The sequence below is a fragment of the Tachysurus fulvidraco genome, chromosome 17 (genome assembly GCF_022655615.1).
Source record: "Tachysurus fulvidraco isolate hzauxx_2018 chromosome 17, HZAU_PFXX_2.0, whole genome shotgun sequence".
Taxonomy (NCBI): Eukaryota; Metazoa; Chordata; class Actinopteri; order Siluriformes; family Bagridae; genus Tachysurus; species Tachysurus fulvidraco.
Window position 1 is genome coordinate 9,884,097 of NC_062534.1, and position 124,071 is coordinate 10,008,167.

The following is a 124,071-nucleotide window of genomic DNA, read 5'->3' on the forward strand; positions in this document are numbered from 1 at the left end:
CAGCACACCTGCCTCACCTCCGCACCCACAACGGAGAGAATCGTCTCCGGAGTATTAAGCGCTCCCGGACTACACTTCCCACTACACCCCGCTCAGCCTAATCAGTGCACCAGCTGTTCTCTATCAGCTGGCGCACTTAAATAAGCAAACGAACTTGACCCCATTGCGAAGTCTTGATTTGCTACGGCTATCATTCTGAGCGTTGTCTGATTGTTCCTGTTTCTGGTTTTTGATCTGTTTCTGTATTTTGCCTCACGACTGATTTCTGCCTGCCCTGACCTTTTGCCTGTTGTTCTGACTACGTTTTTGCCTTACCTACACTGTCGTGTTTACCGGTACTGAACTCTGCCTGTTGTTTCCGAGATTATATATTAAAGCTGCAAATGGATCCTCAGTCTTACGACTCATCATTACATTACCTCTTTACAAGGACCCATAGGTCCTGCCCCATACAGGAGCTCACATGCACTCTCATACACAGACAGGATCATGACTATCTTTAGTACATAACTTATCAACCAGCTGTAGATTATAGCTTTGCACAATTAACTTACAAATATTGCATATAGTAACAATATAAGCTCAGATAACATTTGGATAAAGTTGAATTTCAAATCTCACCCTGAGTCACCTAACTAGTTTGCAACGTTGAATCATAGCCTACAGGTAGCAAGCAAACCATTGGCATGTACCCAAGTTTTCCATAGCAAACATTGCAAATTTATCATTAATAGTATGTTACTAGGTCACCACAATATTGTCAATAATCGACTGATAATAACAAAAACTATAGCTTTGCATAATTAACTTACAAATATAGCAATAATTTAAGCTCAGATAACATTTGGCTAAAGTCGAATTTCAAATTTGTTAATTATTGACTGATAATAACAAAATTTCAGCTTACCTCAATATGCTTTTTTAAATTAGATTAGTTGGTCTTCCTACTTCCAACTTCCTCGCTGGTGCTGGTGCTTGGTTGTCTAGAAATTTCTTTTGAGTTTTGAGCCTCTGCCACAGACACCTTCGTCTGCTATGTCCAGCGTTGGGTAACTGAAGTGTCACGTGATTTGTGTCATGTGCAGGTGCAATGGATCACGTAAAAACCAATAGGGTGTCGGAATGGTATATGTTTATACTTCTCATCCAACCACAATCAAATTCACTCTATTCAGATGTCACGATTTATCTTGATAGTTTTTTTTTAATGATGACAAGCCGAAATGAAATAGGAGTAACGAGGCTATTTTTAAAATATTAGGAGTAGAAAGTACAGATAATTGCATGAAAATGTAAGGTGTAGAAGTAAAAAGTCTGCTAAAAATAACTACTCCATTAAAGTATAGATACTCAAAATTACTACTTAAGTAAGGTAACGAAGTATTTGTACTTCATTACTTGACATCTCTGAGTGGATCCAATGGGCAGGTGGTAGGATTGCAAGACTGGATGAGTTGTAAAATCTCTTTTGCTGATACAGTTTAGAAATGTGACAATAAAGGAGTGGGAGAATCCATACTGTGATATGTAAGTGAAGTCGGGGCAGAAGTGAAGGTCCTGCAAATTTCCTCAATCTTCTCATGGTAGAAAGAAGCAAAGTCTTCTGCAGTCAGGGAGGATGAAGAAGGTGGAGCTGGGAAGCTTCAAGCTTTTCCTTGTAGAAGGAAGTCTTGGCAGAAGTCACATCTGAGGAGAACTTGGAGTGTACGGAAAGAATCAAGATCTTCATAAAGTTGTGCTTTCTGCCACTTTCTCTCTGATGATCTTAGCTCTTTACAATTGTTGCGCAGCACATCTGAAAACCAAGGAGCAGATCAATAAGTTTTCTTGGGTTTAGTGGACAGAGGGCAGAGAAAGTCCATAGTTGAGGAAAGAGATTAGAGGAAAGTATCTGTGGCTGAGTCCAAGGGTAGAGAGGAAAAAGACTCAGGATCAGGAAGAGAAGAAGGAGTGCCTGAAGCAACCGAAGAAGAGGAGACAGAGTAAACGTAGGATAGGGCGAGTGTTGGTGAATGATACCAGGTGATGATCGGAGATGTGTAGTGGGGTAGCAGTCATGTCTGTAGCTGGAGAAGGACGGGTGAAAACCAGGTCCAGGCATTGCCTCCTTTGTGTGCGGGGATGTAGCTGTTGAGTGTCAGGGAGAATGAGTCAAGAAGAGTCGGGAGGGAAGAAGATTGTAGCTTGTCAACTGAAGAAGAAGATTGAAGCTTATGGAAGGGTTGAAATCACCAAGCACTGTCAGAGGGGAGCTATCGGAAGGGAAAGCACTAAGCAGTGTGTCCATTTCTTCCAGGAAGTCTCCTAGGGGACCAGGAGGGTGGTAGACAACAATGATAACAAGGTTGATTGAGCCATTTTCATTGAGCCATTACGATTTTCATTGAGCCATTAGCAGCAGCTATCCATCAAAACAGCTATATTAAAGGAATTCAACACTAAACACACTGTAAAAAATCCAACTTGCAAATTGTTAACTCAATTTAAAATTATAAATTAGGTGGACACATTTTTGAGCACAGTGTTGAGTTTACTCATAAAACAGATTTAACTGCATGTTCAGTCAGGACCACTTCGTAAATGAAGGATGAAGCATACAGTTAGTGTTGGCGGGATGGTTCTGTTCTGGGAGAATTTTCCCGTGTGCCTGTCTGTGCGAATGCATGGACGGGGCGGGGAGGCAGCAGCTGGGGAATGAATAGACCCCCAAAACAAAACCATGTGCCAAAGGAGACCCCCAAACATAACTGATGCGTGGCGCCGAAGACCGCAAAACGCGATCGAGGCGTATTGGCCGAGCAAGCGCATTCGATGTGCGAGGCTGGGTCGGAGCTAGGCGTGGGTCGTGGGAAAGGGAGGACTAGGAGCCCCGCCGCACGATAGACTACAGGAGTTGGGGTCCACTAGCTAGTGGAGACGTGGAGGATGCGTCGCCCTGGGCTGGCTTTGCAGCGTAATCGCGATAAGCTTGTTGCTAAAACACATACGCCCCTACCGTGCGATATGACAACGCATGTTGCATACCCACTAAGCTATAGTGGAGACGGCAGGGGAAGCGTCACCCAGGGCGAGCGCGGCACGCGGCGGCGAGCTTTGGCCGAAATATTTATTTATAATTTATTTATTTTTGTGATCTCACGAATGGCAGCTTCACACCGGAGGCTCCCCAGCCAAGCACACGCATCAAACGGCTTTATTTATTTATCTTTCGATGAAGTTGGTGAAGACGGCGAGGAGGCTTCGCCCTGGGCTGGCTTGCGGCATAGTCGCAACAAAGCTTGTTACTGAGCCATGTGCCCCTGCCAGACGATATGACAATAAGCATGTTGTATATCCACTAGCCATAGTGGAGATGGCAGGGGAAGCATCACCCAGGGCGAGCATGGCGTGCGGCGGCGAGCATGTTGCGGAGCGTTAGCTGAGGCGGATCGTGAGAGGAACTGCGCATCCAGGCCGCGGCGGCCAATCGACCTACCCGGCATGTCTTTGGACCGGGGGAGGAAACCGAAGTACCCGGAGGAAACCCCCTGGGCACGGGGGGAACATGCAAACTCCGCACACACAGGGTGGAGGCCGGAGAACCCCCACCCTGGAGGTGTGAGGCAAACGTGCAAAACACTAAGCCACCGTGCCCCCCGTTGGATCGCAGCAGCGGCGATGCATGGGAGCGCTTGCAGGCGAGGATTTAAGGGAAGGAAATTACGGAAGTCGTTGCCGGATTGGTGCGCCTGTGGACGGCTGATTAGCAGCTGATGCAGCTTACTGCGTGGCCTGCCTGAACTAATGCGAGGCTTGATTTTAGTACTATTTTCTCCAATGAAAATAAACAATTCGATTGGTAAAACATAATGTTTTGACTTCATAATTCAAGCGTTTAACTTCCTGTCATTGCACATGCGCAGTCTGTTTCCGTAGCATTTTGCACAGGGTTTCCCCTCAACAACTGCATTTTAGAAGGGGCTGAATGTGCTCTGGTTCAGGTAAACTTTCTTTTAGTTTTATTATCGAAAATGACCTAAATAAATTACACAAATGCTTAACGTATAATGTAAAGTTGTGTTTTGGAAAGGCTATTTTAAGGAATGTAATGATATTTTCCAATGAGCTCAGACAGCTAACGTGCTTCATTTGAAGGTCGTGTTCAGTAAATTTTTAATGAAATTTATCAAATTACACAATTTTATTGTGCAAGTTATAGTTAGTACAATAAGCTGTATTTAAATGGATTGTGTGTTGTGGATGGAGTTAATAGAATTTCTAGTATATAAGTCAGAGAAGCATACGAAAGCCATATGAAACACAGTCATACAACCAATGCCAATTACAAATGCTAAATTGAGAATGAATCTTTCTTTTTGTATACATCTTTGCTTTATTTGCGTTAGAGGAAGGCTTTAGGACCCGGCAGAATCCTCTGCCGACTGGTCAGTTTCATTTCACCATCCGCATTTTGCTTTGTTTAAATCAGTTTAGGCTAATTTTAATGCTAAACATGTGATTATTGATCATCCAGCTACACCAAGAAACAGAGAACTACTTACGGGAAAAATGAGATCTACCTGAGTTAATACCATTACAGGATCAACAAGGAAAGTCTTCACTATTGTAAGTTAGTATTGTTAAATAGAGGGGAAAACAGCATTTTGCATTTAAGTAAGTTATAGGGTATTCTTAACCTTGTTAACTGTGTGGTTATTTCTGATCTTAGACGTACAACATAACGTGCTTTACATAACATCTGGTCTAAAACAGAAAATAGATCATGTTGATAGTACAAATGTCTAGTATTTTAGGAGCTTAATTGTTTTTTTAGTGTAGCTCTTCTTAGCACAATTTAACTAGTTAAATGTAATTTGGCATTATTATTTTGCTTTGAATGTAATTCATTGTATATTCTCATTTTTTGTATGTAATATTTATGTTGTGTTTTAAACAATTAATGTCAATTTAGTTGGAATGTAACAATGCACATGTCAAACAGCGCTTGTTTTTCTTTTAATAGGTTTGGAATTCAGTGTAGTCATTGCAAATTTGCCCACAGTAGCAGAGAGGTCCTCTTGAAACACTACAGGCTTCGGCACTATCAAGGACGATCCTGGCTGCGTCCTTGCTTGTATAGTGACTGCATCTGCACTTTTAAAACTTTAGGTGCGTTAAAAACACATTTGACAAGATCACACAAACACACTGCAGTTACTGACCACATTAATTTTTCATGTGTGTTATGTGATTTCAAAGATGTTTGTCAGCCATCCCAGTTTTTAAACCATCTCAGAAATCATTTGAGGAGGCATGACACAGTTCAATTCAATTCAATTCAAGTTTATTTGTATAGCGCTTTTTACAATAGACATTGTCTCAAAGCAGCTTTACAGAACATAAACACAGAGCAGAAGGTAAACATAATTAATGATAAAGGAATTAACGAATAATAAAAGAAATAAGAATTAACAGAGTAAAAATTCTAGATTATTATTAGTTGTATATAGTTCACAGTGTGTATGTATTTATTCCCCTATGAGCAAGTCTGAGGTGACTCAGGCAGCAGTGGCAAGGAAAAACTCCCTTAAATTGGTAAAGGAAGAAACCTTGAGAGGAACCGGACTCAAGGGGGAACCCATCCTCATATGGGTGACACTGGGGGAGTGATTGTAATATACAGTCAGTTAAATGTTGTATTGGTGTAAGGTTCAAGGACTTCTGATCTCCTGAGTACCACAGAGTCTAACTGGAGATGTCTCAGGATTCTTAGAGTCGGCCTCGGCTCAGTGGACGTCCAAAGGCTTTGTCCCACATAGGACGTTGGGAGCTGGTACAGTGTCTGGATGCCTCGGGATAGGTACAAAGAGAGAAGCAGTGGAAAGGGATTAACATATCTGCTGTTCATAAAAATGTGCTGGTCTGATGTACTGATGCATGATATTATTGGATGTATTATGTGTACGCCTGACTAAAGAGATGAGTTTTTAATCTAAGTTTAAACTGGGAAAGTGTGTCTGCGCCCCGAACACTATCAGGAAGACAATTCCAAAGTTTGGGAGCTAAATAAGAAAATGCTCTACCACCTTTAGTAGACTTAGATATTCTGGGAACTACCAGAAGTCCTGAGTTTTGTGATCTCAGAGAGCGTGAAGGATTGTAACGTGTTAGAAGACTAGTTAGATACATGGGAGCTAAACCATTAAGAGCCTTGTACGTAAGTAGCAGCAGTTTGTAGTCAATTCTAAACTTAACAGGTAGCCAGTGTAGAGATGATAAAATTGGGGTTATATGGTCATACTTTCTTGTCCTAGTGAGAACTCTGGCAGCTGCATTTTGGACTAACTGTAACCTATTTATTAAAGATGCAGGACAACCACCTAGTAATGCATTACAATAGTCCAGTCTAGAGGTCATGAATGCATGAACTAGCTTCTCAGCATCAGATACAGACAGGATGTTTCTCAGCTTGGCAATGTTTCTAAGGTGGAAGAAGGCTGTTTTGGTAGTGTGGGCGATATGATTTTTAAAAGACAAGTTGCTATCTAATATAACACCGAGGTCTTTCACTGTCGAGCCACTAGTAACAGTACATCCCTCTAAATGGGAGTTAAGTTGTGAGAGTTTCTGTGCATTGGTCTTTGGACCTATGAGTAGTATTTCTGTCTTATCGGAGTTTAACAATAGAAAGTTGCAGCTCATACAGTCTTTCATCTCTCTAAGGCACTGAGTTAATTTGGACACTGTGGCTATTTCATCTGGTTTTGATGAGATATATAACTGTGTGTCATCAGCATAACAATGGAAACTAATCCCATGTCTTCTAATAATGTTCCCTAATGGAAGCATGTATATAGAGAAAAGCAGAGGTCCTAGAACTGATCCTTGAGGGACCCCATAATTAACTGGTAGTAAACTGGAGGATTCACCATTTAATTCTACAAAATGGTATCGGTCAGACAGGTAGGATCTAAACCAGCTTAAAGCCTGTCCATGAATACCTGTGTAATATTGTAAGCGATCTAGAAGAATGTTGTTGTCTATAGTGTCGAATGCAGCACTAAGGGCAAGTAGAACTAATAGTGACATACAGTTTTGGTCCGAAGCTAAGAACAAGTCGTTTGTAACTTTAACAAGTGCAGTTTCTGTGCTATGATGGGGCCTGAAACCTGACTGGAACTCTTCAAGGATGTTGCTCTCCTGTAAGAAGGAGCTCAGTTGAACAGACACAACCTTTTCAAGTATTTTAGACATAAACGGAAGGTGTGAGATAGGTCTGTAATTTGATAGTTCATTAGGATCTAAGTTAGGTTTTTTGATGAGTGGCCTAATAACTGCCAACTTAAAAGACTTCAGGACGTAACCTAAAGATAACGAGGAGTTAATGATATTAAGAAGAGGCTCACCAGCTTTATGTAACACTTCTTTCAGTAGTTTACTTGGGATGGGGTCTAGTGAACATGTTGTTGATTTAGCTGTAGTAATAAGTTTATCTAACTCTTCCTGTCCTGTACTTGTAAAGCTGTGTAAAGCCTTAGGTGAGATTGTGTCACTGGTTGCTCTCATATGTTGAGCGTCACCTATTTTATTCCCGATACTTTCGATTTTATCAGTGAAGAATCTCATAAAGTCCTCACTACTGAAATGTGATGGAATAGTGTGTTCAGATTTCTGATTTTTTGTTAAACTAGCCACTGTGCTAAATAAAAACCTGGGATTGTTCTGGTTATTTTCTATGAGTTTGCTCAGGTGCTCAGCCCTAGCAGCTTTTAGAGCCTGTCTGTAGCTGGACATACTGTCCTTATATTAAACACAATTCTAAACACCTCTAATTTAGTTTTTCTCCATTTCCGTTCGAGGTTACGGGTCTCCCTCTTGAGGGTATGAGTATGACTATTATACCATGGTGCAAGAGTTTTATCTCTAATCTTCTGTAATCTGACTGGGGCAACAGTGTCTAATGTGCTAGTGAATATAGCGTCTATGCTGTTAGTCATTACATCTAGGTCGTTTGAGTTTGAGGGTACAGTAAGAAGTCCAGACAGATCAGGCAGGTTATTTGTGAATCTGTCTTTGGTGGTCGGAATAATGGTTCTACCGAGTCGATAACGTGGTGAGACACAGTTAGTCTGTTCTATAGGTAGTGTGTACATTATGAGGTAATGGTCTGTGATGTCATCACTTTGAGGTATGATATCTATATCAGTGACTTCTATTCTGTGTGATATTATTAAATCTAATGTGTGGTTACGTCGATGAGTTGCACTAGTGATGTTTTGTTTGAGCCCAAGTGAGTTTAGTAAGTCCATAAATGTGAGACCTAAAGCGTCGTTTGTGTCGTCAACATGAAGGTTAAAGTCTCCTACAATTAATGCTTTGTCAAAGTTAACCAATAGGTCTGAGAGAAAATCTGTGAATTCTCTAAGAAAAACTGTGTAGGGCCCTGGGGGTCTGTACACGGTCGCTAGAGCAAGAGACATCAGGGATTTCTTCATGTGCATGTGCGATAGTGTAACATTAAGGACGAGCACTTCAAAAGAACTAAATCTATACTGTGTTCTCTGGGTAACAGTGAGGTAATCACTAAGGATAGTGGCGACACCACCTCTACGACCAGTCAGACGAGGCTCGTGTTTATAGATATATCCTGATGGTGTAGACTCGTTTAGACTGATGTATTCATTTAGTTTAATTCAAGTTTCGGTGAGGCAGAGTGCAGTAAGGCTATTATCTAAGATCATTTCATTTACAATAAGTGCTTTGGGTGCAAGAGATCTAATGTTCAGAAGTCCAAACCTTAAGAACTGTTTTTGTTTGTTTCTTTGGCATTTTTCTGGTATAATTACAGTAAGATTATTTCGAGAACTTCTCGTGTATTTACTTTTTGATCTCACTGCTCGGGGAACAGACACAGTTTCTATAGGGTGAGCTATGTGTGCATTTTCTGTGTCAATGTGCTGAGGTGAAGGATGGCTATTGATATTTAAATTTAAAGAGTAGTTTACCAGTCAGAAGGTGTTCAGCGCCCTGGAGATGTGGTCCGAGAGGATCTCCGCTCCAACTCTGCTGAGGTGCAGGCCGTCAGCACGGAATAGCCTAGGACGCTCCCAGAAAACATTCCAATTATCGATAAAGAGTAGTTTTTGAGCCTGACACCATGACTGTAACCATTCATTTAAAGCAAAAAGTCTACTGAACCTTTCAATTCCTCGCTGGTAAGTTGGAAGCGGTCCAGACACGCTGATCCTCGTCGTGGGCGCTGTGCTGCGAACCGTCTCCTCCAGGGTGTTGAAGTCCCTCTTCAGGATCTCCGACTGCCTCAGGCTGGTGTCATTCGAGCCGACATGAAGAAGCACAGCTCTGGTGTTTCTGGTCACGACTCTAGGTACCTGTGCAGAGACATCAAGAACACGAGCACCAGGTAAGCAGTGAGTGCGAGCCTTACCTTTAGCCATCGTAGCACGGACGTGGCGGACGATGGAGTCTCTGACACAGTCAATTGTACTTTTAAAGGTTGTGAGCTGACAACAAATGTTCTTTCAACTTTTAGTAGCCACATATGTCGGAAGCATAAATCTGAAGGTTTGGAAGATTTTAGCTCTTCTGTTACATTGCAATCTGGTTGTTTGGGAAGCAATGAAGATACAGGGTCTGAAGAGTCAGGAGATTTTATGCAGAATCTGCAGTCAAATTTTACTGATGTCACTGTTCCTGCAGTTCCTTCTGAACATGAAACAAACGTGTATTTAGAGCCTGTAGATCCTTTGCATGCAGACAATTTTGCATGTTTCAAATGTGCAATTCAGGATATATTAATTTGGATGTGTGATATTGTTTCGTTGTCTAGGTATACAGCAAAACAATCAATCAGGGATATTCTAAGAAAGTATGAAAGCCACATTGTGCTCAAAGCAAATCCTGTTTTTACAGCCACTGCAAAGAAGGGTACTCTCTCAACAGAATACAGATGGAATGCTTATTTTAAAAAAAACATTTTCAAGTAATTGATCCTGTGGAGTACCGATTTGATAGACTACACCAAAACAGCTTTGTGTATGTCCCAGTGTTGAGGGTTCTTGAAGTGTTGCTAAACCGAGCAAATATCTTGGAAAAAGCAGTTTTTGTTCAATCCAATTCAATTCAAGTTTATTTGTATAGCACTTTTTACAATGGGCTTTGTCTCAAAGCAGCTTTACAGAACATAAACATAGAACAGAAGGTAAACATAAGGAGAAATATAGAGAATTAATATAGTAAAAAATTCAAGATATATTTATAGTTCACAATGTGTATGTATGTATGTATTAGGTGTGGAGCCGAACCCGAATACGTTATTCGGAAAGGCACAAATAGTGTTTTTTTTACTAATACTTATTTCGAACAAATACTTAAAAAAATATTTGTATTCGCGAACAAGAAAAACTTTATATCAAAAAGCTGCGTTTTCTCATGACCGCAGTGCATGCCCGCGTGAGTGAGTGAGTGACATTCAGGAGTCGGGGGGTTGGGGGGGTAAAAGTGACTGACACAGGCTGCTCCACACAGCAACAGAGAAGGCTCGACTGAGCGAAAAAAGACCTCACTGCATCACTATTTTTGTTGAATAGATTTTTGTACCTTAACTTGGTTCCGGAGACAGTTTATAAGTTTCGGGAAGCAGAGTTTGATCGGGAGATTATTCCATTACGCTGCATTATTGACGTCTGAGGCCGGTTGCTCTCGTGTTCCCTCTGTTTACGTTCTGTTAAGTCGGTAATTTAGACAATACTGTAGGCTGTTGACAGAGTAACGTTAACGTTCGGTTAAAAAGCTTAAAACAATGCTTGTGTAGTTGTGTCGAATTGTATGTACTTGTGGGAGTTACATGGTACATTTAAGTTACTCTGTCTTTTGCAGACAGCAAGATGTAGGCTATAGGCTAGTTAACCTTGACGTCACGTGATGTCACATGTAGCCCCGCCCCCAAAACAAGTGAAATCAAAAATTTGCACAACATGGACATGTGACACATCAAAACACTCAGCACATTGAGGGGAACTGCCCCACGGGTATTCTGGTCACGTCACGTGAGATCACCTGTAGCCCCGCCCCCAAAACAAGCAGAATCAAAAATTTGCACAACATGGACATGTGACATATCAAAACACTCAGCACATTGAGGGGAACTGCCCCACGGGTATTCTGGTCACGTCACGTGAGGTCACGTGTAGCCCCGCCCCCAAAACAAGCGAAATCAAAAATTTGCACAACATGGACATGTGACATATCAAAACACTCAGCACATTGACGGGAACTGCCGCGCGGGTATTCTGGTCACGTCACGTGATGCCACGTGAGGTCACGTGTAGCCCCGCCCCCAAAACAAGCTAAATTAAAAATTTGCACAAGATGGACATGTGACATATCAAAACACTCAGCACAATGAGGGGAACTGCCCCACGGGTATTATGGTCATGTCACGTGACGTCACGTGTAGCCCCGCCCCCAAAACAAGCGAAATCAAAAATTTGCACAACATGGACATGTGACATATCAAAACACTCAGCACAATGAAGGGAACTGCCCCACGGGTATTCTGATCACGTCACATGCTCATGGCCGATCACCTCCAAAAGTATTGGCACCCTAGCGGTCCAGTAGCTTTCACAATCATTCTGTCCACTCGCCTCCAAAATGCACCGGCCTTTGCGAATACTTGCACCGTCAAAGCCAACATCAAAGTTTGTTGCGACAAACTTTACAAATCTAATTATTATTATTATTATTATTATTATTATTCTTAGACAAAAATTAAAAAAAAAATGCGGCCTAGGTTCGAGCCACATGCACCAAATTCGGATATGTCGTAGATCCTGGTCTGAAGTTTGTTGCTTCTATTTTTCTAAGCGATCGGAATTTCGGCATTCCCGGTACGGAAGCTCAAAGTGGCCTTTCCATTATAAACTTCTGAGGTTTGTAACTCGGCAAGTTTTCGAGCGATTTACACCGAGCTCGGACAGGTTCTTTAGGACCTTACTTCGGATCAAAATTTTTATTCCGGAGTTCCGACGGAATTTTCGGTTTTCCCATAGTCGACGGTCGAACATCCCGCGGACTTGAATAGGGAATTCCGAAAAGTCCTCTAAGCTCTCATACATGCAATACATCCAACATTAAGAATTGCATGTACTGTTCTATGCAGTATAATACGAAGAATCCCATAATGACTGCAGTATTGACATGAAATGTCCAAACCTTCAATAGCCACTTTTTGCCAAAAGTATTGGCACCCCACCGGGTATTCAGGTGACGTCACTCGACACCACGTGACGTCACATGTAGCCCCGCCCCCAAAACAAGCGAAATAAAAAATTAGCACAACGTCATGTAAAAATTTAAAATTTGCGCAACTTGGACATGTGATATATCAAAACACTCAGCACAATGAGCAAAATTGCCCCACGGGTATTCTGGTCATGTCATGTGATGTCACGTGTAGCTCCGCCCCCAAAACAAGCGAAATCAAAAATTTGCACAACATGGACATGTGACATATCAAAACACTCAGCACATTGAGGGGAACTGCCCCATGGGTATTCTGGTCACGTCACGTGACGTCACGTGTAGTCCCGCCCCCAAAAGAAGCGAAATCAAAAATTTACACAATAGGGACATGTGACATATCAAAACACTCATCACATTGAGGGGAACTTCCCCATGGGTATTCTGGTCACGTCCGGTGACGTCACGTGTAGCCCCGCCCCCAAAACAAGCGAAATCAAAAATTTGCACAAGATGGACATGTGACTTTTCAAAACACTCAGCACATTGAGGGGAACTGCCCCATGGGTATTCTGGTCACGTCACGTGATGTCACGTGTAGCCCCGCCCCCAAAACAAGCGAAATCAAAAATTTGCACAACATGGACATGTGACATATCAAAACACTCAGCACAATGAGGGGAACTGCCCCATGGGTATTCTGGTCACGTCACGTGACGTCACGTGTAGTCCCGCCCCCAAAAGAAGCGAAATCAAAAATTTACACAATAGGGACATGTGACATATCAAAACACTCATCACATTGAGGGGAACTTTCCCATGGGTATTCTGGTCACGTCCGGTGACGTCACGTGTAGCCCCGCCCCCAAAACAAGCGAAATCAAAAATTTGCACAAGATGGACATGTGACTTTTCAAAACACTCAGCACATTGAGGGGAACTGCCCCATGGGTATTCTGGTCACGTCACGTGATGTCACGTGTAGCCCCGCCCCCAAAACAAGCGAAATCAAAAATTTGCACAACATGGACATGTGACATATCAAAACACTCAGCACAATGAGGGGAACTGCCCCACGGATATTCTGGTCACGTCACGTGACGTCACATGTAGCCCCGACCCAAAACAAGCGAAATTAAAAATTTGCACAACATGGACATGTGACATATCAAAACACTCAGCACAATGAGGGGAAGTACCCCACGGGTATTCTGGTCACGTCACGTGACGTCACGTGTAGCCCCACCCCCAAAACAAGCGAAATCAAAAATTTGCACAACATACACATGTGACATATCAAAACACTCAGCACAATGAGGGGAACTGCCCCACGGATATTCTGGTCACGTCACTGGACGTCACGTGTAGCCCCGCCCCCAAAACAAGCGAAATAAAAAATTTGCACAACATGGACATGTGACATATCAAAACACTCAGCACAATGAGGGGAACTGCCCCACGGATATTCTGGTCACGTCACATGACGTCACATGTAGCCCCGACCCAAAACAAGCGAAATTAAAAATTTGCACAACATGGACATGTGACATATCAAAACACTCAGCACAATGAGGGGAAGTACCCCACGGGTATTCTGGTCACGTCACGTGACGTCACGTGTAGCCCCACCCCCAAAACAAGCGAAATCAAAAATTTGCACAACATACACATGTGACATATCAAAACACTCAGCACAATGAGGGGAACTGCCCCACGGATATTCTGGTCACGTCACTGGACGTCACGTGTAGCCCCGCCCCCAAAACAAGCGAAATCAAAAATTTGCACAACATGGACATGTGACATATCAAAACACTCAGCACAATGAGAAGAAATACCTCACAGGTATTCGGATCACATCGCATGCTCATGTCTGCTCACCTCCAAAAGTATTGGCACTCTTGCGGTCCAGTAGCTTTCACAATCCTTCTGTCCACTTGCCTAGAAAATGCACCGGCCTTTGCGAATTCTTGCACCGTCAAAGCCAACATCAAAGTTTGTTGCGACAAACTTTACAAATCTAGTTATTATTATTATTATTCTTAGACAAAATTTTTTTTTTAAAAATGCGGCCTAGGTTCGAGCCACATGCACCAAATTCAGATATGTCGTAGTCCCTGGTCTGAAGTTTGTTGCTTCTATTTTTCTAAGCGATCGGAATTCCAGCATTCCCGGTACGGAAGCTCAAAGTGGCCTTTTTTCCCATAGACTTCCATTATAAACTTTTGAGGTTTATAACTCGGCAAGTTTTCGAGCGATTTACACCGAACTCGGACAGGTTCTTTAGGACCTTACTCCGGACAAAGTTTTTGTTCCGGATTTCCGATGGAATTTTCGGTTTTCCTGTAGTCGACGATCGAACATCCCATAGACTTGAATGTGGAATTCCGAAAAGTCCTCTAAGCTCTCATACACACAATACATCCAACATTAAGAATTAAGAACTGCCCCACGGGTATTATAGTCACGTCACGTGACGTCACGTGACGTCACGTCACGTGACGTCACGTGAGGTGACGTCACGTGAAACTTAAAAATTTGCACAACATGGACATGTGACATATCAAAACACTCAGCACAATGAGGAGAACTGCCCCATGGGTATTCTGGTCACGTCACGTGACGTCACGCGTAGGCCCGCCCCCAAAACAAGAGAAATCAAAAATTTGCACAACACGGACATGTGACATATCAAAAAACTCAGCACAATGAGGAGAACTGCCCAATGGGTATTCTGGTCATGTCACGTGATGTCACGTGTAGCCCCGCCCCCAAAACAAGTGAAATCAAAAATGTGCACAACATGGACATGTGACATATCAAAGCACTCAGCACAATGAGGGGAACTGTCCCACGGGTATTCTGGTCACGTCACGTGGCGTCACGTGTAGCCCCACCCCCAAAACAAGCGAAATAAAAAAATTGCACAACATGGACATGTGACATATCAAAAGACTCAGCACAATGAGGCGAACTGCCCCACGGGTATTCTGGTCACGTGACGTCACGTGATGTCACATGTAGCCCCGCCCTAAAAACAAGCAAAATTTAAAATTCGCACAACATGGACATGTGACATATCAAAACACTCAGCACAATGAGGCGAACTGCCCCACGGGTATTATGGTTATGTCACATGCTCATGTCCGCTCACCTCCAATAGTATTGGCACCCTAGCGGTCCAGTAGCTTTCACAATCTTTCTGTCCACTCGCCTCCAAAATGCACCGGCCTTTGCGAATACTTGCACCGTCAAAGCCAACATCAATGTTTGTCGCGACGAAATTTACAAATCTAGTTACTTAGTTGAAACTCCTCACGGGGGCACGGTGGCTTAGTGGTTAGCACGTTCGCCTCACACCTGCAGGTTTGGGGGTTCGATTCCTGCCTCGTGTGTGTGGAATTATGGTTAACAAAAAAAACCAACATTTTTTAATGAAAAAAAAAGAATCAAAAAAAGAATCAAAAACGAAAAAAAAAACTGTGTCTTTTTTTGGCAGACAGTTGACAATAGCAGGGCTGTATCTTTTAGTATTATATAGAAAACAACTTTTGTTCTGCCAGATCTCCCAGTCAGGGGTTGAAAAAGTTTAGTTCTTGGAATTCTGTGCATTAGAGAGAAGTTCTTTCAGAAGATGAAAAGTTCTTTGAAGTATTATTTGTTTTTATTCTGTCTGTTCAGCATCCTCCAACAAGGACAGGTTTTGGTGGGGTTCATAATGTTCACAATGGTATTTTATTAGTTGTTGGTTTAACCATGGATGAGGTAAAGGCTGTTGTTATTTTCTTTTCAACGACATTCCTTGTTACATGTTCAAAAACATCAACCAATATTGCATATCCATAATTATTATAATGAATATAATTAGAGAATTCTTACACTATAACATAAATTAGAAGCATAACCCAAAAAAAATGGATTTTTATTCCTATTTTGAATTTTACTCGAATACAAATACAAATACTTTTACCCCCTCAACAAATACAAATACAGATACAAATACTGGCTGCTTTGCACACCCCTAGTATGTATGTATGTATGTATGTATGTATGTATGTGTGTGTGTGTGTGTGTGTGTGTGTGTGTGTGTGTGTGTGTGTGTGTGTGTGTGTGTGTGTATTTATCCCCAAAGAGCAAGTCTGACCTGACTCAGGCAGCAGTGGCAAGGAAAAACTCCCTTAAATTGGTAAGGAAGAAACCTTGAGAGGAACCAGACTCAAAGGGGAACCCATCCTCATATGGGTGACACAAGAGGGTGTGATTACAAATATACAGTCAACAAATGTTGAATTCGTGTAGAGATCACATTGAGTTCAGATCTCCTCATGGTATCATAGACTCCAACTGGAGCTGGTAGATCTGTAGATGTCTCATGATTCTCATAGAGTCAGCCTCATCTCAGTGGAGGTCTAAAATCTTCATCGCACGGAAGATGATCGGAGCTGGTACAATGTCTGGGTGCCTCGGGATGGGTGTGAAAGAGAAAAGCAGTGTAGAGGGATTAACATATCTGCTGTTCATAAAAATGTGCAAGTTTAATGGTGCATACTATTATGGGATGTATTATGTGTGTGTGTACGTTTGACTAAAGACATGAGTTTTTAATCTGCTTTTGAACTAGGAAAGTGTGTCTGAGCCCCGGACACTATCAGGAAGACTATTCCAAAGTTTGGGAGCTAAATAAGAAAACGCTCTACCACCTTTAGTAGACAGATATTCTGGGAACTACCAGAAGTCCTGAGTTTTGTGATCTCAGAGAGCGTGAAGGATTGTAACGTGTTAGAAGACTAGTTAGATACATGGGAGCTAAACCATTAAGAGCCTAGTATGTAAGTAGCAGCAGTTTATAATCAAGTCTAAACTTAACAGGTAGCCAGTGTAGAGATGATAAAATTGGGGTTATATTGTCATACTTTCTTGTCCTAGTGAGAACTCTGGCATTTTGGACTAACTGTAGTCTATTTATTAAAGACGCAGGACAACCACCTAGTAATGCATTACAATAGTCCAGTCTATTGGTCATGAATGCATGAACTAGCTTCTCAGCATCAGATACACACAGGATGTTTCTAAGCTTGGCAATATTTCCAAGGTGAAAGAAGGCTGTTTTTGTAGTATTTTTGTTGAGGAGGATTTACCAGGACAGTACACGTAGTGGACAGTATTTAAAAAAAAAAAAAACAACTTTTAGGGGTACAAAGTGATTGCATTTCAGTGTCAATGTACACTGATGAATTTGAGGTTTGCAATCCCTTGGGGACTTCAAAAAAGATTCAGAAAATCACAGCCGTTTATTGGGTGCTTCTGAATATGCCTGCCAAATTTCGTTCTATTCTTCACTCAATACAACTTGCTCTGCTTGGAAAAAGCAGTGATATAAAACAGCTTGGCTATGACAAATTTTTTGATCCACTGTTAAAAGACATGAAAGACCTATGGCAGAAAGGTGAAGCACTGAATGCACATCTCTGAGTATTGTGAACGGTGTATTGTGTATGTGCTGACAATCTTGGGGCTCACAGTCTTGCTGGCTGTCAAGAAAGCTTTCAGGCTGAAAACCTGTGTAGACTTTGCCAAGTCAGCAAAGATGACATGCAGACACAAAATGCTAGTTGTTTTCAGCTTTGAACAATTGAACAGTGTAGGAGAAGACCGTCGTCACCCTACATTGGCCCAGGCTAGCTCCGGCAATCTGACTTTAAGTTTAAACAACAACTCACAAGTTAAAATTTAAAGAAGAAGTGATCAGCCAAACTCACGAAGACTGGATTCAGTTGAGGTAGATTTATTGACAGTCGTACAGACAGCAATCAACCAGCTGGTACCAGAGATACAAGTTTGTCTAGCAGACGATACTTGCACCAGGGATACAAGTTCGTCGGGACTTGTAAACGGGACCTGCACCGAAGCACTGCTGATTTCAGCATGCTTATATACAGTTCTACAGCCCCCCCCCCCATTCAATCATAAATCGCTTCCGCACTCACTTTCCGCATGCTCGGGAATTTCCTATTGTCTTGAAAAATGACCCTTTTAGTCCAGACGTTGGGTAAACATTGCCTCTGCATTAGGCCCCATAAATTCCCATTGTCTTTCCCCTGGGGGATTCCCATTTCCACAGGACTTGGGCTACGTCGTCCGGCCATAAAACTTATAAGTTGGGTCCTATGTGTGTTTAGAGACTTCATTCCCTTCCCTGATGTTCTCCTTTAACAGACTCAACTTAACCCGACTTCACATGGGTATGTATTGCATCTTCTCAGGTTTTTGTTTATCTACATTGTTTCTTCTGTATGACTTAAAACCAGTTCTTTACTATTCTGTCTCTTGAATACGGTGTGCAGTAGTCATTGGTTGATTTATTACCCTGGTGGCCGGAGTGAGCATGTGTTTACAGAAGTTCTCGTGTTTCATAGCTTTGATCTCTACTTGGGTTGCAAATCTTCTGGACAAGACTGAACTTTCGACACCATCTTCTACTGCTGATACCTCCGGAACATGGAGAGTCGTGGTCGACCCAGTGACACATCCGCTTTTAGGAGAATAAATGTTTCAACCCAGACTGCTACAGTCACCACTTAATCAACCCAAACTCCTTCAGCCTACAAGCACACAAGTTACTCAAACTACGTGGCGTATTAACAAAAACTCAATATCCTCCTTGTTTTGCTGTCAAACCTTTTTACATTAAGAAATGACTCTTTCCTTTTGATGTTGTATCTCATTATTAAAGCCTTTATATTCAACTTTTGTGCCTCACTGTGTGTGTGTGTGTGTGGGGGGGGGGTGCTGAGTGTTTTATTTATGGCCTCTAATGGTCTCTGTCTAGGATTCCTTCGCTATGGCCCTAATGGCCTGTGTGCGTGTTTACATTAGACACTCAATGTATGGTTTTCTCTCCCATGTTCTTTGTCCGAGTTGGGGCATAATTTGAACCTTCTATGTATTAAAATTTCCCACATAATTCCCCCCTTTTGCGGCTGCAAAGCTGCAAACCCAATGGACTTAGGAGTGACTGGCGAAGGGAAGCATGTCTCAATTTATGCTAGCACAGTATACATTTATCATTCAATTTTAAACCTTGGTCCAGAGGTGAGCGAAAAAACCCTCTCATACTTGCCAATTGACAGGGAAAAATTCTCACCTTGCCAGCGCTTTGTGCTCGACAGTGTATTCATCACCTGGACTTTATGTACAAATATATACATCCCGTTATATGCAACTCATGTTACATACATTGATTATAGATTGCATGTTACATTGATTATAGATTACTGATACACTCACATTCATTACAGATTACTGATTACTGATACATTATGGTGAAGGTTATCTATCACTCTTCGTGTGTAGGTTCGTCCCGTTGTCCTCTGTTGTCCCTTAGAACGGTGTACTTCAGCCCCTTGTGGCTTTGCACCACGTAGAGAGGCTTGGTGGGGAATGAGGGAGAGGTTACTAGCACTTCACCCCGTTCACTAGTTTGCATTCCTGTCTTCGTGCATGGCAAGGCCTTCAAGAGCTGCTCTACCTTCACAGGCAGGTTAGCCCACAGTCTATCAGTCCCTGCACAAATCGTGATGATCTCCATGTCCTTCCACATGGGTGTGTTGAAAGAAAGCCATTCTAGTCCTCCCACCTTCCTTGTTCAAGGGCCCATACACCTGGTTCTCCCGTGCAGCTACCCACTTTCTGTCCATGGTGATGTACTATGCCTGTCGGGGAATTGGGTTCTCCCAGTGGGTCAGCCTCCATTCTCCAAGTTCATCTGTCAGAATGTCCTTGCCTTGTCTCATACTCGTCATTTTTCTCTCCACACTTTCCCTGTTAATCATAGGACACAGAGAACACGGGGACAAACACCACATAACACCATCCTTGTTTCTAAATCATAAATACTTCTACACAATGTGCACTACTTGATTTTTTAACTAGAGGTGTTTTTTCTTTTTTCCCTTTTTATACTTTTTATTATTTTCTTTATTTTAATTTTTTTTTTTGTATTAATCTTTGTCTGCATAACATACCATATTTACATTTTATTTACAGGAATTTTATATTATCTGGGCAAACCGTTGCTTTTCTAGGGATGTCGTATATCGCGAATGTGTTTATTTCTATGTACTCTGGTTCATTGTTTTCCACAATTTGCAGATTCTGTCCAAATATAGACTCTGTAGCATTGGAAATCATTTTCTGAATCAAAGGTATCACACAACAAGTAATCAGCATTAATATTAACAAGAATGTTGCTAGCACCGTCCCCATTCGTGTTAGGATAGCTCTCCAGTTTCCTGAGAACAACCAATACCACCAAGTTCCTCCGGTTTCGTCTGGTTTGTGGGTGTTTCGTACATGTTCAGTGCGCAGATCTTCCAACGCTTTGAGTGAGGTTGCCTCCTTCCCCAGTATGCATCGGGATTACTGAACAACATTCATCTATGATCAGCCTACACACTCCGTCATCAGGTGCTCTCATTGTGTCGATGGCAAGTCTATTTTGTAATGCCATTATTGATACTGCATGTAGTATAAAAAAAAACCGCTCGATTCCTTGAAAAGCTAGGATAGTGGCGTTTATAAATCGTTGTTGATTGTACCATATGTAGATCCATTCTGCATTCTTCGTTATTTGCAACCATGGGAAAAACACTACCAGGTTGTCCACGGTGGCGTGTCCCTGTGCTCTGTATTCGTCCGGGATGCCTACCGGGATTCCTGATATAGACAGGATGTATCTCTGTTATAGCTGAACCTTTTCCGTCTTCTTGGTATAGGAGTTGGCACAGGATTCTCTACTTGTCCTAGGGGAAGAACCCTCAAGGCTCCAATCAGAATTACTGTGGCACAGATTCCTCCCCACTGTGCTGGGAGTCTTTGCCATAAGGTCTTTCCCTGTCCGCAATACCAGAATACATCTGCTATCAGCAGTGTTCCCTTCTTCACCAAGTCTGAGATCATCCAAAAATGCCTCGCTATTTCTCCATGTACCCCCACAGCTGTTACTCATACAGTTTTGCCGGCTTCCCACACTTCTTCACAGTTCTGTACTTTCCCCAGTGTTCTATTTCCATATCCTCGGTAGCAATGGGGAAACCGTAGGTTGTGGGCTATTTTTATGTTTCCAGGTGGTTTAGGATTTGCCGGTCTTGTTACTAAGGAGGCTATGCTCTTACAGTTTTCCTCGTACAAATGTTTGTAACCATATCTCATTGGCTTTTCTCCAGGCTTACCTATTGATACTTTTATTGGTGTCATGGCTGGATCGAAGAAACGATTCAAACAGAATGGGACACATCTTTGGAATGTACATGCTGACATCTGTCTGCAGCTATGCATCTGGCACGTTGCTAAATTTCCAGGAGTTGGGACCACCTTGGCAGATAAATTCCTCTGCGCACATATCACACAGTCTGTCTTCACAGTTTCTTTGGCAGTAAACATCAGCCATTTCAAATACAGATTTTCTGTTCCTAGGTTGGCTTCTTCTATTTGTTCCAATAATGTTTGCTTTGTGTTGTGTTGCACCCGTGTTTGTTGTTTACCTCCTGGGTTCTTCTCTTTCGGCTCCTGCTGGTCGTGCTGTGGGAGTGTAATTTCACCTTACCGTCTTTTGTGCCTTCAGTTTTTATCCTCCATACCTTTGTTCGTTTTATTGTCCTCAATAGTCCTGCTGCTATTATGAGTATGGCTGCTACTGCTAGTGTTATTACTATCGCAGATGTCGGTTTTATTCTTCTAGTATCTCTCGGGGCCATCTTTAGCTGCTCTCTGGTATCTCTTGTGGCCATTCTCAGTTGCTCTCGGTATCCTGTCTGTTGCTGCGTTCCTGCTGTCGGGTTCTTGCTATTGTTCTGAATGCTGGCCCACCCCTTTTATCTTCAGGGACTAGATTTTCTACCCCTTGATCTATGCTGTCCCACCCAGCAAGTATCTGTTCCCACTCTGCCCTGTTAATGGTGGATGATGTCACAGCCTCAGGTGACGCTGGACTGTCGGCCAGTTCCTGTGTTCTTGCTGCCTGGGGTGGTTCAGGAATCTGTTCCACCTCTCGTCTTCGTTCCTCTAGTACCTGTTCTACTCCTTCCCTCCAGCGATTCTCCTGATGCGGGCTGATCGCTGTCGGGGAGGTTTCTTCCTCGGCTGCCCCAGCCTGTCGTCTCCCGGGACTCTTTCTGCTGATGTTCTTGGACGCACCTCTAGTGGGGCGGGACACAGATCAGGTTGCTCTTTTGAAGGTGGTGCTCTTCCTTCTTGTATCTCGTTGGGCTGTCTCTCCTCTGATGGTTGGTCGTGTGCAATGATTGAGGTGGTACCATCCAGCCTTACCTTCTACCTTTATGGCTGTTGGTGTGGCTAGTGTTACCTTGTATGGTCCTGTCCTTCTTACATCGTTCCACTTCCTTTTGAAGGCTCTGATGTACACCCAGTCCCCTGGTCCTACTTTTCGTAGTTCGTTGGGTAGTTCTATCGCTCTTGCTTCTGTCGCCCCTTTTACCTGTTGGAACAAAGTTCTGTGTATTTGGGTTAGATGTTTTACATAACAGTCAAGTTCTTCTTCTAATTGTTCGAGTGGGGGCCCTTTGTAGGGGCCTCTCAAGTATGGTACCGGCATGGGTCGACCCGTAATCATTTTGTGTGGTGTTAAATGTGTGATGCGATTTGTCTGCATGCGCATGCTCATCAACGCTAGTGGTAGTGCTTGTACCCATGTCAATTTGGTCTCTGCGCAGATTTTAGCCAATTTTGCTTTTATCGTCCCATTAGCCCTTTCCACCATCCCCTGTGACTGTGGATGGTATACACATCCAAACCTGTGTTTTATCCGCAATGCCTGCGTCACTTTGCTGGCAACTTTGTTCAAGAAATGCTTACCACTGTCTGAACTGATCTTGTCAGGAATTCCAAATCGGGGTATCACTTCTCTGCAAAGGAATTTCACTACTGTTTTAGCATCAGCATGTGCTGTGGGATGGGCTTCCACCCATCTACTGAACCTGTCTACTACCACCAAAACGTACCTTTTCCTTTCTATCATGTCAATGAAATCGATTACTAAATGTCGGAATGGACCGTCTGGCTGTGGGATGTGTCCTATTGGAGCGGTGAAATTTTTCCTGATATTACGTGTGGCACATATTTCACAGCTAGTTAATACGTGATCGATTGTTTGGCCTAAAAATGGTGACCACCACGTTTTCTTAAGCCTTTTCACTACCTCCCCCCTTGCGCAATGGTCCAAACCATGCGCAGTATTGATTAGAGTAGTCAAAAGCGATATGGGGGCTACAAAGTGACCATGCGGTCCTTGCCACAGGTCAGTTTGCTTGTGCTTACGCGCTCCCAGTTCCTCCCAATGTGTAATCTCATGAACTGAAGCTGCATTCTGAGAGGCGGCTAAGGAAGTTAGGTCGGTCTCTGGTGGAGGTGTGTCGTGTGGGACAGTAACTGCTAGGACATTTACCTGCTGTGATGCTACCTTTTTAGCAGCTTCATCAGCTGCCGCATTACCCTTAGACACGAATGAGCCATCTGTTTTATGTGCGGCACACTTTACAATAGCTAGCTTAGCCGGAAGCGTGATGGCATGTAGTAGGTCTGAGATGGCCTGACCATGCGTGACTGGTGAGCCATCTGCCCTATGAAATCCGCGCTGGGCCCAGATAGGGCCGTACAAGTGACATACTCCGTAGGCATATGCTGAGTCAGTGTAAATTGTGCACGGTCGGCCACTGGCCAATTTACATGCTGCCGTTAACGCTTTTAGTTCCGCCAATTGGGCTGAACAGGGCTGACTCACAGGCAGGGCCTGGACGGTTTCAAAGGATGAGAGATCATGGCTGGGGGCCACAATCGCATAACCGGCTACATTTCCGTCTGTTCCCCCAAAATCACGAACCATCAACAAAATATGTTAGGGTTGAATGTGGCAGTGGCTGATTTTCAAGATCTTGCCGTGCTTTTAAATGTGCACTGGAGACAGCATGACAGTCATGTGGCTCTCCTTCTAAAGGGGTCATCATTCTGTCTGCTGGATTTACCGTACGACACCTCTGGATTGTTAATTCAGGTGCTGAAAGAATTACATCATACCCTGTTTTCTGTGCATGGGTGATCACAAATGCAGGACTAGTTAAAAGGGCATGTAGCGCATGGGTCGTATACAGAGTTGTTGGGTGGCCCATAATAATTGTGGATGCTTTTTGATAAGCGAAAGCGGCCGCTGCCAATCCTTTGTAACAAGGAGGCATTCCCTTTTCAATGTTATCAAGTGATGTACTGAAATAGGCAATTGCTTCCCTTGGCCCTGTTGTTGTGTTAACACCGCAGTTGCAAAGCCTTGTTTTTATGAGACGTATAAATGGAAAGGTTTGCTGTAATCTGGGCCAGCCAAAGCTGGTGCAGAACACAGATCACCTTTTAGCAACTCAAATGCTGCGAGGGCCTCTGTGGTCCAAGTAAGGGATGCTTTTTCATTTCTCTGATTAGCTGCATGTATCAGTGCCCGTAGCGGAGCTGTTTTCAACGCAAATTCACAGATCCACTGTCTACTATAGCCCACCATGCCTAGAAAAGAAAGCATTTGTTTTACGGTCTGAGGTTTTGGGGTGGTGCGTACTGCTTCAACATGAGCTGGGGTGGGAGACTTTTCTGTTCCTTGTAACATCCTACCCAAGTATTCAACTTTCTCTTTGCAAAACTGCAATTTCTCTCGGCTGACTTTATGACAATTTTCTGCGAGCATGTTAAGTACTGCAAGTGAGTCCTTTCTACATTGCTCTCTGGTTGGGCTACAAATCAATAAATCATCAACAAACTGAATTAAAATGCTAGAAATGTCAATTGAGGCCAAGTCCTCTGCCAACACACAGTTGAAGATCGATGGGCTTTCACAATACCCTTGCGGGAGCCTTGTATACGTATACTGTTTTCCTTCATATGTGAATGCAAACAGATGTCTTGAATTTGGATGTAACGGCACACTAAAGAATGCTGAACATAAATCTATTACTGTGTACCACTTTGAGTCTTCTGGGATATTTGACAGGAGAGTGTGCGAATCCTTCAAATCCTTCTGCTACCAGAAAAGAGATATGTGGGGCACCATTCGGAATGTGATGCCATGCCTCTAGCTCATCCTTCAGGATTACCATGGCGGCCACTCCTTGTGGGCCCATTATTATGTCTGTTGTCGTAATCTCGAACTGCTTTATCTCCATCAATCCATTCCACAGTTGTCCATATTCTTCATTCTCGCTGTCATGGTCATAATATAGAGTACAATGCAAAGGGCTCTTTGGTTCCTTGCAGTCTGGCCGCATGGCTAGTAACCACATTTTCCATTTCATATAGGTTTGATTCAGTCCAGATGTGGTGAGGGGTGATGTATTCCAGCCAATACACTGTATCCTGTGTTCTATTTTTGTCTGTTTCTGTTAGTAAGTGTTGACCTGCCAATGTTTCGTCTGGGAACATTACCCAGACTCCTGTTGGGCTGCAGTGTATTTTTGCTGCCAGTCTGCACAGTAGATCTCTTCCCAGTAAGTTCACTGGGGATTGGGGTGAGTATAAGAGTGGTGCCACTATCGTGGTGTCTTCAACTGTCAAGGTCTGAGGCTCCGTGAATTTTAATATCTGTGTTGTCCCTGAGAAGCCAGTGGTTTTTATTGAGATACGTTAGAGGGGGAGTCCGGAGCCTTCCTGTCCTATACACGAGAAAGTGGCACCGGTGTCTATCATAAAGGGAACTGATTTTAGACCTTTAATATACACCATAGTTGTTGGTTCCTGCCTTGGATGCAGTGTGGTGACGTACTGCATGTTCTCCCCCTCCGGCTTCTCTGGGCATCCTCAACTCCAATTTGCTGCAGGCCCTGTCCAGGGTCCTGCTTGTCCTGACCATTGATTGGGACCTGGTTGGGTCCCTTGCTGACCTCTGTGTTCTGGTTGTCCTGTTTGGCCTTCCCATGGATTGATCTGACAGTTTCTCCTAGTGTGTCCTTTGCCACCACACCCCCAACATTCAAGTGCTTGAGCACGAGGGTTGTTTCCACCCGCCGGGGGATTTCCGAACTGTCTCGGCCCTGGGCCCTGGGACCATCTTTGCCATCGTCCTGGTCCTTGTCTCTGGCCTGGTCCCCTCATAGGGCGGTTTTGTGGTGCTCCCTGTTGAGTACCGAGGTGGACATGTATTGGAGGCATAGCTGTTTGTGATGGCATCTGTTGTTGTGTACTTGGGGGCACTTGTGCTGGAGGCAGTATAGGCTGTTGCACATATGCTTGTGTCAATACCTGGGGTGCTTGGGTTGGTGTCATCTGGGTCATATTTGATGTAGTAGGCACCATTACTGCTGCTTCAATTGTTGGGGCTTGCAGTGGAGCTTGCACTTTTCCTGTCGTTTCTCTTCTGGCTTTGGTGAGCTCTCCTAGTTGAGTTTTGTATAGCTGTGTCATTAGTGCTTCAGTTGCATCTTTAGCATCTTTCTTCTTTTTCCTGTGCTGTTCTATGTGGTGTACGAGATGAGCTTGGAATGTTTCCCAGGGTAAGGTATTCTGGCCGACCACATTTTCTAATGCTTCTTGCACTGCTGTTGGCATGCATCTTTTTAGTATCATTTTGAATAAGCCTTGGTTTGTTTCATTCAGATTCCATGCTGTACCCGTCTCTTCTAGCCACTTGGTTTGGAAGTGCTGGATGAACTTTAATGCATTTTCTTCTTCGCCCAGTGTTGTGGCTTCTAGTTTACCTGGGTCCATCTTGGTGGGGTACGTCACGTATCGCATCCCACACGCGGTTTCTGTAAGCTCCAAAGGATAAGTCGTCATCTCTTTCTAAGTCCATCGTGTTCTTCAGTCCTGCTTCTGACAGTATTTCAGTCGCCTTACTTTTCCCTATCACCTGGGCCAGTTGTTTTTTCTTCAAACTTTGTTATCCACTTTTGTCCTCCCTGGTCCCTGTTGGTCTTCTTTTCTTCTTACTGCTGTGGCTTCTGGCTCTATGTACAGCGTTCCCTTCACTCTTCTTTCAACAAGTCCACTTGCATTTCTTTCACCACTGTTATCTGGAGCTGCCCTTATTCTGGTGTCTTCTTCTGATAGTTCTTTCCATCGTCCTTGTTCTGTGGAGTGTTCTCTATTCCTGGGTTTGTCAGCTTGGCATTCTTCTTCCATTTCGCTTTCTTCTGGTGCCAAAGGCGTACTGGCAGAGAGACCTATTTCTTTCGGATAGTTGTTGCTTTCTTCTCTTAGCTCCTCCAGCTGCAACTTTCTTCTAGCCGTTACTGGTGCATCTTGATCTTCTGTTGTAATGTCCAGATGACTGGCTGATTCTGCTTCATCTTCTTCTCCGCACAGCTTCACTCTTCCAGTTATTGTTCCTTCAATTTTTGTCCATTTCTCATCATTTCCTTGTACCACCATTTGTGTTGCTTTTGGGTACATTTTTCTGTGTGTCTGCAGTCCATGATGTGTCGCATAAGACGGGGGTTTTTCCTCGCTGCACCTGTTCTTGACGTCTCTTTTCTTCTTCTTCTTCTTTCTGTATCACTCTTTGTATTGCTTCTTCTCTTTTCTCTATTTCCTTGCCTTCTTCTTCAAACCAGCTGAGTATTTCTAGCCTCTTTATCCTCTTTCCTCTTGTCTTGTCATCTTCTTTTCCTACTTTCCAATGCCGCAACATTTCTTTCACTTCTTCACACCTTTTCAGCCTAAATGTCCCTCCCTTAGGCCATTGCAACACTCCCTGTGTCCTGTCATGCCATTTTATCATACATTTCTTGATGTACTTCTCCTCTGTTGGATGCTTAGCTATCACCACTTCTGCCGGTGTTGGCTGGCTTGTTTTTATTACTTTTCCCAATGACACACCCTTGTCGTGCTCTGTGAGCGCTGTTTCTCTCTCCTATGTTTTGGGCGTTTCTTGACCACACCAAATGTATGTTTATCTGCTTGACGGTTACTGCTGGTCTGACTGGTTTCTTTCTCCTGTATCCTTCTGATAATGTGTTTATCTTATCTATCAATGTAGGTACTGCTAATCCTCTCTCCCAATTCACACTTCTTAACTCTACAGTAACTATCGCCGTGAGTCCTGAGCAGTAGTTGCTTTGGATAGGTCGGGCTTGATTCAAATCTATTGCAGGCTCGTCTTCTTCACTGTCTGGATCCTTTATAAAGTCAAACAAAGGCATGGTGGCATTAGTAGCACTGGGATCTTCCACCAGTCTCCGTAATATTGGGCTTAGGAGCGTGGGCTCCCAGAGTTTTTTTTAAGTGTGTGCGTCCAATCGATCTCGGGAAACTCGATCTGTAAATTCAACAGGTTATTCCACTTTGTCAAATACCACAACTTAGCAGCAATTAACTCTTGTGACTGCCACCTTTCAAATCCACACTCATCCTTAAACGTTCGCTCGTCCCAAAAGTATGTTCTTATACCTTTAGTCTCTATAAGTATGTCTTGTGGTGCCATTAACTATTTAACTTGTCCGACACAAGATCCTCCGCCACCAGAGGGAGCCAACAATACCATGTGTGAATTACTTTCATGAGGGTTTTACTCTGCTCGTCCTTCAGACACTAGTTTCTTCCCGGTGTCACACTATTTCTACAATACTGACAATAACAATCAAAAAATTCATTAACTATCACTCTGTAACCATCTACAAAGAACTGAAGCTTAAATCTTCTAACACGTCGGCCTTCAACGTAATATTGGGAGTAGTGTCACTAGTGGGCTGTTAGCCGGCACCGTCAATAGTCTTGGGGGAACTTGGCTCCTATGTTCTTCCTCAAATCTTAAAAAGCTTGGGTGTAGCGCTAGGACAGTGTACCACCATGTATTCATACGTAGGGATTTTTAGCACTACTTTTAATTAGTCTATGTTCAATGTAGGAGCGTAATGTGCTCTAGCAACCCTTAAGGGGTGCTAATATCTCTGGTTGTTTCTTCTGGGGCCTGTGGATGTTTTTTTTTTTATTTTCCTCTACTGTTATTTTATTCTGATTACTGATTATTCTTAAGATACTTTCAACGTATCTTATCAATAGTATATACTGATTGTGGGATCTAATTAGTCTGTATCTTATGTGATGTAGCTTATCGCCCTCTATTCTGGTCTCTGTTAAATCATAAGTTGGGTTCTCTGTCAACAGCTGCACAATTGGATGATTAGGAGCTTCTGTGCAACAGACTTCTGATGCTACACTAACGTTATCACCTTCTTCAATTTTTATTTTCTCCTATTAAATACTACAGCGTTATATTTCAAACGTGTCTGTTGTTTAATCTTTATATTATTTTCACTTTTTTCTGCAATCTATTACTGGGGCCTCTTCAGGAACCCCTCTGCTCAGGTTACTTTGAGAACTTAAATGAGTGTTATACAGTTCTATGGACCACTATATGCTAAATAGGGCTATTTCTAAAACAGCTAATGATATGCCAACAGAACTGACAATGTTAGATGGGAGCTTTTAGTGGGGACAACTAATAATGTACCAACACTCACAAAAGCAGCTAAGACACTATTCATAAGCCAACACACATTAGGGGACACTAAGCAGGGAAATCAACTTATTCATACACACAACACTCAACACTCATACATGCATACATACATACATACACACACATACATGCATACATACATGCATGCATACATGGCCATGTACATCCACTCTTGTCACACAAACACACGCAGTAATATAGATCCACTTTTGTCATACACACAGCAATGCAGATCAACTCCAGCTCTTTTCACACATAAAATCATTCAAGCAATGCAACTCAACTTTAGCTCTTTTCAGCAATGCAACTCAACTTTAGCTCTTTTCACACACAGCAATGCAAACCAACTTTAGCGTTTTTATACATGAAATCACACATAGCAATGTAAATCCACTTCAGTTCTTTTTTCACATAAAATTATACACAGCAATGCAAATCAACTTCAGCGCTTTTCTCATACACAGTAATATAAATCCACTTTAGCTCTCTCTGCGAGCTTTAACACAATATCTTTACACTGATCTGACCACACCGTCCTGTGCCCTTCACAGCGGTGTCTCAGATCCTTCCGACCATGCAGCCCTGGGGCAGCTGTTTATACAGAGAATTTTTACGCATTGAGTCTTTTCACACACTCCTTTCTGCTTACTTCTGCTTTTTTCTTCTCTGTATAAAGACAATGAATCTATTTTTTCCTCCTCTATTCACCTTTCTCAAGCAACATACCCCAGCGGTATCTCGGGAAACCTTAACTTAACTCATAAAACCTGCCCGTTCAGACCTATCTTTCACTCAAAGATAGCGGTAGCCGCAGATTAACCAATAACCTCAATGTACACAAAAACTTCAACTCTGCCCGTTCAGATCTATCTTCACTCAAAGATAGTGGTAGCCGCAGTTTAACCAATAATCTCACTTTATCTTCACACAATCTGCCCGTTCAGACCTGCCTTTCCTTAAAGGCAGCGGTAGCCACAGATTTAGACAATACAGAAATACTTCAACTTTATCTCACACAATCTGCCCGTTCAGACCTGCCTTTCCTTAAAGGCAGCGGTAGCCACAGATTAGACAATAACCTCAATGTGCACATACACTTATCACTCTCAATCTCACGTACTTTTCACCAATCAATGTTTGCAAACTACACACATTCTCTTCCAAATCCAGTCATTATATTCACATAAAAACACGCAATAATTTAGGTTTTTACAAATTTCAGTAATGTCTCTATAATTAGTCAAAAATTTCTTGCTAAACTTTTATGGATCCTTTATAAATCAGTCAACCCTTTCATAAATCTCTGGGTTTTACAACATCAAAATTTCTAACTAGGTTCTTTTTAGGAGAGTCACGGAAGTAATCCGTCCCAGAAATGGGGCCGCTCCAGCCGTACAGACCACACAAGACTATAGCAGAAACTTTGATTTAACAGGCGTTCTGCTTACCTTGTTCTATGATGGCCAAAATTGTCTGGTCTGGACAGCGGTGCCACTCCTCCCCACGTCCGCCAAAACAATGTAGGAGAAGACCGTCGCCACCCTACACTGGCCCAGGCTAGCTCCGGCAATCTGACTTTAAGTTTAAACAACAACTCACAAGTTAAAATTTAAAGAAGAAATGATCAGCCAAACTCACGAAGACTGGATTCAGTTGAGGTAGGTTTATTGACAGTCATACAGACAGCAATCAACCAGCTGGTACCAGAGATACAAGTTTGTCTAGCAGACGATACTTGCACCAGGGATACAAGTTACAAGACGGGACCTGCACCGAAGCACTGCTGATTTCAGCACGCTTATATACAGTCTCCCCCCCCCCCCCTCGGGAATTTCTATTGTCTTGAAAAATGACCCTTTTAGTCCAGACGTTGGTTAAACATTGCCTCTGCATTAGGCCCCATAAATTCCCATTGTCTTTCCCCTGGGGGAATCCCATTTCCACAGGGCTTGGGCTACGTCGTCCGGCCATAAAACTTATAAGTTGGGTCCTATGTGTGTTTAGAGACTTCATTCCCTTCCCTGATGTTCTCCTTTAACAGACTCAACTTAACGCGACTTCACATGGGTATGTATTGCATCTTCTCAGGTTTTTGTTTATCTACATTGTTTCTTCTGTATGACTTAAAACCAGTTCTTTACCATTCTGTCTCTTGAATACGGTGTGCAGTAGTCATTGGTTGATTTATTACCCTGGTGGCCGGAGTGAGCATGTGTTTACAGTTCTCGTGTTTCATAGCTTTGATCTCTACTTGGGTTGCAAATCTTCTGGACAAGACTGAACTTTCGACACCGCCTTCTACTGCTGATACCTCCGGAACATGGAGAGTCGTGGTCGACCCAGTGACACATCCGCTTTTAGGAGAATAAATGTTTCAAACCAGACTGCTACAGTCGCCACTTAATAAACCCAAACTCCTTCAGCCTACAAGCACACAAGTTACTCAAACTACGTGGTGTATTAACAAAAACTCAATATCCTCCTTGTTTTGCTGTCAAACCATTTTACATTAAGAAGTGACTCTTTCCTTTTGATGTTGTATCTCATTATTAAAGCCTTTATATTCAACTTTTTCTCTACATTCTGTACATGTCCTGTTTCTGCCTCACTGTGTGTGTGTGTGGCGGGGGGTGGTTGCTGAGTGTTTTATTTATGGCCTCTAATGGTCTCTGTCTAGGATTCCTTCGCTATGGCCCTAATGGCCCGTGTGCGTGTTTACATTCGACACTCAATGTATGGTTTTCTCTCCCATGTTCTTTGTCCGAGTTGAGGCATAATTTGAACCTTCTATGTATTAAAATTTCCCACAACAGCACAACTCCATTACAAATGAACCGACGGACCACCATGAGCTTCAGAGCAGACTGGGTGTAAAAAAAGAATGTGTTCTCAATAAGCATCTTTCTTTCACCCAATAGCAGGGTTCCCACCAGATGTCCTACATGACACTTTGGAGGGAATTGTTACATTTGAGTTATCAGTTTGCTTAAAAGAACTTATCACAAAGAGACATTTTACTCTTGATACTCCGAACAAATGTATTAAGTCCTTTTCTTACAAGGACTCAGACAGAGTAAACAGACCCAATTTAATTTCCCAGTACAGTTTCTCAAAGAAAACCATAGGTGGGAATGGTCATGAGAATTGGGCATTACTACGCTTATTACCATTACTGACTGGTAATCTTGTACCCAATTCTGAGCCTGCTTGGGAAATTTTGATGGACTTGAGAGAGATAGTGGAGTTGGTCATGTCTGCAAAGTTTTCAGAAGAAACGCTATGCTTTTTAGAACGAAAAATTGTAGAACACCGATAACTGCTCAAAGCCACATTCCTAAACTTCAAATTGTGCCCAAAACACCACTACGTGGAGCATTATCCACACCTGTTTCGCTGTTTTGGGCCATTAGTTGAGCTTTGGTTGTTCATGTTCGAGGCAAAGCACAGCTATTTCAAGTGATGTCCACAATTTCAAAAACATTCCACTCACCTCTGCAACTAAGCATCAGTTTATGATGGCCCATTATCTCCTTCCTTTGCAAAAGGCTTTCGTCATGGTACATTGAGCACTACAGGTGTTACGAGTTTTCTGAAACAAGTGCAATTGAAATACTTGAGCCAGAGGATCTAAATGATCCTCATCCTCTCACATCATATACTGTACAGTTCAGGGAAGGAACATGATTGCACTAAAGAGATTCCTTCTCCATTAATTGTTTTTCACATAGCCACACAATGATTTCCTGATTTGAACTTTAACGTAACAAAGTATGTCACAGGTTGAAGGAACTGTTCTCCAAAATATAAATTACATTTTAAACCTGTATGTGTCACGACGTGACACGGTGAGACAAAGGCGAGTGAGGATCCAAATGCAGTTTAAAGGTTTTTACTAAACAAAACACAAACAAACAGGCAGGCAACGCGGAACAAACAGGAAACGAGAACATGGACATGCACACACCAACACCAAAAACGACCAACCACATTGAAGTGAACAGACAGAGTATATATGGTGAACGAGAACCAATCACAAAACAGAGACAGACAAGGACTAAGACAAAACACCTGGGGAAGAGAATGAATGTAATTAGTGTCCATGGTAACAGATAGGTGGGCGGGGTCAACAATTAACATCAGGGAGAGACGGCAGACAGAAACAAGGGGAAAACACAGACAGACACATTACAGAGCCCCCCCTTACGAGCGGCTACCAGACGCTCCCAAGTCCACAAAACCCAGTTCAGGCGGGTGGAGCGAAGGCGCAACCAGGGTGGGAGGGCGGGTCGGGTTCGTGTAGTGGTGGCGCCGGCCGAGCAGGAGGCAGAGCGCCGGCAGAGCCGGAGGCCGGGGCGGCGCCGGCAGAGCCGGAGGCCTGGGCGGCGCCGGCAGAGCAGGAGGCCAGGGCGGCGCCGGCAGAGCAGGAGGCCAGGGCGGCGCCGGCAGAGCAGGAGGCCAGGGCGGCGCCGGCAGAGCAGGAGGCCGGGGCGGCGCCGGCAGAGCAGGAGGCCGGGGCGGCGCCGGCAGAGCAAGAGGCCGGGGCGGCGCCGGCAGAGCAGGAGGCCAGGGCGGCGCCGGGAGAACAGGAGGCCAGGGTGGTGCCGGAGGCAGAGCCAGAGACCAGAGCAGGACCGGAGACCAGGGTGGTGTTGGAGGCGGAGCCAGAGACCAGAGCAGGACCGGAGACCAGGGTGGTGCTGGAGGCGGAGCCGGAGGCCAGAGCAGAACCAGAGACCAGGGTGGTGCTGGAGGCGGAGCCAGAGACCAGAGCAGGACCGGCGACCAGGGCGGTGCTGGAGGCGGAGCCAGAGACCAGAGCAGGACCGGAGACCAGGGTGGTGCTGGAGGCTGAGCCAGAGACCAGAGCAGGACCGGGGACCAGGGTGGTGCTGGAGGCAGAGCCAGAGACAGGAACGGAGTTGGCAGCCAGGGTGGTGCTTTGGGCCTATGAACAGGGACAGGAGGTAGAAGGGCTGGCAAGTCCAGCGAAGCAAAACACAGGAAAACAGAAACATGCATAGGTTCAGGCCAGGCAGAGAGTTCAGGTAGTTTGGGTGTCATGATGGCGTCCTCTGACTCAGTCACTTCGGTCGACCCGGCCGATTCGGCTGGATCCGTCAGCTCGGCCGGTTCCGTCGACCCGGTCGGTTCGGCAGGTTCCGTCGACCTGGTCGGTTCGGCAGGTTCCGCCGACTCTGCAGGTTCCGTCGACCCGGTCGGTTCAGCAGGTTCCGTCGACCCGGTCGGTTCCGTCGACCCGGTCGGCTCGGCAGGTTCCATCAACCCGGTCGGTTCCGTCGACCCAGTCGGTTCGGCAGGTTCCGTCGACCCGGTCGGTTCCGTCGACCCGGTCGGTACGGCAGGTTCCATCGACCCGGTCGGTTCCGTCGACCCGGTCGGTTCGGCAGGTTCCATCGACCCGGACGGTTCGGCAGGTTCCTTCGGCCCGGTCGGTTCCGTCGACCCGGACGGTTCTGCAGGTTCCTTCGACCCGGTCGGTTCCGTCGACCCGGTCAGTTCGGCAGGTTCCATCGACCCGGTCGGTTCGGCAGGTTCCATCGACCCGGACGGTTCGGCAGGTTCCTTCGGCCCGGTTGGTTCCGTCGACCCGGACGGTTCTGCAGGTTCCTTCGACCCGGTCGGTTCCGTCGACCCGGTCGGTTCAGCAGGTTCCTTCGACCCGGTCGGTTCCTTCGACCCGGTCGGTTCCGTCGACCCGGTCGATTCGGCAGGTTCCGTCGACCCGGTCGGTTCCGTCGACCCGGTCGGTTCGGCAGGTTCCATCGACCCGGTCGGTTCCGTCGACCCGGTCGGTTCGGCAGGTTCCGTCGACCCGGTCGGTCCGGTCGGTCCGGCAGGTTCCATCGACCCGGCAGGTTCCGGCGACCCGGTCGGTTCCGGCGACCCGGCTGGTTCCGGCAACCCGGCTGGTCCAGCTGGCGGCTTAGGGATGCCGGCCGCCCGAGCCGACCTCATCGGTGTATCCGCCAGTTTGGAGACCAGCCGGTTAGCACGGACCTCAGCCGAGCTCGCTGGTACGGTAGCCATGGGAACTGGCTCAATCACGGATGTGCACGGGACTGGTCTGGGCGGAGGCACTGTGGAGCATTCGGGCGTCCGTGGCTGATTCCACTCTGTGGCCCACGGATCCCAATGCTTGCTGCCCCCCCCCAAAAAATACTTACGGCCGGCTTCCGTCTCTACAGTACTCACGCTCAGCGTGGACCCGTCCAGGAGCAACGCCAAGTTGACGAACTCCGAGAATGTCTTTATTTCTCTGGTAGACGGCATCAAATACCGCAGGATCTCCCTTAGTCCGTGCTTAAAAATGTCTTTGAGCGCCTTCTCACCGAAGTTGACCTCGTTGCACAGGTCCAAGAATACCTCCGTGTATTCCTCAACTGGGGCGTCCTCCTGACGAAGACAAAACAGGATTTCTGCTGGATCCATGTGGGGTTGGTCGTTCTGTCACGACGTGACACGGTGAGACAAAGGCGAGTGAGGATCCAAATGCAGTTTAAAGGTTTTTACTAAACAAAACACAAACAAACAGGCAGGCAACGCGGAACAAACAGGAAACGAGAACATGGACATGCACACACCAACACCAAAAACGACCAACCACATTGAAGTGAACAGACAGAGTATATATGGTGAACGAGAACCAATCACAAAACAGAGACAGACAAGGACTAAGACAAAACACCTGGGGAAGAGAATGAATGTAATTAGTGTCCATGGTAACAGATAGGTGGGCGGGGTCAACAATTAACATCAGGGAGAGACGGCAGACAGAAACAAGGGGAAAACACAGACAGACACATTACAGTATGACTTCCTAATGCAGAAGACAAAAGCAGGTGTTTTAAAGTGATAGTTCACCCAAAAAAATCGAGTAATTCCAAACCTGTAAGATCTTTGTTGGTCTTTGGAACACCAATTAAGATATTTTTAATTAGTTGCAAAATGACCTCCACCTCAAAGCCCATCAGTCTGCATCAAACTTTTGGTGCCTTGTGGACACAGAAAAGTACAGTGGTGTATGTACAGCAGCTATGAAAGTTGCCTGGCTTTTTGCTTCAAACTATCTATGAATCAGCCTTTTCTAACATGAACTTTATCAAGAACAAACACAAAACACACCTTACTGATGCACATTTACAAGACTCACTCAGACTTGCAGTGTCAAATTATTCACCAGATTACAGTACACTGGTGAGCAGAATGCAGTGCCACGCTTCCCACTAACAGACATTTACAAAAAAGAACAGATAACGTGTTCATTGAAAACACCATAACATTAAACTAAAAATAGTGTACAGAAATGTGAAAAATTGTTCAAAAAAGACTAGATAACTTGTTGTGATTGATTAATGATTTCCTTGACATTACTTCCTGTCTTTCAAATGTTGGAACAGATAAACATAAATAAATGGTACATGTTTAAATATTCCTACCATCATTGTTGTATAAATCATTGATAATAATTGTGGGGAATAATTAACATTGACATGTGAGCAGTCTCTTCACATAATATTATTATTACTAATACTACTACTAAAATTATTATTATTATTATTATTATTATTATTATTATTATTATTATTATTATTATTATTATTATTAAAAAGTGATCTGTGCAATTTTGCTATTGAGGAAGTTTGTATCAAACAGGTAGCCCTTCCTACTACTCAGTTCCCTTGAAGTAGCCCTCAAAAAGGTTGGTGACCCCTGCTCTAAAGCAATGCCTTTACAACAAAGAGCACTGTATAATGAGCATCCAAGTATATATGAAATTTCATAGTAATACAGTCCTACTAAAACTACATCAGACAACATGCTATTCATGGCTCCACAATGTATTTTTTTTACTTTGCAAGCTAAAAGGTTCTGTCATTTGTAAATCATACCATTTTTTAGTCTAATAAACAAGGTTTATCACATTAATGCACTCTTGCTGAAGATGGAGAGTTCATTTCATTAATGATGATGCATAATATTAATAACTGAAATGGGGCCAACTTTCCAAAAGGATAGTCTTAGAATGAGACAAATAATTGATAGTTAATATGAATGGAACATTAATGGACATACAGAGATACACAGACACAGGTTTAATGATTATTGTTTTGAAAGGTGTAACTGAGTTATATGGTGTATTTTTTCCACTTTGTTCCTGGGCTGTTTACATTCGAAAAAATAATTACTTATTGAAATTTGTTATTTGTCTGTTAAATTTTCTGTTGTATACAGGCAAGAACTTGTGCCTTGCTTTTCAAGGTAAGCAAAACAGCTGCTGTCAACTTGGATGACCGAAACCATGAAATATGAAGCCAAGTCAAAATAGTCAAGATCATCTATGGATGGATCAACCTCTAAAATACACACGAAGACTAACTAAAACATGCGGTATTGCCATTCATCATTACAAAACACTGCAAAAGGGCAATTCCTTAAAAGGCAGCATCAACGCATATTCATATAAATGCTTAAAAGTATCAAACTGCATTGTTCTTGCACTCACAAGGATCTAAAACAGTAGAGCTTCCAATTGAGGGTCTTGGTATTGTCTGACCAGTCAAATTTTTTTGTTAAGTTGCATACTTAGGAACTTGTAGGAGTCTGCTGACTCCACTCCTTTTCCCTTTTTTGGCAACAGGGGTTGGGGGTTTCTGGTTGCAACAAAAGTGCACCACTAGCTCCTTGGTTTTGTTGTAGTTGGTGTTGTACTATCATACTGTATAAAGATTACAGATTTCAGAACGTTCTCGTCACTCATGTCGGTTATGTCTCTGCCTTTGAGCGCAGGTGAGGACGCATTGGAGCTGCACTCGTTAGAACTGGAGCTGGAGGCTGTGGAGAAGCAGATCCGCGAACTACAGGTGAAGCAGGCCGAGCTGTGGGAGCAGCCCTGGAAGCTCCCTGGTCGGTCGCTCACCTGTCTCAGGTAAACTCCCGGGATATAACTACCACTCCCTCCTCCTCTACCCCGCGTGTTTCTCTTTCTCTGTCCAGGCCCAACACACCCATGAAGTGGCTTGCCCAGGAGCTGTTCACTCCGGCGCCAGGGCACCGCGGGCCCTGGGTGCAGCAGCGGAGGACGCGTGCGGGTCCCCGGCCGAGGACCTCTCCCCCTCCACCACCGCCGGTCTTTGAGATCCCCACCAGGAACCGCTTCGCCCCCCTTCGTGAGACGGACTGCGACAACATGATCATCGGAGACTCCATCGTCCGCCACGCTACGGTGGCTAAAGGTAAGGCTCGCACTCACTGCTTACCTGGTGCCCGTGTTCTTGATGTCTCTGCACAGGTACCTAGAGTCATGAGCAGAAAGACCAGAGCTGTGGTTCTTCATGTCGGCTCGAACGACACCAGCCTGAGGCAGTCGGAGATCCTGAAGAGGGACTTCAACACCCTGGTGGAGACGGTTCGCAGCACAGCGCCCACGACGAGGATCATCGTGTCTGGACCGCTTCCAACGTACCAGCGAGGAATTGAAAGGTTCGGTAGACTTTTTGCTTTAAATGAATGGTTACAGTCATGGTGTCAGGCTCAGAAACTACTCTTTATTGATAATTGGAATGTTTTCTGGGAGCGTCCTAGGATATTCCCTGCTGACGGCCTGTACCCCAGCAGAGTTGGAGCGGGGATCCTCTCGGACCACGTCTCCAGGGCGCTGAACACCTTCTGACTGGTAAACTACTCTTTAAATTTAAATCTCAATAGCCATCCTTCACCTCAGCACATTGACACAAAAAATGCACCCATAGCTCACCCTATAGAAACTGTGTCTGTTCCCCCAGCCGTGAAATCAAAAAATAAATACATGAGAAGTTCTCGAAATAATCTAACTGTAATTAGACCAGAAAAATGCCAAAGAAACAAACAAAAACAGTTCTTAAGGTTTGGACTTGTGAACATTAGGTCGCTTGCACCCAAAGCACTTATTGTAAATGAAATGATCTCAGATAATAGCCTTACTGCACTCTGCCTCACCGAAACTTGAATTAAACCAAATGAATACATCAGTCTAAACGAGTCTACACCATCAGGATATATCTATAAACACGAGCCTCGTCTGACTGGTCATGGAGGTGGTGTCGCCACTATTCTTAGTGATTACTTCACTGTTACCCAGAGAGCACAGCATAGATTTAGTTCTTTTGAAGTGCTCGTCCTTAATGTTAAACAATCGCACACGCACACGAAGAAATCCCTGATGTCTCTTGCTCTAGCGACCGTGTACAGACCCCCAGGGCCCTACACAGTTTTTCTTAGAGAGTTCACAGATTTTCTCTCAGACCTATTGGTTAACTTTGACAAAGCATTAATTGTAGGAGACTTTAACATTCATGTTGAATGTTAAAGTCTCCTACAATTAACATTGTAGCTTTAACATTCTTAACATGCTGTAACTTTAACATTCACGTTGACGACACAAACTTACTTTTCTCACATTTATGGACTTACTAAACTCACTTGGGCTCAAACAAAACATCACTAGTGCAACTCATCAACGTAACCACACACTAGATTTAATAATATCACACAGAATAGATGACACTGATAGAGATATCATACCTCAAAGTGATGACATCACAGACCATTACCTCATAATGTACACACTACCTATAGAACAAACTAACTTTGTCTCACCACGTTATCGACTCGGTAGAACCATTATTCCGACCACCAAAGACAGATTCACAAATAACCTGCCTGATCTGTCTGGACATCTTACTGTACCCTCAAACTCAAACGACCTAGATGCAATGACTAACAGCATAGACGCTATATTCACTAGCACATTAGACACTGTTGCCCCAGTCAGATTGCAGAAGGTTAGAGATAAAACACTTGCACCATGGTATAATAGTCATACTCACACCCTCAAGAGGGAGACCCGTAACCTCGAACGGAAATGGAGAAAAACTAAATTAGAGGTTTTTAGTATTGCGTATAAGGACAGTATGTCCAGCTATAGACAGGCTCTAAAAGCTGCTAGGGCTGAGCACCTGAGCAAACTCATAGAAAATAACCAAAACAATCCCAGGTTTTTGTTTAGCACAGTGGCTAGTTTAACAAAAAAACAGAAATCTGAACACAATATTCCATCACATTTCAGTAGTGAGGACTTTATGAGATTCTTCACTGATAAAATCGAAAGTATCGGGAATAAAATAGGTGACGCTCAACATATGAGAGCAACCAGTGACACAATCTCACCTAAGGCTTTACACAGCTTTACAAGTACAGGACAGGAAGAGTTAGATAAACTTATTACTACAGCTAAATCAACAACATGTTCACTAGACCCCATCCCAAGTAAACTACTGAAAGAAGTGTTACATAAAGCTGGTGAGCCTCTTCTTAATATCATTAACTCCTCGTTATCTTTAGGTTATGTCCCGAAGTCTTTTAAGTTGGCAGTTATTAGGCCACTCATCAAAAAACCTAACTTAGATCCTAATGAACTATCAAATTACAGACCTATCTCACACCTTCCGTTTATGTCTAAAATACTTGAAAAGGTTGTGTCTGTTCAACTGAGCTCCATCCTTGAAGAGTTTCAGTCAGGTTTCAGGCCCCATCATAGCACAGAAACTGCACTTGTTAAAGTTACAAACAACTTGTTCTTAGCCTCGGACCAAGACTGTATGTCACTATTAGTTCTACTTGACCTTAGTGCTGCATTTGACACTATAGACCACAACATTCTTCTAGATCGCTTACAAAACTACACAGGTATTCATGGACAGGCTTTAAGCTGGTTTAGATCATACCTGTCAGACCGATACCATTTTGTAGAATTAAATGGTGAATCCTCCAGTTTATTACCAGTTAATTATGGGGTCCCTCAAGGATCAGTTCTAGGACCTCTGCTTTTCTCTATATACATGCTTCTATTAGGGAACATTATTAGAAGACATGGGATTAGTTTCCATTGTTATGCTGATGATACACAGTTATATATCTCATCAAAACCAGATGAAATAGCCACAGTGTCCAAATTAACTCAATGCCTTAGAGAGATAAAAGACTGGATGAGCTGCAACTTTCTGTTGTTAAACCCCGATAAGACAGAAATACTATTCATAGGTCCAAAAACCAGTGCACAGAAATTCTCACAATTTAACTTCCATTTATAGGGATGTACTGTTACTAGTAGCTCGACAGTGAAAGACCTCGGTGTTATATTAGACAGCAACTTGTCTTTTAAAAATCATATCACTCATACTACCAAAACAGCCTTCTTCCACCTTAGAAATATTGCCAAGCTGAGAAACATCCTGTCTGTAGCTGATGCTGAGAAGCTAGTTCATGCCTTCATGACCTCTAGACTGGACTATTGTAATGCATTACTAGGTGGTTGTCCTGCATCTTTAATAAATAGGTTACAGTTAGTCCAAAATGCAGCTGCCAGAGTTCTCACTAGGACAAGAAAGTATGACCATATAAAACCCCAATTTTATCATCTCTACATTGGCTACCTGTTAAGTTTAGAATTTATTACAAACTGCTGCTACTTACGTACAAGGCTCTTAATGGTTTAGCTCCCATGTGTCTAACTAGTCTTCTAACACGTTACAATCCTTCACGCTCTCTGAGATCACAAAACTCAGGACTTCTGCTAGTTCCCAGAATATCTAAGTCTACTAAAGGTGGTAGAGCATTTTCTTATTTAGCTCCCAAACTTTGGAATAGTCTTCCTGATAGTGTTCGGGGCGCAGACACACTTTCCCAGTTTAAATGTAGATTAAAAACTCATCTCTTTAGTCAGGCGTACACATAATACATTCTATAGTATCATGCACTAGTACATCAGACTTGCACATTTTTATGAACAGCAGATATGTTAATCCCTTTCCACTGCTTCTCTCTTTGTACCCATCCTGAGGCATCCAGACACTGTACCAGCTCCCAACGTCCTCTGTGGGACGAAGCCTTTGGACGTCCACTGAGCCGAGGCCGACTCTAAGAATCCTGAGACATCTCCAGTTAGATTGTGTGATACTAAGGAGATCCGAAGTCCACGATCCTTACACCAATACAACATTTAACTGACTGTATATTACAATCACACCCCCAGTGTCACCCATATGAGGATGGGTTCCCCCTTGGGTCCGGTTCCTCTCAAGGTTTCTTCCTTTACCAATATAAGGGAGTTTTTCCTTGCAACTGCTGCCTGAGTCACCTCAGACTTGCTCATAGGGGAATAAATACATACACATTGTGAACTATATATATCTAATAATAATCTAGAATTTTTATTCTGTCAATTATTTTACTTTTATTATCTGTTATTTCCTTTATCATTAATTATGTTTACCTTCTGCTCTATGTTTATGTTCTGTAAAGCTGCTTTGAGACAATGTCTATTGTAAAAAGCACTATACAAATAAACTTGAATTGAATTGAATTGGACTCTCCAGTATTGCTCATCAGTTTCTGACAAGCAGTCTTGTGGCCTAACATATTGTTTCCTGTTGGTGAGGTAATCTGTAACCCAGTTCCCAAGGTGCTTCACTACCTGCATCACTGCTGGAGTGACTGGACTATGTTAAAATTACTGTATTTATCTAAATTTTGGAATAAATTCAAGAGTGTGACCACTAATATGAGACAGACCTGTAATGGTCTGAGTAATACACTCTAAATTTACTGTGAACACAACTGCTGTTCTCAGGGGGCCTTTTGAATTTTGAAAATTAATATTAAAGTGTCCAACAATTAATGCTTTGTCTAATGAAACAATTATATTTAAGATGAAATCTGTCACGTTTTCGTCGGCGCAAACCTTTTTTTTTTTTTTTGCGCCGGGGAAAACGTGACACAAACGTGACTGATAATGTGTGTGTGTTAAGAGTGTTATATAAAGTGGTTACGTGAACCAGCTTATAATGTTTGCATTGAATACATCACATTTTAGCATTACATTATATGTTTGCTTGCACCAGATGATACAATACTTCCTCCATAACCTCACCAACTTTTTAGCGCAACGGCGTGCTGCGTGTGACGTCATTGTTATTATTCGTTTGCGCATGCGGTCAGTTCGAAACAGCAAACAGTTCACACTGGTATCTGATATAGGCCACATTTTAAAAGGTAATGTGTACAGCCAAACAAAAAATCTGATCTGAGCAAAATATCCGAATTGAGCATTAAGACTTGCAGTGTGAACGTGGCCTCTGTCATGCACAGAATGACTGACGGTTGCTGATAGTGGGCCTTTGTTTGACAATGTAGATCTTTATTTATCTGATTCATTTTATGTTTTTGAAATAGTTACATTTTTGGAAAAACGCAAATCCCCAAGTGATCCCAAACTTTTGAATGGAAGTATAGGTCCATAGCATGTGCTATGTGGGAATAATTGGTTATTTTTATAAGTGTTTAGGTTGGCTTTAGGAAAAGGGATCTGAAGAAGACATTCTGCCTTTCAAAGGTTAATGGAGCATTCTATAACTGATATTGTAATATTGTTATTTACAAAGCTATCTATCAAATTGTATCTTGAATTTTTTTTATTATATTAATATTTATATTAACCTTTTGTTTTATGTTTATGTTCTGTAAAGCTGCTTTGAGACAATGTCAACTGTTAAAAGCACTATACAATAACATTTTAATTGAATTGAGTTTAATATAAGAGTGGAGGTAGGAGTATGCAGATAGACTACATTCTATGTAAATGAGGCAATCTGAGAGAGATTAGAGACTGTAAAGTGGTGATAGAAGAGAATGCAGCCAGACAACATCATATGGTGGTGTGTAGGATGTCTCTGGTGGCCAGGAAGAAGAGGAGATTAAAGATAGAAAAGAAGACTAAGTTGTGGAAGTTGAAAACGGAAGAATGTTGTGAGGAATTCTGACAGAAGATGAGACAGGCTTTGGATAGTCAGGAAGAGCTTCCAGATGACTGGGAAAATACAGCAGAAATAATCAAGGAGACAGGTAGGAGGGTGATAAATGTGTTATCTGGAAATAGAAAATAAAAAAAGGAAACATGGTGGAGGCATTCAGAGGATGAAGCTCGCTATAAAAAGAAGTGGGACATAGAAAGGACTGAAGTATTCTGTGTGTCAGTCTAGGGAGAAAGAACAAGAGGCCATTCCAACTGTTATGGTAACTTTAGGGGAGTATGTGTGCAGGTGTTCCATAAGACTACTCGTGGGGAGAGATCTTGACAATCATGAGACTGATCCAGTCCGGCCCTCCTGCTCGGCTGTGGACATCGTGTGGCCCTCTCTGGCTACGCCGCCGTGTCCCGTGCTCCCCCCACCTGCCTCACCGTGTGCCTTGCTCTCCCCACCTGCCTCGCCGTGTGCTTTGCTCCCCCCTCCTGGACCCTGTCGGGACTGTCAAGACGGATTGGCGCGTCGGGAGCTGCTCCTCGAGGGGGGGTACTGACAGGACTCAGCCCAGACTTTGGCCATGTGGTTTTTGCTTACGTTCTGTGTTCACGTGTCTGCCCCGCACTTGTCTCTTCCTCCCTGCCTCTGCACACCTGTTCCTCATGTGTCTGATAATTATTAGTACTATTTAGTTGAGCCGCATTGCCTTGAGCAGCGTGGAATTCTTTGTTGTCTTCTGTTTCGTCCTGTTGTCTTTTGTTGTTGTCCTGTCTTGAGTCCATGTTTCTGTTCGGTGTTTCTTTTGTTAATAAATCCTTGTTCTGTTTTAGCTATCCTGCATTTGGGTCCATTTTTATTCCCCGCTCATGACAGTAAGATTTAGATTTATTTATATTCTTGATCTTTCCATCTGCAGACGATCTGCCACAAGGATAAGCATAATTTAAGTTTGGATTCTTGACAACAGTTCCAGGAACCAGTAAAGTTACCTCAAATTTCTGTTAATTGACTGTGTACTGCAACACGTATGCTTTAATCATGTTAACTACTTTCAGGAAGTTTTGAGGAAGGTTGCCACTGCATGCTGATAAGGACAGCAAAGGGTACCTGCACAGGTAAAATAAAATAGGTAATAAAGGTGGTTGTCTGTTGATTGTGATTGTTGTGGAAAAAAAAAAGGTAGAAAAGAAAAGAAGGTTACAGATATGGGTGGTGGAGGAAGCAAAGATGAGAGCGATGATTTTTTTAAGGGCATTTTAACATCCTAATTAATTTATGATAACTATTTATGGACCTAGTTCTGTATCACAATATTGTATATGGGTGATAGACTGTGGATTTCTAGGAAAAAGTTTTTGTGAAAGGTAGTTTCACAGAAAAAAGGGAACGAGACGAGAAGTAGATTGGGTTGCATATAATATGTGGGCAACTAAGCCCCAAGCCAGAGCACTCAAAACAAACACACAAACTAACAAATCTTCATCTCTTTAATGTTTAAAATTTCTTGTAGGCCCAGACCTGGACAGCTACATGCCCAGACCGCTACCTTTTTCCTATTGCTCATGGACAAGGCTTGCAAGCACACAGCAAAGTGACATGGACTGAGACTGCAAATGCTGTCTATGAACGACTGAAAAACAGACATGACAGACGACACCACAGCAAAACAACCTGAGCACAAACAAAAAACAAAGATAATTAAATATAAATACAAAGATAACTAAACTGTCTTCTATCCTACATCTCACTGAATTGTAGAGTACGAGTGCTCATTTGTAGAAACAACTCTGGAGAATGCTGGGATGTGTCCAAAAACAGGGTTTGGTATGGTCCCAGTGGAAAACCGTGTTTACCGAAAAAAAAAGAGAAAGTTTCCTTTTTATGCTAAATTGACACATGGTAAAGACAATGTGTCAAAAGGAGGGATGGTAACAGAAATAAGGAAATATTGGCATATCATAGGCTTTACTAATTGCTCCCAAATATTTTGTGAATGCTGTGTCATATGTGCAACAAACAACATTGGGAGAGGTATTCCGGTTACTTGGAGCGCACATTCACCATCTCAAAGGCCATTTAAACACTTTCAGATGGACGTTATTGAGCTAGCACCTATTGAAGGTAAGAAGTATTATCTGGTCATTGTAGATATGGTCTCTACATGGATAGAAGCTTTCCCTATATCTAAGCAATATGCCAGTGCAGTAGCTAAAGCTCTTCTCACGGAAATTATTCCATGATGTGGAATTCCTGATAGAATTGGCAGTGATATTGGCACCCCATTTGTAAATCAGGCTCTACAAACAGTCAGTCAGTACGTAGGGTTAAACCTAAAACAACACTGTGAGTATCATCCAGCTAGTGGTGGAGCAGTAGAAAGGTAAAATGACACACTAAAAAACAAATTGGCAGATTGCTGTGCTTAAACAAACTTGTCATGGGTCAAAGCCCTACCAATAGTGTTGATGCACATGCAAGCATGAGCAAGAGGTAGACCTAACCTGAGTCCATCTGAAATTCTTTTTGGAAGGCTGTTAACCACAGGAGTGGGTTCAAATGTGAAGATGAATCATTAAACTATTGCACAAACATGTCAATTCAATTTATTTGTTAAGCGCTTTTAACAATTTCCTATTGTCTCAAAGCAGTTTTACAGAACTATGGAAACAGAAGAGAGAGAAAAATGAATAAATATATAATAATAATAAGAAAAAATAACAATAAAAATAAATAAGTGAATATATACAATTAAAGTTTAAAATTAAATAAAAAAAGATTAAGTTAAAATGCCTATCCATGCCTATCCCTAATGAGCAAGCCGGAGGCAACGGTGGCAAGGAAATTCTCCTTGAGATTATATGAGGAAGAAACCTTGAGAGGAACCAGGCTTAAAAGGGAACCCATCCTCATTTGGGTGACACTCTACAGTAAATAGTGTAAATGTAAATAATGTCCTTTCTACAACAGTTTATAATAGTGCAACCGAGAGCTCCTGAGGAACTAATGGGTCATCGTAAACTCTGACTTCAGTACAGAAATGATTGCTGATTACTGATAAAACCAGACCATACAGCTTACTGACACAACATTGGTTCAAAAGAAGGCATGACCGTCTCCGGGCAGCTTCATTCACAACAATCCCATGAGACACTGGCTGACCATACAGATCAATCCCTGGTAAGGTGACCACCGGGTGATGAGTGGCCAGTGGTAGAACATCAGGATTGACAAAGTAGCTCCGTAAGAAGAGACTAGGGCCAGGAACTCAGAACACTGGGAGCTCCAGAGTGCATATAATGTATTGCTCGACAGTCCACTGTGTTATCTGATATTCACAGACAAGTGAAGAACACCTAAACCAAATGCAGATGTGTTGCATGACCTGAAGCCTGGCGAGTGTTTCGTGGTGAAAGACTTCATCCTGAATAAGAAATACTGTATATTGTGGCTGAACTCTTCGTGATAACAAACAAACAAGTCGAAGTTCACCTGACAGGAATTTGGAAAAATAGTTACTGAATTCACACACCATTACACTGACATCACAGATATACTGTAATTGACACTAAATGCAGAACCAGTTGGGTAGGTCCGCAACCTGAGGTGAAACTAAGCACCTACAAATAAGAATCTGAGTCATTTCATTTCAATTTTGATGCATATTGGACATTTTCTGTTAATCCAATAAACCTCATTTCACTACTGAAATATTACTGTGTCCTTCAGTTATTTGATAGATCAAAATTAAATTGTTGATCCAAACACCCAAATATTTATAAATGAAAATCATGGAAATTGTAAGGGGTTCCTAAACTTTTGCATATGACTGTATGGCTTTGATGATTAATGTTTTGTTACTTATTGTAGTTGTCCTTCTTTTCTTCCTATCCTTTCCTATACTCAAACTGAGGGGCCTATTTCTAAAAGAAATAAGCAGTATATTCAGTGTCTAAGTTTTAATAAAGATAATAATAAAGATGTCATTGAAAAGCCCAAGGGAAAAGATGATGTCTGACCCAAATCTAAATCTGTCTTTTGAATGCCTTTTTCATTCATTCATTCATTCATTTTCAACCGCTTATCCGAACTTCTCGGGTCACGGAGAGCCTGTGCCTATCTCAGGCGTCATCGGGCATTGAGGCAGGATACACCCTGGACAAAGTGCCAACCCATCACAGGGCACACACACACTCTCATCCACTCACACACTCACACACTACGGACAATTTTCCAGAGATGCCAATCAACCTACCATGCATATCTTTGGACCGGGGGAGGAAACTGGAGTACCTGGAGGAATCCCCCGAGGCACGGGGAGCACATGCAAACTCCACACACACAAGGCGGAGGCGGGAATCAAACCCCCAACCCTGGAGGTGTGAGGCAAACGTGCTAACCACTAAGCCACCGTGCCCCCGCTTTAATTCATGATTATGTTAAAATTTTTATATAGTTTGTCCTGAAGTCAAAAAGGAGGGAAATTTTAAATATCATGAGTGTTTATATATAATGTTAAGTGCTTTACAGTATTCTTTGTGTCAGACTCGGGAGAAAGAACAAGACGTGACGTCACCTGACGTGACCAAAACACGCGTGAGGCAGTTCCCCTCATCGGGCTGAGTGTTTTGAAATCTGACACGTCCATGTTGTGCAAAATTTATGATTTCACTTATTTGGGGCGGGGCTACACGTGATGTCACGTGACGTCACCAAAACACACGTGAGGCACTTCCCCTCATTGGGCTGAGTGTTTTGATATATGACATGTCCATGTTGTGCAAAATGTATGATTTCGCTTAATTTGGGGGTGGGGCTACACGTGACTTCACGTGAATACCCAGTGGGATGCCAATACTTTTGGACAAAGGTGACTACTAAGTGTTTTGACATTTCATTTTTGACATTTTTAAAATTTTAAAAATTAAAAAAAAGTGTCCGGAAGAAGTATAATAATAACTAGAACGGTACATTTCCTAAAGAAAATGTCACGTGACGTCACTAAAACACACGTGAGGCACTTCCCCTCATCCTGCTGAGTGTTTTGATATGTCACATGTCCATGTTGTGCTAAATTTTTGATTTTGCTAATTTTGGGGGCAGGGCTACACGTGACGTCAGTTCCCCTCATCTTGCTGAGTGTTTTGATATATGATATGTCCATGTTGTGCTAATTTTTTGATTTCGCTTGAATTTTAGGAATTTCCCATTCATTTCTATGGGACTTTTTTGGCCGCTTTTTCGTCCGCTGTGCGAACATCGTTGGTAGGATAACTTATAAAATACATAGAACACCTCTCCTCAATGAGCCGGTCGATTTGACACCTCATTTATGGGTCTAGGACAAAAGCTGCGGGACAAGTTACGCGCCGAAAAAGTGTCCGGAAGAAGAAGCAGAACTAGAACGGTACATTTCCTAAAGAAAATGTGAATGTGCTTGCATGTTGCAAGTTCCCCTCATCGTGCTGAGTGTTTTGATATGTCAATGTCCATGTTGTGCTAAATTTTTGATTTTGCTAATTTTGGGGGCAGGGCTACACGTGACGTCAGTTCCCCTCATCTTGCTGAGTGTTTTGATATATGATATGTCCATGTAGTGCTAATTTTTTTTTATTTCGCTTGAATTTTAGGAATTTCCCATTCATTTCTATGGGACTTTTTTGGCCGCTTTTTCGTCCACTGTGCGAACATCGTTGGTAGAATAACTTATAAAATACACAGAACACCTCTCCTCAATGAGCCGGTCGATTTGACACCTCATTTATGGGTCTAGGACAAAAGCTGCGGGACAAGTTACGCGCCGAAAAAGTGTCCGGAAGAAGAAGCAGAACTAGAACGGTACATTTCCTAAAGAAAATGTGAATGTGCTTGCATGTGACATCAGTTCCCCTCATCGTGCTGAGTGTTTTGATATATGACATGTCCATGTTGTGCTAAATTTTTGATTTCGCTTATTTTGGGGGCGGGGCTACACGTGACATCATTTCCCCTCATCGTGCTGAGTGTTTTATGATGTGTAACTGAGATATGGCTTCTTTATATTGCAATATGGTTTGTAAGGTGCACTACATGGTTGCTCGGGTATGGCTGCACAGTTACTATGGTTATATTTGCAGACTAGTTTCTCACCTGCAACAAAAGAGCACACCTGAAAATCCATTTATCTTTTCCTGAAACAAGCGCCATGAAGATCTTGAACCTAAGCATCAATCAGTGATTTTACTGGAAAAAAATATAATCACGTTACAATAAGGATCATTAGTTCAAATGTAATGTATTAACTGACATTTACTAACCATGAGCAATAAATTATTGTATTTAGTAATCTTTGTTAAAATAAAGTTTATTCTTTGTTCATGTTAGTTCACAGTATATTAACTACTGGGAAAAAATATAATCACATTACAATAAGGATCATTAGTTCAAATGTAATGTATTAACTAACATTTACTAACCATGAGCAATAAATTATTGTATTTAGTAATCTTTGTTAAAATAAAGTTTATTCTTTGTTGCATTACTAGGTGGTTGTCCTGCATCTTTAATAAATAGGTTACAATTAGTCCAAAATGCAGCTTTTTGAATTGAATTGAATTTGTTCATGTTAGTTTACAGTATATTAAGTAATGTTAACACGGTGTTAATAATGTATTAGTAAATGTTGAAATTAACATGAACAAAATGAATAAATGCTGTAGAAGTGCAGTTCAATATTAGTTCATGTTAAGTAATGTGGTAACTAATGTCAACTAATGAACCTTTATTATAAAGTTTTAGAAAAAAAAAAAAAAACTGTTTAAGGGTGGATTCGAACCCCGAATCTCTGCAAGCTAAACGGATTCGCTATCCACTAAGCCATCTAGGAACATGAGAAAACCTTTGCGGTTTTATGTATTAATTCACTAATGTGAAGAATGGCGCGTCTAATAATACCCAAGCTTTATTATATTAAAGTCATTCTTATCCTTTTTTGTGATATACGTGTCATATCATGTCAAAAAAAAGTAAATGTAATGTGAGGAGACAAAGAAAAAATGCGCTTAATTTTAATTAATGGGTGGCTCTTAAAAGAGCCGTTGTTGCTCTTAAAAGGACATTAGTTTAAAGTGAAATAAAAAATTATAAAAACTACACTGATAGTTGAAAACAACAAAACGTTATACAAATGTCAGAAACAACAACATATGTGACCGCCGTGCTGTCCAAGGCACCCCAGCACTAGGTTTAAGGATTAAATACACGGTTAAATGTTATAGTGTTTGAAAACTTAGACTCTCTGGATTTTATTAAGCCCACACACAAAGCATAATACGATTTATAGCCATCATACTAATTTAATCCAAGTTGATAGTCACCGGAAATTAGCGGCACTTACCTTTCTTCACTGGGGTAATATTTTCCAAAACAAATGCTTGTAAAAAAGTCCCGAAGAGTCTAAGGAACTGGAATATGTAAACCTTTTAATCCAAAACGCTTTAATCCAAAACGCGTTTCTGACCAAAATGTGTAAACAACAACCCACTTCCGTCCTTTGTTTTAGGCTCTCACTTTATTTTCCAAAACAAATGCTTGTAAAAATCCCCAAGAGTCTAAGGAACTGGAATATGTAAGCCTTTTAATCCAAAACGCTTTAATCCAAAACAGGTTTCTGACCGAAAAATGTATTTCCGTCCTAGTTCTGTACTTCCAACGTTGTGTGATCTGACAGATTCACTGGTGTCTGCTGCCCTCTTTTGGATGTTAGCACATCTACAGAGAGATTCCCAATTCAAGTCCATGGGGAAAAGACACCCCTTTGAACATCCATACTGGGAATTCTGGAATTCTGATCGCTTTCAAAACAGATAGCACACCTCTCCTCAATGAGCCGGTTGATTTGACACCTCATTTATGGGTCTAGGACAAAAGCTGCGGGACAAGTTACACGCAGAAAAAGTGTCCCGAATAATAATAATAATAATAATAATAATAATAATAATAATAATAATAATAATAATAATAAGTATGCAAGAGAATAAGAATGTGCTTTGCAAGCACATTAATAATAATAATAATAATAATAATAATAATAATAATAATAATAAGTATGCAAGAGAATAAGAATGTGCTTTGCAAGCACATTAATAATAATAATAAGTATGCAAGAGTCTAAGAATGTGCTTTGCAAGCACATTAATAATAATAATAATAATAATCATAATAATAATAATAATAATAATAATAATAATAATAATAATAATAACTAGATTTGTAAAGTTCGTCGCGACAAACTTTGATGTTGGCTTTGACGGTGCAAGTATTCGCAAAGGCCGGTGCATTTTGGAGGCGAGTGGACAGAAAGATTGTGAAAGCTACTGGACTGCTAGGGTGCCAATACTTTTGGAGGTGAGCGGACATGAGCATGTGACGTGATCCGAATACCAATGAGGTAGTTCCCCTTATTGTGCTGAGTGTTTTGATATGTTACATGTCCATGTTGTGCAAATTTTTTATTTCGCTTGTTTTGGAGGCGGGGCTACACGTGACGTCACGGGACGTGACCAGAATACCCGTGAGGCAGTTCCCCCATTGTGCTGAGTGTTTTGATATGTCACATGTCCATGATGTGCAAATTTTTGATTTCGCTTGTTTCGGGGGCGTGGCTACACGTGACGTCATGTGACGTGACCATAATACCCGTGGGGCAGTTCCCCTCATTGTGCTGAGTGTTTTGATATGTCACATGTCCATGTTGTGCAATTTTTTTCCCCTGGTTTTGGGGGCGGGGCTACACGTGACGTCACGTGACGTGACCAGAATACCCGTGGGGCAGTTCCCCTCAATGTGCTGAGTGTTTTGATATGTCACATGTCTATGTTGGGCAAATGTTTTATTTCGCTTGTTTTGGGGGTGGGGCTACACGTGACATTACGTGACGTGACCAGAATACCCGTGGGGCAGTTCCCCTCATTGTGCTGAGTGTTTTGATATGTCACATGTCCATGTTGTGCAAATTTTTGATTTCGCTTGTTTTGGGGGCAGGGCTAAACGTGACGTCACGTGACGTGACCAGAATACCCGTAAGGCAGTTCCCCTCAATGTGCTGAGTGTTTTGATATGTCACATGTCCATGTTGTGCAAATTTTTGATTTCGCTGGTTTTGGGGGTGGGGCTATACGTGACGTCACGTGACGTGACCATAATACCCATGGGGCAGTTTCCCTCATTGTGCTGAGTGTTTTGATATGTCACATGTACATGTTGTGCAAGTTTTTGATTTCGCTTGTTTTGGGGGCGGGGCTACACGTGACGTCACGTGACGTGACCAGAATACCCATGGGGCAGTTCCCCTCATTGGGCTGAGTGTTGTGATATGTAACATGTCCATGTTGTGTAAATTTTTGATTTCGCTTGTTTTGGGGGCAGGCTACACGTGTGGTCATGTGGTGTCGAGTGACGTCACCAGAATACCCTGTGGGGTGCCAATACGTTTGGCAAAAAGTGGCTACTGAGGGTTTGGACATTTCATGTCAATACTGCAGTCATTATGGTATTCTACTTATTATACTGCATAGAACAGTACATGCAATTCTTAATGTTGGATGTATTGTGTGTGAGAGCTTAGAGGACTTTTCGGAATTCCCTATTCAAGTCTATGGGATGTTCGATCGTCGACTATGGGAAAACCGAAAATTCCGTCGGAAGTCCGAAATAAAAACTTCATCCGGAGTAAGGTCCTAAAGAACCTGTCCGAGTTCGTTGTAAATCGCTCGAAAACTTGCCGAGTTATAAACCTCAAAAGTTTATAATGGAAGTCTATGGGAAAAAAGGCCACTTTGAGCTTCCGTCCCGGGAATGCCGGAATTCCGGTCGCTTAGAAAAATAGAAGCAACAAACTTAAGACCAGGGTCTACGACATATCCGAAATTGGTGCATGTGGCTCGAACGCCCTGGGGAGCATTTTTTTAAATAAATTTTTGTCTAAGAAGAATAATAATAACTAGATTTGTAAAGTTCGTCGCGACAAACTTTGATGTTGGCTTTGACGGTGCAAGAATTCGCAAAGGCCGGTGCATTTTGGAGGCGAGTGGACAGAAAGATTGTGAAAGCTTTTGGAGGTGAGCGAACATGAGCATGTGACGTGATCCGAATACCTGTGAGGTATTTCCCCTCATTGTGCTGAGTGTTTTGATATGTCAAATGTCCATGATGTGCATATTTTAGATTTCGCTGGTTTTGGGGACAGGGCTACACGTGATGTCACGTGACGTGACAATAATACCCGTGGGGCAGTTCCCCTCATTGTGCTGAGTGTTTTGATATGTCACATGTCCATGTTGTGCAAATTTTAGATTTCGCTGGTTTTGAGGGCGGGGCTACACGTAACGTCACGTGACGTGACCAGAAAACCCGTGGGGCAGTTTCTCTCATTGTGCTGAGTGTTTTGATATGTCACATGTCCATGTTGTGCAAATTTTTGATTTCGCTTGCTTTGGGGGCGGGGCTACACGTGACGTCACGTGACGTGACCAGAATACCCATGGGGCAGTTCCCCTCATTGTGCTGAGTGTTTTGATATGTCACATGTCCATTTCGTGCAAATTTTTAATTTTGCTAGTTTTTGGGGCGGGGCTACATGTGACATCACGTGACGTCACGTGACGTGACCATAATACCAGTGGGGCAGTTCCCCTCATTGTGCTGAGTGTTTTGATATGTCACATGTGTATGTTGTGCAAATTTTTGATTTCGCTAATTTTGGGGGCGGGGCTACACATGACGTTACGTGACGAGACCAGAATACCCGTGGGGCAGTTCCCCTCATTGTGCTGAGTGTTTTGATATGTCACATGTCCATGTTGTGCAAATTTTTAATTTTCACGTGACCTCACGTGACCTCACGTGACGTGACCAGAATACCCGTGGGGCAGTTCCCCTCATTGTGCTGAGTGTTTTGATATGTCACATGTCCATGTTGTGCAATTTTTTTTATTTTCCTTTTTTTTGGGGGCGGGGCTACACATGAAGTCACGTGACGTGACCAGAATACCCGTGGGGCAGTTCCCCTAAATGTGCTGAGTGTTTTGATATGTCACATGTCCATGTTGTGCAAATTTTTGATTTCGCTGGTTTTGGGGGCGGGGCTACACGTGACATCATGAGACGTGACCAGAATACCCATGGGGCAGTTCCCCTCATTGTGCTGAGTGTTTTGATATGTCACATGTCCATGTTGTGCAAATTTTTTATTTCTCTAATTTTGGGGGCGGGGCTACACATGACGTTACGTGACGAGACCAGAATACCCGTGGGGCAGTTCCCCTCATTGTGCTGAGTGTTATGATATGTCATATGTCCATGTTGTGCAAATTTTTAATTTTCACGTGACCTCATGTGACGTCACGTGACGTGACCAGAATACCCGTGGGGCAGTTCCCCTCATTTTGCTGAGTGTTTTGATATGTCACATGTCCATGTTGTGCAAATGTTTGATTTCGCTTGTTTTGGGGGCGGGGCTACACGTGACGTCACCAGAATATCCGGTGGGGTGCCAATACTTTTGGCAAAAAGTGGCTACTGAGGGTTTGGACATTTCATGTCAATACTGCAGTGATTATGGGATTCTACTTATTATTATACTGTGTGGATCACAGAGAGAAAAGCCGTGCCTGAGCTCTGCGCACGCTGTGTGTGTGAGAGCTTAGAGGAATTTTTGGAATTCCCCATTCAAGTCTATGGGATGTTCGATCGTCGACTACCGGAAATCCGAAAATTCCGTCGATAGTCCGAAATAAAAACCAGTCCGAGTTCCGTGTAAATCGCTCGAAAACTTGCCGAGTTCTAAACCTCAAAAGTTTATAATGGAAGTCTATGGGAAAAAAGGCCACTTTGAGCTTCCGTACCGGGAATGCCGGAATTCGGATCTCTTAGAAAAATAGAAGCAACAAACTTCAGACCAGGGTCTACGACATATCCGAATTTGGTGCATGTGGCTCGAACGCCCTAGGCCGCATTTTTTTAAATAAATTTTTGTCTAATAATAATAATAATAATAATAATAATAATAATAATAATAATAATAATAATAATAAGCTTATAACGGAAATCAGAATGTTGGCTTCTACAAAGCCAACATAATAATAATAATAATAATAATAATAATAATAATAATAATAATAATAATAATAATAATAAGCTTATAATGGAAATCAGAATGTTGGCTTCTACAAAGCCAACATAATAATAATAATAATAATAATAATAATAATAATAATAATAATAATAATAAGCTTATAACGGAAATCAGAATGTTGGCTTCTACAAAGCCAACATAACTAGATTTGTAAAGTTTGTCGCGATAAACTTTGATGTTGGCTTTGACGGTGCAAGTGCACCGCAAAGGCCGGTGTATTTTGGAGGCGAGTGGACAGAATGATTGTGAAAGCTACTGGACCGCTAGGATGCCAATACTTTTGGAGGTGAGCGGACATGAGCATGTGACGTGATCCGAAAACCCGTGAGGTAGTTCTTCTCATTGTGCTGAGTGTTTTGATATGTCACATGTCCATGTTGTGCAAATTTTTTATTTTGCTTGTTTTGGGGGCGGGGCTACACGTGACGTCACGTGACGTGACCAGAATTGTCACATGTCCATTTTTAATTTTCACGTGTCGTCATGTGACCTCACGTGACATCACGTGAAGTGACCATAATACCCGTGGGGCAGTTCCCCTCATTGTGCTGAGTGTTTTGATATGTCACATGTCCATGTTGTGCAAATTTTAAATTTTCACGTGACCTCACATGACTTCACGTGACGTCACGTGACATGACCAGAATACCCGTAGGGCAGTTCCCCTCAATGTGCTGAGTGTTTTGATATGTCACATGTCTACGTTGTGCAAATTTTTGATTTCGCTTGTTTTGGGGGAGTGTTTTGATATGTCACATGTCCATGTTGTGCAAATTTTTGATTTCGCTTGTTTTGGGGGCGGGGCTACACGTGATGTAACGTGACGTGACCATAATACCCGTGGGGAAGTTCCCCTCATTGTGCTGAGTGTTTTGATATGTCAGATGTCCCTGTTGTGCAAATTTTTAATTTCGCTTGTTTTTGGGGCGGGGCTACATGTGAAGTCACTTGACTTCACGTGACGTGACCATAATACCCGTGGGGCAGTTCCCCTCATTGTGCTGAGTGTTTTCATATGTCACATGTCCATTTTGTGCAAATTTTTAATTTTGCTTGTTTTGGGGCGGGGCTACATGTGACATCACGTGACGTCACGTGACCTTACCATAATACCCGTGGGGCAGTTCCCCTCATTGTGCCGAGTGTTTTCATATGTTACATGTCCATGTTGTGCAAATTTTTAATTTTGCTTGTTTTTGGGGCGGGTCTACATGTGACATCACGTGACGTCATGTGACGTGACCAGAATACCCGTGGGGCAGATCCCCTCATTGTGCTGAGTGTTTTGATATGTCACATGTCCATTTTGTGCAAATTTTTGATTTCGCTTGTTTTGGGGGCGGGGCTACACGTGACGTAATGTGACGTGACCAGAATACCCATGGAGTAGTTCCCCTCATTGTGCTGAGTGTTTTGATATGTCACATGTCCATGTTGTGCAAATTTTTAATTTTCAAGTGACGTCACCTGACCTGGAATGTAAGTCTATGGGAAAAAAGGCCACTTTGAGCTTCCGTACCGGGAATGCCGGAATTCCGATCGCTTAGTGTTAAAACGAATTCTCTGTATGGTAATTAATTTTTGTTCTTATTTCATTTTCTTTCCACATTTCTCTTTCTATGTCGAAATGAATGTCATGCTCATGTACAGGCTTTCTGACCTTCAATGCTTGGATGAGAGTTGTGAGGAAGCAGCATTCTAGCATACCCCTATCTATGTTGACAACACTTGGCCTCTGCCTTATCTCATACACCATAGCTTACTGTATTTTCATTGCGTATATATTCTGTTCTGTAGCTCAGTCCTTTGAGCAGCTGTTTGGAATAAACTAGATTTGATTTCACTCGTGTGGTTTGTTCTCTCAGTGCTCCGGAGCTCCTATTGTTTTGCAGAGGTAAAGAGATGCGGACAAGTGCGAGGAGGAATCTTACTTACAGTTTGGTGACCCCGACGTGATACTCTCGATCAGGTAAGACATGTTTGATTGACTACCTGGTCGGCAGTATTACTAGGAAGTAGTTATCCCATTTTGACGGGATATTTATCCTTGGCTTCGTTTGAGAAGGCCAAGAAGGTTATACCCAACGTGATACTCTCAATTGGGTAAGACATGTTTGATTGACTACCTGGTCGGCAGTATTACTAGGAAGAAGTTATCCCAATACTGACGGGATATTTATCCTTGGCTTCGTTTGAGAAGGCCAAGAAGGTTACCCTTGGTTTCGTTTGAGAAAGCCAAGAGGGTTATCCTTAGTTTTGGCAGGAAAAACTAAGCAGAGTGCACTATATATATATTTCCTCTCTTGACTTATCCGCGCCTCTTTTCTTTGCCTGTTGTAATATTTTGTTTGTTCATAATGGGGAACTTGTATCCCAAGCCTATGCCTGGTGAAACACCGTATGATTGGATGACACGATGTGGTTTAGTATATTATGCACAATTTGAATTTGGCTGGCTGGACTGAGGCCAATTCTCAGATTCCACCATACCCACGTGATGGTACTTTTGATCTTGGTTATTTAGCCTCCGCATACCGCATGATTTTTGAGGGTATGGGAGATCCATAGTGGGAGTGTTGAACCGCCACCTTACTCTAAAGAAAAAAAAGGTCCCGTTGGCCTCTAATCGCCTACCTCGCCAGATAACCATTACATTTTGTTGATATGCTAATTAAGAGTTCTCGTAACTGTCATTTTACAGGAGCAGATTATCGATTTATTCTCCAGAATAAATTAGGCGATCAGTATGATGAAGAGAAACTAATTGAACAAGTTCCTGTGTTAAAACCTCAGAATGATGAAGTAGTAAATATAAAAAAGAGGAAGAAAAGAACTCAAACTCAAGTTGTTTCCACGTATTTTTGTAAGGATAATAAAGATGCTTTAGACCATTTGCGTCGGCAGCTCACTAAATATCTGCTCAATATTAGACATGCTAATCGTGATCTCTCTCAGGTTACTAACTGTAAGCAGGAAAAGGGAGAGTCCACCTCTGTGTTTTTAACTCGATTTAGCCAGGTGTGGCAACATTTAGGAGGAATGGTGTTTGAGCTTTAACCTCCTTGGCCGTGATCTTGTGAGTCTTCTGGGACTCTTTATAGCTTTTAGAGGTTCCCACATGACTGTACAAACTCTCGATACCTCTGTTCCAGATATTCTCGCTCTCTCTGACTGTGTACTTCCACATAACGCTGCTGCAGTTAACGCTATCTGTTCTCTCCCTGCTCTCTCTCCCGCTCTAGAGTCTGTTCCTTCTTTGTGGGTGGAACACAAGGATGACATGGGCTGCATTTCCTGTCCTCCTTATGAGGCCAGAATTAAACACCTTACACCTGTGTATATTAAACAGTATCCTCTGTCTCATGAGAAAGCCGCTGGAATTGACGTTAACCTTTATTCTCTTTTACAGCAGGGGACGGTGTAAGAAATTACAGAAATTGCACCCAAATTCCACTCCAAGGTACACATCTAAAAAGAGCTCATTCCTAAAAAGGTTCAAGTATCATAAGGTAATACGTTTAGGACTCTAAACATATAAACTTGATTTATTTATAAATATGGGACATCAAGGATCACAGCAGGACATCAAGGATCACCATGAACAAAGGGTTTACGTGACCGCGATTACCATTTAAAGTGACCATTTGGTTGATAACTGAATCAATACCAAGCCAAGGTCTGCGTGACCGAGGTGACTGCGATTACCATTTAAAGGGACTATTTGACTGATAACAATTGTAACAATAACAAGACAAGGTATACGTGACCGTGAGTAACCTTTAAAGACATTTGGCTAAATAACAAGGTGTGACCCAGCCATTTGGGAGACACTTAGATCTTACGCTCAATACACATTCAAAGCAGTATCTCATTTAAACTACAAAGAGGAAAACAGTATAAAATGTGTGAGCAGGATTTGCTCTGGGTTCGTGTTCTTTCGGACTCCGACGAGCCCAGAGTACGCCATGTATTTTGTCACTGCTATGCTGGAATAAACTTCTTGTTCTTTATTAAGATCTTCAACATCATCGTCTTATTTTTACACTACGCATTTTTTTCTTACATTGGCGAGCCACCCAGCGACGGATTCCAAAAAAAAAAAGTGTGGATTTTACGCTGTTTTTTTTTTTTATTCAGGGAACCCCTTCGTTTAAAAAAAACCCTGGAAAAGAAATGTTTTAGTGTAGAATAGAACATAGAGTATAGTTTACTGATCATAAGCAGGAGGAGTTGTTATTGTTAAGCCTATTCTGTACATTTCTGTTTAATATTCTAACGAAACTGAATTAACCCGACGCAGTGTGGTGACAGAGTTGTATGTGAATCGTTGTTTCTAAAGTAACTGAAGCAAAGTGCTTAAGCTGATAGGTTTCTAAAGTAACTGAAACTTGTGTGTTTGTTATAATTCTGTTAAGATTCTAAAGTTACTGAATCAGCCCGAAGCAGTGTGGCAGTTGAATTATAGCTAAAAGTGTTTCTAAAGCAACTGAAACAGTGATATTGTAAAGAGCCCGAGGCACCGTGGCTCTGTAGAGTTTAAAGCAATAACCCGAGGTAGTTTGGTGTTGTCTGACAGACTGTAACAGTGTTTTAAATTTGCGTTTTAAGTCCATGTACTGTGGTTGAGTAAACGGTTAGGCTTTAACGCAAAGAAACCCGAAGTACTGTGGTTTTGTCCGACGTACTGTGACAGTGTTAAACTAACGTTTTAAGTCCAAAAGTGCTGTGGCTAAGAAGACTGTTTTAAAATATAACAAAAACCCGACGTACTGTGGTTTTGTCCGACGTATTGTGACTGTGTTACATTTTAAACTGTTTGTGAGAGTTACTGTTAGTGACTGTTTGTGACTATTTGTGAGTGTTAAGTGTTACTGTAGTTAACCTCGAGGCCAGACGGAGTGTGTCTGTGTCCGAAGCAGTGAGACCTTTGAGTTTTAAAGCCCGACGTATTGTGGCTGTTTTGTTCATTTGCGTCCGAAGTACTGGAGCTGTGAATAAATAGACTAACGGTTAACTAGATAGCTTGTAGTCACAGGAACTGTGTAAAGTTTAAAGACTCAGATTTAAGGAAAGCTGTGAGTTTTTGTGATAGTGATTGTGAAGTACATCGCTAAACACGGTTCTCAGGGAATGTTTGATGGAATAGAGAACATCGTTGATAAACCGTATGAGTGGGCTATTTCTAAGTTTGAAAATGACCCCAAAATGCCCAAGAACAAAAAAGGAAAAATTGCCAATGCACTGCAAGCAGTTCTTGCATCGTATAAAGTCACTAGAAAGACTTTAAATGCATTAAAGGTTGAAAACAAGCAACTGCAATCTCGACTAGATGATGGGATAATCTCTAAAAAAGATTACCAGACTAATGAGATAATCTGGAAGGAAGAAAAGATTAGGATGCAGAGTGAAATTGTACACCTTAGAACTAACAACCACATGCTTAGTTCATCTGTGGAAACATTGTTCAAAGATTTAGAGGAAGCAAAGTCTGCTTGTCAATTCCTTTTAAAAAATGGCACAACTGAATTTAGCACCAGTAAGACATCTGTATGTGGTATGTGGAGTAATCAAGTTCCTGACATGTTAGACAGTGATGGGAACTCAGACAGAGATTCACAGTCAGTCAGGAGTCAACTCTCTGACTGTACAGTTAAGTTCCCCATGGCTCCAGTTCACTTGACTACAACTATGCGTGCTAATGAAGAAGAGGAGGAACCAATGACCTCTACTATGGTGAGAGGGTTTAATCCCAATGAGCTAGAAGCTGTGATTAAAAGTATTGGTAAATTTGATCCTGCCAAACAAGATCCATTAGATTTTCTTAAAATTCTGGAGCAATATGCAGACATTTACAAATTCACAGATGGTGATGCCTGTGTGCTGTTAATTGTGTGTTTGCCTGACACTTTGTCTGGAGCATTAAATCAGAAAGTCAAAACTAAAACTGCCAATAAGTTAGAGAGGAAGCAGGCACTGTTTGAAGTCCTAGGTGTGATGTCCATTAACTGGGATAAGATATCTGATGTGCAAATGAGGAAAGGAGAGCACCCAGTAGCATTTTCAGAGCGATTATTGGAGGCATTCAAAACTTTCAGTGGCAATCCTGACATCACTCAGGACGATGCCAGTTTTAAATCGACTTTGCTTAGCAAATGTGATCCACCCACCCGTTCTGCTGTGACAATGTTTGTAACCCGCTTATCTGAATATAAGGATATCATTGCAAAAATGACCCAATTTTACAACAATAACACCAATGCAAAGAAATCTCATGCTGTATCAGTGGTAGGTGTTAGAAAGCCCTACCAGAATAGTGGCCGCAAGGTGTCTTGGAAAAATGAGAACTACTCTGCTGGTGATCAGGAGGAAAGACCACCTCCTTTCAACCCTGATAACCACACAGTGTGTTATTCATGTGGCAAGGAGGGACATATTTCAAGGGAATGCAAATTTTCCCTTAAGAAAACAGGCCCCAAAGGTGATCGGCATCAATTACAAGCCACAGTAAACAGGTTAAGCAAAGAGAATGAGAGACTGCGTTTTCATATGGAAAAACAAAACTCTCAAAACAAATCTTCTTCAGCATAGGATTCCCAGGCCTCCATAACACATGTAGCACCCCTGTTGAGAGACAGACACGGTAGACCAATTGTAAACGTTGCTGTTGGAGGCCGAAGCAATGATTGGTTGGTGGATTCTGGTGCTTCATTAACAATTCTTCATTCAGATAATCCCCCACAGAATGGTAAAAACACACTGACACTAGAAGGTTTTGATGGAACGATTTCTCTAGCATCACAAACGGATAAAATGTTATTTCAAATAGGCAAAGATGAGTTTAAACACAAAGCATGGCTAAGCAGAACTGGTGATGGTCACAGTATTTTAGGCTCTGACATTATGACTAAGCGTGGTTATGTTATTGACTATGGCAATAATTGTATCTGGCGTAACCCTCAGAGTGAAGACAAGGTTGTGGAAATTTCAGATGTGCATGCGGTACATGCAATCAGAAAGTCAGAAGATTATGATTTAGATACGCTGTTATCTGTTGATGATCCTGAGTTATCAGATGTTTTGAATCAAAACCGAAGTGTCTTTGCAAGATCAAAACATGATTGTGGCCGAATTGATACAAGTGTGATGGAAGTGGAGACCCACCCTCCCTTAGGCAGTACAATTATCCAGATGAGGCAAACCCATGTATACAGCATACTGTGGATTCTCTACTAGCACAAAGTGTTATTAGACCTTGCTTTTCTCCATCATTAGCCCCAATCTGGCCTGTTCGCAAACCAGATAATTCCTGGAGATTATGTATAGACTACCGGGAGCTGAATAAATGCACTCAGACTTGTGCACCTGTAGTGGCCTCCACACCGGATGTGTTAGCATCTCTCTTACCAGAGGCTAGTTATTACTCAGCTCTTTATGTGTCTAATGGGTTCTGGTCTATCCCATTACACCCAGAGTGTCAATACAAGTTTGCTTTTAAGTTCAAAAACACGCAGTATACATGGAATGTTCTTCCCCAAGGTTTTGTAAATTCTCCTACTCTCTTTCACCAGTGCTTGGCTAAAATTCTTGAACGGTTTTCTAAACCTGAATGTTTGGTTCAGTATGTGGATGACATGTTGTTACAGACGGCCACCAGGGAAGAACATGTCACGTTATTGGCGGAACTGCTTCAAATCCTGAGAGAGGCAGGACTCAAATTGAATCCAAAAAAAGCTCAGTTACTTAAACCAGAAGTCACTTATCTAGGCATAAAGATAAGCAAAGGAGGGCGTACCCCTGACCCACACAAGGTGGAGACAATTCAGAGACTTCCGGTACCAGTATCAGTGACAGCTTTAAGGTCATTTCTAGGCATCGTAGGATTTTGTCGAGAATTCATTGAAGGCTTTGCGGATATTGCAAGACCACTGAACACCCTACTTTCAGGAAATAAGAAGAAGAAGGATTCCTTGACTTGGGGGCCTGAACATCAGACAGCATTTGAAACCTTGAAGGCAGCATTAATTGATGCCCCAGCTTTACGTAACCCTGATAGAACACAACCGTTTATTTTACAAACTGCTGCAACAGAGGAGGCAATTTCAGCTGTTCTTGTTCAAGAAGTGCAGGGAACATTGCGCCCCATTGCTTATGCATCTCGAGTACTTTCCCCAGTGGAAAAAACTTTTGATTTGTGTACCCGACATCTTCTGTCTGTTCACTGGGCAATGTCACATTTTGAGTACATATATGGTTTTAATCACGTCACTCTACATACCCACATACACCACTGCAACTTCTTCTCAGTGGAAAGGTTAAGGGAGTGTCTAGTGCCAGACTAGGCAGGTGGACATTAGATTTAGGATCTAAGAATTTGACAACTGTGTACAAACCCAACTCAATGCTACCCCGAACACTCTTGTATGAAGGTACGCCACACACTTGTGAAAATGAACACACTCAGTCTCCTGGAAGTGTTTTTGAAGTAAAGTCTATTGAAGGAGCTGTGGATGTGTATGTTGATGGTTCTAGATACTGGTGAGATGGACAGTACCATACTGGTTTTGCTATTCATTCTGATAGAGGAGATTTCCTGTATAAATGTCCGGCTCAGTTTTCAGCACAGAAAGCAGAAGTAACAGCGGTACTACAGACGTTAAATGTCATCCCTGATTCAGACTTGAATATCTATTCAGATTCGGCATTTGTGGTTAATTCTCTTACAGAGTATTTGCCAATTTGGCAGAAAAGGGGTTTTACTAGTGCGGATGGTCAACCTTTCGTGCATTGTGGCCCAATTCAAGCTTTGTGGTCAGCTGCTAAGAATAGTACACAAAAGATTGCATTGTTGAAAGTCAAAGCCCACCAAAAGAAAGGGACAGACAAGCATGGTGATGGAAATTTGTTGGTTGATGAGCTAGCAAAAAAAGGCTGCTGTGAAAGGAACATCATTTTCAGATGTCACGGTACAAGAAGTAATTGCAACCATCAACATTAGAGACCCAGTTGATCTGAAAAGAGCTCAACAAAATGACCCACTAATAACAGAAGCAATCAGAATCAAGAAAAATGAACAAAGGATTGTTGGGGGCCCATTTGCCCAGTATGATACACATTTGCTGGTACATGATGACATACTGTTGTATAAATGTAAAGACACTCCAGTGTGGGTTCCACCTACAGGATTGCGGACTGATATTTTGTATCATATCCACAATCAGGGGGGACACTTAGGTGTAACAAAAGTAAACGACAGGATAGGAAATATGTTCTGGTGGCCAGGAATGGATAAGGATGTGAAAGATTACTGTGCAAATTGTTTAACATGTGCTCAAATTAACCCATCATCGGTTAAAAAGAAGGGCTCTTTAAGACCGACATGCCTTGCTGAAGGCCCATGGACAAATCTCCAGATTGATTATATTGGTCCTCTACCTGCAGCAAAAGGGGGATATAGGTATATTCTAGTGGTTGTTGACACATTTAGCAAATGGATTGAGGCATTTCCTTTCAAGTCTGACACAGCATCTAACACTGCACAAGTACTGTGGGAGCAAATTTACTGTAGATTTGGCCTCCCTCTGAGTTTGGAAAGTGATAGAGGTACCCATTTTACTGGGAAAATTCATACGGATCTTGCAAAACTGCTTGGAATAAAGCATCGGCTTCATATAGCACACCACCCACAATCCTCAGGAGGAGTAGAGAGATCAAACCGAACACTAAAAACAGCTCTGAAAAAAATGGTGTTGGAAAACGGCCCCGATTGGGCTCAAAACCTTCCAAGTATACTAATGTCAGTAAGGGGAGTCATCCACAAAAGCACAGGTTATAGTCCCCATGAGTTGATGACAGGAAGGAAAATGAGGCTGCCTGAACATCTTTTCGTTGAAATCCCCAAACCAATGATTGAAGGGCGGACATCCGAAACATTTTTGAAGAATCTGTGTTGCTCTTTACCTGCCATGTGCAACCAAGCTGCACAGCAGATTGGACTCAGTCAAAGATACAACAAGATGTATTATGATCAGGATGTACACAATCATAAATTTGAGCTTGGTGATGTAGTCATGGTAAAGAATTATCATCATGAGGGTCCCTGGACCGCTAATTGGGCAGGACCATACACAGTGATTGACAAATGTGGAGATACAGTCTACAAAGTCTGCCATAAAACTAAAAACAGACAACCAGTTAAGAAATGGTTCCACATTAATCAACTGAAACCATACAAAGGTGCAGATGGCACTCTTACAGAGCCATTGCCTACACAAAGTTAAAACTGAATATCTTATTAGGACCAAGTTAAGAAAATGTGTCCTATACTGTGGGAAAAGAAAAGGGAGGGGTGCATTGTTTTTTTTGTGTGTGCCTTTGCATGTTTTTTTCTGTGTGCATTGTTTTTGTGTGCCTTTGCTTGTTTTTTTTTTTTGTGTGTGCTTTTTTTTTCAGAATTTCTAGACCAAAAGGAAAGATGTGGCGATGGGTCCAAGCAGTGGTCCTTCCAGTGATGATAATGATGCAAGAGTGTCCCGACCTGCAACCAGCTCCTCCTTCTGGCGTGATGACGAGACCATATCCAGGGGTGCTGATCAACAACCTCCAGTGGATCCACGTTCCAGTACTAGCCAATCTAACTGCGTGGTCTCCAGATTTGGATGAGCAATGCCGGGGAGAGAGTGTAACCGAAATGTACAAAGATCTTCTGACAACGGCCTTCCTGAGATACCACGGCGCTGTAGCTACCAGCTCATCCACAGAGCCGATGCTGGAGGGACATCCAAAAGAACACATGGAGGGTAGCTCTTCTAGAAGGAAGTTGTTAGGATTTTTTGACAGTATGCTTGGATCCACTGGAACGGGTTTGGGTATTTCCAATTGGATAAGTGCTCAGGAGCTTAGACAAAATGAACTCAAACTAAAAGCTCTCATCGGACAGCAGGTTCTGCAAACAGATGCCTACCCGCAAGAGGGACTAAGCGAAGAAAGGGAAACTGTCCAGGATGTACACACAATTGCATCTGCACTCTCAATCATAGCTCAACATACAAAAAAGGCATTCAATACTATGCAGAAACAGTTATACTGCTCACAGTTTGCCTTCATTAAGCATCAGGAAATCACCCAAATTCTGAATGAAGTATTGGCCGGAAAGGTCCCGCCTACTCTCTTTACTGAGGAGGTCTTTATGAAGTGGTTTGGACTGAAAGATTGTTTTAACTCTACTTCGGACAATTTAAAGACGTTTATGGATAAATTGGGTAAATGCAAATTGCCTATCCCATACAGTTACATCATCCAAATGGCCAGGATTTCTTCTCATCCTATTCCTGCTGGATTTTATAGCCCTTTGGATTATGGTCCTTTAATGGAAGGTGTACACTTGCCATTCACTCGCCGTGGAGGTGAGCTATCAAAATCCACCAACAGAGTTCCACCCATTCAGATCTTGAGGTGGTGGAATGAGACTGTGATCAATAAACCTAAGGACACTTTTTGGGCCTGCTCGGCCGCTAATAGTTTTGAGAGATTTGGTTGTTTTATGAGACAAATGTATGCTATGCTTTTGACTATTTCTGTACCAGTTTTTCAAAAAGATCAAATGTTTGAAAGGATCCTTAGTGTGGAGAATCTGGGAATATTACAGGAAAATGTGTTAAAGGAGAGAAGCAATCTACCCCGATTTATCACACAGTTACCATCAGGTGAATGGCGAGGATTGAACACAGAGTCTTGTGACAAAACTTCATTTGGTTTTATTTGTGAGTGTGATGCCTTGGAAAAACAACCATTATGTGGGGCACCCCAAACTAATTATGAGGCTTGTGAAATCAATCTAACGCATATCCACAATAATTTTACATGAGTAATAGTTTCAAACAGGAAGACATGTGTCACCACAACTCTTGATCACTTCTCTGTCTTTGTTAATGATAACCAGACACTTTGTCAGATTAATGATACCTCATTTTGTATAACACCAGATACAGCTTGGTCAATAGGACAGTATTACTTCCCATATGTGAATATCACCCAACAAACGCTGTCAACTAGGTTTCGTGGAGGATATACCAGAATTTGATTTTGAGTTACCAAAGTTGGATAATATGCTAATGTCGCTAATGCAGAGAAAAGACGACCATATTGTTAAAGCTCAACAAGGTCTTGTGGGAAAAGATAATGTCTTGACTAAACAAATGCATGGTGGTGATTTGGTTATTGCCTATTCTGATCTGATTTGGGCTGTAACATTCAAAACTGCTGTTTGTGTATGCATCTTTCTCATTCTTTGTCAATGCATTATGTTATGCTGTATGTGTACCATATTGAAACGGCAAATTGCAGATAATTCAATGATCAATGTGGGACGTTCCCGTTGGCTGTGATGGTTTCTGAATGTCTCTGCTCCAAACCCAAGTAATATTTTACATAGAACCAAATTTCAAGAAGAAAACCTGTGATATGTTTGCCTTATGGAATGGAGCTAAAACCAGTGTGCGTGAGGTGAAGTTCCGATGACGGGTAAGATTCTCTGAGGGCCGAAGGGGAACGACCTAAGGCAGGGCTTTGCCGACACTGGGCACCGGCCCAAAAAAATGGGAGGTGTGATCTGTATTAAGGAAGTGATGTGATGCTTCAGGGCCAAAGGCATCAAAGGGGGGACTGTAAGAAATTACAGAAATTGCACCCAAATTCCACTCCAAGGTACACATCTAAAAAGAGCTCATTCCTAAAAAGGTTCAAGTATCATAAGGTAATACGTTTAGGACTCTAAACGTATAAACTTGATTCATTTATAAATATGGGAACGGCAGCAGGACATCAAGGATCACCATGAACAAAGGGTTTACGGGACCGCGATTACCATTTAAAGTGACCATTTGGTTGATAACTGTATCAATACCAAGCCAAGGTCTGCGTGACCGAGGTGACCGCGATTACCATTTAAAGGGACTATTTGACTGATAACAATTGTAACAATAACAAGACAAGGTATACGTGACCGTGAGTCACCTTTAAAGACATCTGGCTAAATAACAAGGTGTGACCCAGCCATTTGGGAGACACTTAGATCTTACGCTCAATACACATTCAAAGCAGAATCTCATTTAAACTACAAAGAGGAAAACAGTATAAAATGTGTGAGCAGGATTTGCTCTGGGTTCGTGTTCTTTCTGACTCCGACGAGCCCAAAGTACGCCCTGTATTTTGTCACTGCTATGCTGGAATAAACTTCTTGTTCTTTATTAAGATCTTCAACATTATCGTCTTATTTTTACACTACGCATTTTTTTCTTACAACGGTGATGCCATGTTAGCCCATACAATACTCCTGTCAATCCTGTTCCAAAACCAGATGGCTCTTGGAGATTCACCCCTGATCTGAGAAAGATAAATGAACTGATTATTCCTGTTGCTCCAATTGTCCCTGATGTATCCTCAATTATAGCCTCTATTCCATGTACACATAAAGTATTTTCTGTGATTGACCTTTGTTCTGCTTTCTTTAGTGTTCCTGTAGGGAAAGACACACAGCCACTCTTTGCCCTCACACACAGGGGACAGCAGTATACGTGGACCAGGTTGCCACAGGGTTACATCGATTCCCCCGCGGTCTTCGCGACCATGGTCAAGAACGCCCTGTCAAGCCTCTGCCTTCCCCCAGACTCAGTGGTCTTACAATATGCAGATGACCTCCTGGTGGCTGCAGCCGATTATGACACCTGCCAAGCAGCGACCCTGGCTCTACTCACACACCTGGCTGAGAAAGGTTTTAAGGTGTCCAAGTCAAAACTCCAGTTCTGCCAGAAAACTGTCCGCTACCTGGGTTATGAACTCTCTCAGGGCTCAAGGAAGTTAACTGCTGAACGAATACAAGTTATCATGGACACTCAGCGGCCTGCCACTAAACAGGCTTTACAGGCCTTCCTCGGCCTCATCAACTACTGCCGCCAGTGGATCCCAGACTGCTCTCTGTATGACAAATGTCTGCGTGCGGCGGTGAAGCATTCTGATCCTTCATCCGCACCTCTCTCATGGACTCCAGAAATGCAGGCTGCTTTTGAGGCCTTGAAACGGGCCCTGTGTACAGCTCCTACTCTGGGACTCCCTAACTACAGCCTCCCTTTCCACCTGTATGTTGCGACTCAGCCAGGAACAGCCTCTGGGGTGCTGGCCCAGGAACATGGGGGGGGGGCATGTGACCTTGTGCGTTTCTTTCTAAATCCCTCGACTCTGTGGCTCAGGGTTTGCCGGCCTGTCTACGTGCTGTTGCCGCCTGTGCTTTGATGGTAACTGATGCTGAGAAGATCGTTTTATCTCATCCTTTGATCTTACACACCTCACATCAGGTAACACAAATTTTACACAATTTAAACACACAGCACATGTCATCCCAGCGTCGTTCAGGATATGAGACTGTGTTATTGGCCACTGAGCATTTAACTGTACGTCCATAATCCTCTCTTGACACTGTAGTGCATGCCCTGCAGCGCCTTCTTAATGCACAGGATGATTGTATGGGTGACTCTGATCATGATTGCCTTACTGAAATAGTCAATGCCACTAGCATTCGCCCTGACCTCTCCTCTGTTCCCCTACAGACAGGTGATGTCCTCTTTGTAGATGGCTCTTGCTCCAAACCTAGTGATGGTGTTTATCTTTGTGGCTATGCTGTTTGTCAATTACCTAACACTGTCCTTGAATCTTTTTCTCTCCCTTTCTCCTCTGCACAGGCAGCTGAACTCTTCGCTCTCACTCGTGCCTGTGTTCTCGCTGAGGACGCTGACGTCACTATTTACACTGACTCTCGTTATGCCTTCGGAGTAGCTCATGATTTTGGCCGCATCTGGCAATCTCGTTGGTTCACTGCAGCTGACGGCAAGCCTATCTCCCATGCCTCGTTAGTGCAGGATTTAATCACCGCCTGTCATCTGCCTCGTTCTGTGGCCATTGTTAAAACTAGGGCGCAATCCTCTGGTGACACCGATGAAGTGAGAGGGAACAGTTTCGCTGACCGAATGGCTAAACAGGCTGCGGCTTCACGCCCACTTCCCCCAAAATGACCATGAATTTTGGACTAGTCAGGGTGCGACTGATTCCTATGTTATTCTAGATAACAAGGGCCGTGTCTGCCTACCACGACATTGTACTCCTTTTCTCGTCCGCGAGTTTCATGGCCCCACTCATCGCGGACAAAGAGGGGTGTTACAGGACTTATCTGAGGTTTTTTGTATTTTCCGCTTACACACAGACGTGAATAGAATATTAGACGGATGTTTAATATGCGCACAGAACAACATTTCAAAATCAGGTGCCACACATCAACACCTTCCCACGCCTGACACTCCCTTTCAAGAATGGCAGATCGATTTCACACACATGCCTAGGCAGGGTCCTTTCAGATATCTTTTGGTAATGGTTGATAAGTTCTCCAGATGGGTAGAAGCCTTCCCATGTAGTAAGGAAAATGCTAGAGTGGTGGTACAGAAGCTAACTACTGAAATAATTCCTAGGTATGGCATCCCTGTAGGAATTGATTCTGACAAGGGAACTCCATTTACATCTAAAGTCACTCAGCTTCTGTGTAAAGAGTTAAAGATCAATTGACATTTCTACATTCCTTACCATCCACAGTCATCAGGTATGGTGGAGCGAGCCAATCGCACAATAAAAGACAAAATTCGTAAAGCAATGCACACGTCCGGTTCCAAAAATTGGCTACACGCACTGCCACTCGTCTTAGCAGTGGATCACCTGTCTCCCTATGAGCTCGTGATGGGAGACCATTTCCCCAACCTTGGCGAAGAGGCAAACAGGCATTGGGAACGGGGGACCTTGATGTACACCTCAGCGAGTATTCTGCAGGGTTAATTCAGAAGCTCAACGAGTATTGGGTGCGGGTAAATTCAAAACAACTCCAAATTCCAATTGGCAATACACACCCTTTTAAGGTGGGAGATCGTGTCTTGGTCAGAAATTTGGAAAAATTAGGCACGCCTTTGGGTGAGACCCCGTATAGTGGACCTGCAGAAATAGTCGCTGTGACTCACACTGCTGTGTTAACCGATCTTTTTCCACAGTGGATCCACGCCTCCCATCTAAAACCAGGCACGGGTTTGAAAGAAGAATCATAAGTAAAAAGTCTGTCTAAACAGTGTTTGTGTTTCAGCAACAGCTGACGACCTTTTCAGGGGTCCCCTCTTCCCAGCATCCAAATAGAAGGATTGGCTGATCTACGAAGAGGGGGCGGTCGGTGAGCTCCAGGTGACGACACACATCTCTCTGCAAAAGGCTGACATCATTGAGCGTAACGGCGTGGTGACCCTGCAGACTCTCCTGTGCCGCCTGCCACGGTGCAAACGGTGCACGAGGACTCTCCTGTGCCGACATCTGCCCCGGTGCAAACGGTGCACGAGGAAGCTATTGGGGACAGAAAGACAACCTCTTCTTGGACCCGGAAACACAGCCAGTGACCAGTATGGCTGTTCTACTTCTACTACTGCTCGTCGTGCTTGGGACAGGGATTCCCGTCCAAGCTCATCCACACGATAATACCTTTTGGCAGTTCGCGAATTGGACAGCTCGACAGCATACTGACGAGTCATGCTACGTGTGTCAAGTCTTCCCAACATCAACAACCACCACCACTCTGAGACCTCGTAACAATACTATACAGGACACTCTCACTGCCATGGCCTATGTCTGTATTTCTCATGTTTGTATCGCTTCTAATGCCTCTAAAATGATGAATAATGTGCATGAAGAATTTCTTAACTACACCGGATCTCACGGGTGTGAGAATAACACAGATAAATCTCTTTGTATTCATGCCCTGCGTAACACCCTAAAAATGTATCTCAGAAAGAACACCTTTCTTAGCACTTTCCAAGCCCTCCATGGCCCGAATCATCAGTATAGTGTGTGTGTTAAGAGGGAGGGGGTCGTATCTCTAGGAAATTTAACAGATAAAAATTGTGATGCCACTTATGTTGCCTGCCCCCCCCGGGATCACATAACTCCACTAGTTGCTCTATAATACACCCCGGTATAGATGGCACCACCTGGAAACACGATTGGTATTGGGTTTGTGGGAAATTTGTGTATTTATATTTACCTAGCGAGTGGAGAGGGGTATGTGCTTACACCCAGTTTTCTTCACATATGTCCTTATTTCATCAGGGTCCATCTCGTAGTATTCGCCTTAAAAGAGCCACCAGTGATCTCCCTGTTCCCCCCCTTGAAGTTCACTACATTCTGGCAAGCTCTTATTCCCCAGTATGGTGTAACCCAACTCTGGAATCAGCTAGAAGTCACTCATTATCGCTTGGCTACTTTCGTCAATGAAACCTTGCGTGATAGTTGTTGTACATTTGTTCCTGCTGAGGATGATGAGCATGGGGAAATAGGTCAGGCTGTTGAAAAAATGCGTCAAACTGCTCATGCTATTCGCGAGGATGAAAAGGGAGATCGGACTGGGTGGGGACTGTGGTATGTTTTATTTGGTCAATGGACCCCTTATCTTTCTATGATCGTCCCTGTCCTCATGATCATGTTGCTGTTATTTCTTTTTGGACCATGTATTTTACGATGTATTATGAACCGCGTATGGGCCTTGGCCTCCGCCCTCCAGGAGCCTCATTGTGCACGCTAAACCCCAAACGACAAGAAATAGTGTTTGCATTTGTAATTATACTTCATTATTATTCAGTATAAAAGATAATTGTTAAAATGAATTCTCTGTATGGTAATTAATTTTTGTGCTTATTTCATTTTCTTTCCACATTTCTCTTTCTATGTCGAAATGAATGTGTCGTTCCCCCCTTATCATGCTGACCTGTGATAAGTGTGTTCTTGTTTTCTTGTTTTTGTACCCTGTGTTTCTGCAAACATAAGCAGGATGGTAAGGCTTGCTCATAACGTAACCATAATCTTAAGGGAATATAAAACGAGGATTCTCTGTCATGTAAAATTGTATTTCTGTGTTATATGTTATATGTCATCGTCACCTCTTCTGATTTAATGTTCTTGATTTGAATGTATCCTGTTCCTTTAGTGCTCTTGACCAGATGAAAAGACAAGATAGGTTGACCTGCTTGTGAGATTACTCGCAGGACACTCAGTTTCTCTTTGCTCATGTACAGGCTTTCTGACCTTCAATGCTTGGATGAGAGTTGTGAGGAAGCAGCATTCTAGCATACCCCTATCTATGTTGACAAAACTTGGCCTCCGCCTTATCTCATACACCATAGCTTACTGTATTTTCATTGCGTATATATTCTGTTCTGTAGCTCAGTCCTTTGAGCAGCTGTTTGGAATAAACCAGATTTGATTTCACTCGTGTGGTTTGTTCTCTCAGTGCTCCGGAGTTCCTATTGTTTTGCAGAGGTAAAGAGACGCGGGCAAGTGCGAGGAGGAATCTTTCTTACACTTAGAAAAATAGAAGCAACAAACTTCAGACCAGGGTCTACGACATATCCGATTTTCGTGATTGTGGCTCGAACGCCCTAGGCCGCATTAAAAAAAAATTTTTTTTGTCTAATAATAATAATAATAATAATAATAATAATAATAATAATAATAATAAGCTTATAACGGAAATCAGAATGTTGGCTTCTACAAAGCCAACATAATAATAAGCTTATAACGGAAATCAGAATGTTGGCTTCTACAAAGCCAACATAATAATAATAATAATAATAATAATAATAATAATAATAATAATAATAATAATCTTATAACGTAAATCAGAATGTTGGCTTCTACAAAGCCAACATAATAATAATAATAATAATAATAATAATAATAATAATAATAATAATAATAATAATCTTATAACGGAAATCAGAATGTTGGCTTCTACAAAGCCAACATAATAATAATAATAATAATAATAATAATAATAATAATAATAATAATAATAATAATAATAATAATAATAATAAGTATGCAAGAGAATAAGAATGTGCTTTAGCAAGCACATTAATAATAATAATACGTATGCAAGAGAATAAGAATGTGCTTTAGCAAGCACATTAATAATAAGTATGCAAGAGAATAAGAATGTGCTTTAGCAAGCACATTAATAATAAGTATGCATGAGAATATGAATGTGCTTTAGCAAGCACATTAATAATAAGTATGCAAGAGAATAAGAATGTGCTTTAGCAAGCACATTAATAATAATAATAAGTATGCAGAATAACAATAATGATGCTTTGCAAGCACCATTAATAATAATAATAATAATAATAATAATAATAATAATAATAATAATAATAATAATAATAATAATAATAATTTAACTTGAACATAAATTTCCTGAAGAAATTGTGAATGGTGCTTGCATGTGGCAAGTTCCCCTCATCGTGCTGAGTGTTTTGATATGTCACATGTCCATGTTGTGCTAAATTTTGATTTTCACATGACATCACACGACATCATGTGATGTTACGTGACGTCACGTGACGTGACCAGAATACACGTGAGGAAGTTCCCCTCATTGTTCTGAGTGTTTTGATATGTCACATGTCCATGTTGTAAAAAGTTTTTTGATTTTGCATATTTTGGAGGCAGGGCTGCGGCACAACAGGAAGGCCAGACGGTACACCAATTTAAACCTTTATTCAGAGTATCACCCTAAAGCAGCTGGCTGAGTTGGTGTAGATAGTTTGAAAGCTTGCTGAGTTATAAACCTCCGAAGTTTATAATGTGAGTCTATGGGAAAAAAGGCCAATTTGAGACCCGGTACCAAAAGTACCGGTACTCGGATCACTTAGAAAAGTAATAGCACACCTCAACTCAATGAGCTGGTCAATTTGATACCTCATTCATGGGTCTAGGACAAAAGCTGTGGGAGAAGTTACGCGCTGAAATTTTGTCCGGAAGAGTATGTACAATAGTAAGAATGTTGCTTTGCAAGCACCATTAATAATATTAAGTATGCAGAATAACAATAATGATGCTTTGCAAGCACCATTAATAAGTATGCAAGAGAATAAGAATGTGCTTTAGCAAGCACCATTAATAATAAGTATAATATAAAGATTAATATAATACAAATTTCAAGATTAAAATATGTTTAAATGTATTTGTATTTATCCCCAATGAGCAGGTCTGAGGTGACTCAGGTGGCAATGGCAAGGAAAAACTTCCTTGAATGATAAAGGAAGAAACCTTGAGAGGAACCAGACTCAAAGGGGGAACCCATCCTCATATGGGTGACACTGGAGGGTGTGATTATAAATATACAGTCTGATAAATGTTGTATTGATGAGGAGATTGTTGTCCTCAAAGACCACGTGGAGTTGGCATCTCCTCTTAAGTATAGCAGAGTCCAACTGGAGCTGGTAAATCTCTAGATGCCTCAGGATTGTCACAGAGTCAGCCTCATCTCAGTTGAGGTCCAAAATCTTCATGACATGGAAGACAATCTGGGCTGGTACAATTTCTGGCTGCCTCAGGTTAGGTGAAAAGAGAGAAGCACTGGAGAGGAATTAACATAGCAGCTGTTTATAATATTAGCAAGCAAATGATATGCACATTAAGTCAGATGTATATGAGCATAAGTTTATGGGAAGTGTTGTGTGTACATCTGACTAAAGAGATACGTTTTTAATCGACATTTAAATTGGTAAAGTGTGCCTGAGCCCCAGACACTATAGGGAAGGCTATTCATAAGTTTGGGAGCTAAATACAAAAACCCTCTACCGCCTTTAGTAGATTTTGAACTGCCAGAAATCCTTAGTTTTGCGATCTCAGAGAGCATTAAGGATTGTAACGTGTTAGAAGACTGGTTAGTTACATGGGAGCTAAACCATTTTGAGCCTTGTACATACAGTACTGTAAGTAGCATCAGTTTGAAATCAATTCTAAATGTAACACCTAGCCAGTGTAAAGATTATAAAATCGGTGTTGTATGATCATATTTTCTTGTCCTGGTAAGAAATCTGCCAGATCCATTTTGGAGTAACTGTAGCCTATTTATTGAAGGTGCAGGACAAACCACCTAGTAATGTCCAGTAGTCCAATAGTCCAGCCTGGAGGGCATGAATGCAATAAATAAATTTAAGATATAACATACATTTTAAATGTTTCCCTATAATTGTGTTTCACAACATTTCCATTTAATGTCTGTTTGTAATTTAAATAAATAAGCAATCTAGTCTGGGCCTCAGTGAATCTGTAACCTATATTCAGCCAGCAATCCACCAACACACAGACAGAAATCAAATGTGAGCATTGGATGCTGCTACCAGTGAATTTTTTCTGTTTTGGTTACAACTCATGCCAATTATTAGATTATAACTCAAAACATAGAAGCACCTGAGGTTCACACTGATTAAATACTAACAGTGAGTCTATCTACACATCACTATGTCGAGATATATGACCATACTATACAACCAGCAGAGGGAGTAATTTTATTTAAAAAATTATTATTTTGTCCTCCATTACACATGCTTTAGAGAAGCAGATGCATTCTAAGCGCTTGTCTGACAAGTTACTGCCAGTATAGTAATGTTGAAGTACTTATCTTTCTTTAACTATAAGCAAATCTCTATAAATAAATAGATAAACAAACAAATAGATAAATACTGTTTTAATTTTTAAGTACACAAACTTACTTGCAAATTCATAATAAGATTTGGCTAAACAAAAAAACAACAGATTTTAGTGTCAGGAGGCATTAAAGTACAGATAACTTTATTTTTAGGGTTGTCTTTACTTTAATGGACTATGAATTATTTAGAAAGCTGTAGGATTGCATTCATGAACAAAGTAAAACAAATTATAACATGACAGCCATTTGCATAGGTTTTTTTTTTTACCTATGGATATGGTCAATAGTAATCCTTCCTAATAGTGTTTTCTCCAAATTTACACCTCAAAACATTTGAAACATCATGTTAAATTTATTTTATAAACACGAGCATCTTAACAATACTTAATTGTATTCATCAAACACATTTAAAAAAACCACATTCCACAGTAGTTTTCTTTTTACTATGAAAGCAAACTGACCCCCTAAGTTCCTATCTTAGTCTACATTCTACAAAATTTATATCCAACCGCAGACTGTACAAATTGTAAATTAAGAAATGCACCATAATATTGAAGTACATTATGGAAATGTTTTCCAACTATCAACATGTTCAAAATCATGATATATTTAAGGTAGAATATGAACAACCTGTTACTGACTAAAAAAGATCGCTTGTAGTGGATACTGAAAACATTTTGCACAAATGTCACCTTTTCTGAAACTAAGTGTGCTTTACCTCACCTCAAGTCCATACACACAACTGTTTAACTGACATTTTTCTCACTTGCACAAACATTTCTTGTGTGAAACGCCTTTTGATGTGATTTCCTGCCTTTCACGTAATTTCCCGTAGAAGAACCACTACCTGTTGGTACTACTGAGATAATGCAGAGAACCGCACCAAGTGGAACAATGGAATCGCTGTCTTTTTATCATGGGGCCATCAGCCGTGAGATGTGTGAGAGGCGCCTGGCTGAGGTTGGCAAGGATGGCAGCTACTTAATCAGAGACAGTGAAAGCATCCCTGGTGTTTTCTGCCTCTGTGTGTTGTAAGTTCATCATAAACATGAGTCTTTTTTCTTCCAGTTTCTTTAATGACAATATATTGGGGCACTCAAGATGACACTCAAGTTTTTAAAATTTGATATTTTTGCCAGATATCTGTATACAAGTAACCAATTTCAGAGTTTTTATGTATGCCTCAATATATTATCATTTTAAATAAAATTTCAAATTATGCTTAAGTATGCTAATTTGAATTTGATATGAGAATACATTCACAGGTGCAATGGCTATGTCTACACTTACCGCTTACAGCAAAACAATGCAGGCTCCTGGGCAGCAGAGGTGAGCTGTGTCTAAATATATAAATTTATATATATATATATATATATATATATATATATATATATATATATATATATATATATATATATATATATATATATATATATGATGACATGTTTTTATGTTTTAACTTATTACTCATTGTGGCTCAATATATGGCATATGTTTGTTGTTAAAAGATTTTGATTTAAAGTCATATTATAAAAGCGTGAATTAAAGCACCTCAGTGTAATTTCAGACGTTTGTTGAGCAAAAATAATAAATATTTAAAAAAAACACAACAATAATAAACAAACAAACAAATAAACAAATAAATAAATAAATAAATAATTTCATATATCAATTGGAAATATTGCTTGTTTTCCAAAGAAAACCCCATTTTTATCCATTTAAAATACATAAAATGAATCAGATGATTTTTACGGAACGATTGTTGCACAGTCCTCTGTTTCAGTCTCATGTTATGTTTGCTAATCCAAGTTTATTTTATAAGGCTGACTGATTATTATAAAACTATTTTGCAATTGTGTTAGCACGGCTAAAAACTTATTAAAAGGGCAATAAAAGTTTAGGTTAGTTTAGTACCTGGAGCATCAGGAATTGTGGGTTGGTTAACAATCTCAAACGATCTCTTATCTTTCTTTTCATGGTAAGAAATAATCTCAAAAGGCTGTGAACTACTCTCTTCATAGAAACCAATAGCATAGAGCCAAACTGGTTCCAATCAGAACAGAAAAAGGAGTGGGAGGCCCAGTGAACTGGAAACAAGGAAATTTCCAAGTGATCCACACTTTTGGAAAGTAGTGTGTATAAGAAAAGAAAAAATCTTGCTTCCTTTAGAAACAGTCCAGGACATTTATTAAATATTTATTAAAATGAGGGTGGGAATTCCAGGCTTGACTTAATTCATTTTACATTGTTCTAGGAAGCCACTCAGAAAGATTTGGAATCATTGCTACTGGTTTGCATTTTTTTGGATCCTAATAATTACTGGAAGAATATATTAGCATTACATTACAAAAGTTTACACTCAAAGCTGTTAAAATAAACATCTCATCTATCATGTGAACCAGGGTGACCAGTCATTTTATACATTGGGTGAGCTTTACAAATTTAAATGATCTGTTTGGTAAATAATTCTCACTTGTCACATGAGTACAGCTTAGAATACCTTGAAATTACCAAATGAAAAAGGAGCAACATGGAGGTTACTTGGAGGGCATAAAAGTATGATGTTGTTTTCAAAATTTGGGATGCCAACAAAAAGAAGAGCAAGCATTTTTTTCATGAATTAAATTATTTTTTTTTACTGTATAGATGTCATTGTAACAATGTATTTAGAAAATATGATAAAAAGAAACTTTTTACAACTTTTTACTAGTAACAAAATAATTGACAAATAGCCAGGATTTATAAATCTGCTTGTATTTTTTGCAGACAGCACCTGGTCAACAGAAACGGTTGTTTCGTAAAGTGAAGAATTTGATAAGTGCTTTTGAGAAACCAGACCAGGGCATTGCCATTCCCCTTCTCTACCCTGTGACTGTTCAGAATCATTACAGCCCGGATAGATCCAATATCTCAGCATAAGGAGCATGGAAGAAGAAACTAAACCCTATTAACACCTATTCAAATTTTTCTTTATCAATTATTATTATTATTATTATTATTATTATTATTATTATTATTATTATTATTATTATTATATTGGTTTATTATTTTGATTCAGATATTTTTTTAAACTGTTGAGTGAAACAACTTTCCAATTCATACAAGACATGTATATATTTTATGTTTCACATTGTAAAAAAGTAGATAATTTAGTATTGGTGATTCTACAGTAAGACAGTAAGTGGTAATGATATTCATTTTATTTGAAACCCTATTAATGCAGTTTGTATTGCATAATATGAAATTGTCTGTGCATCTATGTTAAGTAATCTATTTTTTATGTTCTGAAGAAGTCTTAAAATGCATTTTATTAGAAGGTGTTATAATGAATAAAAATTCAAGATAAATAAAATACATACAGTACATACAGACATATGATTTTAAGGCACATGGCTCTGCATAAATCTGCACAAACCAGAAAAGCCCCACAGGAAGAGAACCTCATCTCCTAGCAACGGCACTCTCAATTCTCTATAGCTATCAGTCTTCATGGGTGAAATCGGCCTTATATTGCATGAGATCCAAACCTCCCTTTTTTAATTATTTCTCATGCTTATGGATATTCATGGCTTCTGGCATTTACATCTAGCCACCAATGATTTTAGAGATGAGACACAGAAAAGCAGATATTGGATGTCTTGCTGAATTTGAATCGGAAGTTTGAAAAAAAATCCTTCCATACAGTACATCAGCGTCTTCAAACACAAAAGAAGTCTGACTACATAAGACTAGCAGAAGACACAGTGAATGAAGATTGAAATAGTTTAATATTATACTAGAAGAAAATGGATTCAGGGCTATTGTGTTTAGCTTTGTTATCAGAGAACATGTAAGATATTTTATTGTTCTCTAATTTCATTGCAAGCCAGGATATAACAAATGATAATAAGCCAATTCATAATTATTACTGAATTCTGCAACCCATTTGACTACTGTGTGTATACCCTGTATGCTGTTAAAACAACTATGAACCTTCTTAGCATAAATTCCACAAGATCAAAGAATGTGTGCTCTACTATGAAGTCCAACACAATTCACAGAGTATGAAATTGGCCACTGCTGTAAGAGAAATCTATTGCCACAAAGGGGTGTGCTTGGTCTGCAACAATGTTTAGGTGGGTGGTACATGTCAAAGTAACATCCAGATGAATGCAAAGACCCAAGGTTTCCCAGCTGAACATTGCCTGGAACATCACACCAGCTATCCACTGTTCCCATGGTGCATTCTATCTCTTCCCCAGATAATAATACAAATGCACTCAGCTGTTCACCTGAAGTAAACGGAAACATGATTTATCCAGGCCACCTTGTTTTATTGCTCTCTGGTCCAACCATAATGCTCATATGCCCATTTTAGGACCTGCAACCCATCTGTGGCAACCCATCTTAAAGCAATTAATCTATGTATTGCATATAATAATTCTTTCTACCCTCAGGGCTATAAAATATTAAAAAATAGTAAACATTTTCATGAAAAATTTTAAAAATACACAAATTACATTCATCTAGTTGTATACATGTGCCCCTAAACTTGAAACTAAACCTGGCGTCTCTTCACAGCCTCTCTGATAGGTTTTGTATTGATAATGTAAATTTGGGAGGGAGGTCTTGTCAGTGGTGTCACTGCAGTGCTCAATTTGCAACTATATGATAATTACTTTAGATTTTTCCCTAAAATGTTTATAATTGTAATTTCACATTGAGGTTGGAAAAAGTTCTTATTTGTGCAAATGGAAGAAATTGGAAAAGTGAAAAATAAATATATTTTTGACATGATTTTGGCATCATTATTTTATGTGGCAGCAATACAATGCATAAAATACTGCAGGTACAAATCAGTGATCCTAATGTTGATATTCACCCTCTTTAACACTCTGTGTGAAGTCGAAGTGTGATCTCTTTGAGACTGATCATAGCATGGATATTGGTACCATACAGGCTGGATTTAATGCTGATTTGGTCAGAATTTCACACATTTTCTAAAGTAATATTTTTCATTGGTAGAAAATATTCTTGTTCTCAGCTATTTGTGGCATTCATAGTTTATGCTACATTAACACATATGAAAATTCAAAAGTAGGTTTGATGTAAATAGTAAATATGTAAATGAATAACTCTGCAGACAGGGTATTGAGACCTCATAAAAGTACTCTGGGAGGTGCAGGTTGGCTATCTCATACCCACATAATTGTGCCATTCATATCCTACTGCAATGATTTTTTACTTTTTTGATATTTATTCTCAGACTTCTGATAGCATATTACATGTTTATATAGGGGATGCATGTGAGAATGGGAATGTGAAAGGTTCAGTGAAAAAGATTTTATGATTTTAGGGTAAGATTTATATGTACACATCAAAGGCCAGCTCAAAGAGAATGAGTCCAATTTCATAGATCTGTAGATGTAATAAGTCTGTCAGTGTTTTTTGTCCTGTTTCTGTCTGCGCCTTGCCCTGTTGTTAATTGTTTGCTCCGCCCACTTCTTGATTACCATGGACACTAATTGTACTCAATCTTTCCTCCAGGTGTGTTGTCTTTGTCTCTGATTGTCTCTGCTTTGTCATTGGTTCCTGTCACCTATATATTCTCTGTTTGTTCACTTCCCTGGTGCTAGTCGTTTTCCCATGTTCCTGTTTCCTGTCAGCTCTGTGTTCGGTCTTGTTTTGCCTGTCTGTCTGTTTTCTTGTTTTTTGTCATTAAATCTCTTTAAGGCATTTGGATCCTCATTTGCCTTTGCCTCACCGTGACATTAGATTTATAATCTAAATTTGTTTTTCAGAATGTTGTGCTATTGGTTATCAGATGTGGATAAGTGTTCATAAACATTTGTTTTTACTGCACATTGTTGAATCAGACATCTTTCCAAACCAGCAAAACATGATTGAAGTTACAGATTATTTGGAGCAAGTCGTCTGTAGTAACTAGCTAACTATACAATCAGAGATGTTTTAATAAGTAAGGATTAAACAGGTTGCAATTTATTTACTATTTGGATAGTTCACTTAAAATCAACATAAAACATCTAGGTATGTCTGGATGTATCGCCTGTTACTTGTGTCTTACTGTTTATTCTCCCTATTTATACCGGTTGTCTTGTGTGTTTTGTTTGCTAAGTTCTTTTTTTGTGCGTTGTGTCTCCTGGTTTCTGGTTTGTGTTCTGATATTTCAGTTGTTTTTATTAATAAACCCCCCTTTTTATGTTATCCCTGCATTTGGTTCTGACTTTTCTCTGGTGGAGGCACCATTTTTTTGACAGAGATAAGCACAGTACTACAGAAACTTTTGTGAACCCTTCTTGTCTCACATGTTTATCAAATTGTGGACCTCAGAATAGGTGATATCACTATTTATCACTGGTACCATTTACCATTTCTAAGTCCACTGTGTGAGCCATATATATATATAATGCTTAGAAAAGCAGTGTTGTAATGGAGTACAAATACTTCGTTACTGTACTTAAGTAGAAATCTCTCGTATCTTTACTTCGCTATTTAAATTTGTCAACTTTCACTTTTACCCCACTATATTTCCTAGATAAAATGTATACTTTTTCTCCGTTATATTCCCACTAAGCATCTTCGTTACTCGTTACTACAAAATAAAATCAGAAAAAATGTGTGCGACTGCAATAAGGGACTTTGGCGAATCACTGCTCCTAGATTGCATTACGCAGCTCCGCACGCTCTATTTCAGCATAATGTTGCCAAAGGAGGAGGAAGCACAATGGAAACCGCAATGGAAGCACCTACTGGAGGACCTCCTGTTATCGTAGACGACCACCCTGATGATAGTGGTGAAGTCGCTAGATAATGTTATACACTCGTGGCCGTATTTGCAAGAAATGTTTCTGTACATTGGAATGAAAGATTCTTCCTACCGGATGAAGTGCCTCATGCCTAGCGAAAATCACTGAAATTTTACTTTTTACTTTTACTTCAAATACTTAAGTACATTAAATATCAGAAAATTACTTTTGATACTTAAGTACAGTATATATCAGATACTTTAAGACTTTTACTTGAGTACTATTCTAAAAGGTAACTTTCACTTTAACCAAAGTCTTTTTCTAGTACTATACTTGTACTTTTACTCAAGTATTGCTTTCAAGTACTTTATACAACACTGTAGAAAAGCAACAAGTGTCCCTTTATGACCATCTCCACTACCTGCCACCTCCGGTGCTCTGCTTTTTATGTGTCACATGTGTGGAAGATATGTATGGAAGCTTCTGCCAGGTGTGTCACAGTGGGTTATAGGTACTGTGGGAAAAATCGATCCTCACGTCCTCCTTCTTTCAAGAGCTGCTGCCCGCTGTTGTTGGCACAGACCAAATTTCTTTCTTCCAGGAGGAAATTCTCTCGTATCTGAGAAAGGGGGTATAGAGCCTATTCCCCTCCCAGATCAAGCCTCGGACTTTACAGCTGGTATTTCTTGGTTGCCTGAAGGATGCCTATCTACACATAGGCATCTTGCTAGAGCACAGGAGATTCTCCCGGTTTGCTTTCTGGGGCGAAGCATACCAGTACTGGGTTCTCTCTTTTGCCTAGTCTTTTTGCTCATGCTCACAATGTGCATGGAGGCTGTTCTGGCATCAATGTACCACAGGGCATCCATGCTGGTACTCAATTATCCACTTGGCCCATCTGGACATAGAAGCTGGGCATTGAGATGCCACACTTGCCCACATGAGGTCCCTAGGCCTCATGTTAAAGTCAGGGAAGCATGTGCCTTCTCCCTCTCTGAGAACCACCTTCTTGGGGATTGTTTGGGATTCAGCCACAATGTTGGCACGTCTTTCTCCAGCTGGGGGATTTCATCTTTTCTGCCATATGGAACATATGGCTTGGCCGATACCTCTCTTACCCCTTTTCCACCAAAAAGAACCTAGTGCTGGTTCAGAGCTAGTGCTGGTGCTGGTTCAAAGTTGGTTCCACTGGCGAACCTTCTAAGAACCGGTTTGCCTTTCCACCGGCTAGAGAGCCATCACAGAGCCGAGTCTGACATCACAGTATACGTCTCACGTTTCCCAGCGCAGCAAAGTTAGCGCAGCAGCGGCAAACGCAACAACAATGGCGGATGTTGCTTTACTGTTAATGCTCATGGCTTTGTGAACCTACATTGGCATGCAAAATCCAATGCAAATCCAACGTGTACGTGCAGCTCTGTGTAATTTGTATAAATGGAGGTTGTAATCGAGAAAGTACATAACATTATTTTATCATTAACATAGAAAAAAGTTAGCCTTAGCATGTAGCTACCTACTATAATATGTGCTGATAAGTGATTATATTGTGGTAAAGTAAAAGTTAGTAAACTTTAGGTACATTACAGTGGTGTAGTCTAGTTTTTTGTTATATGTTATATGAATATGGGACCTAAAGCACAGGTTTTATCAGCTGTCAATTTTCAATGTGCATTTCATAGTGAAAAAAAACATTTGTTCATTGCAGAATATTATGAACTGAATGAACTGGTAATTTACAAGCATTCCAAATACATTTGTACTCGGGCTGTGGGTGAAATGTCACACGAAGCTGCTGTAGCTTTAGGCGCAGGCTTTCGAAAACACTCAAAGAGTGTAGTTTGAGTCTGCTTTCGTTTCAGATCTTCTTTTACATTACTTAGTTAATTTCAAATTTGTGCCAAAAAAGACTGCCAAGCAACTGATTTTCCTCCTTGGTAGGTTACATCAGATCAGGTCACAGGCCACGGAAGCCCCAATGGTCCATAAACATTAGTGATTCGCAATCGCAACCACAGTCTGTGTCCGGGGTGAATTTATGAATTTATGAATGAACACAGACGGGGTGAATTTATGAATGAAAGTTTTGTCAGAAAACGATATTGTTATGTATCCTCACACTTTTTAAGTGGGTATACGGAAATCCTTGGCCTTTCCTAGTGGGTATACGCGTATACCTGAGTATCACGTAGACTACACCATTCCTACAATATCAAATGCGCTAACAGTAAACCCGCTTACAGCCCTTGACGCAAGCGGTTCTTAAGTCTAGACTTGCAACGTTTTGGTGCTACTTAAGAACCACTTTTCCTGGTTCAGAGCCAGTGCTTTGGCTGTCGAAACAGAAAGAACTGGTTCTAAATTAGGCTCTGGCTCCAAACCAGCACTCAAACTGCCTCGGTGGAAAAGGGGCATCTGTTGCCCAAATGCAGAGGGTGTTCGGGTTCATGGTTATAGTGTCTTAAGCTATTCCTTTGGGTCTGTTACACATGAGCCCATGGCTCAGGAGCAGGTTTTTTCACCCCTGCAGACACCTTTAAGAGTCACAAGGGTAACACGTCATGAGCTTTGCACCCTTTTTATGTGGACAGGTCCTGGTGTCTCATCTTAGATACCACTCTTAGGGTATGTAATTATTGAGACTAGATTTTTGTCATTAAGACACTTTTGATGGACGGTCCCCACTATCTAGGTTTGAGGAGAGGTCCTAGACAGCCACCTCGCCCATGGCATTTGGGAGGGCTCCTGTAAGTCATGGCACACATCCTGAAGATCTGGGTTGTGTTTCTAGTGCTGACAAAACTCAGGGGCTCCCTTTGGTTATCCCCTTCTTTAATCATTAGGACTGTCTGTATTTGCACCCTCTGTTCAGGTTAGTGTACCAGATCTGGAATTAGGTAGAGATTAGTGTTCTCTCACTGAAAGAGATTTACACTCCTGCATAATTTGAAATCAGGCTTCCTACTGAGGCAGTGGCACTGAAAAATGCCTCACTGAAGCTGAGGCTTTCCTGCAGACTGTGTCACCCTGACTGGGACCTTTCAGTAGTCTAAGAGGGGCTTTTCCAAACCCTTTTTTGAGCCACTGAAGTCAGCCTCTAAGGAGTTTCTGACCCTGCTACTAACTAGTTGTCTGGTCTTCTTCTGCCCTCAAGCACATGAGTCAGCAGAGCAGGGCACTTACAGTACACCCATTACTCAAGTGTGTGGCACAAGACCTCTGCCTTTTTATCTGCTTTGGCAGCCACAACAATACAATCCAGTCTCCTAGCAGTGCCTTGTGCTCTGTAGGCTAACTCCACCAGGTGTATTGCCTTGCCCAACACTCTTGCTATGGCTGTTCCCCTAGAGGATACTTGTTTTGCACAGGTTTGTCCTCTCCACACACTTTTATCAGGTTCTATAACCTGGAGCCCACTCCTGGGTCCTGGGTCTTACATGGATAATGGTGCACTGCTCCCAGTTTTATGGTCTTGCTGGCACTATTGTTGTGGACAGACAATGAGCACATGCACTGCAAGGTGGGCCGTTGCTGAACAGTTCCTGACTAGACAGGTCCACCCTGACCTGCTGCTGCTCAGCTGAGAACCACCTCTGCTGGCTGATCCCACCAGAGTAAGAAAGCCAGCACCTGCTCATGTGTTTTTACATAGGAAAGCGTGGCAAAACATTATAGAGCTGAAATCCATACAACTATAGCCAGCAAAAACATAAAATTATAGCAAATCATTGTATTTTTTCAAAAATATGTTAAATGACCATTCTCCAAAGACTCTAAAAAATCTCTTCCATGAGAAAATTATTTTAGCATATTACCCAAAAGATGAATTAGGCTGAAAAATGTTTTTTTTTAAAGTTTAAATAGGTTTAAACTTATAATTCACTCTTTACTATAACAACAACCACAACAGAGAAAACTCTGTTTGGTGTGTATATACAACATTCATCTATATGAAGTAATTTTATTATTCTCTTACAGCAGTAGTGATTATTGTATATAATGCATCAATATGATATTTCGAGTCAATATGAAATTTTAGAAATTATTTTTTACCTGAAGTGAATTGAGTGACCTCCTGAATATCTCCCACTGGGCAATTGTTTTTAAATGTGTAGAGAGTGAACCACTTTGGGTTGGCACTGAGCTCTATCCCACAAGTTGTATTCCGGTGTAGCCCACCTGCCTGCTACTACTGTACATCAAAGTATCTTAATCCAAAATGTATCAGGTTTGTGAACGATCACAAAGTCCACAATGGTATCCAATAATGAAGTGGAATGATAGGTTAGAGCCTTAATAAATTTCCCCATAAGGAGTGTACTGGACCCCCTTGATAACTTTTCCTTGACTATTGAAGATAGCGCTTGGGATATTCTGAAAAGCCACATAGTATTCCTCACTGCTGCTTACAGTAGCTCCATGGTGATGATGTGGCCTTGAAGGTTATATTAGAGGGAGGTGATTTCAGAACTGTTGAGGATATACAAATGTGTTACTCTTGTGGGATTACCAAAGATCTGTATAGAAAAGCTGCAGGTGATGCCCAGTCCTGTACCTGCATTCAATACACCTGCTGAGGCCATCATAGCAGTACTGGATGATTTCCTTTGAAAACTTATTGTAGACACTTACAGTATTACAGTACGGATTCAATAAACAACAGGGTGGCCCATGTCAGAGTACACTGTCATACAATAGGCAATCAATTTAAGGATCTCATATTGTACCTCTACTACTTGGCCATAGCCATTGAATATCTTGGTGTGCTTCATTGAATGGGTAGTGATGACCTGGTTAAATTTTAAATTGTTCATTATAACACTGAACTTCGTAATAGTTTGAGGTGGCCAGATACATTGAGTTAACTGTAAAGATCAATGGGGAGGGGGGTCTCATTGTTCATAGCTTGCATGCTGGTCACATGAAATCTGTTATAACTGTAGTCACAGTGGGCATACACCAAGCTTTTCTCAATGAATCTGAAGATCTGACATCCAACCAGGGGGCCTGGGAAAAAATTTTATTATTTTAAATGACCATGTGCATGGGCATATATGTCATGTTTAAATTCTATACTGTATATAGAAAATCATGTCCATAATCTCATCACCACTATAATAACACAATATTCTCTTCACTCTGATGTAATAGAACTTCTTCATTTTTATAAAGCTGCAGCTGGTGTATCTGCATTTGAGTCCTCGACAACAGCCCTCAACTCATCAGTTAAATGGAACAACAATTCTTATATATAAAAAAAGTCTTAAAACATAAAATTAATAGTACAAATAATAATAACATTAATTGTAGTTCTTTCTCCTTGCAATTAGAATTTGCAGTAAAATGTATTATAGCCTCCTGATCTTGTACCACTGGCTGGAGTCTTGTTGCCCGGTGGTCACCTTGCCAGGGATTGGGGATTGCTGTGTACTGTGTGAAGCTGCCCGAAGACTGTCATGCCTTATTTTGAACCAATGTTGTGTCGGTCAGCAATCAGGTCTGTGCTGACACATTACATCCTCGGCAGCTACCGGTTGCACTATTATAAACTGTTGTAGAAAGGGCATTATTTACATTTACACTATTAACTGTAGAGTGTCACCCAAATGAGGATGGGTTCCCTTCTGAGCCTGGTTCCTCTCAAGGTTTCTTGCTCATATCAAATCAGGGAATTTTTACTTGCCTCCGTCGCCTCCGGCTTGCTCATTAGGCATAGGGATAGATATACAGTATAGTATCATAAACTTTTAAGTTAATCTTTTTAAAATTAATCTAAGTAATAATTAATGTGTGAGGGACACCACAAATGTTCTGCACTGCTTTGTCAGTATTTCAGACTTTAAGACTTCATCATGGTTTATTATCCTGGAAAACTTTATGTTTGCAGAGGGGATTGCAGAGAGCAGATGCCTCAACTATATGATTTTACCTGCTAATCTAGCTATTGTTCTTTCATCACTAGGGACAACACAGCTGTAAACAAGGAGGCCAAAAAGGCTGTGGTATTAGCTACAAAAATGATGGGTAGAAAGCAGTTGTAGGAGTAACTGGTCTCCAACCTTCATTTGCCCAGGCTAGCTCCTGTAATCTGATAATACATTTAAACAGTAATTCCAAGTTGAAGTCCATATAAGAAATGATCAGCCTAACTCACATAGACTGGATTCAGTTGTTGTAGGTTTATTGGCAGTCACAAAGACAGCAAACAACCAGCTACTTCCACTGAAATACTGCTGCCTTCTGTGGCCTTATATACAGTTCAGACATACCCCCTTTTTTCCACTCCCTCTTTCTTCTCCCTAATCAAAATTCAGCTCACGTGACGATGGACGAGGGATTGGGATAGATATATAGTATCATAAATTTTAAGTTAATTTTTATAAAATTAATTTTAAACTTTAATTTTATATATTCATTTATTTATTTATTTATCCTTATTTCTTATTATTATTATTATATACTGTATTTATTTATTTTTCTCTCTCTTCTGTTTCCATACTTCTGTAAAGCGCTATACAAATCAAATTTAAATTGAAAAAAATAAATTGAATCGAATCAAGGCAGATGCTGTTTTAGCATTAGAGAGTTTGCTGGAACCCAAACAACAAAACAAGTAAAACAAAAATGGCTGCAAAGTGGAACCTTTCCCCGCTTTAGTATAAAATCTAAATTAACAGAGAGGTTACTTACAAAATGCAGTTAATCTGCATCATTATCCTGTCCAGAACAGGAATATGCTGGATAAGGTGACTAAAATGGGCAGAGAAAATTACTGTACCGAGGAGCATTCAGTTACTGAACAGATTAGACATAGGTACATAGAATTTTTTAAGATTTTTTTAAATTAGCTATTGATTCATTTTTAGATATTGGACTGATTATTGTATGTCACTATCATTGTTGTGTTTGTGTTGTTTATGTTTTGTTTTTTGTATCTTCTATGTTTGTAATGTTGTTGGATGTTAATGTGGCTTCCTTGAGTGCAAAACAAATTCCCTTCGGGGCAATAAAGGTTTCAATAAATATAAATTAATCATTTTCTTTGCTTCATTCATTTCTATTCAATGGCAGCATTTTAATGCAGGTCATTTTATTGCTTGCTTTTATTGCTGCTGCTTATTTCTTCCTCAAATTAGCATTAACTCTTCTTGCAAGAGGCCCATTTTGTTTGAGTGAAATTACATCAGTTAAAATTAAGTTTAACACCAACTGATTCAGATGACAAAATAATAAACCAGATTAGCTTTATATGACTAAGAGGAAACTACTGGGAAAGACTGGTTTAGAGATCTGCTGCTGCTCACAAATAAACTTATACCAACCTGTTCTTAACAAAGTACTGATTGTACTGATATTTTTGCTTTGGTTATTAAGAAATATTGACCCTTAAATTGTAATTACACAGAGGATGTTTAATACAATTTTTGTAATGAGCAAATGCAATTAGCAGTTTGGGTAATGGAATTTATTAGGAAAAAAAGAAATTCATGTCATGTGGAGTCCCAATTAATCAACATGCATTGAAGCAACAAATAAGCAAAGAAAGGTAAATTATTTGGTAGTTTCTTAGTATGTATAAATAATTTATGTAAATAAAAGAACACACACCTGTTTGCCTACTATCTGATGGTGCATACAAAGCCATTGTGCATGAGGTTGATAGCTGTAACCATTCATGAAAGTCATCATAAATGAAATAAACCAGGGTGGTGTCATAGATGATCTCAGATAGATGAGCTTGCTTTGTGTATTATAAAAGAGCATGACGGCCTGAGCCCAGATAGAGTGACTGGAGCAAAGTATACTGTGCATTGTCACAGTCAGAATCTGATCTATTTGGTCATACTCAAAATATATCTACATTGGCTATGTAACTGGAAAATAACAGACAATGGACAAATGATACATACACACACACACACACACACACACACACACACACACACACACACACACACACACACACACACACACACACACATATATATATATATATATATATATATATATATATATATATATATATATATATATATGTGTGTGTGTGTGTGTGTGTGTGTGTGTGTGTTGCCAAGAGGAGTTTATATAAAATGATGCACACACACACACACACACACACACACACACACACACACACACACACACACACACACACACACACACACACACACACATATATATATGTGTGTGTTGCCAAGAGGAGTTTATATAAAATGATGCACACACACACACACACACACACACACACACACACACACACACACACACACACACACACACACATATATATATATATATATATATATATATATATATATATATATATGTGTGTGTGTGTGTGTGTGTGTGTGTGTGTGTGTGTGTGTGTGTGTGCATCATTTTATATAAACACACACACACACACACACACACATGAAAATATAGCAAAGCCATTATGTCTTAAATATAAGATGGCTTATATATATAAAATGATGCACACACACACACACACACACACACACACACACACACACACACACACACACATATATATATATATATATATATATATATATATATGTGTGTGTGTGTGTGTGTGTGTGTGTGTGTGTGTGTGTGTGTGTGTGTGTGCATCATTTTATATATATATATATATATATATATATATATATATATATATATATATATATATATGTGTGTGTGTGTGTGTGTGTGTGTGTGTGTGTGTGCATCATTTTATATATATAAGCCATCTTATATTTAAGACATAATGGCTTTGCTATATTTTCAGGAATAAAAATAATAAATGATTAATCAATTGTTCTTTAGAGGCAAACGTTTATATATATTTTTTTACTTTAAATAAGTATATACTTATATTATTTATTACAGAATAAAGCTGATGAGATGCAATTTGCAATATGCAATATTTCCTCAAATGAAACATCTGTGCAGCAGAATTTAATAGTTATGCATAACCTTACTACATTGACAAAGAAGAAAAAATCATGGTACCATCTCCATGAATGAGTAGCTCCAGATTTATATTGATCCAAGTTCTAAATATTAAATTGAAGTCTATGGACAGAAGATTTCTGTTAGGAGCCTGATTATAAAAACAACCAAAGAGACTATATAAACTAATGTTACTAACTAAAAGCTATCATAACCAAGAAAGGCTTAAATAGAAAAATATATTTTTATATGTTCCATTCACTCATTATTTCTATTTACCACAATAGGAACTAGCTGACATTTGTTATTTTTCCCTTCTATCAAATGGAAAATCATTTATGATGTCTGTGACCTTTTTTTTTTATCACAGATAAAGATCACAGATTGTTTTATTGTGACCTTGGCAATTAATATGAACCCACAAGTAAGACATTAATATTGAAATGGTTTTTAGTTTTTCATCAACATAATGACTTGGATTACACTGTCAAACAATTTATCAGTGAGCAGTTTAATCCAAAAACTTTTTTTTGATGGCAATGTCTTTCTCTGAGTGATAGGATGGTCTGTGGTATAGAATGCTGATCAATCACTGATAAACACCTCTTGGCAAGTTTTGAGTAACTGATGATGCATACCCTCAACTTGCATTCATAGTTTCCATGGCTGGTCTTTGAATACTCTTGCTGCTTTCTCAATTCAGTCAGACTCGGCCTGTGCTCGCTGGGTAGTGTATAATGTTGCACCTGATCAATGCTGTGTTGGCCATCTCATCTGACACATGAGGCTTAATAACTAGTGTTACATCTATGCCACCGGGGTAAAGTCACATTGAAAGGGCCATCGGTGCTCACACAGTGCATGTTCTGTGCATTATCTGTGAACGGAGTGGTTAATGTGTTAAAACAAGTTGTGCCCTAACAGTTTTGTACAAACGATAAAAAAAGCTAAGGTGTTGCTTCTGCTTTGCAAACAAAGACATTCTGGTTTTCTCTTCATCTATTTCCACAAAGTAAAATCACACACATTTTTATGGTTGAAAGAGAAAGTACTGTACTACAAACATTTTGCTGACAAAAATGTATGAAAAAATGTTTCCTGTTGTGCATGCTTTTATTTTGTGAAGGAGGTCTGTCGTTTCACACCTCTGCAAAATGTTCTCACAGGCAGTTCAGCAAATAACTAATATTCATTATGCAATACAAAATTGGAAACTATTAGTATTTATATTACCCCAATTAAATCTTAGCAGATTACTTCTTGGCAAAAATTATACATTTTAAACCATACAGTATTAATATTATCATCAATTAAAACTATAAACTACACAATAAATTAAAAGAAAACATGTGGCCACAGGAGGGAGTAATATGAATCAGTACTCATTAATATTTATTATTTTTTTCAGCAGTTTTTTTTAAAATAGAAAAGATAAAAATTATGATTTTCAATAATGGTACCCACATAGCAGATATACATCACCAGAGCATGTGCAGTTTATATCTCCACAATACCTCAGATATGGAACAATGATAAGTGATTGTCAGTAATTAAGAAGATGATGGCAAAGCATTTATTAATTAACTTCTCAGCAGTCCTCATAATCCGCTGCAGGGTCTTGTGAACCGAGATTGTGCAGTTCCCAAACTAGACAGTAATGCAGCTGCTCAGAATGCTCTCAATGATCCCACTGTAAAAAGTAGAAAAAAGAAGAGAAGAGGATGCAGATCTGATTTATTTAATGAAATTGAAGGCCTCCTCACTTCTTTTCCACAAAGAAGCAGACTGAATTGTGTGACACTGAGGATTGACTGTATTCTAAATATAGAGTTTCAGAAATGTAATAAGATGGTAGGCCACAGGCTTTGACTTTACTGAACAATTGCTTATATTCTTAGAATTCCAAGGAAACTTTTAGTTTCTCTGCAGCTTCAAAGCTTTAGATGGAGGTGGATGCTGGTCGCACCATGTGCACTCAGAGGTCAGAATTAAAGTTATAATCCATAATCAGGCAAAGCATCAAGAACTGTGAAAACAGGTATTCAGAGGATCAGGGAAAAAGAAAACAAATTAGCATCAAAAACAGAATAAGCAAGCATGAAACAAAGGCTTGGTTTAAAAGCGCACTTAAGTTGTGTGATGAATTTAAACACGTGACCTTGAAGTTAGAGTCCAAGGTAGCCATGTTTGTAGTCACCTATGCAGTTTGAGAAATGGAGTCTCACTTTGGATTTGGTGTTGAGAAGACATGATACAGAAGTACATCCTTTGTAGTGCTGGCAGTGGCATAGCCAGGAATTATTTTTGGTGGTAGGAGGAAATAAACAAAATAAAACAAAACAAAATAAAACAACCACAACTGTTTATCCTATATATACACCAATACATAGACATCCACTGCCTATTTTTTCATGACAATTAGTTCAACACAATAGACAGCTACTGCTTGATGTTTATTTGAATGTTTATCTACTTCTCCATTATATTGCATTATTCATTCATTAATTAATTTTCTACCGCTTATCCAAACTACCTCGGTCACGGGGAGCCTGTGCCTATCTCAGGCGTCATCCGTCATCAAGGCAGGATACACCCTGGACGGGTGCCAACCCTATCGCAGGGCACACACTCTCATTCACTCACACAATCACACACTACGGACAATTTTCCAGAGATGCCAATCAACCTACCATGCATGTTTTTGGACCTGGGGGGACCGGAGTCCCCGGAGGAAACCCCCAAAGCACGTTGAGAACATGCAAACTCCACACACAAGGCGGAGGGGGGAATCGAACCCCCAACCCTGGAGGTGTGAGGCGAACGTGCCAACCACTAAGCCATCGTGCTTATTAAATGCTCTGTGAGCAGCATGTGGTTCCTTCTTATTAATCAGTACCTGATTTTCATTCAAGACAATGCACACTGTTATGCCCCTATTGTGTTTTGTTAATCACTATTCATGTGGTAGTTGCTCTGAATGTTTTTATCTGCTCTGCGAATAATAATAAAAAATATATATATATATATATATATATATATATATATATATATATATATATATATATATATATATATATATATATATGTGTGTGTGTGTGTGTGTGTGTGTGTGTGTGTGTGTGTCACATCAACTGCCACATCATATGAAAGTCCTGTCAAACATAGAATACATTCTTGACTTTTGTAATTAGTTATCTAATTAGTTTCTGTTATTAACTAATCCTCACTATCAAAAGTGAAAGATAAATTAGTATAGGTCAGTTGGTAAGTCAGTAAGGCATGGAACAGGTGTTATTCAGAGAATAATTTGGAACCAGGCTCTCTGGCTGGTCTACAAGAATGGCATCCCGGTAAGATCACAGACTGTGTTAGGCTCTGTGGTATATGCTTAAATTTGTGCAAGTCTCATTTCAGAGCCCAGTATACTGCATCTCTCAGCAGAGCAAACTCTCTTCTCTATACCCCCACCACCATACGGGCTTGCCTTTGCAAATAATTCATTAATGTTTTGAGAGTAAATTATGCAATAAAAAAAATCACAATAGGTTATTTTTTTTGTGTGGTTGAATCATTATTTTTTTAATGAATGAATCCATTAATTAGTTTTATACATTAGTTTAAGCAGGTATATGCCCTCAGAGAGAAAGACAGAGCAAGGGAGAAGGTAAATAAATCACTGAGGGAATTTATGTAAAAAAAATATTCTCAAGCTTTTAAAACAGGCTTTATTCAAAGTTTGGATAATATCAATATTTAAGTGGCAAACAGAGATGTACAGCACATTCAGACCTTCTAGTTTGCTATGCAAACTTAAAGTAATCACATGTTGTTTGGAACTGCTAGCCAAGGTTCGTCCTTCCCATAAGAACCTAGCAGACTGTGTGCTTAATGGTAGGCTCAATTTTCTAACTGTGCATTTTCTACTACTGTACATAAGAATACAAATGTCTACCAATGACACTTTTATTAGTTATTATATTTATTAAAAACAAATAAATCTGAAAGGTTACTCGGATGATATTTTGTTCAAACACACATAATTTACATAATAATCATTATTTTTATACACACTACCACTTATACACCTGGTCACTTCATGCGTTTTCTGTGATCGAAAGCTATCAGATCGTAAAAAGACCAGTTCAAAATGCCCTCCAAAATGTTTTCGAGATGGATATCAGGAGGTGGCCTGGGACACATTTCAGATGGAACTGGACAGGTGTAAATGAATGTTCAAGCCACATATGTCAGCGCTATACTCCTCCCAAACGGAAGTATGTCACTCGCAAGTAATCTTTCACCCAGATGTCTCGTTGGGTCTTAAAATGCACTGCTGCGGACAGCGAAAATGCAGCAAACAGTAAATGTTGTTTTTTGTAGCATAACCGTCGTAATAAGTTTTTTCTTCTTCTTTTTGATTGCATTCTGAAAACCGCATACACCAAAGCATCCATTTCAATTACCCCTTAAATGAGGTAAAATATATTTGCATTTTGAGTGGGAGTAGAAATATCCGATTTGCCAAGACGCATTTACTGTATGTGGCCTAATGTAAATGGAACAGTTTTAACAAATCAGATAGCTATTGGATCAGAGAAAACACATGAAGTGACCAGGTGTAAAAAGGCCCAAAGGTTTGGACAGATCTCCCAAGAGAAGAAACATATGTTACCTTTTTAAGAATAGTATAATGACTAAGATATCACATGACACATTCATGGACTCAGAAGCAAACTAACTGCTACTGTAGCTCTGTACTTACAGCTCTCATTACATTTGATTGATCATTTATTGACTTTTCAAAAGTTATTTCAGATATACCTTTACTTTCATTGTAACAGTTTTAAAACATCCAATACCCTGTCACAAAGAAAAGAAAAGAAAAACTCAAGACATCACCTTTATTTAAGCTACAGTAGAATGGGTGACATACAAACACCATTGCTAAGCAATAAAGCATTTTAAACTCTTAATTAGCCACGATGAGAGGCTATTGTGCTTTGCATTTGATATAGTAACTGGCAAACAAAGACAGTTCAATGACCCGATGGTTCTTTCTAGTACATTAGATATGCTGCAATAACTGACTGTGCCTCTGCAGGACTGCAGCCAACGGAATTAAGTGTACTGATATTTACAATCTAAGGGTTTGTGAACAACAATGTTCAGATTTTTCCTGATGAAATAACTGAATCTGTTCCTGTCTGTTCCTTTCTCATTATAACTATTTCACAGTAATTCCTGCAAGATGGAGACTTTAGAGCTTTTATGATAGAGCATCTAGGTTTATTTCCATTCTGTCACATCCAACAAACTAATTCCACCATAAATTGTAAATACATATCTCTTAGAACACTAAACATATTACATATTACATGTATTTTTTACCTCTGTGTTATATCACCTTATCTTTTAACACTTTAAGGAACTGAGGACACTAATTGTTGAAGTTTTGTACTGTAGGTAGAATTCTGTCCCATTCTTGCTTGATGTACGACTTCATTTGCTGTGGTCTGTGTTGTCATATTTCGCCACACATTTTCAATGAGAGACAGGTCTGGACTGCAGCCAGGCCAGTCTAGTACCTGCACACTTTTACTATGAAGCAATGCTGTTGTAACATGTGCAGATTGTGGCTTGGCATAGACTTACTGAAATAAGCACGGACGTCCCCATAAAATATGTTGCTTAAATGGCAGCATGTTCCAGCATATATTCCGCCTTTTGTTTCACACAACTGTTCCAACTTCATTGGAATTGGGGTTTGTAGAAGCATTTTATGTAGTCTCAGAGATAAAATACAGCTATAATTTGATTCTACAGAATATAGCTAAGATTTTCCTCTGTCAATTTTAAAGTAGTACTTTATATTCATGATGTATCCCTCTATATTCATGATGAATTTTCATCCTAAGACAAAAAGGACAAAAAATTAATTTGTACATTACATTACATTACATTAATTTTAACATTGGCTATTTGTACATTAATGTGAATTCTTATATTGCCAAAAAATAAATATATATAAATATTTATTGTCACATTTAGAAGTTTAATGTTTCCTTTTTTTTAAAGACTAAACTTCCATAGTCTCAGTTAGAATTGATCAAAAGATATGAAAAAAAATGGCATGCTTTGTACTCTGCGTGGGTTGGTTCATGTGGGTATGGGATGTTAAGTAATGAAGTGAGTTTTAAGGTCAGGATGTGGAGGTTTTCCCCTTTCTCTGCACGTATGCTCTGTTTGAGCATTTCTTTTTATACACAACAATGTTACAGGAAATCACACTTCTTCAATGAACAACAATGAATTAGTTTTAAAAATAATATACTTTGCTACTTCTACTTTTATAAAGCATGGATATATTTGATCTAAATAACATGGAAATGTATGTATTTGGGCTATATTTGAATCATGCCATGACTGTGAGTAAAGATTATATCAAGGAAGGAGCTAGTTTAATGATCAGTAAATGCAATCAGTCTTCCTAGATGTGTTTTTAAACCATGCTAGATATGTGCGAACTTCTCACACATTGAATGTACTGTAATGCTTTGATTGTTTGTTTGACAGTCTGTACAGACAACAATGGAAGAATGGAAATAATTTAAATTAATGACAGGAAATGTAATCAACTTTACAGAACCTACTAAACTAAATTAGCAACTGAAACAGAACAATTTTGGTACAGATATGAGCAGGAATAGAGATGTGGAGAAGTGATTAAATGCTGCAAGTGATTTTTACTTCTAGTGAAGAGACATGTTCTAGTAATCAGAGTGAAAATTCATGTCCTATTTTAAAATTCTTTAAAATAATGTAGTAATGTTTTTTCCCTAATGATAAAATTAGGGAGCAAATGTAGAATTGAAATTGAACATTTTAATGCAATTTAATATTGATGAGATTCATGCAAAAGGGACAGATAGATCATATTGTATACAATTTATATTTTATAATGCTGTAATCAATACAAAATAAAAATATTGCATGTTTTCAAAAGACCCCATGCAAAATGTATTCTCTCCATAAAGAATAGCAACATTAATTAGGTTTTCAAAATTGCATCTGTACAAACCTCAAAAGTCCTGTGGACTGGGGAGCCTAAGCTGTATTATCATCATGATATCCAAACACAGTGCATCACCATAAGTACCTCATACCAACTATCAAGCATGGTGGTGGAGAAGTGATGATTTGCTTAAATTCCAGCCCCAGGTCCTGGGAAACTTTAAGCCAATAAGACAATATTAAATTCCACTTTATACCAGTATATTCTTCAGACAAATATAAGGCCATTTTCAAGCAGCTTAAGTGATCCCAAGCATGTAAGAAAATTTAAATTTCACCTGAATGGATAAAGAATAAAAAAAATCAATGTATTGGAATATCCAACTCCAGACCAGGTGTTGTAAAGAGGAATAGGCCATCATTTCTCTAAAATGATTTAATAGAGTGACTTTACTTTGAGTTACAATTGCTAAAGGCGGTTCTACAGGTTACTTTGTAGGCATTTTCAGTATCATGCCCTGAGGCAATGTAACAAATTTCTTACAGCACCACCTTCTGGTCAAATGTTTAACATCTAACCACTGGTGTAGTCTACGTCATACTCAAGTATACGGCGTATACCCACTAGAAAAGGCCATGGATTTCCGTATACCCACTTAAAAAGCTTGAGGATACGTAACAATATCGTTTTGTGACAGAACTTTCATTCATAAATTCACCCCGTCTGTGTTGCGAACACAGACTGTGGTTGCGATTGCGAATCACTAATCCTTTTTGGATTATTGGGACTTCTGTGGCCTGTGACCTGATCTGACGTCACCTACCAAGGAGGAAAATCAGTTGCTTGACGGTCTTTTTTGGCACAAATTTGAAATTAACTAACTAACGTAAAAGAAGATATGAAACGAAAGCAGACTCAAACTACACTCTTTGAGTGTTTTCGGAATTCTGCGCCTAAAGCTACAGCAGCTGGTACAAATGTATTTGGAAAGCTTTGTAAACTACCAGTTCACTCAGTTCATAATATTCTGCAATGAAAGAGTGTTGGTGATAGAACTGAACAAATGTTTATTGTTCACTCTTAAATGTACATTGAAAATTGACAGATGATAAAACCTGTGCTCCAGGTCCCATATTCATATAACATTTAAGGCTAAATGTAGCTCTTAAAGTTATAGTTCACCCAAAAATGAAAATTGTATTATTTCCTCAACCTCAATTTGTTCCAAAACTGTATGAGTTTCTTTCTTCTGTTTAACACAAAATATGATATTTTGAAAAATGTTGGTAATCAGACAGTTGGCAGCAACCATTGACTTTCATAGTCTATATTTTTTCCTACTGTGAAAGTCAATGGGTGCTGCCAACTGTCTGATTACATTAAGCCTTAAATGTTATATGAATATGGGACCTGGAGCACAGGTTTTATCAGCCGACTGTCTTTTGTTGCTTATAATAAATTGGAATGTTGATAACACATAAGCAGTCTTTAATAATGTTCTAAATTACATGTAGATGCATATTTTATGCATTAGTGAGTGTGGTGGTGCCTATGGGGTGTCGCTCTAGGATGGGTGCGTATGAGGCTGGGAGGGGGGAAAAAAAAATCACAGTATACTCACTACAAAAAACTAGACTACACCACTGCATCTAACTATCATTATTGCTGTTCCTACAGTAATTTTGTCCAAGTTTCACCAGATAAGGTAAACATAACATAAGGTCTTTAACATAAGGTCTAAACATCAAAGTAGAAACAAAGAACACCACAAGTACAACAGTTGCTGCAGTATTGTAACTTTGCTGTTCCATTTGTTTATCGAAAACTTTTCCTGCTACAATCAGGGAAACTACTGGCTGTGGTAAAAATATACACATCATAAGCAAGCAAAAATATAAAAAAAATCACTAGGTCTTCCTTTTTCCAAAGTTATGGCTTTGCTTACCTGTGATTGCTTAAGCAGCTATATCACTGCCTGGTTTGCGAATTTCACCATCTTAGATAGCGAAGCCCTGCAGCAGATAGTGAGGACAGCTGAGAAGGCATTGGATTCTCTCTTCCTTCTATCAGGGGAATTTACACCACAAGCTGCATCAACAAAGCCAACAGTATTGTGGATGACCCCACAAAGCATTCTAGCCCTCACAACCAGACTGTGTAACAGTTTCTTCCACAAGCCATCAGAACAACAGAACTGAACTGTACTGAGCAGAACACACACATACTCAACTATGTGGACTGCACTGATCTGCACCAAATACACATTCTTCCAATACACATCCATATCTACAGCATCACCCATATCAAACTGTTTACATGCTGTTTTGCATACTGTTTTGCTATCTTTGCACATGCTCTATTACACATTCAGTCAATTGCTGAACAACTCAATACAATACCTCATATACAGTACAGTAGCTGCTGCTATTATATTATGTGTTTATTCCTGTATTTTTGAACATGTACTGTAGAATATACAACAATTTTGTATCATTTGCCTGCACTGTCTTTTGTCTTGCACAAATACACTTTATGTGGCTAGGACTAACTATGTTGAAATGACAATAAAAGCTTCTTGACTTGACTTGAATGAGATCAACGACAAAGGCTCTTAACAGAGAGCAATCTATCGCTGCAGAGAGCGATTTAGATCAGCATGTCAATGGAGCTGGCTGCTAAGGAAGCTCAAGAGCTGAGTTTGAATGGTAAAGTGTATAAATTAAAGACAACACAAGCAGACAACATACAGTAGACTCATGTTTTCATTGTGGCAAGAAGGGACATTCACCTACCACATGCTCGGTTAAAGACATTGCGTGGTGTTGCTGTAAAAAAACCTAGGGCTTGTGTGCAGAAATAAAACAGTAAAAGGTAAAACACTGCAGAAAACTTCAGAAGGAAGCAAAACAAACATACAGTATATTCACTGTGGGTCAGAAAAAAGTGAGAGCACGAACACATCAGAAATTTTATTTACATGTGCTTAATGTTGCAGGTGGCACACAGTCATACCTTTCTGTTGGAGGGACAACAGTAAAAATGGAGATCGACACTTTTGTGGCCATGTCACTGGTGTTGGATGTGATATATAGCGAAATATTGAGACACGTGCCACTCAAATTGCCCGACATAACTCTCAAATCGTACACAGGAGAAGCAGTGACAATGACATGATTCACACAGGTAACAGTTGAGCTAAATGGACAAATTAAAAAGAAGGCTTTGTACATAGTTCAAGGCAATCACTCCTCCCTGATAGGACACTCCTGGCTAAAGCAGCTCAAGATAAACTGGCAGGCCATCCACATAATGACACTAAACAGCCTGGAACCACTGAACCTGGAAAGTATCCTGCAGAGACGCAATGAAGATTTCAAGCCAGGTTTAGACAGCATGAAAAGAATTCAGGTAAAACTTTGGAAAGCCACCCAAAATTTTTAAAGGCCTGACCCTTACAATATGCACTCAAACCCAAGGTAGAGGCGAGCTTGACGGATCTTGTGAAGGATGATGTCCTCGAACGAGTCAGAGTAAGTAAGTGGGCTACTCCCATTGTTCCAGTCTTAAATAAGGATGTAGGCATCAGTATCTGTGGGGACTACACTGTAAAAAAATTCTGTAGTTTCTACAGCAAAATTTTACAGAAACTTATTGTAATCACATTTTACAAGGGTGCAAATGTGTGATGATTCTGAACTAAAAGGTAAAAACATTGACAAAAAAACATTGTAAATGATGTTATGTTAGTCAGAAACGTATTGTTAACTTTAAGGTTGTTTTTAGGCGAGAGGAAGCAAATAGCGCGACGGAGCTCTCCATAGTGGATGCAAACGTGTGATGATTCTTAACTAAAAGGTAAAAACATTCACAAAAATGTCGTAAATGCCATTTTAACATAGATTAATGCTCTAGTCTGCTAACGTTTCATTCGCTTTAGCTATAGAGTACGTATTTTAAAGTATTCTTTGTTATAAACAATTAGCATTTTGACTGATGTGTTGAGCTTAAGCCATGTGGTTAATACATACATGCAGTCAGTTTTGGGACATGAAAAACATTATAAAATAAGTGTTTAACATTGTTAGATGCTTTTCTTTGTTAGATAAATTTATCATTTGTTTTTTCCTGTTTAATTTTACTCAGTAGTAGGTATACTGAGTATACTCAGTATTAAAAAAATAACAATTTCTGTTTCTTTCCCTTCTTAAAGTTACTTAAGGCAGGAAATTCTATCTTGCGTACACATCAGTGTCAAAAGACAGTTTTTAAAAACTCCTTCAATTATGTCGAACCAGTGCATGCATATTTAGGTACTAATGCCTTGGGGAAAGAATGTTTTGCACAGTATGTTCCTGTAAAAGAAACTCTTAATGCCCTCTTTCAATCAGAGGCTTTCAAAAAGCAATTTTAACTTTCAATTTTGATCTCGCATACCGATCAGTGATGTGTTTGAGGACATTTGGGATGGAAATAATTATTCAACCAGCTGCTTTACTTTCATGTCTGCCAGCCTGGTCTCCCTCCATGTCTATGTCATGATCTGTTTGAGGGCATTGTTTCCAGCGACTTGGCATTATTCCTCAATAATTTGGTAAACACAGAGAAACACTTTGCATTTGAAGAACTGAATAGAAGTATAAGGCGGTTTTCTTATCTTGGAAATGATGCAGATGACAAACCTCTAGAGTTTTGTCCAAATACTCAGAAGCTGGTTGGACATGCAGTCCAAAATTGGTGCCTGCAGAGAGTCCTCCCTTTATTGGTTGGAGACAGGATAAAAAACACAGGCGAAAGTAGTATATGGAAATTGATCTTGCTCCTGTGAGAAATAGTTGTGCATGTGAACACACCAGCTATTACTGTGATCAGGTTGCTTATTTGTGTGTACTTATTGAAGAATATATCCAGTCTAGAATGGTTATTTCCAGAATTTTCCCTTACAAGAAAACACCACTATCTCTATCACTATCCTGATCTTATAATCCAATTTGGACCACTGATTCATCTTTGGACACTGAGATTTGAGAGTAAACATACTGATTTCAAACAGTATGCAAGGAATTTGCACAACTTCATTTGTGTGCTACATTAACAGAGAGACACCAGCTCTTGCAATTAACTGTAAACCCAGTGTTGTCCGTCGATCAGTACCCCCTGCCTCACATTAATGATCTTTTCACCTTATTAACAGGAGGGCAAAAATTCTGTAAAATTGACTTAAACCAAGCATATCTTTAAATGCATGTTGGGGATCAATCCAGATAACTTCTCACAATCACCACACACAAGGGCCTACTGTATTTCAGTATAAACCCATTACCCTGGAGAGATTGGAAGAATATTGGCTTAGAGTGCAATGGGACAATTGTGAGTTTTTTCAGTCATCAGTTGAATACTTAGGCCATGTAATTGATGCAATTACCTCTCACGAGATGGCCATGTTCCTTCTGGTAAACGAGGTACTGTACAAAACATTACATCTTCACTTTCAGTGGTAGAAAAGTAGAAAACCATCACCATTACAAGCAAAAAATTACAAGCAATTACTGTTTAATACTTACTGTACAATAAGAAAATACATGCTAAAATAGGATGAATTGTTTTTCGTCTAGGTGGTTTATCTAGAATATATAAATCTAATTTTGTCTAGAAATTAAAAATCAATGACAAATTGTGTTTAACTGATACTTCTGAGCAAGAATGGATATTTGCCCATTGAACATGCAAAAACTGCTTTTAATTTGCTTTGTTGTGTATTTTCTATTTTCAGGGCATATTGCTTTGCCTTTTTCAATCCCAACACTCTGGCATCTTCCTTAACCTGCCAGTGTTTTTCTTTTATAACCTTCCCATTAAGGTTATACTTGCACTAGATTTCAGACACAGCTGACTATGAGCAATCAGCTTCTCTGACCTCTATGTTGAAAAATATTGTGTGAAAATAGATGCTATTAATAGGAAAAATGTTTGTTTCACAGAACAAGAATGTTAAGATATTGTATGATATCTGTGATGTATTTGCTATATTTGAACCTCCTGTAAGTGTGGTGTTTTTTGGGGCTGGATAACACATACTCCTTTGTTTTGAACTCTTCTTCTTCTTCTTCTTCTTCTTCTTCTTCTTCTTCTTCTTAACGAATTCTAGAACTCCAATGGTTCTCCAGCACACCTACTTATCACGGCCTTGGAATGAATTGACGTACTTATTTTGACAGCAGCATACGGAGACTGCCGTACAGCAGTAGTATGTGCTTGCGCATGCGCATTGTGTAGCGTTAGCTGCCGTCTGTAACTGCGTTGTACTTCTTTATATGCGGATCTTGGTATAGTTAGTTAATATTAGCACTTAATCGTCGACGTTGAAACATTGAAAACGAGGCCATGGCAGAAGAGCAAGAGATAATGTGCAAATTAGAAAATATTTTGGAAATAAGGTAAAAATGCCCTCCTCTTCATTCATTGGTGTGCGGTGGGTTAGCGAGCTAGCGCCTTACTGATTAACCAGCGCATTGCTTGGCTCATTTGGATTCGCAGTTCAGTTTACTAGCGTTATGCGTTAAGTTAACACCTTCTTTAAGTTATTTATTTTAATCCACATTAACACTTGTTGCACACGGTGATTTCATGTAGCTCGGTTAGTTTTTGGAGAAGCGATGGTAGGCACAGTCTTGATGGTAATACGATGTGTAATTGTTTTGGCGAACAAAGGAACAAGCCTCGATAAACAGCTAAAATTAGCAGCAAATATGTAATGTGGTTGGAAATGTAGCAAGGACACCTCTTTTGTAAAATAAATCTTATTTATAAACATGTCCCAATAAGTAACTTTATTTATTTATTTATTTATTTATTTATTTATTTATTTATTTATTTATTAGCAATCAATCAATTAATTAATTAAGGGCATGTACTTTAGGAATAAAACTCTCCAGCTGCAGAAGATCAAATCCAGGCTGAAGAGCGAGTTTGAGGCCCTTGAAGCTGAAGAGAAACACCTGAGAGAATACAAGCAGGAGATGGACCTGCTCCTTCAGGAGAAGATGGCACATGTTGAGGAACTACGCCTGATTCATGCTGATATCAATGTGGTGTGTATTCGTACTCAGTTTATAGTGCTACTCCATTGTAAAATAGGGTATGGTTAACAGTGTTTTACATTAATTACCTAGACTATGGCAGCCTGCTATGGTCTGATTTGGCCTGACTGTTTTAGAATGTATAACTGAAAATATTTTTAGACATAACAAAAGATCTGTTTTGCGCCATTGCTTTGGCAAAGGTACTCTCACTCCAAGTCAGTCAAATGCTTCCCCTCTCCCTGGGCGAAAACCCTTAACCAATACCCCCCACACCCATAGGAAACACTTGGTTACTATATATAAATCCAGAGTTATCTCTGCCTAGGTTTAATACTTGTGACTGTTTTCCATCACATTTGCCCTTATCCAGAGCAAGTTATAGATGTGCTTTAAAGTTTCTATCAATAAATACATATTGTTACCAGTTTAATAGGCCACAGTCAAGAACACAGTAAGAAAAGCACAGAGACAACACTTTTTGATTAAAGTGCTTATTTAAGTACTTCCCGACGAGGTAAGTCTTGAAGAATTTCAGTCATAGTCAAGCAATGCTAGAGAATCAGGGAGTGTGAGGGGGAGCTAGTCCACTTTTGGTTTTGTAGGTATTCAACAGTGTTTAGAAACTGATTTGAGCAGGTTAAGGAAGCCTTAACATCTTGTACACTAGGCCTATTTTAAAACCTCTTGCATGAAAATGACATGCTCAGTTAAATCACATATATCAAAAAAAGGTGTATTTGAATAATTCTGGTACCAAAATAAAGGTAACACATGAGATTGCTTCAAGTCAGAGTAACAGAAGATGGAACAAAAGTCCTGACAAAACGTACAATTTTAGAGAGTATGTCTCTTTGAATTCAAGAAACTGTTAAACCATTTAATGTTTCAAGTTTAATTTATTAATTGTGTTTCAGAGGTATTATAGAGAGGTTTTTGTAGAAGATTGTTTAGGTGCACTCTCCAGCTAGCAAGAGTGTGTGTGTGTGTGTGTGTGTGTGTGTGTGTGTGTGTGTGTGTGTGTGGGCGGGGGGGGGAGGGGGGTTTGCATTTTATTAAATGCATTTTATTAAACAGTTGAGTTCCTCCTCCCCTTCCTCACAGTGGTTTGACCCACTGCCTGCTTTCCCAGTTCATCTCACCTATTCTGCACACACGAGCAAGGTTTGGCTGCGGCTCAATTAATGTTGAACTCCATTAAGTATGGTATTTTATTCACTTTAAATAAAGCCCTTCTCTTTAATGTAGTTGATGCAGACTCATTAAAAAATTTGTTGAGGCAAAAATACTGATTACCGATGTAAATTTCCATGAATCTGCTATATTAGCGAATAAAATATTACTTATCTAGTTAACGTTAGCTTGTTTACATTAGCTTGCATAGTGCACTGCAGCTAACTGCATAGAGCAGTTACTGTAAATGAATTGTTTAATAATTGATTTTGTTACAAAACATTACTTATTTTATATATATTTTTCACAATAACCGTCACATGTTTATATTTTATTGTATGTTGATGGCTTAACTCTAAACAACACAAACAATGCAATAAATAGTTTTGAAGAAAAATCTGCTTTGTCATTGAACCTGAGAAAAACTTTGAAAATAACCATAATGACGCAGTCTCAATAATAATGATAAAACCAAAGTTTTTCACTGTGGGGACATATCTTTATAAGTACAATTAGACTGTATTATTTGTGTCCCCCTTGCTCATGAGAAATTTTATATTTATTGTCCCTCCCACTGTTAAATGAAATTTACGCCCACGATTATAGGTGTTCATTTTATCTAAATATAACTCTTTTTGGGTTTGTTTTGGAATCTATCCACCATACAATACAGTAATATTTGTTATGCCACAGCTGAATGTGCTTCCGGCTTAGTGAGCTTCAAGAGCAACCTAGCACTTCACAAATAAAAGCAATGATAACTTTGGACCAAATAATCAAAAAAATTCATAATAAACATGTTTACATGCCTTTCAGATAATATAAGGTATTCCTGAACGCTATTCAGATAAGCTGTTGAATTAAAAACATAATCATACATATACACATTGTATTCCTTTTCCAACAGTTTTCCATATTTAAACAGCACTATGATTATATTCCATAGATAACTGCATCATTGAATTTAAAGGTCCTGGACATTAAAATGTTTGGTTATTGCCCAAACAACGTTTGCTCAAGATCCCCTTGGCCGATTTGTGTGCTTGACCTGCCTATGGAAAGGTTTCAGCCTATGCAATTGAATGGCAAATTTGCAGCACTCTCCACATTAAGCAAAATCCAATAGTAAAGCAGAAAATTTTGTGTGTCAAGGGTGATGGCCAGTCACCTTCTTTGATTTGTAAGCGTCTCTTATACAAGGAAAGGAGCACAGGCAATGAAGATATAGTTGATTGGTTGCATTTGAGGATTTTAGAAGATTTTAGATGATGTCTAATGTATCTGGAATTGGTTTCTTTAGGCTAGGAACAACCGTAACTTCATTGGTAGAGAGGGAAAGGAATTAGAGTATGAAAGGGTTGATGGAATGCAGGTAGCTGTAAAGGAAGTGGAAATAGAGGTTAAATTTGGCTTGTGATGAGTATGAGGGCTCCAGTAATGAATTCCTTATGTAGCCACTTTGGCCACAAGCCAATTATTTTGTAGACAATGGGTAGGACAAACAGGTAAAAGGTCCAGGCTGATTTATATTTGTAGTTGCTTGGCTGACAAGTAGGCCTACGTTCAACACACTGCAGATGTTGCCACCTTTTTTATCTTCTGTTTCTTCCAGAGAAGGAAAAGACCCAAATCACCATTGTCTGTCAAAAAAAGTTTTACTAGGTCAACTTGATGATGGGGAAAAAGAACTAATTCCGGAAATAATACACATTATAGATACTACCATTATTGCTCTGCATGTACTTTGGCAGCTGTTAGAAAAATTTTTATTAGGTAAATTTTCAGAACATACAGGTATGTGGAAATGTAAATATCAAAGTCAAATTAAGTGCAGTTAAACTTGCAAACCATACTGTACATTATTACATTGATAGCGACCAATATTTAGCCTAGTCCGTTTTCAGTGATTTCTGGGCAACACAACCCTCGGAGTAGGCAGCATATTGTAAATTTTACTTTTTCTTTGCGGTATGCTGGCTAATGATATTATGATTTGCCTACAACATTAATTTAGTAAAATGTCAACAATGATTTTTTTTTTTCTTGTCAAGAACCGAAAACAGACATTTTATGTTGAAATATGTTTCATTGTCAATAAACATGTTTATTTATGCAGGAATTGTGCAAGAGATACAGCAACGTTTTTGGCCTACAGTAGTAAAGGTGCCAAACACCACAATAACATGTTCAAATATTTACGTTACAGAGAAAAGGCAGACAAGGTTGAATAAAAAAGTCTAAAAAGACCTCATTTAGACTTAAAATCTTGGGAGGTCTCAACACAGGTGAACAGGGTCAAGTGCAACTTGTGATCTGACCACCAAAATCACACAACAGTTGTATTATGTACCCAATCATTCTGCTCTATGATGGTGCACCCAGATGTGCCATTGAAAGGAAGTCTGGTTTGTCTCCCAGGTCGTGTAAAATGATTAGGTTGCAGGTAGTGACTCAAGACTTGTGACAAGGACCTAATTGACTTGGTGTTGTATGATTAAGTGTATGTATACTGTATATAAAATAGGTAAAAGCCCTTCATATGTTTCAACTGGTAAGTTATTTCATCAGCGGTGAAAGAAAACATCCTGTGGTTGTAGAAAAGATGTTACGTTGTTTCAGAAGATTCAAAATATTGGCCTGCATCAAGCAAAGAAAACAAATATGCAGCATACCGAAACTAATAATAATTGTCCAGTGTGGTTTAGAAAAATAAATACAAACTGTTTGGTAATGAAAGTAGAAACATTTCAACACACAGTATGAGAAGAGATCTCAAGGGATTGGGACTAAACAGCTAATAAGCCTTAAGAAAACTACTCATCAGTGAGGCTAAACAAAAAAAAGGACTGTATGACTGCCAAAATAAATATGCTAAATATGGCTGCCAGGATTCATTAAGCTCAAATTGTGAAGGAGTGGTTCAGGAAGCATGAGACCTCATTTTCACACATGGATTGGCCAGCACAGATTCCAGACCTTAGCCACATTGAAAATCTTTATATACAGTAAAATGTGTTTACCTTTTTATACAGCTAGCTATATTATAGATTTTAAAAAAATAAAATCTACAAATTAAGACACTTTTTTTCTGTCAATGGTGTGAGCAGTATTGATAACATGAAATTATATGCTGAATTCTGATGAGCCCCTCCCATCTTTATGATTAAGATGTGTTTGTATGTGTTTATTTATTTATGTTGGCTTTGTAGAAGCCAACATTCTGATTTCCGTTATAAGCTTATTATTATTATTATTATTATTATTATTATTATTATTATTATTATTATGTTGGCTTTGTAGAAGCCAACATTCTGATTTCCGTTATAAGCTTATTATGTTGGCTTTGTAGAAGCCAACATTCTGATTTCCGTTATAAGCTTATTATTATTATTATTATTATTATTATTATTATTATTATTATTATTATTATTATTCTTAGACAAAAATTTATTTAAAAAAATGCGGCCTAGGGCGTTCGAGCCACATGCACCAAATTCGGATATGTCGTAGACCCTGGTCTGAAGTTTGTTGCTTCTATTTTTCTAAGCGATCGGAATTCCGGCATTCCTGGTTCGGAAGCTCAAAGTGGCCTTTTTTCCCATAGACTTCCATTATAAAGTTTTGAGATTTATAACTCGGCAAGTTTTCGAGCGATTTACACCGAACTGGGACAGGTTCTTTAGGACCTTACTCCGGACAAAATTTTTATTCCGGAGTTCCGACGGAATTTTCGGTTTTCCCGTAGTCGACGGTCGTACATCCCATAGACTTGAATAGGGAATTCCGAAAAGTCCTCTAAGCTCACACACACAATACATCCAACATTAAGAATTACATGTACTGTTCTATGCAGTATAATAAGTAGAATCCCATAATGACTGCAGTATTGACATGAAATGTCCAAACCCTCAGTAGCCACTTTTTGCCAAAAGTATTGGCACTCCACAGGGTATTCTGGTGACGTCACTCAACACCACGTGACGTCACGTGTAGCCCCGCCCCCAAAACAAGCGAAATCAAAAATTTGCACAACATGGACATGTGACATATCAAAACACTCAGCACAATGAGGGGAACTGCCCCACGGGTATTCTGGTCACGTCACGTGACGTCACATGTAGCCCCGCCCCCAAAAGAAGCGAAATAAAACATTTGCACAACATGGACATGTGATGTATCAAAACACAGCACAATGAAGGGAACTGCCCCACTGGTATTCGGATCATGTCACATGCTCATGGCCGATCACCCCCTAAAGTATTGGCACCCTAGCGGTCCAGTAGCTTTCACAATCTTTCTGTCCACTCACCTCCAAAATGCACCGGCCTTTGCGAATACTTGCACCGTCAAAGCCAACATCAAAGTTTGTCGCGACGAACTTTACAAATCTAGTTATTATTATTATTATTATTCTTAGACAAAAATTTATTCAAAAAAATGCGGCCTAGGGCGTTCGAGCCACATGCACCAAATTCGGATATGTCGTAGACCCTGGTCTGAAGCTTGTTGCTTCTATTTTTCTAAGAGTTCGGAATTCTGGCATTCCCGGTACGGAAGCTCAAATTGGCCTTTTTTCCCGTAGACTTCCATTATAAAGTTTTGAGGTTTATAACTCGGCAAGTTTTCGAGCGATTTACACCGAACCCAGACAGGTTCTTTAGGACCTTACTCCGGACAAAGTTTTTATTTCGGAATTTCGGTTTTCCGGTAGTCGACGATCGAACATCCCATAGATTTGAATAGGGAATTCCGAAAATTCCTCTAAGTTCTCACACACACAGCGTGCGCAGAGCTCAGGCACGGCTTCTCTCTCTGTGATCCACGCAGTATAATAATAAGTAGAATCCCATAAAGATTGCAGTATTGACATGAAATGTCCAAACCCTCAGTAGCCACTTTTTGCCAAAAGTATTGGCACCCCACCGGATATTCTCGTGACGTCCCTCGACACCACGTGACGTCACGTGATGCCCCGCCCCCAAAACAAGCGAAATCAAAAATTTGCACAACATGGACATGTGACATATCAAAACACTCAGCACAATGAGGGGAACTACCGCACGGGTATTCTGGTCACGTCACGTGACGTCACGTGATGTCACATATAGCCCCGCCCCAAAAATAAGCAAAATCAAAAATTTGTACAACATGGACATGTGACATATCAAAACACTCAGCACAATGAGGGGAACTGCCCCACGGGTATTATGGTCACGTCATGTGACGCCACAGGATGTCACGTGCAGCCCTGCCCCAAAAACAAGCAAAATTAAAAATTTGCACAACATGGACATGTGACATATCAAAACACTCAGCACATTGAGGGGAACTGCCCCACGGGTATTCTGGTCATGTCACGTGATGTCACATGTAGCCCCGCCCCAAAAACAAGCAAAATAAAAAATTTGCACAACATGGACATGTAACATATCAAAACACTCAGCACAATGAGGGGAACTGCCCCACGGGTATTATGGTCACGTCATGTGACGCCACAGGATGTCACGTGCAGCCCTGCCCCAAAAACAAGCAAAATTAAAAATTTGCACAACATGGACATGTGACATATCAAAACACTCAGCACATTGAGGGGAACTGCCCCACGGGTATTCTGGTCACGTCATGTGATGTCACATGTAGCCCCGCCCCAAAAACAAGAAAAATAAAAAATTTGCACAACATGGACATGTAACATATCAAAACACTCAGCACAATGAGGGGAACTGCCCCACGGGTATTCTGGTCACGTAACGTGGGGTCACATGTAGCCCCGCCCCAAAAACAAGAAAAATTTAAAATTTGCACAACATGGACATGTGACATATCAAAACACTCAGCACAATGAGGGGAACTGCCCCACAGGTATTATGATCACGTCATGTGATGTCACGTGATGTTACATGTAGCCCCGCCCCAAAACAAGCATAATTAAGAATTTGCACAACATGGATATGTGACATATCAAAACACTCAGCACAATGAGGGGAACTGCCTCACGGGTATTCTGGTCACGTCACGTGATGTCATGTGAAAATTAAAAATTTGCACAACATGGACATGTGACATATCAACACACTCAGCACAATGAGGGGAACTGCCCCAGGGGTATTCTGGTCACGTGACGTCACGTGTAGCCCCGCCCCCAAAACAAGTGAAATCAAAAATTTGCACATCATGGACATGTGACATATCAAAACAGTCAGCCCAATGAGGGGTATTCTGGTCACGTCATGTGACGTCACGTGATGTCTTATGTAGCCCCGCCCCAAAAAGAAGCAAAATTAAAATTTTGCACAAGATGGACATGTGACATATCAAAACACTCAGCACAATGACGGGAACTGCCCCACGGGTATTCTGGCCATGTCACATAATGTCACATGTAGCCCTGCCCCAAACCAGCGAAATTAAAAATTTGCACAACAGGGACATGTGACATATCAAAACACTCAGCACAATGAGGGGAACTACCTCACAGGTATTTGGATCACGTCACATGCTCATGTCCGCTCACCTCCAAAAGTATTGGCACCCTGGTGGTCCAGTAGCTTTCACAATCTTTCTGTCCACTCACCTCCGAAATGCACGGGCCTTTGCGAATACTTGCACCGTCAAAGCCAACATCAAAGTTTGTTGCGATGAACTTTAAAAATCTAGTTATTATTATTATTCTTAGATAAAAATTTTTTTAAAAAAATGCAGCCTAGGGCATTCTAGCCACATGCACCAAATTCGGATATGTCGTAGACCCTGGTCTGAAGTTTGTTGCTTCTATTTTTCTAAGCGATCTGAATTCCGGCATTCCTGGTACGGAAGCTCAAAGTGGCCTTTTTTCCCATAGACTTCCATTTTAACCTGTTACAGGTCGACGTCTCGTTAACGATCCACCACCGCTAGGAGGCGAGACTGCATCAACTTCTCTGTAACTTCATTGTAACTTTTAAGCATTAAATTCTCTAAATACACTGTTAAATTACAAGAAAAACCTGAACAGACGGACATGTCCATAGAAAAATATTCATATAAAATCCATTTTTGAGTCATTTGACTTAATTTTTTTTTTGGTGAAAGCCAAGACATGTGGCTATGACCCTCAGTTGTTGTTTACCAACCATCATTAAATACAGCAATGTATGTAATCAGTTTATCAGGTACTTGTGTCTAGAGACTAGAGACTCTCTATCAGGTACTTGTGTCTAGAAACTAGAGACTCTCTTCTTTCCAATGAGACCAAGATCACCTCTGTGTGTCAAATTATATGGGAGCTGTACCACTTTTTAGGTGGGTATGTCATCTAGGCGAAAATCATGAAAATGGGGGGGTGACAGGGAAGAGGATAAACTTTTGAGGTTTATAACTCGGCAAGTTTTCGATCGATTTACACCGAACTCGGACAGGATCTTTAGGACCTTACTCCGGACCAAATTTTTATTCCGGAGTTCTGATGGAATTTTTGGTTTTCCCGTAGTCGACGATCGAACATCCCATAGACTTGAATAGGGAATTCCGAAAATTCCTCTAATCTCTCACGCACACAATACATCCAACATTAAGAATTAATCAAAACACTCAGCACAATGAGGGGAACTGCCCCACGGGTATTCTGGTCATGTCACGTGACGTCACGTGTAGCCCCGCCCCCAAAACAAGCGAAATTAAAAATTTGCACAACAGGGACATGTGACATATGTGACATGCCTCTAAAATGCACCAGCCTTTGCGAATACTTGCACCGTCAAAGCCAACATCAAAGTTTGTAGCGACGAACTTTACTTGTTATTATTATTTATTGTTTTTTTGTTTGTTTTTTATTTTTATTTTTTTTTTGCATTTTCTTGTTTTTTTCTCCTAATCAGAAGTTGACATTACAAGCTACATGCTTAAGTCAAACATCAGAGTACCAGTCTTTGTAAGGTTTATAAGGCTATATATGTAGTTTGGATTGCCACCCGTTTAAAGTCTCTTTTGTGTCTGATTTTCTGCAGATGGAGAGCACCATTAAGCAGTCAGAAAATGATCTGAACAAGCTGTTGGAGACTACACGACGCCTTCATGATGAATACAAACCATTGAAGGAGCATGTTGATGCTCTGAGAATGACTCTTGGTCTGAACCGGCTGCCCAACCTTAATGAGGAAGAGGAAAGGCTTTCGCTAGAGTGTGTAATTTTTAAAAATTTATCAAATTTCTTTGTAGGGCAGGCAAAGAAATGAATACTGCTTCATGTGTTTCTTCAAGAAACTAAAGTGTAGAGTTTTCCCCATATAGTTACTTTGAGAAGCAGAAGGCTGAATGGCAGAAAGAGCCGCACGAGCCCATCATTCCTGAATCTCTAGCAGCAGCTGCAGCTGCTGCTCAGCAGCTTCAAGTCTCAAGAAAACAAGACCCACGGCAACCGGCCACTTTCAGACAGCAACCACCACCCATGAAGGTCAGTATAGTTACAATGCTTAACATATTAACTATAATTACTTAAGATAAGGCCAGGTATGATAAACTTTAAATGGGTAAAAAGTAAAATGAGCAAAAAGAAAGTAAGTATTGTGTGTTTATTGAATTAGGATAAATTGTACAAAGTAGTGCATTATGAAATACAGTCCCTTACAAAACTGTTGGTATAACAAGGTTTATACCAACATAGGATAATATTGATCACTCCATTCAACGGTCAATGAACAAGAGCTTTTATTTCTTGGTATTTGCATTCATATGTGTCAATCTACCTGAAACACTGAACTATGCTATCTGAACTCACAATATTAGGCCAACAGATTTCTAGGAACAGAAAAATTGAAGTAAATAACACTTAATATTTTTCATGGTTATCGCTTGCTCTCAATAACTGCATCAAGCCTTTACTCACTGACATCACTAGATTATTGGCTTCTTTTTTTCAGTTATTTGTTATGGGTTAATTCTCCCTTTTGTCTCCTCTTCAGGAAGTAAAATACATGCTCATTTCGTCAAGGTCTGGTGATTGACTTAGCCAGTCTAAAAGTTCTTTGTTCAGTTGACATTGTTGTTCATTGTCTTGCTGCATTATGAAGTTCCTTCAGAATAATCTTTATTCATTACTCTATAAATTGGGAGTTAGAATGTTCCTTTAAACTTCTAACTTCTTTAGTAAGCCTGTTCCAGAAACAGCTATGTAAGCTCTGACACTACTTCTACCAAGTTTTATAGATAAGCTTATAGATGAGCAGATCCAATGTTTTCCATCACATTGGTAGCAGTTAATGGTTCCAAAACCTTTGTCCAAAACATCTTTGTGAATTTCAACCTGGGCTTCTGATACTTATTGTTAATAAGTGGTTTGCTTCTTGTGGTATGTCTTCTTAATTTCTGTTCTTGAAGTCTTCTTCGAATGGTGGAATGTGATACCAGTCATGCATGCCATGTACAGGTTATTAAATTGCATCTTTTGTTTCTTTAATTAGAACCGCCCTGAATACACTTTCATGTAACAGATGTTTATACATAGTGTACAAGACAAAACTAAAAAGTTTACATACACTTGATGCTTAATACTGTACTGTATGCACAAGTACTGCACATTATTCGGTCTTCTGCATTTTTTGCCCACTTTCCAATATGATATTAATAAAAAAAGGCCTTGCACTCCTGTGTAGTCATCCTTCCTTGTTTCTGTTCCTTACCTGTCTGGTTTGACCCTGCTTGTAACCTGTTGCTGATTCTTGCCTGCTCAGTATCGCCCTGGTGATACTATGCATGATATCCATTACTGGACCAGGCTTATCTTCTGTTTCTGCATGCTGTATCTGTCCTTACTGTTGCCCCATTTTCCAGTGATGTTTAAGTTTGAACTGTCTATTAAAGACTCTCTTAACTCTGTGTCCTGTATTTGAGTCCTTCCTCCAGATTACCATCTGGATAATCATGGACTCATCTACCAACCCTCCTTGGGAATCTATCTCAGACCAGCACGGCCCATGAGATGCAGATAACGGCTCTCAAGAAGGCATCAATGTGCCTCATCCCGTGCCTCAGCACCCGCTTCTGTTGCCATGACTCTTAAACCTCCTCCAGCACCCCCAGTCATGACATTGGCCAGGGAGCCTCATCCTGGGCACTTTTCCAGAGAACCATCTTTGAGTTGCATCCCTTTTCTCTCTGAGCACTCCAAGATATCTTACATTATCTCACTGGCAAGGACTGACAGTGTGCAGAATTCTGAATGAGGAATTGGCTAACCAGCTGAGCTTTGAGACTGTTTACTTGTCTGTTTTCCACTTCCAGGCGCTGGATGGCCATGTATTACATAAGGCCTTGGTTAATGATATCTTAGGAGACATGCTTATCAAGTTTCTTTGTGTATCTGGATGACATTCTCATCTTCTCTTACTCTACGGAAAACAGACACCACGTTCAACTTGTGCTTCAACGCCTGCTCCAGAACCATCTGTATGTGAAAGTTGAGAAGTGTGAATTCCATACCCCATTCACCGCATTTTTGGGCTTTGTACTCTCGTCTGGTAACAACTGTGAGGGACTTACTGCACGCTGATAGCAGGAAGCAGTTCCAGCAGTTCCTGGGATTCACAAACACATCCTCTTTTTATCCATCATGGTCACGGCCCTTTGTCTCAACATCAAGAGGTGGGTACTGCAAGTCTCTCAGTACCTGATGGCTGTCCAGGGGGAAAGTTAGTCCCCAAACTTCTGTGCTCTCAAGTCCTCTAATGGTGACACAGCTCTCCCATGGTCTGTCACCCCAGAATTGCCCACATCTTGTCTGTACCTTGAGGTACAGTGCTTTTGGTGGCCATCATTTAAGTAAGATGATGAAATCAGGTATTTTGTTGCTGCTTAACCTGTCTGTGCTCAGCATAAGATACCCAGGGTTCCTCTGGCCGGCCTGCTTCTTGATCCCAGGTGGCCATGGTCTCACACATCCATGGAATTTGTTATTGGTTTACCTTCATTGGCTGGGCATACCACCATTTTCTTTGTGGTTGACTGATTCTCCAAAATGGCTCATTTCATTGCCTTGCCCAAACTGCCATTAGCTAAGGAACCTGCTCTGTTTATGCTCCAGCAAATGTTTCACCTGAATGGCCTCCCATGCAACCGAGGTCCCCAGTTTACTTTTGGAAAGAGTCTTGACAGCTTCTAGGGGTCACCATCAGCTTGTCTTCAGGGTTCCCCTCACAGTCTAACGGACAAACTGAGTGGCTGAATCAGGAACTTGAGGTGGGGCTCCACATCCCATGCTCCAGAGAATCTGTGTCTTGGTCCTCCAAACTTATTTGGGTTCTCTTCTAGGGCACCTACAGTTACCATCCTCTGCTGTCTTTTAACCAGGAATTGGTTTAACCCAGAGTCTTGCGTATTCATCCTACCTTCCATGTCTCGATGCTCAATCCTATCCAAGCTTGCTCGTTAGTTTGGGATGTCAATCTGTTTCGACATTTTTAGTGCTGTATCTCCAGAACGAGAGTTTGAAAGCTTTAAGGTTTATATGGATTTGTCATTGTAACTAGCAGATGAACTGATTAGATGTTCGAATTGATCCAAACAAGGCCAAAGCCACAGCAATTTCAAATGTTTGAAATGGCTTTTTTTGTAGCATTCTTGATGTTTGAAGTATATTTTATGGGAATTTCACACAAATAACTTTGCTACATATAAATTAATATCAAGAAGGACAAGTCATGCATGTAAACATTCTAACTTGCATAGCAGCTGTACTGTATTCAAACATGATTGCATGGGGAAAGTAAAGAGTATTTACTGATATACTGAAACTATACCCCTGCTAGTTAAAACAGAAGACTAGATTTAAATGGACACAATGCAGATTCTGTAAGTCATTTTTATTAACATATTTTATTTATTAATTATCTTGTGCACACAGGCGTGCCTATCTTGTCACCAGCAAATTCACCGAAATGCACCAATCTGTCCACTGTGTAAAGCAAAGAGTCGTTCCAGGAATCCCAAGAAACCCAAGAGGAAACCTGATGAGTAAATAAAATTGAACTTATTTTTACATGCAAGAGTCTCCCTTTAGAGCTTTTTTTATGTAAACTGTCTTATAGTCCCTTGTGTGTGTATTTGATTTAATTCTGTTAAACTTAAGATTTTTGTTATTATTCATGCAACGATAAAAATTGTTACCATTACATTAACACCATATGTAAACAGTTTTTACTGTTTGTACTGAAATCCATTTACATATTTTCAGTCACTAGTTAAAAGGTAAGTAGTTTGTTATTAAAACATATGATTTCTTTTTCTTGTAGAAAATATATGAACAGGATCTGCAAATTGTGATAAAGCAGTGGCTGTATTACACATTAATAATGCTAAAATTGTAGTCTTGCATGTTTGTGTGATTAAAATTTTAATAATTGAAAATTCTGACTAATTTGTTCAATCGATGAACTCAAACTGATTGAAAGGTTTGGCTAATGCTGAAAAGTGTTCTATACTGGATGTTTCCACTTTTTTAAATATTTGGCAGATGTACTTTGTATTTTATATGGTTCAATAGGATACAGTGCATCTATTTTTTTTTTTTTTTTTTAATTCTACAAGCAATACCCCATAATGACAACATGGAAGAGTTTTGTTTGAAATATTTGCAAATTTGTTCAAAATAAGAAGCCTTCGCTCAATATTATGTTGAAGCACCGTTGGCAGCAATTACAGCTTCAAGTCTTTTTGAGTATGATGCGACAAGCTTGGCACACCTACTTCTTCTTTGCAGGACCTCTCAAGCTCCATAAGGTTGGATAGGGAGCGTTAGTGTACAGCCATTTTCCACCACCATGCTTTATTGTAGGAATGATATATCGGGCGATGAGGATTCCTCCAGATTTGTCACTTTCTAGTTCAATCTTTGCTATATCAGACCAGAGAAATTTTATCATGGTCTGATATAGCAGTGGTCTGAGAGTCTTTCAGGTGCCTTTTGGCCAATTCCAGGTGGGCCATTATGTGCCTTTTACAGAGGAGTGGCTTCTGTCGAGCCATGTTGCTGTACAGGACTGATTGGAGGAGTGACTCAGTGATGGCTGTTCTTCTGGAAGGTTCTCCTCTCTCCACAGAGAAAAGCTGGAGCTTTGTCAGAGTGTCCATCTGGTTCTTGGTCACCTGCCTGACTAAGGCCCTTCTCCTTCCCCTCCTCAGTTTGGCTGGGAGGCCTGTTCTAGAAAGAGTTCTGGTGGTTCAAACTTCTTCCATTTATGGATGATCTAAGCCACTGTGCTCATTGGGACCTTAAGTGCTGCAGAAATTTTCCTGTACCCTTCCCCAGATCTGTGCCTGGATACAATCCTCTCTTGGAAGTCTACAGACAATTCCTTGCACTTCATGGCTTTGGTTTGTGCTCTGACATGCACTTTTAACTGTGGGACCTTATATAGACAGGTGTGTGTCTTTTCAAATCATGTAAAGTTAACTGAATTTACCACAGGTGGGCTCCAATCAAGTTGTAGAAACATCTCAAAGATTTTTCATTTCTTTAGCTCAATTTTTAGTGTCATGGTAAAGGCTGTGAATACTTATGAACAGGTTTTCTTTTTTTATTATTTAAGAATGAATGATTTCCAGATGCACTGTACAGTATGTCATGCAATTGTTTTGTTTGTAAAAGGTTTTGTTTGACCTTTTTTTGACTGAATTCATTCACCCAGAACTTGCTTACATTAGACTATCTTATTAGAGAGAGCTACGTATCTGGCATAGCTGAGTTAATACTTACATTGCTGCTGTTTAGTATTGACTACGATTTCTGAGAGAGCATAGAGAAAGGGAAAAGACTTGCAAGAATGACTCTCACTGCCAAGCAGCGCAAATGTTCACACAAGTTTTTATACAGGTAAATAAACATTGTTTCATATCCACATTGCTACATAAACCACATGTAGTTCTATTATCTGGAAAAATTCAATGATTCCAGTCATTCTTAAGATGAATTTAGAGTATTAATTTGTTGACGGGTCGCCGTGCCGTGCGTGGCACGGAAGTCAAAGTGACCACTAGGGGATGACCCAGAAACAAGCTTCAATTCAACTTTAAAGCATCAAATCCTCCAAAAACACGAAAAAACCTATTTACCTATTAAATTTTATACTCTCAATATTTTTTTAAGCCCACACACAAAGCATAATATGATTCACAGCCTTCATACAATTAGAAAAAAATTTTGGACAAAACTGACCTAGGTGGCGCTATACCGGTTTTTCCCTTACCTTTAGATGCGTCTCTTTCTTCACTGGGGTAATATATTCCAAAACAAATAATCCACAAAAATCCACATAGGTCCAAGGAATTGAAATCTGTAAGTCTTTTAATCCAAAACGCTCTGGTCGCGCCGCAAATATTCCGTTAGTGTTCTGAAAACTGGAAACAGAAGTGCGCCATCATCTCGTTTTGCCACTCTAACTTCATTGGGATATTCAAAAATTCAAAGTCTACGTCATATTTATAGCCCAGGTCCTAACGAATCAAATAAGCCCTCATTTGAGCCAATCGGTGCTTGTATGGCAGAGATAGACGGCTGAGAAGCCAATGATGGCATGACCTCATTTTTGGGAACCCGCTTTTGACTGACAATTACTCCTTCCAATAGCAATGAAATGGGCTGGGACCTATACAGCTGTTTAGCCAATAAGCAGACAATTCCAACGGTATGCGGCATGCCATATGTTCTTTGCCTGTGTCTGCGTGAACTGGATGCGCAGAAGAATTCTTGCGTAATCCTTGACCTTTTGTCCCTCTCACAGCTCAGGGTGTCAAGTTACAGGCCTTTTTTCACACCAGAGTGATAGAGAGAG

At 40.4% G+C, this 124,071-nt stretch overlaps 2 protein-coding genes and 1 long non-coding RNA gene across 3 annotated transcripts; 2 read left to right on the plus strand and 1 right to left on the minus strand.

The window, feature by feature from the left end:
* Nucleotides 1-79,174: 79,174 nt before the first annotated feature.
* Nucleotides 79,175-83,108, plus strand: sh2d1ab (SH2 domain containing 1A duplicate b). The gene is made up of 3 exons (XM_027135074.2): nt 79,175-79,363; nt 79,598-79,661; nt 81,099-83,108. The coding sequence occupies exons 1-3, from the start codon at nt 79,200-79,202 to the stop codon at nt 81,249-81,251; spliced, it is 381 nt and encodes a 126-aa protein (XP_026990875.1). The 5' UTR covers nt 79,175-79,199; the 3' UTR covers nt 81,252-83,108.
* A 15,788-nt stretch (nt 83,109-98,896) lies between these two features.
* On the minus strand, nt 98,897-101,499 carry LOC113635698. Its single transcript, XR_003438890.2, has 3 exons — nt 101,359-101,499; nt 101,088-101,238; nt 98,897-99,919 (listed from the first exon to the last, which is right to left on the minus strand). It is a non-coding gene; the product is annotated as an uncharacterized LOC113635698 (long non-coding RNA).
* A 5,713-nt stretch (nt 101,500-107,212) lies between these two features.
* On the plus strand, nt 107,213-121,648 carry LOC113635626 (zinc finger C4H2 domain-containing protein). The gene is made up of 5 exons (XM_027135165.2): nt 107,213-107,455; nt 107,938-108,109; nt 117,256-117,428; nt 117,539-117,701; nt 121,146-121,648. The coding sequence occupies exons 1-5, from the start codon at nt 107,403-107,405 to the stop codon at nt 121,257-121,259; spliced, it is 675 nt and encodes a 224-aa protein (XP_026990966.1). The 5' UTR covers nt 107,213-107,402; the 3' UTR covers nt 121,260-121,648.
* The last annotated feature ends 2,423 nt before the right edge of the window (nt 121,649-124,071 follow it).

Coding starts and splice junctions, on each gene's coding strand:
- sh2d1ab (XM_027135074.2), top strand. CDS start 79,200: ATGCAGAGAACCGCACCAAGTGGAACAATGGAATCGCTGTCTTTTTAT. Junction 79,364..79,597: donor GTTTTCTGCCTCTGTGTGTT/GTAAGTTCATCA, acceptor ATACATTCACAG/GTGCAATGGCTATGTCTACA. Junction 79,662..81,098: donor CAGGCTCCTGGGCAGCAGAG/GTGAGCTGTGTC, acceptor TATTTTTTGCAG/ACAGCACCTGGTCAACAGAA.
- LOC113635626 (XM_027135165.2), top strand. CDS start 107,403: ATGGCAGAAGAGCAAGAGATAATGTGCAAATTAGAAAATATTTTGGAA. Junction 108,110..117,255: donor TTCATGCTGATATCAATGTG/GTGTGTATTCGT, acceptor GATTTTCTGCAG/ATGGAGAGCACCATTAAGCA. Junction 117,702..121,145: donor AGCAACCACCACCCATGAAG/GTCAGTATAGTT, acceptor TTGTGCACACAG/GCGTGCCTATCTTGTCACCA.